At 28.7% G+C, this 126,211-nt stretch overlaps 1 protein-coding gene across 10 annotated transcripts; it reads left to right on the plus strand.

Annotated features, from left to right (window-relative positions):
- Positions 1–16,369: 16,369 nt before the first annotated feature.
- On the plus strand, positions 16,370–117,414 carry LOC116767871 (small conductance calcium-activated potassium channel protein). Of its 10 annotated transcripts, XM_061523468.1 has the most exons (18): positions 16,370–16,947; positions 53,771–53,818; positions 55,553–56,303; positions 75,270–75,302; positions 102,803–103,005; positions 106,232–106,361; positions 106,475–106,570; positions 107,541–107,714; positions 107,842–107,865; positions 108,668–108,810; positions 109,025–109,129; positions 110,888–111,023; positions 112,438–112,548; positions 113,274–113,401; positions 113,524–113,593; positions 113,938–114,057; positions 114,266–114,408; positions 114,832–117,414. In XM_061523468.1, the coding sequence occupies exons 3-18, from the start codon at positions 55,566–55,568 to the stop codon at positions 114,977–114,979; spliced, it is 2,502 nt and encodes an 833-aa protein (XP_061379452.1). In that variant the 5' UTR covers positions 16,370–16,947; positions 53,771–53,818; positions 55,553–55,565; the 3' UTR covers positions 114,980–117,414. The 10 variants fall into 10 exon arrangements, with proteins under 10 accessions (XP_061379452.1, XP_061379453.1, XP_061379454.1 ...); XM_061523469.1 differs by lacking the exons at positions 53,771–53,818; positions 112,438–112,548 and adding an exon at positions 112,276–112,386; XM_061523470.1 differs by lacking the exons at positions 53,771–53,818; positions 112,438–112,548 and adding an exon at positions 112,276–112,386 and having other exon boundaries at positions 113,956–114,057.
- Positions 117,415–126,211: the final 8,797 nt, after the last annotated feature.

A 126,211-nucleotide genomic window follows, 5' to 3' on the forward strand; every position in this document is an offset into this window, starting at 1 on the left:
TATTAAGATCGCAAGTTGTTTAAAGTTTCAAAGCCCTCCTAGACGCGGATACAGCCTGGGTCAGAGTTTAACGAACTCTTGCGTGACAGGCTGGTATAATGAGGACTGCAGCACCTTGGATATGTAATGCAATTCAGCTTTTAACTCCAGCAGACGTATTTTACTATGGAAATAAATTTAAAGTTCGATAAGAAATAACAACTTTAATGATAACCATTAGTGTTCGTATAAAGGATGAAAAACGGATAAGACAAGAACATGGATATAATATACATTTTTCTTGTAATGTTCAATAGAAAATCGTTGTTTAAGGTTAAATCATTAATAATAATAAAAATTATGTTAGAGTAATATAATAATAACTAGTTAATATTAACGATTTTTGAAAAGAGTTTTCTAGTCAAATTCGAGTTACAAAGGTGTGCCATGTTAATGGCTTAATTGGCATTGTTAATTAAACTAGAATGAAATCGTTTGTAGGCATTTCATACATACAATGAATACCTTTAAACCTTCCGGATTGTTTACTACAATATGTATTGAAATACATTTTAATACTTTTAATGGCGTACATCTTTTACTTAATATACTACATAATATGTATAATAAAGATAACTATTACCTTTAATAATATTTTTAATTTAACATATGTACCTGTATTCGGAATTTAATAAATATAAAGCCAAGAAACTTTGTCGAAAGTATTGAAAATAATATTATAGATTTATTTTAAATCAAGGGTTTAGTTCCGGTAAAAAGTATTTAAAGAATATATTTTTCTTGACATTACGTTACTTTTAATGGTTGAAAATACCAACTGTACAGTTTTATGGTTAGCTCTTTACAGAAAAAATAGAAAATAAGGATTGTTAATTTTAACGTGGCAGTATTGAAAATGAACAGATAATTACATTTCATGATGCCAATAATGCAGTACTGAGTGTTCATTGTTGGATGCCAATTTAATTACCGTGAAATTGACGTCATTCAAGTTTATTACAATGTAAAAAAAATAAAGAGCAAAGAAGATAATCTGTACTCGTTAGTACCGCGTTGCATATGTATACATATTTATGAATTAACAAATGCTAAGTGGCGGGGATGAAACTTATTTATTTATTTACTTATTTGATGTCCCACATCTTGAAACTTGTTAAAAATGGCCATTAGATACACAATCGGGTATTGAAAAGGATAAATAGAATACAACCTTTTTTTTTTTAATGTTTCAACCTCATAATAATAACTCCGGACTAAAAAACAAAGATTAGGAGTTCAAAATCTGTGGCCTAATTTAGGCATCACAAAGATATAATTTGAATAAGGTTTTTTGAATACTCCATAAATTACTTGTCATATTTTAATGAAATTTAAATCATTAACTCTAAGTTTATTTTAAAATATTTACTCGTGTTACTAAATACTGGTATTAAGATTCGGGTAGTGACAAGGAGTTTCTTAAATAAGTCAAAGAATCATTTAACAGATTTGACGTCCGAATGTCAAGACAGAAATGAGATTTCAAACATCTATTATCTTAAAGTAATTATATCCTGTGGAAATAGTTTAAATTTTCTGAATGAACATTATAAGTCTTGTACAGTTTATAAGAAAAGAAAAATAAAAATGACAGCAAATTGTGATGGTGAATTTAAAAACTGTCATATCGCCCTAGGCGTCACTTCGTTTTTTTTTCATGTTGTTTAATTTTAATAAGTTATTTAAATTAATGTTAATATAAAAATATTAGGCTATGTATTTTTCCAAATAACGTGATAAAAACTTAAATTCATTTCCAAGGTTAACTATAACATCTTTCAAATGAATTTTTATTCAAAACTTTCATATAGAAAAGCCTATTTGAAATAAAAATGACCCGCTAATAAAATAAATCATCATATATTTCCTAATTTTTATTTTATGGTTTTCGACTTTATTCTAACGTCTTTATAACGTCACTTGAGTGCGTGTCATAAAATATTTTTAGTTCTTATTTTTTTATGAACCTTGTAAATATGTAATAGTAATATTGTGTTTTTTAATCTGGGTAACACTGAAGGTCATTTCGAGACTTGCTAGAAGACGGAAGGACAGTTACTGCAGACTGGTATGTCAATCGCTCTTTGTCTCTTGTCTTGAAAAAAATTCGACAGCAGCGCCCTCGAAACAGGATCCTCCTTTAAAACGAAAATTTTTCAGTGCACTCCGCAAAACGGTCTGTTGAATATTTGACTATGGCAGGTGCCGAGAGACATAATGAGTCATCCGCTATGCAATCCTGACCTGGCACCATGCGATTTTTAATTATTCCCAAGAACTTAAGATAAAATCAAGGTATTTGCTTTACTAGCTGAAGATGCGGTGAAAGCGCAGAAAAATTCTGTAGAAGAGACCCGTAAGGAAAAATGGGCCCACTGCTTTCCTCAGTGGTTCCATCGAATGCTACGATGAGTAGAGAGGAACGGAGATTACTTCGAAAAACAATAAAAGTATTGGCAACTTTCTTTCTACATTAGGACATTTGTCGTTTTCTAAACATTTATAGGGTTACCTAGGTACATATATAAATAAACACAATAGTGTCGATTTGGTTAAAGACATCAAAAGATATATCAATCTGTTTATGACACTATTCTGTACTTAGTTCAATTAAAAATATTTGCAATAGTATATGTCTAACATTGATATGTTTGACATTTATGCGACATAAATTCAGTAATCCAGTTTTAAAGAGGTGAATGGTGAATTTTTTGGAGGAATCTATTGTGTTCCTTGTTTAGATTTTTGTCATATTTTTTTCTTATCCAGTCTGGTTGTTGCATAAGTTTACTTTATTTGTATTAATTGATACATATATTGTCAATTTGTAAATTAATCAGGAACGTTGTGAGAAAATACTTTTCTAGACCTTATCAAGGTAAATTCTTACATCAAGGGAATGTAGAAACAAATTTTATTTTCTTATATAGTAGAAGGTAAGTTTATTTTATGTAAATATTGAGACACTGTACGGCAGGAAGTCCCAAAGAGACGACGCTAGCATCAGATTGTTAAAACTTTATAAATTTGATTTTATTTCAATAAACAGAAAAATAGTACCGTATTAAACACCCTACATATTAAAAGACAGCAATTAAAGCATTGATTCAGATATTAAAAATTAATCATTACACTTAATAAAATTTCAATAGGACCATATCGTTTGGACAAAAACTTAACGTTTTTAAAAACAAAAACCTATCAGGGAAATTTCAAAACAGAGAGTTATTTCCAAAGTATAAATCAAACTTATTAATTTGAAATGATCTCTATCGTTTCATCTATGACATTTTAGCTACATATAATATATAAATTTACATTACACAATTCTCTATTGTAAGTTCATTTAATATTTTTAATAACATATTACTTTTTTAAATAATGTTAAATATTCATAACGCGCAACCAAATGACAATTTAATAAGTTTGAATTTTAATAGAAGCAACCAATATATTTTCATTAATACCATTTCTAAAACGGTTATAAAAAATATTCATTATCAAATTTTTTAAGATAATTTGTGGTGAGGTTTTAAAATTATGACAGGTAGATGAATTCCTTACTTTAAAAAGAAATTCTAGCCAGTAATTTAACTGCTATATTATTTTGATATATCTCAAGCAACATGTTCACTATAAGGGCTAAGTTATAAATCTTTAAAAAATCATAACGTTAAAAGCTCACGTGACACTTTTTATCGCAGCAAAATTTAAAAATGGGCTCATAAACATACATATAAAGTAATGTACTCATACAATTCTAAAACTATCCTCAATATTTATTCGCCTATATTTTATAAGCGAACTCGTTACTATTTCTCTGAAATATATTTTCTCAGAAAGTTTTAAATTCAATTTTTGTATTTCGTATCGATTTTTGAAAGTTCTTGTTGAAATTGTTCATTCCCCCAGTTAAGCCCAGTAGCAAAAGTTTTAGTTATCATTACATATAAATTTACACAATTATACAGAAATAAAACAAAGTTAACTTGATACTTCAACTCAAATAAAGTCACTGCTTTAAAAAGTCAAAAGGAGCTTATAATCTATTCCACACAAACTTAAAATAATAGCTTGACAGGACTATGATATAACATAATCCAGCTAAAGTTCCTTAACCCCTGACCCGAGCTGGTTCAGTAACAATGCGCCTCCGAATCTACAGCTTACACGCAATACCGACGAGGGTAGTAAGGCTTTATAGTATTGCTTCAATATTTCATCATCTATTTGTTTTGTATATTGTTCTAAATTATCTATTGTTCTAACATTTTTCTTTGTCTTTAATGATGTTGATGTAACAAATTCATTGGTTTGGACATTGAATAAATACGTGTAACTTCAGGGTTGTGTTTTTTACCTTCAAATTTGGTTTATCTAGTATTTCTGTACAAGAAAAAATGTTGTTAATAAAATGTTTAATAAAGGAGTACTACTAGCATGTTGTTATATATTTTATTCTTGATGGCAGCTGGCCGGAAAATTCATTCAGCACCATAACAATGGGTGAATAGAAGCACCTCTTTCCGATCATTTCAATGGAATGAAAGTACAGTAAAAGAAAACATAGAAAATTTGCGTCTTTGAAAAACACCACCTTAACAAGAGAATGGATATACTAATAATATGGGACCTACTTGTAGGGAAAAATATTTGAGTCAATTTGACTCATTGAATATTTTTCAATGTATGTTTATATATGTACATCCTTTTGTATGAGCTTTAAATGTCTAAATACAATGCATTGGTATGACCAATGGTGTATGTATAAGACTGATGAGTAATATGGTACTTGCTTTTTTCTTATATAACTCCACAAATTACTATTAATTGGGTCTTGAAAATCAAAATAAGCGAACGTAGCAAATAATATACAAATTGCAAGTGTTACTTTTAACCAGTTAATTGGGTATCTATAATTATTTTGAATTGTATTCTACATTCTTGACGAGCAATTCTTGATCCTAGAAATAAAAAACTTTACAAATAGCACAAGATGAAATATAATAGCATGAAGAGTTAAGAGAACATATTTAAATTAAAATTGCCAATTAGATAAATTTACTAACCGAAAAAACCTTCTAGAACATTATTTTCACATTTAACTAATAATGGAAAATCACTAAAAAGTCAAAATTGTATAAAAATGTTGACTTATCCAATTAAAACTCCTGTAATAATAAAACTAGCGAAATGATAAAAAAATAGTTCTAATAAAATATTGACAAAAAAATATCTTTATACCTCTCGTTAAAATATTGATAAGCAAACAGATAAATAAAGTAAAAAATCGTATCACATGATATGGAACTCTAAAATAGCTATGAGACGGCGAGAACAGATTCCAATTTCCTATAATCGATCTAAATGCGTAACTGACGAGATCTGAAATAGAGGAAATCCTAACAATTAAAAATTTGTCAGTCTTAACGTGACGTCCAAAGGAAGCCCGCAAAAGCAATGTCTTCTCTCATCGTGTTATGATGTAATCTTGATGTTTGAGAAGTTTAATAGTGTTTAAATTAGAGTAAACAAATTTTATACAGCTTTGATACCAGTAATTTAACTCTGTTAAATGTTTCAGTTTAAAAACTGTTCCAGAAGTATATGTAAAACATAAATAGTGATTGTTATTTTAATTACTAGATACTACAAAATAACTTTGTCTTGAGGGGAAATAACATAAACGAATATGTAATGATTTGGAAAATAAATTCTCCTTAGGTCTAAATTATGTGTAAACTTTACCGACACTTGGTGTAAGTCTCATAAATTCTATGCAAAATTTAAGGAATGTTCGTCTATAAATATATATATTTACAATATGAATTTTTTTACTTCACAAATTTATTTAGACAATTTTTATAAACAGACACACGAATATAATTTTCAAATCCAGATAACACTTAGAAATTGAAACTCAGAAATGGACTAAAAGTACAAAATTTAAACATTAAATGTATCGTTTTGAAAGTGGAATGTCCTTTAAATATTATATGATAAGGCTTGAATGGACCATGGAGAACAACACACAGATATTTTTTTTTTAGTTTCTATTGTACTACAACTTTCTAGAAAGTCTTTGCATAAAAAAACAATTGTAAGTATAAAAAGTTAAAAAACCTTTAGATATTTTGATGAAAAAAAAAGAACGATATAGCGTCCTTAAGCTCTATTAATGCAACATTAAATTAAAAATTTTCGGTGCGTTTCAGTCGCTTTTGACATTTTAGCAATGTGACTGTTTAAGTAATCCCAACATAGGAATAAAGTAGCATGGAAACCCGTAGAATTCTTAGTATCATTTTTAGTTATCTCTTACACTGTAAATCATTACTGAGTTTGCTGGATTAGGATTGTTATACCGTTCCATAGTTCTTGGAATAATGCGTAAAAACTATACATGTTCTTGTATTGATCATAGGTGATGGTAACCATTATTGAAAATCTAATCCATTCATATATTTGACAATCTAACACAAATTAAAAACAAAATATATACAAAACAAAAACAAGGTTCACTCTAAATTCTTAATTTAAATGTTACCGCCAGAACTAAGGTAACAATTGCAATATTATAACGACTTTATAGACACAGAACAAACTTTTTATACCAAAAATTTACTGACAGCAAGGATTATTTTCCTAGACACTAATAAAATGAAGGTAAAATTATGACATTATAAATTCTGTTCCTTGGACAACTTTGTTACATTTATTATAATAACGTGAGTTTAATTATAATAAATGTTTCAAATAAATTAAGCGCTCAAGAAAAGTTTTTACTATGACTTAGGATACATACATTTAAAGTAACATAATAATATATTTTAATTTATGCTTATATTTAATACAACGCAATAAGATGTGATGTAATGTCTAGTTGGAAACACAAAATTATTTACATATAAATTTTTGAAAGCTATGCACTTTTTTATGGTTAAATAGACTATAAAAATACAAAAAGTTGATATAAATAGTCTTCTATCGCTATAATTTGATGAATATTAGTATAAAACAGATTATTTTTTATATACAATAATTAACAGTGAAACATTTCAAGCTATACAACTACATGCATAATATTGAATGAAAAGGTAGATCCATCAGACACCCTTTATAATTTAAATAACTCCTTAAGATAAGAAGGGATTTTGCAATAAAATATTCACAACATACGCAACAGCATATAGGAAAGACCGATCGATCGATTTTTTACTTACGTTTATATAGTAGAATAGAGATTTATTTAAAATTTAAGATCTGAATAGTTAAGTTAATAGAATAGTCAGGTTCTGAATAGTTTACTTCTGTTAACATAAAATATTACTTCCCTTACAAATGTCTTGAAACTTGTGATAGGAAGCCAAATCGTAATTTTTAATGTCAAAGCTCTATAAAACTTGTTTTTTTTACGCCAGGAAGTTGTAATGTGAAATAATAACGTTATATGAGCGTGCCAGCAAACAAAATGATTAATAAAAAAAATAACGTTGAAATTAACAAGATTACGATTATGTAGTTCTACTTTTTTATTACCTGCCAAAAATATCTCAATTCATATAAAGCGACTATCCATATCGAGATTATTTGAGACGTTCTTAGATTCTTTTTTTTTTTTTAGAATAATTATTTTTATATATGGTACTTTGCCAGAAATCTTAGATTTGTGTCTACACACTAAAGCACATATACTAACACAGTCGTGTTAATATAATATAATGAAGGTAATTTGGATAAGACGATAATTAGCAGGTTCCTATAATTTGTTCCTTGACATTAAATTTGAATTTATATTATCATTAAAAATGCAAATTCCACGGACAAATATATAGAATGCTGATTTTACTGACTTGGAAAAGACCACGACAAACTAACTTCGAAACCTATTCATGCCAGTGAATTTTTGATTATATATTTACTAATTCAAATTAAAATATGAGATAATTAGCAGAGTCTACATGACTTGACACATCAGGATCGCTTTAGCGGGCCCTATGGCTTAGTAGACACCCGTGGAGTTTTAGTAGGTAGTGCGTCCTAATTAAAACGGGACAGACCGGAGGGATGCATAAAGCATTTCAAGTTCTTTCTCTTATACCAAGAGTTTTGTAGAAATGCTAGACTTCACTTAATCAGTAGATAGAACTGCCGCCCTTACCTTGGTAAGGGTCTTACAATTATTATTTAAAAATGAATCCAACTTGTATTTCAGAATTCCTCACGTCTTTGCTCTAACTCTTCGCGTCCCAACGTCTCTTTGACCGTTCTTGGCTTGTCGTTATGGCAGTTCAGCGTAAGCAATAGGATGTTTGCATTTCTGCTATTGCAACTATTATCCAAATGGTCAATGTTTTTGAAACATATGTGACATTTAATGAGGCATCTGAAGTAACGAAGGTTTATAATGAGACCTAAGACTTTCGCTAGTTTTATTCATTTAAAAGAAACGAATATTTTTCGGATATATTACGCATGCTTTAGTTTTTATTAAAAATACATACGCCCGATGTTTCGGTTACTTTTCAGCAACCGTGATCACGGACAGACGAGATGTGATTGTGAAAAAAAAAATAAAAATAAATAAAGTACGCGTAGTATATCCGAAAAATATTAGTTTCATTTAAACGAAGGTTTATCTCAAGGTACGCCGTTTGTGTAACAGAATCCGAGTTTCCATTGAAAAAACCTAGTAAGGCTCATCAGCTTCTAAGTGATGGTGAAATGGCAAGATATAACAGGGCAAACTTTGGATGTTAGTGCAGTTTTAAGAACAAGAAGTGGAACATTTGTCTATACCTACTTTTGTAATTATAACTCAAAAACTTAGTTAAATTTGCTATGCCAGTTGGGCTTTGTGACTGCGGGGAGCTCCGAAACGCCCCTGTCCCTCTCTCCCAGTTATATCACCATCTGGTCGATGGCTAGAAGGATGAATCACCCTTTTATTCCCAAGGATTATACATTGGTGGCGGGGCAGCCTTCCACTCATCACAAATCAACCGTTACGACCCAAAACCCATATTTCATCAGACAGAATAGCGAAACCCACGAGTTCGTTGGCAGCATGACCTCTATGATGGATGTTAACTGTGCCTGCGACGGATATTTTGCCCTTCTACCTTTGAATATAATATACTTATAATTTATAAAAACTCTTGCCATTCTAACATATACAATTTTTAGTATACAAATTTAGATTTTTTCTTATTTGCACGAAACTTATTAGTGGTATCTTAACTTATAAGCGATTCTTTAGATAAAATAACGTTTGGTTTATCCTTAAATCGATGTCAATACAATTAACAAATTCATAATTTTAATGTTAAAATAGTTTAAGAACAGATAACAGTATAAAATAACGATTTTGTTGTCGTATCGTTAATGTTATAAAACATTTCCATATGTTTGGTAAATAAAACTGGATTAAAAAATCGCATTGAGATGAAACTTTATTTAAAAAACTCGTCAAGGGTTTTGACTCCGCTCTCATGGAAATATGAATGTACCGTAACATTTTGTTTTAAGTAGGTATATATTTAACATACTTAAACCATTTTTAAATATATTATAAACCTAACAATTTCGCTTAAATTATATAAAAATATTAAGTAGCTAGTTTCTGACAACCGCTCTTTTTGGACATGGCCCATGCTATTAATTTGTTGTTTACTAAAGAATAAAGTTATTGGTTTTCCAAGGTTTCACAGTCTAATGTAAGTAAAAAAATAGTGGAAATCGGTCATTTTTTTAAAATTTAAATAACAAATCCCATTATTATTTTGAGTAAAAAGACTTTTACCGAAGGTTCTCATTAGAGTTTCTCATAAGCAACGAGACAATCCTTGAATACTTCTGTGTTTACTTCGTTACTACTTTGGTAAAACTTCTTCATTCTTTGTGAGCAATATGGGTTTATTAAGTGAAACATATAAATAGAAAAGACGTTCAATTTAGTACCTCGAGATTAAACGAGTATCACTATATTTTTGTAGTTTATATGACAGCTAGAATCCTTGCAATAACTTTAAATCATGTTGTAATATGTTGTATAAAAATAAATAGAGTTAATACTGAAATTTTTTGTTATATTTTGTGTTTTAATGTTAATTTTTAGAGCATTCCTGGTCTATCTTTTTTTGTACACAACAATTTATTATCACTTCAAGAGTAATCTTTATTCTCAGTTCAACTTTTATATGTTTAAAATAACATAACTATTGCTGAGCTTATAAGTTTCAAGTTATATATTTACAATTAATAATTCAGATGTCGGTCAATTTGAAAGCTAGATAAGTTGTATTGTGAACAAATAAATAAACCGCTTGATGTTTAAAAATATCCTCTAGTGTGACACAAAACTTGATATACATTTAAATGAAAGGGTTTAGAAGTCTAACCATCTGCCTTTTAATCACTAGAAGCTTCTATAAACATACTTATAAAATAATGTATCACTTGATTTCTGTGAAATTTATTAATAATATAATTTATGAAAATCTTAAAGCCAAAGTTTTCTTTATGACTACAAGTGGTTATTACGTAGTAAGTGACGTTGGTGCTTCAATCGTTTACTAATATACAACCACATCTAATATAAAGCCACTTACGTTTTAGCAATTAGCTACGGTTGGCCGAACGTCAATTACGTGTGATTGAGCGATATTAAATCTATCGATATCAATGACCTATTTGAGAGATTAATAATAAAATTATTTCAATTGACATTTTTTTAAATATATATAAAAAAAAATGCCATACATATATATTAACTATACATATATTTACTAAAATTACTTTTTGGTTTTACTTACCAGTCTAAATATTACTGAATTTCATACTTTTTTTTCACATCCCTAAATCAGTCCTTCATACAAAGAGAAACAAATTCAGTTTTGTGTTAAAAGATTTCAAGTGATAAATCTAGAAGTCAGTCTTAATGAAGATTCAGATGCATTAAACATTTTCTGTCTGGAATAACGCGTTGTATGCTGATGTTTTTAAGGGAAAAATATTTTTTAAAATTTTGAATCAAGTATTACTAATACATATTTTTAGCTAGCGATTATTTCAACTTAAATAAGGGCTTATCCAATAAATGCTGTGGATCTTAAAGATTCCTTTTATAGTCTCCAGTACACAATATTTTTTTTTGGTGATGTATGTAATTTAAACAATCTTAAAAGACCGTAAATAAAATCGTAAACCCTCGATTCAGTTTATACAATGTATGAAACGATCACTTTAGTTTATAGTATGAATCTAAACTATATTGTAGCAAAGTACACAAATAGTAAAAATTTTGCATCTGCCCCAACCGTATTCTATATTTTATTACTCTTATGTTACGGAAATGACTTTTATACATATGTAGGGTTGCACAAATGCTACGGTGTGAATTTAGAAGTATATTTTTATTTTATATTATTGGATTTATGTCCCATGTAGGAATGTTAGTGAGTAGAGATAAACAGATGTACCAATGTACGGTGTAGGGTATATGGATGAAGGGATATGCGAGTATCCGATGAACCGATAAGCTATATAAACATAATTTCTTGTTGGTAAGTGCTAACGCAAAGAGTGTTGATTTTCTCCAAGAGAGTCTGATAATAGCGATATATAGTTAAATAACTTTTTATAAAATGTCCTTATCGTTAAAATATAATAAATGTATAAGAAAAGTCTACTTTATGAAGTTTGTTAAAATTAACCACAAATCTAAGGCTGCGATCTTTTTAGAGACATAGCTGCCTAGAAGACATAGTGCATATGTTCTAATATTATTTACAGGGTTCCATAATATGGTCCTCTATTTATATTCGAAAGGGACTAACCAGAAATTTTTGTACAGAATATGAAAGCCTTTAATATTAGAAAGTATAAAAAGTATAGCACTTGCGAGTCTTACGGGTATTTATTTTAATTTTTATTGTACTTATTGAATTGATATAAACACTCGTAATCTTCATAAAAACTGAACCTTAAATAGTCGGTGATTGTTTTATTCACCAATTTGCCCTTGTCCTGTAGATAGAAAATCGCTATTTGTTTTTTTCTAAGGAAGAAACTGTCTAATAATCAGATAATTATATTCATACTATTTATAAAAAATGCTTAAAAAAACTATAAATTGTGATAACGGTGGCTGCAAAGTAACCGAAACGTCGGGAGTATGTAGTTTTTTAAAATAATAAAGTAACGTTCAGTAATCCGAAAATATTAGTGTTATTTAAATGAATACTCGCGAAATTCTTAGATCTCATTTTGTAAAAAGCTTCTTAAGTCATAACATTAGTACTCTATAATTTACAGTCATTATACGTTTGAAAATTAAAGAATACTTTGATAAATTTGTCATAGACACTTTTCAATTAGTTATAAAATTATAAGTCTAAAAGATTTCTTAAATATTTCAAAACTCTTTTTATGTACACGTTGCAAACACTTTCAAGTTATTTTACATAATCTTAAGTGGAACGAATATGTGTAGGAAGATACCGTCATATTGTAAAGTTGAAGTTTCCGTTATTCTTAGAAATATACAAAATACAACATAAGCTTCAGACAGCCTGCTTGTCTGTGAATAGATACGTTTTTCAAAAAAGGCTTTTTGCTACTAGGAGCCAAATACAAGTTGTTCTATTAAATGCACTTTGATATTAAAACCGGTCATAAAAATTTTGTCCAATCAAATAAATATAAAGCATTTGAATTTATTTATTGATTTACATATTTAAATTAAATTAAATTAAAATATCGTTTAAGGGTGGTATTAAATTCTTGGAAATTCCTACTATGATGGTTTTAAGTCAGATTAATACATATATGTATGTATGTCGAAAGTTACGATGTGTTTTAAATCTCAACTATAAGGTTATATGAAAAAGATTTTGATGAAGACGTCTGTTCAATATTGTTGTTATTATTACTAAGTTTAGTTTTCTAGTTAGTTAAGGTTTACTATGTAGGTATTATTAAAATGAAGAACTTGTTAATTCGGAAAATATTATGTACAGGGGCTTGCATATTTTGATAACAAATAAAATATTTTTATCGAATACAACAAATAGAATTACGATCCATCCATTCAATCCTACCAATGTTTTTAAAAGCAATTTTCACTCATAGCTCTGATTGAAAATTTAATTTAACCACCATCACTTAGAATAAATTGAAATGAATAAAGAATTTAATAAATAAAGCCTTGTTGCTTCAACAACTTGAATAAATACTACAATATTTTAAACTTTTATATATTTAGATAAATAAATTGTTATAGAAATATTATCAAAACCCTTATATTACTATGTAATACACAAAGAAGTACATATTTTTTTGTTTCTAGGTCTCTTAAAAAATAAAATAAAAATGTTTAAACATTATAACGTATTTATAAACAATAAGATATAGTTGGTAGTACAGATAAAAAAAAAATCAAGATCTATTATAGTATTTCAGTTCTTAAAAATTGCTTAATACATTACTAAATATTTTTTTTTAAAGTAATTAAAACATTGAACCTGGGAATCTTAACTTAAAAGGTTAACAATATGTCAATATAGAAGATAATCCTACAGCAAGATACGGTAAAAATATTTTCACACAGCTGATATATAAAACATATTAACAATTATTATGATGAAATCGAATTTGGTAGTAACTTTATTTAATCCAAAAAAATACTAGCAATAACGTCATTGCCTATGAAATAAGATAGTAACATTCATAAAATATGACGAGTTTGAAATCCAGATATTTTATTTTATTTGATCTTACAAAACAGTGAAATAACAACATCAAAAAATTCACAGTAAAATAAATTGACCATTGTAAAATATTACTTACGTTACTTTATTTTAAAACCAAAACTGTATACGAGTTTTTTTAATGCTATAAAGCAGCTAATTAAGTATCTCTTACCAAACCAGCAAATTTATGAATCCACGGTATTTCAGTTGATTTTCAGACTGTATTTCACAGTATCCAGGGATTACGTTTAATTAAAATTTTCATTAAAACTACCATTGATAAATATGGACATTAATTTGGTTCCAGTCTAATTAAAATTTATGATTTTTAGTTTTGTTTGTTCAGCATGATTAGACAAACATGCTCGTTTAATATTTATCTGATTATATATTTCCATTTTGATTAAAAATTTAAATTGTTTTGTTGTATATAGTTAACGTGTTATCCATTTTTTTAAAAGCATTTTTAGCTACACATTTCAATACGTATCTGTTTTATAAATTGCTTATTTCGACTTTAATAAAGTCAATGACTCCCTTGGAAATGAAGAAAAGGTTAAATAACATGTGTAAAATAAAAAAATATATATCAAACTATCTTACTATACCTTTAATATTTCAATTTAGAAGTGAATATTTCATAAAATCTTAGCAGAGTTTCCACTTTATCACGTCCATCTTCGCTCTTGCTGGGACCTATTTCAACAAAGTTACGTTCGACCGTCAGAAAATACAATACAAATTTTAATAATTGAAGGACTCTTTTGTTATAATTATAATGAAAATGATTTGGTCCTTATAACCAAGTGAAAGACAATGTAGGTTTTAGATGCGCGTTCCCTTTCATCTTATTATTTTATAACCTGTTTCCAAAAAATATTAATTATTTTTTGCGATGTGAATAAAATTAAAAAACACCGTAAACATTTTCAACGGATTCATTGATCTTATTATGGTTATACATCTGTTATTTGTTTTTTTTTCTTACCGGTATAACACACGTTTTAGTAAACCAATTCTTCTTATACTAAAAATTTCACAGATTTGTAACTACTATTAATTTCATCCAAAACCAAAAATATCTTACGTTATGAAAAACCTCCATGGCGTCGGTTAGTTGTAAAACACTGCCGCGTTTATTTTTTGCTGGCTATGCTGTGTACCGAACTTTCAAAATATGAAATTTTCAGATAGTTTATTTGTATATGTCATAAACACAAAACGAACGAATGAACACGTTTTATAAGCAGTAATCCGCATGATTTTTTTTTACTTAGCTTCTACGCTTTGTCTTATAATATTATTTTGAAGAGTTAACAGTTTTAATAACCTGAATATAGGAAATATTATTTAATCAAATACAAGTTTCACATAAGGCTTAAATATTTCAACATTAAATCTCATTGTTGTTTAACAAAGATTGACTACTAAAATGTCATTAGATTAACAATAAATGTTACTCAATAAATTAGGGATGCTGGAATCCAGATGTAAATTGAATTATATTAACTTCATACAAGTAAAATTTTGTAGTCTGCGGTGAAGGTTAGCATTGTTTTATATCTGTAAAAATAAAACAATAAATACAGACGATACAAAAGTTTAATCTATGTAATATTTAATTTCGGTCATGTGTTTTTACACTATATTATATAATATTTTATATTAAATTTAAAAAGTTTTCAATGCCATATTTACAAAAGGTTCCACAATACCTGATAATTTCACGAGTTGCAGGTTGCTTTTCTGGTTATTTTGTTTGAAATGTTTACTACAACTGCAACTTTTCCATGTTTAGGGAGTTTACTTTACTTACATGAAACTGAATTTCTATTATTAATTACAGTAGATATGCATCAAAATAAAGTATATACATATATATTTTCCAGTTATTCCACTTTTAAATATTATATTGATATAACTGTATAAAGGTATTTCATATGTAAAGTATAATACGTAACTGTGTTTTGGTTTTATATTGTTTTCAACTACAACAACGCTAATTTTAAAATGTATATTTTAATCTTTTGACCTATTAAATATTTTATTCATATATAGGAAGTGAATAAAATTATCTTTCTAGATATAATAATTACTATGCTAATGTAGAGATTAAATATAAATATTAAACGAATGTAAAATTTTAATAGTTATAACTCGGTTCACATTATTTCATAAAGTAAAACAGCATGGGCGAAGTGGTTGTGATTGCATTAGGCAGATTAAGTTAAACGATGCTTTGATCGTTATTTCTGCAAATGTAATCTTTATTACTACAAATATTCATATGATATTTTTTTGCAACTTCACTCAGAAATTGTGTTTAAAATGATTCAAACGAACTTTCAGTTGACAATTGCATGTGCATTTACAAAAACCGACTGACTGTATGTTTATTTTGATAACACATCACCTATTCTTTGGATTTTCACAAGCGAAGTGTTCGTTAGGAGACGTAGTTTAAAAATAAAGCCATCCCTTTCACTCTCACGCATAAATCAACTAATAGAGAAGTCAGCTTTTTCACACAAGAAGCGACAATTTCAGATGTGCATGAAAGCTTTCAGTCCGCGCTCGTGCGGCAAGGCGAACGGATGTGCGTTTATCGAACAAATCGATTAATCGCGAAATGTTTTAAGCATCGCAATTACAATAAAAAAAATCGGACGCCTCTGTCACGAGCTTTGTTCAGCTAAAACAACCGGACAAAATTCAACTAGATATTTCCACCTTAATCAGATTTAAATAGCACTGACGCCGGGTCGTAAGTGGACGTGTATGTGATGTTTTCGATGTACTTATAAAGTTTATATTTACTTTATATAAAAAAATCTTTTTTTTTTCAAAGTATTTTGAACATTATTTGTTTTTATTTTGACGTACAAACTGAATGGTCCAATTTAGTATCATATTTTGAAAATTATTTCCAAGCTGAATATCAAAATCACACTTCATATCAATTTTTCTAATTCTTATAAAATGTTTGTTCTGAAAATTTTTACGGTATGAGGACCAAGTTTTGATTATTTAGGAAATCGTTCAAAGTGTATATAGAACCAATAACTAAAGTGAACTGTGTGAATATATAATAGACATATCGTTTCCCGAGGTTTATAGCAAGAACAACGAAAATTATTAAAGTAATTTAAACTATCAGGTAAGATAAAATCTGAGGTTTCATTACATTTAATTAATTTTAATATGTTACAGGTAAATGAAATTGTTAGTTAGAAATTAAGGGAGTTCGTGGAAGTCATTTTGAAACGTGTTCAAAATATATATAATCATTTATTCTGTACGGGTGCAAATAGCAAAATTATTTCATCTAATTTGTTATTTATTATTTTATTATTTATTATAAAAACATCATTATTATTAGAAAAAAGGAATTATATTAGATTTCAACAGATATTTACTCAACAAACTTTAAATCTTAAAAAAGCACTTGTAATTACGTAAAATCTACGATTTCATTCTTTTATAAACTAGAAACGGATTATTAAAAAAATATAAATATATAAATAGAAACGGATTATTAAAAAAATAAAAAAAAAATATTTAACTTAAAATATTTAACGTGTTATTTGCACAAGCCTATAGAATTATTGTTTAATGACAAACATTTATGATTATTGGTGGATTTACTTGAAGTTGCAAATAATTGATTAAATTATTAAACACAATCTATTATCTAGAAGATAACTGGCAGGACCCTTTTTAATTGGAGATTGAAACGTCGCAACGAGGAGTTAGATTGATTTAACAATCGAGCAAAATCACTTAAAAACTTAGCAAGAAATCAATCAGCGAGTAAAAACCCCTGATTTTAGGATTTTTATTAAGTCTCCAGAAGTTTCGCAATTATTATAACAGCGAGATTTAGTTTGTTTATTTATTAATAGCTCTCTTTTATTTAAGCAAAGATATTCTTCCCTATTAATAAAAATATTTTTTATAGCTTACAAATAATTAAATTCATTATTGTAACAAAAAATAAAATTCCTCCTGTAACATAACTAGTGTTATGTATTGTACTAAAACGATATATGTCTTGGAAAAAAGGTTCTGGAATTCATTAAATCTCATTAATATCGTGGTAAGCTTTTGAATGAAATTGTAAGAAAGATTTGAAAATTAACTCTGATATAAATACCTAAGTTTCAGTAATTTCCTTTAATAATTATCTTTATAATTATTGATAGTATTTAAACTTATCCTTAAAAAAAGCATATGAAATGTTGGAGACAAATTTACGATATCTTAATATTGTTAGATAATTTATTGTGAGGGAAGATTATTTTTAAGAAGATTCAAATTAGTTTCGACGATCTTTCAAAGTGGCAATGAAAGAAGTTTAAGCTGGGATTTATACAAAAAGTTTTCTATTGAATTGTTTAATAATAGAAATAGGTACTCTTATTCAAAGGAAACAAAGAGTTATTAAAAATTATATCTATACTACTATAATTAAATGTATATATATTTATATATGTGTGTGTATATATAATGTTGGATGTTATTTCACTGACTGTATATTTATATTTTCAGCCATTATTTAAAAAAAAAAACAAATTATTTAAAATAAATAAAAAACTTTTAGAAAATCTAATAATATTTTCATATAGCTTGTTTTTATATATTTCCATAACATGAAATGACTACGGAACCTTTCATAATACGCGTTAGATGCACTTGACCGATTCACGATACACGGCATAAGCGATGCGATAGAAAAAAATAATGAGTTGAAAGGTATTTTCGTGGTTTTTACTTCGATAGAATAACTCAAGTGATATAATGCTATATGAAATATCAGAATCTTGGACGGGTTAACAACTATTGTACTTAGCTCGTTTCTTATAAATTTATTGTAAATTTTCAAGATTGAATAATTAATACTGTACATTTAATTAAGCTCCGGTGACTTGAAATTTTTATGATAAATGTGGGCTGATGTTGTGATTTAATTTTAGGAAATTTGCTGTAAATGAGCGGAATTTTGAAATACGTCACGGATAACAAGTACGTTATAATTTTCTATGTGGATTCTGTTTTATTACATTATCTATATTTTTTTTAAAGTATGAAATACATTCTTGGTCTCGGGACTATATGATTTTGTGTATTCATGAAATTATGGAAACGCATTCCAAAGTTCAATACGGCGGTTTTGATTTTACGCTGTGATTGATAATTTGTTCTTAGAAAGCCATTTCAATTTATTGGAAAAAAATTCGAGAATATAAAATATATATTTGAAATTATTTTAGTTTCCGAAATAATTTCAGTAATTGTAAATAATCACATATAAATATAGTTTTCTTCCATGAATTCAGGTAAAAATCTGTCTACGTTACGTAAATTAAACTTTTGTTTATTTATGTTACAAAATTTATATTTTTCATACATTGCTGACAAAGCCTCGTGTTATAATTTTATATGAATGGAAAAAAAGTAATTTTATATGTGAGCCTTATTAACTTTTTCAACCTTGACATTTTGATACAAATATAACGCGATAAGGTAAAATATCTTACGAACATGTTTTTATTAAATATCTGTTTGTGTTAAAGCGCATTTATTAGGCATTATAAATAACCAAGTGCCTAGACAAGGCATGGGTGACTGTTTCATAATTCTTAACTCCGAGATGGTGCTGTGATTAAAGACTGAAATTTATAAAGATATTTGTTATGAAATTATATTCGTTATAACACGATTAATTACAAAACCTTACGTGGAAAGTAAAAGTTAAACATTTTACACAAGTTTTAGATTCTACTTTTATGAATAATAACTTTCCATTTAGAGGATATAAAAATCGGAGGTTACGCTTTAATTTATATCTATATATGAGAATATGAATGTCTATGGGTTTCAATATTCAATTGTAACTGGAAATAGTTTTAATTGATATTATCATTTTTTAATAATTAGAGTTTCGGTGGATTTACTGTTTGCTATATAAAAATCAAAATGCTGGATTTTGTTTATTAATTTCCTATATTATATATATATATGTGTATATATATTCTACGCTCCATTTATGTTGAATGGCTGTAAAAGGAAAAACAGCAAATTTTATTCAATGATTTTTCAAACGTTTTAGTTCATTAATTACGCATGCCGTTTTATAACTTTTGAATTATTTATGTTTGTACTAAACTTTCTCATTCAACTTTAGATTTCGTGTTTTCAATACGAAAGGAAACAAAATTATAAAAAATCTAAGGACTATCAGGGCCATGTAACTTGGAAATAATTGAAAAGGATAATAAAAATGATCACCTTTGTACTTTTCTAAGCTATTTAACATATTAGTTTTTTTTTATTATTATTAAATAAACAGGTAATTTTTCAATAAAATTGTTTCGTATTCGTTAACGATTCTGCTATCTTTCAGTTCTGAATACTATTTAATAAAGGTATCTAATACTTGTTCATAATATACAGGTTTGAGTCATAGATATGTACTTTCCAGTAGTTATTTCCGCCATGACTTTTAGAATAGCTATTTCCGAGCTACAGCATTAGCGGAAAATATAGTGCTAGTCAAGTTTTTATTTAGATGCAATATTCCCGACGTTTTACGTAACCGCTATGTTAGTCTATTTCCGCCTTAATCCATCACATGCACATTCAATGTGCTCGATTTCTATTATGTATTGTGTGATCGCAAATATTACAAGGTAAACGATTTCAATTTCAAATGAAATCTTTTTTTACTTTTTATAGACGGTTCAACACAATTCTTCACGTTTTTGATTTACTGCGCATAAATTTAAGTTTCTCGATGGTATGTTTCGAGAGTACTTACCATATTAAGATGTTTCAGTAGTACTAATGATATTTTGTATGAATGGAGATCCGTATACTTATTTCGTGCATTTTCGTATATTTTACCAACAGCTGAAGTGCTGTTTACCTTGTTTGCGCTAGAGATTTTCCAACTTTTAATTTAGTGCCTAATTAAAAACTAGCTACTTTCTTTATATATTTTAAAGTTTCGTGAGATGTATAATTACAAAAAATATATATGTTTATAAATTATTCTGTTATTACTATAAATCAAGACTATTTTAAATAGAATATCCTATGATTGAATAATATGAAAAATAAAAATGCACAATTCTTTTTGAATATAATAACTAACGTATCGATTTAGTTTTTCTTAAAACATAGATATTAGCAAAGAACTCGATATTTTTAAGCACTATATCTTAACAATGAAAAAAAAAACGAAAGAGAGAAAAAAAAAGGAAAATGAATTCTTAACCTAAAACTAGAATTTATCAAAACTGCGTTTAAATAGTTAATACGCCACTAATTAGTGAAGGTAAGTACAAATTGTTTAAATGTTAAAATTAATATTATAGTATAATTAAGTATCAAGGATGTAATTTATATGGAGTAAGTTTTTAAATTATGATGTACCTTTAAAAATTAGGTAATGACATAAAGAAGAAATAAAATAATTACCGTTTTTGTACCCATGAGACCGATTTGCATAACACGCCCAGTAATCTCATTTACAATGATGAAGACAAATTGAGCGTGAAATAGCGGAACCATAAATGTTGTGGTAACCCTCAGAGTCGTAGACGAGTAATTGTTTCTTAAGGCGTTCTTAAGAGTTGGAAGTAAGATTTCAGAAACTCCTTAAATTCGAAGTTGAAAATTAAAGTTTATATGTAAAAAAATATGATTCCACCAACTGCTTATTTCTTGTTTGTTTGGCCTTTAAATTTCAACGAAATACTTGGTTGTTGTTTTTCTAGTATTAGAATAATTTTGTTTAAAAAAAAACATTTTTTTTTTTATAAGATCCAAGTTAATTCTTGTTTTTTTTTTTGGAAGCTTATAAGTTAATGAGATGACATCTTCATTAATCCAATGTTTATATTGACCAAGGTATCTCTATGTAAATATCAAGAATATACCAGCTCTCACTACAGCCATCCATATTGTAGGAAAGGTGAGATCCAAATATACTGTGCCACACCCAAGAGACAGCCTACAGGAGAGCATGTTCACTCTAACTTATTTGCAAATCTAAAAGGAGTGAATTAGCAAAACGTGCAACTGGAAAGGTTTAGCAATTAAATCTGTTATTTCAATTGCGCCTCTTAATGTTCCTGTATAAAATAAATTATTTAGTGTAAGAGAATTCAGTAAATTATGAAAATACTATGGTAAAAGACTTAAAATTCTGATTTTTAGAAGGGCTTTGAACATCGGATACAAACTCGTACGTGGGACTTTATTAATTAGAATGTTAATTTTTTACATAATGTAACCACTGTCAATGAGATGATAATTGACTCTTTTTGCGATAAAAGTTATACTTCCATTAATAATTTAAAATACTCGTTAGTCATCATCACTTATTTCTGTTTTTTTTTTTAATATATTTTGTGAAATATTAGTTAAAATCGTATTTATTAGTTGTGTTACTTATAACCGTTAAATTTGTCATATACCCACTAACCGCAACTATGTGAAAAAGAAATTACAAGCAAATTGTTTCAATACCGCTTAAGTAATTACTTATTTTATAAATTGTTGTACATCCTTGGTAGACAATGACTAAATAATGTAATAAATAACTGGAGCTAGCCCACAAGCATTAGGCTAATGCTCAATTAGCAAAAATTGGATACGAAAAACATACGTTATATTCTTCTACCCATGTTATTAACTGTTCTCCATTCCTGGTAAATTCATTGAAAATAAAAAAGGAATTTCAATTTAATAGCCCAGCAGCCTACGGCGTCACACGTGATGAATTGTACAATTTATATATAATATTGGAATATAAAGAAATTGCTTCTTTACGTATTGACAAACATATTTATTTCTTTCTATTAACATTTAAAAAATGTAATGAAAAATTTATTTGAACTGAAGCTGTCACAATTGGTAGGAATTTTGTTCTTTTTATCTCCTTTAGGATATCAAAGCTTTAACATCGTTTAAATAACTGCGTAAACTACTAAATCTATTTTTATTAAATTACCTCCTCTTAGTTTCTGTTTGTTTTGTGACAATCTTAAAATGTGGGTATTTTATATGTGTATATATAGAATTTTATTACAAGATCTTCTAGCGTAATCAGTACAAAAAGTATGACACTGTTTATGTTAATAACTGCACTATATCGTAAAAGTAGACCGCTGGAATCTTACCGTTATTAGCACCATCATAGAAGTTCCTTTACTTTTTACTTTCTTATAAACAAGGTGACAAAAACGTGAGAGTTACGCTATCTGTATATATTTCCTAGTCCAATAAGTATAATTTAAATGGTCTACACGTTTGATAAATCAGTATTTTTCCCTATGTACTGGACCATATTAACATCGGGAGTAGCAAAACTTTGTGTCTTATACTTATTGTCAACTATGACCACTTACTATGAGATGGACCTCCCGCTTGTTTTCTCTCTATAGCACTTAAAGGCGTAAAAGAAATTTAATTAAGGAACAAGATAAATATAATTCTTTTTTGATGAATGAAAATATTTATTTCGATACAAAAAATACGTAAAAGCAAAATGGGTGAGTGTAATTGTATTATTTCGATAAAAGACTCCATTAAAATTGTTAGGCTTCTTTTAATACTGTTATTTTTCTAGTAGATTAGCTTTGTCTGATTGGATCTAATTTTCACTCATAAATTCACAATCCTAAGTTATAAAACAACTTAGTGTAAATTAAGTAGGTTTAGCACCAACTATAGTGAATCTATAAACTTAATCGTCCAAAAAGCCAGAAACATATTCAATGTCATTAAACTACGGCTTCTTTTATGATACGAAAAATATTTTGCTCTATCATACTTTTTTTTGTAAAAGAGTCCTAGTGAGAAGTACAAAAATCAGAAACTTATAAAAATACTTATTGTAAAAAAAATATTATATTTAAGTAATATATTGCCACACATTATTATAAATTTAAGATTATGGTAAAGGTTAACATAATATAAAATACTTTTATATCATGCGAACCTTTTTTTCTTTGATAATTAAATGTTTCTTTGTAAGTCTTTTGTTTCCTGTTTGCTTTGCTAATGAAATTAAATCTTTCATCAAAAATTAAGGAGCTTATTAAAAAATATATGTTTAAATCCTTTAATTTTATATACCAAAGAAGTAATATAAATACGTAAATATAAAATAAGACTTAAAAAATTAAGAGAAATACAACTCCAATGGTGAAGTGATAAGCAAACTTACATGTGTGATACATAAAATTGTTTAATCTAAGCCGTGGGCAGTTTATTTAGGCAATATGGTGGATTTCTCAAACGTAGCAAGATAAATCTAAGTCCATCGTCGAGTTTACAGATAAATGTCTTAGTTTTATAGTTGAAATGTTATTGAACAAGATTTGTGTTTGTTTTAGTTTATTTACCGCCTCTTTACATTGAGTTTGAACGCAAATGTGTCCATATAATAAATTATGGCCTTTAATTTTATTATAACACAAATAGTTTAAAATGTAACACAACTCAAAATTAATTGTTGCCCAAGCAAAATTTTGTTACTCTGTATTAGTTTATTGGAAAGCAATAACATTGCAAATGAATCAAAATATTAATGAAGGAAGCACAAATTGTATTTCTTTATGAGTTATTAAAAACATTATTTACTGAAAGACATTGTTTATTAAGAACATAATATCTTTTAAATAAAGCGACTAGTGAGTTGCTAGATGGCTCTTTCAGTACATTTTATCATAATTACATACAAGTACAAATAGTCATAATTTCTCCATATATTTTAAACCTTTGTTACAGCTCAAGTTATTAAAAATTACCTAGTTTTTATCGCTCTCTTAGATTAACAGTAATAAAAAAGCAAACAGATTAAAATAGAGATTTCTATAGATGGAACGGAAAATTCCATTAAGAGCTTTTCAGTTTATTTAATTAGAGAATGCTTCTTTTATTTCAAAATTAAGAATTTAAAAATGTAAAGATTTGAAACGACTGCCATAATTAAAGGAAAAATATTTTAATAGGTCTGTTATACGATTTTCATATGTATGTGTCATTATGGAATAAAATAAAAGAATATTTGAATACTAACGTTTGAAAAAGTTTAGGGTCTCAATGATCGTTATGTTTGTCTAGACAGAAGACACGGAATATCTTATAAGATACAAAAAGAAGTGGTTCCAGTAAAATGAATTTTAGTTTACAGTCTCATTTTATTTCAGACGATATACAATAAACAAAAACATTACTTTGGATATATAACATTATTTGTTTTTATTTCTTTTGACTATTTTCTTTTAAAAGTATCTTAAATTTAAACGATTTAAAAGAAAAACATGTCTCGTATTACTTAACTTATAAGAAAATAAAAGCTTTTATTTGTAAGGAGTCAATTGACCTCCCAAATATAATTAGTTCAAATAGAAACTGACATTAAAAATAATTATTTCTTGTTTTCTTAAATTATTTTTAACAACGACCCAATTAGTTAACTTTCTCGGTTTTCGGGTAATTTATTTAAATGGAACAGATATCAGCAAGGACTATCAGGGTTATTAAAAACCCTGTAAAACGTCCTTGAAGGCTAAAAAAAGAAAACCCATTTTGTTAGTGTGCAGCCTTGTAACAGGCACTCCGCCAGTATAAAGTGATTTATTTAAACTTTCAGAGTTTTATTACTAAAATTCTACTATACTAACGTAGTTCTTTCAAACAATATTATCTCATGAAAATTACATGAAATTCGTATAAGAAATACAGAGAGTTCTATAGGTGGTAGCATTATTTTTACAATCCAAATAGTATATCGTGTGCGCCGTAAGTTTTTCTTAAACATATTTAATAGCTTAACATCTCGAAACTTATATACTATTTATGATATAAATCTAAAATAAATTTATACAATTTGACAATAAATTTAGTCATATTTATATTTATATGAGTGCATTTTTTATAAACCTACTTACGTAACAAAAGAATTTCCACACCATAGAAAAGGATAAGGTGGCGAACAATATAATGTTATTTTTATATACCATTTTCAAAATGTCTCACGTTAAAAATTTATAAATGAAAGCTAGTACTTAAAACTATAAGAATTAACAGAATTATCTGTAAATGGTTGGCGAGTAACGGTTAGGTTTACTTACCCTTAGTAAATACTTAAGCCTAGTACAGTATCACTCTATATCGTACCAGAAATATTTCTTTTAAATAAGTAGTTCTAGATATATAATATTAAGGGCAATTTAACTTAACTTTAAAAGTGTTGTCGTTGCACTTTATACTGACCGCAAATGTCTCCTTATAATTACTTGAGACATCTTAAACTTTGCTCTTTAAAAATATGAAACTTGAGTACAAAATTTGCAAGCTATGCACTTTAAGCGAACTATAAAATATGACAGCTCTTTTTTTATGTAACCCTTACATGTCATTCATTTCTTTTTTTATTAGACATTAATATTCATAAAAGATGAATTTATTGGAGAAAGTTAAATTGTAAGAAATACTTCTTAAAACTTCGATGCAATGGATGATTGTGAACTTTATCATAAGCAGCGTGGTAATTTATTTTAAAAAAAGTAAATTTATTTTTTAAAATAAAATGAGAGATAATAATTATCTCTCAGTATTTTAAATATTGGTACAAGAGTTAAAGTACATATCTCAAACATAAAAAAATAGACGCACATCGAAGTGTGTGAACACACAATGGATAAACCAGGCCACTATGTTCGGTTTCACAAACCCCATATCCTCACTCGTGCAGACAGGTACATACCGAGACTAATCCGCGAGGCTATTATAATTTAAAAAAAAATACCAATTTCAATAGAGAAGATGGCTGGAATTTATCTTATACTTCGGACTACCTCATAAAAAATAATATCCCATGTCCGTGACCACACCGCAAAACCTCAACACGGTGGGAGCAGTCTACAGGTATCCAGAGCGGAACACTGCGAAATTAATAAATCGTTGGCGGTAGATGACAAGTAACAAGACCAACTGATAGATTTTAGAATATTTGCAGCATAGGGTAGTATATCCGAAAATCTTGGTTTTGTTTAAACGAATACTCGCGAAAATCTCAAATATCATTATCTCATACGTTAGTTCGAGTTCATTATTAAAAAAAATACACAAAAGTCGTTATGAGATATGGAAGATTTAAAGTTGAACAAGCGAAATTGGAAGGGAAATCATAAATATTGGACTTATAAAAAATATTCTAACCTTTAGTTTCAATAACAAAATTTTTTGCTGGACAAAGCTTCGCGGAAATCAATCTGCATTATGTTCATTGTTTATTTGGTATAATGGCAAGATTGCTATAAGTGAGCCCAAGAATGGAAATGTAGTTATTATGTACCGGATAGCCCATATGAAGCTCAGACAATCAAGTCAAAATCATAAATATATATATATTACATTTTTATAATTTAATGTGATATTACTCAAAACTTTGCTTGTCTTTTGACTTATTTACTATTAGAGAGAAACTTCATATGTTATTATTCGTAGATGATACAATCGAAATAAAAATAAATTTTCAAAAAAAAATAAGAAATTCATATTTTTTTCTCAAATAATTAGTTTGCAATTAGTTTTATTTTAACCAAATCAATAAGTATTTTGTTCTAGTGAAATAGTAAATTAATGCTGTAAATTTGTACTTTTATTACAATATCGTGATTGATATATAAAAGTGTTTGATATGATTGTGTTTTTCATGTCAAATCTATTAAAACTATTAAAGTTTGAAGACGTTTATACGTTTAAATAAAAGAAACAAATAACAATCCAAGAAAGTCCTTGGTTAGAACTTCCTTTTTTCGTTTATAATTCATGACACCAATTTAGAGCGCGAGTAGAAAATATTTTTACGTCTTAGATTTTCAACAAGAGACAGTTGACCTCGTTTTGTTGGTAGTAAGATGCACCGTTACTTGGAATAATAGAAGAAGCACTTAGAAAAAAATGGTATTAGATAACACTTTACTTACGAAGAGTTTTATTTCATAACTTAAATTTCAAATCGAATTGGAATATTTTGTTTTATATAAAGTATGTAGGTGTTTGTACAAAAAATAAATTATTAAAATATTTAATATATATTTTTTAAAAGAAATAAAGGGCAGTTTTGTACTGTTATAGCAATAAGTAGGGATTTCCAACATAATTAATTGGTGTAACTTTAAAAGTAGTGTTATTATACTTTTTTTCGTATATTTCTTAGTACCGCAAATCCGAATTTTTCAGTGTTTTTGCTCCTACCTAATACATTCCACTTAGTTTCCCTACGGGATCGTTTTTTCTATGTGAAATATATCCTATGTTTTTCTAGCTACCCTTTATATACAATTTCAGCACCAGCTGCGTGAATAAAAAGTCAAGGAAAATAGCCAACCAAACACTTTTTCGTACAATGTTGATCTTCTCATTGTACTGTTTTTTATAAAGTAATATATATTTATAAAATATTAAATAACTGTAAGGTGGATCAATGAGAAAAAGGTAATGAAATTGGTAGACAGAAAAAAAATATAACATTCTCCTTTATTTTCATGTGTAAAAATAAACTTAGCAGCCTAATACTTCACAGATGGGGAAAAAAACGAAATAAATACTAAGACAGACACTCAAAAAGTCATTGAAGCAGTCACTAAAATGAACCTACGAGGAATCACAATGATCAAACAGTCTTCACAGTCGTTTTTATTACGTATGAGGGTCCTCGTATAATCATGATAGGAAATATCCAATAACTAGTTTCATCAGAATAACATTTTGTAGAATAGAGCTTTTACAATGCTCAAGGGCATTCTTAAATAATATACGAATAGAGGTATACTTAATATTGGGCGAAGAAGAGTTTTTCAAATAACATTAGACCCTTTTTTATTATTATTTTTCCAATAATTATCAAGATATATTATTCATACAAACAAATTTTATTAAATTATGCCTAACAATGCACTCTCAAGGGAATATGTCAAGACGTGTTTTATTGGAAACAGCCATTCATTTGTTTTTTTTTATCTCATACGCCAAGTTGAAATCAATAAATTATATGTCCGACTAATGACTCGCTGATTGGCTGACTGGCCTGTTAACCGACTGATTGTTAGCTATATAAAACAAATCGATCTATCCATATATAGGATGTAAATCTTCTCATACATTTAATTTTTCATGCATAGTATTTACATGGGAGATATGTGTGAGAATAACTTTTTTTATTATTTTTGTATGTTAAAATATCGTAATAAAATGGTTTTATTAATTTTGAACTTTTTGATATATCTACTATAGTTAGTATCTACTGTAGTCTGTGCAGGAATTAAAATTTATGAAAATCAAATTAACCTTTTTCGACGAGTTGCAAAGTAGGTATATGATTTTTCTCGAGGTGTGTCTATCTTAAGATTCGAATTATCCCATAAACAAGTATTTTACTTATACCGTTCATAAATTGTTCTTTGTAATCGCTAGATTTGCCTTTTCCGTCTAAATAAACAACCCGATAGCTTTGTGTTCATCCGGGTCATGACCTCCGTGTCACGTTTCAGCGTCAATGACACAAGTTATTAATCCAGATTGTAACATTAGTCACTAATTAACTCAATAAGTATACGAAGACACTATTTTTAATACTTTTTATACTATTAAGATCTTATCTTACCCTGCAAAGGTCGTGGATACGTTGAAATGTACGTTTCGGTTCCCAAGGGAGTTTGTGTGTGCAAGGTTATAACATAAAAGGTAACGTTTTATGAGACCTTTATGTCCTGCCATTAGTAATGTGTACGGTCACCTAATGTAATTGAACTTAACAAGCACGTTAGGTGGCTACACCGTTCGATGGTATGTCCGATCAATACAATAATCACGTGCTAGCAGCAATTAGTAAACACTTTAGTGCTTAGACATTGTATGGAGTGATAACAGTGGAAATAGACACTTAAATGTAATTAATTTATAATTATATGCATTCATTCCATGTGTTTTTTTTTTGTATTAATTTTTAAATTGTTGCAAAATCAATTTTATAACAGTAGGATATCTAAGTATATTCCATAGGAAAATGAAATATCCTGTTCTAAAACTCTCGACTAATGGGTTGTCGCTGTCGGGGGTTGAAATTCATTGCCCTGAAATGAAATACTCGTTATAGTTTTACAACCTTTAAGAGTTGTAACTTTAATTGAATTCGTTATACAAAAGGAAAAAGAAATAAAAAGTTAAAATTTTTAACCTCCTGCAATAATTTTAAAGTGAATTACAATCACAAGAATCTACATATTTTTCAATAGATCAATATGTCGAGAATCATTACCAGTCCAAACATAATCAGATAAAAAAAAAACGATTCAGAATTAACGAATCTATCTTTCAGATAAATTTGACATCCACATGGATGCTAAAGTAAGCAAACCCTTATATTATTACCTTTTATAAATCGTCGGTCATTGAAATTATTAATAGTATTAAAATAATTTAAAACATAATTATTTTAAGACAAAAGTATTAATGTAATTCCAATTGCTATCAGTCCATGCATTAAAATCGAAATCTACAATTATTATAATTTCTACAAAAACAATTACTTGCAATATGTTAAGAGAATTTGTGTTAAAAATATATCGATTTTCAATTATATCCAAATAATTTAAACTGATTTGTGATGAATGTATATTTAAATTACTCATTTCACATTAATAATTTTACAAACTTTTGAGCATACGTGTATAATAGTGTAATTTATTAGAATAACTCATATGATTAATATGCAAGTCTGTGAAGGTTAATCGACTAGTTGTTTAATCAATATGCGTGTCACCTTTTTGGTTCTGTTAGGAAACCTTATGACATCGCGTAGGCGTCTCCTATTTTATACGAAATGTACACAGTTTGCTTTCCATGGTTAAATGATTAGATAGGAAAATTGTTAGGCGGAGAAAATAATTTTGTTTTATTGTAACAAATGGTTCGTGCATAATTCTTATTTTTGTTTTGCAATTAATAACTATTAATATTTTCTTTTTGTTTCATTGTAAGTTAGCCCTGAGGTCAATAAATATATTTTAAGGTACAAATTAGATCCTGTTAAATAAGTGGAAGGATGGATATATTTTTTATTTTATCCGCATATTCGAATAAATGACAGCGTTGCAAGTTCAGTTAATGTAGTCACAGGATGTAACTATTTTATACTGTTATATTTTATAAACCTTCACAAAATTAATTAATACAATGTTATAAAACTTATTTTTAATACATTACTACATAAATTTAAAACACTTCATAATGAATGTCACTATTTTTTAGTAAGCCCGAGATCTAGTTTCAATTGTTTCACAGCTAGTTTTCGTTTTAAAGTTTTTAAATGTTGAATTGACATACTACCTCCCACAAGAATGTCGAATTTTTCTAATTTAAAATAATCACATGAGTAAAGGTTTCTAATCGATGAAAAATGACAAAGTCAAGTAATCAAAGTAAAGCATCTGTTAACGCTTCAAGTTATACAAATAATATAAATAATTTAGATTATGTTATTTTGTTTTCTTTCTAATTTGTTTTTTCTTATTTTCGCTTGTTCATATGTATGCACGTTTAAAATTTCAAAAATTTACAGGTGCTTTCAATGTTTGCTATAGAATAGTAAATTGCGTTGACAGCATTCATGTGTGAGCTGGAGTCATCATTAAGCTTAACTCGCGGTCTATTCAATAGTAAATGTACATACATGAAATAAGGTTAGGTACACACATATGTAAATATGTGTTTTAGATACTATAGCATCTATTTCTAAATATTCATGTTATACAATTATTATATTAAATAAAACATATGAAATCATCACGCCGCTACATATCACATGTTCGGCAACTAAATATAGAGATAGCCGGTACCCATTTAGACTCGGCCTATAAAAACTATTTATAATGTACACTGGTATTTAATAGGACTATAAATAAACTGACGCAAGTCTAAATTATGTTAATATTTAAAAGAAAAAAAAATTTATTGGTCCGAGTCTTGTCCGTATTATAAAGAGAATAGAGAGAAAGAATTTAGGTTAAATGTAATATATATTTATTATATACCTATATATATATAAAATTGTAATAATAACTATTATTTCGAACTTTTTATATATACGAAAATAAAATAGTGGCCACTACAACAAAATCATAGTTTTCTTTGAAGTATGTACATATTTATACAGAAACAACTTTCACAGAGAAATAAAGACGTAATGATATTATAAACACATATAAAAATTTATTTTTTGAAAATAAATTGAAAAAGAACTTATGTTTCTGTTGTTATTGTAATTGATGTTTGGTTATTTTATAATATGATACGATAAATAAAATATTCGTATAAAGATGCAAATAAAAAAACACAAAATCTACTTTATACGTAAGTAATGTTTTTTTTAATCAGGAAAAAGACCTTTCATGTCCTATATCGCATTAGCAAGGCTGGCACCAAAAAAGCAATACTCCTTTGTTGCAGATATATATAGCGAACGATAGCCATTTACTGTCAAACAGTAAATCATTGCTCGTTTGACATATTTTTGTTATTAACAAGTAATACATGTACAAAACAAAGCAGTATAGATTAAAATGCTAATATTTCACAACCGATGTATAGGCAACCACTTGACTATTCGACTTGATATAATTTTAGGGCACGGTCAAATTTACATGATCTAAATATGAACAAGATTTGGTAGTTTTGAAATCTCGTAACCTTAGGGGGATTTCAGTTATATATCAATAACAAAGGCTGAAAGGAGATCAGAATATGTTAATTATTCCAATATTACGCAACTAAAAAAAAATGGTTGGTTACAAAAGCATAGTGTAATAGAAGTTAATTTAATATGCATTTGGAAATAGACTTATTTAGATAAATATCTTACCGTTCGTAAGACTCCAAAAATAAGAGTTTATAATTTATGAAGATCCGCTGTAAGTCGATACAAATACTTCGTTTTGAGCTTGGGATCAAATTGTTGTTGATGTCACCTATTTTAAAATTAGAACATTGAGAAACAAGATGCTGTAAATTTAAATATCACGTGAAAGTGTGGAACGAAGGGAAAAAAGATATGATAGCTTATCGATGTACATACATATATAAAGATAGATGGTTTTTGTCTTTTGTCTTTTTTCTTTATTAGGGCTTTACTATTTCCATTATTTTTATTTAAACATGGTCATAACACAGTCCATCATACACGCAATAATAATTATTACTTCGCACTAAGATATGACTTTTACAAACATGATAAATTTCTATCCATTTCAAGTTATAAAAAAGTCAAGTTATAAAAAGGAGTGGTACATTATAATTCCAATTGAGCTAAGTACACTTTACGTATTCATATTGTATGTGTTCTTGTAATATTTTCTTTTCTTGAAGGTTCATTTAAAATCTATATATAATATAGCATGGAGAAAATAAAAACGGATTTGAAGATAAATTAGGTTCATAACTTCAAAATTATCTTTTTACTGAAGCGTATACCCGTAAAGATAGTAAGATAAGATACAATGAGAGGACGGCGAAGATACATTTTAATTTCACCGTAGAAATATTATAAATGTGCAAAAAAAAAAAACAATGCAATGGTCAACCTAAATTGTTATACATATTTATAAATAATATTATTAAATTCCTTTTAAATCTATAATTCCTGGGATAAAAATATTTTGTCATTTTAAAACTGTTCTTTATTCGTTCGTATCTTTTCTACGAAAAAATAATATATGAACTTAAATAAACATTATGAATAGCATACTATTACTTGTTTGTAGTTGATGCCTGGTGTTGGAAATATTTCGACCCTCTATTTACTCATGATTTTCTTCTGACAACACAAAATTAACTCTTTGAAGACAGAATCTTTGAGAACATCCTGTTGTTATATCAAGTGGTAGTATTCCCATAAGGATGTATAAAGATGAATTAGGTTGTTCAGCTGCCCAATAATTAGCTTTGTAGGTTGATGAGGGCAGACTATTTCAAACTGGTTTACTGTTGCTCACTGTGTTAGTTCAACTACCTTCACGAACTCCTTGGACTTTTGTAAATTTAGCTTCAAATGTAGAAAAATGATGTTTTCGTAATATAATAACAAACTGGAAATAACTTGATTCAGCCTTCTAGCAACCCAGTAGTCCTGATTACAAGTTCATAAATAAGTTCATATATAGTTGAAAATTGTATCGGTAGAAGTAAGATTTGGGCTACTGAGTGACAGTTGCCATGAAAAGCTTTAATATTTATGTTTTCAGCTTCTCTATCTCAGTAAGTACAAACAATGGAAGGTGTGATTGCTGACATAATTGAAATAGAGAAGACACATTCATATACTTCATAAAATCAGTTTTAATCTATATATAAAAAAAATCTTGGACTCAATTATAACATATAAAATAATAAATAGTTTTGAGGGTAAGAATTCATATGCACATATATAATATTACGATATCATAGATTCGTTCAAATTATACCAAACAAATAAAACTTCTAACTACTCAGAATGTTCAGTTATTTTAAGCTGTTGGTTTTTGTTTCAAATATATTAGGAATAAGTGATTGTGGCAGGGTGATGTACGATTTTAGACAATCAAAATGTTACTGAATTATTCTGGAGCGTTCGTTGTTTTAATTGACAAAAGAGGAGTCATGGAAATACCTTCCTTAAATCGTAGATAACTGTGGCTCAATCAGAAAACAAGAAAATGTAATTCTTCCTGTTTATTGTTATCATATATTTCAACAACTGTTAAAAATTATTTCTAAAGTAAAAAATTCATATATCCTCATATGTATTCATCATGGCTTACTTTCGCAATTGTGTTATTGTAGGATTGACGATGTCGTATATTTTCTCATTAAGTCAAATTTAAAAAGCTTGTTCTTTAATATTCCTTACAAACGTGATGGATGTGTCCATGCCATAATTACAGTTTCTAACACGTTAAAATGTGTTAGTAAGCTCCTAAAGCATTTTATGGTACCGTCGAATCAGTCAACATATTTTATTTATAACGAAATCAAAATAGTTTAATATTATATTCGAAATATTTTAGTGGGCGTACGACGTTGACAGTGGCAAGTTAAGAATATGTCGTCAGCTTGTTCCAAAATTTTAGGTTAACGATAATATTAGATGGAAATGTAGTTTCAAGCCACGTGAATAATATTAAAATATGTTAAACTTTTTTTTTTGAACATTAAATATGGCTTCAGAAGTCTTATGAAACCAAATAATAGTTTTGTATCAAAACATAACACAATAATAAATAGGTAATAGAAAATTATTACACTACAAATGATTACTGTAAATCTGCCCCATGAGGTTGTTATATTGAAACAAATCGTAATAAGTCTGGACATTTTAGGCTACCCGTTTATTGAATTTTATTACCGTGAAATATCATTTCAGTCGTTTTGAAAAGTATTAAACATCTCTTCTATCTATCTATCCCTCTGTCTATTCCATCAATCCACAAACTAATCCATCTCTTTGGGTATAATGTCTTTATTTAGATCTACGTATCAATATTGCGTAATGTGACGAAACTATTACACGAAACAGCTGTTAAATATGTTTATAATAACCGCTTCATTATAATAAATGTTTCTATTGAAACTCAAATGTATTCTAAAAATCTAAATATTTATATGGCGTGACGTTGATAAACGCAAGTAACCGTATGTCGGTTTTGCGTCTAGGATGTGGAGTGATTATTTTGGACTCCCAAAAAAATATATCGTACTAAATTTATTATAATATGTTATTCATGAAATGATCAATGTTAATATTGTGATGATATTATCATTTCAAAATATATATGATTTGTAAATTTATAGAAATGGCTTATAATGTTTTCTATAATGTAAATAATAGTAATATAAGAAGTGTTGAACTTTTGTTGCTTTATATTTTGAAAAAAAATCTATTTATTTTACTAGTAAATGTAAATTCTTCTATGAATCAGTACTCAGAACAACTGTTTGTATTCAGCTGTATTGGTAATAGAATAATAATTTAATTACAACATTAACACCCTTATAATTATACTAACAGACTTGAGACCTCTAAAATTCTTATTAAATATTAATATTAGGAATATCAATAAACGTTTCTATATTAACAGTCAGGTACTTTTGATCATTTTTTTAAAGTTGCTCTATTTGTTCCAAACATTTATTTGTTAAAGTCTAATCTCTAATATTCTCAAGGTATTCCGAAGGTCATAGAAAATATGTTCATATGACATATTTTTCTATGACTTTCAATACACTAAAGTAAGAAAAAAATCAAGCACAAAGATTATTGCAATGATTTTTCAATGCATGGCTTTTAAGTTGTATAAAGGCTTTAATGTTTATATGGAGCTTATTATAGTTATAATTTTTTAATACCGTATGCTGAGAAGCTAGCGCCATAACTATGTTCGGTTCGCCGTTAAACCTATTAGGCTTGTGGTGGAAAATAAGATTAATGGCGGCCTTAAACGAAACAAGATTGATTTCGTACGTTCATACATTACGCTTAAATGAAAGGCAGCTTTCAAGTTACTCCTGACTTAAAAAAATATTGGAAGAGTCTTTCTATTTCACGATTCATTCCTATGAATGTTCATGTATATTTTTCTTTAATCACGATACATACATACATACGTACCGTATGTTCAAAATATATAACATTGACAAGCTGTTTAAAGGTAAGAATTATAATTTTCATTATATAGTTTATATATTACATTGAATATATTAAAAATAAAAATATATACACAGGGAAGCCTCTTCGCTAAGAGCATTTGATTTAGTGAAGCCATATTAAAAGATCGGTTCCACGAGCTATTCTGTTCTAATTTATCGTTATAATATAAAATATGTCGATGTAACAAATATTTTTTACTGTTAAAATATAAAAAAATGAGTAATAAAATGGTTACGATACTCTTTACGCATTCGAAAATATTGTTTTACTCGATACCTACTGAATTCATATTATTCAAAAATTAAACAACACATTTATGTGTCTGTAATGCCTTCAAATAAATTTAGTTAATATATTAAAGAGCAAAATCAACAGCGCAATAATTTAATAGTTTTTAATAATTATTGACCAAAGATAATATGTATATTACAAATGATATCAACACAAATCTCATCAAATTAGGGAATGTCGGGAATCGTGTGATGTCACTCCTTAATAGTGTTTGGGAAAGTCTAATTTGACATTGGCCGAATTTGTCCAAGCGACCAATATTTGATTGTGTTTGGAATGATTGTTTTAGCATATAGCTAAAATTATGTTATTTTAGTGGGCAAATCAGAATATTATTTATCTTGATTGTACGTATATATGAATTTATGAACAGATTTCATTTTTGTAAAACCGGTTTATATTTGAGGGTCAGTAAAATATTATAAATGCAATATACATAGTAAAATTATATTGAAAACAGTCTTTAAAAGAAAAAATATATAAAGCGAAACAAGACGTTCTGGTTGTATGTGCAATCGCTTTAGTAAGTTGTTGGCTAGACGTACTTTATGAGACTCCAAGGGAAGCTTAAGTAACCGTTTTTATGTAGAAATTGAAGTGTACATAATAAATATTACCGTCAGACTTATGTTAAGGTAATAGTGAAATGTATTAGATGTATTGTATATTTTATAGCGTCTATACGTACTTGTACGGATGAGGGGAGTAATTTTACGTTTAAAAGTAAAAGTAGAATTTACGAAGCTCTATTAAACATAAGATTACAAATAATTTTCATAAAAGAAAATATAATAAGGATATATACAAGGAAGTTTACTAATTTTTTTTTATTAACTAATACACATACGGTTCTTAAACTTATGGTTTATAAAACACGTTTGACGTTGCAGGTTTCCTTCATAATATTTACGGTGTACGAAGATAATATTAATATATTCTATAAAATAAGAAAAGGTGAAAAAATCTTAAAGTTTACATATATAATAAACAATAATTTTCCAAAATTTCTAATTTTCAGTGATTCTTATAAGATATGATATGATTTCCTTAGAAAATATTTGCCATGTGTCAAGTTTTAGTTAAAGCTTTCACAAAAGATTTAATACGAAATTTCCTGTTTTTGACAGCAGGACAATGAAATGCATTTTGTAATAACTATGTCAAAGGTTATTTCATCGATATATATTTAATATTTTATGTTAATTAAAAATAATCATGAAAAGCTTGTGTCAAATAGTACACTAACAGTGGAAGCCTTGAACGATGTTATTTGGTTGACCTTTCACGCTTTATAAATTTAGTGGTAAGAATGAATGACCTTTACGGATTCCATTCATAAAAAATATATAAATCTGACTCAGGTGTCGTTACCAGATTAGGACTGTGTAAATAGTTGTAGATATTCTATTGTACAGTTTAATTTAAATTATTTTTTTTAATATCTCTGCTACTTATGCTATTGGCAATCCTTTTTAAAATTCTGACTACCGGAAAGAGGTGATTGGTAAACATTATGAATTTTACCAAAATACCAAATTTTATAGATCATTTTCATCCAATTAAAAGAAAGTTAGATTTCAATCATGTCTATGTATATCGTGCATCCGACGGCTCTTTGTGTATGTCATTCTATTAATGAAAATGTATTTGAGCAATATTTATTGATTTTAATTACTCTTATTTTACCAGTTTCACATATCATTTGACCTATGTGTATTGACATATTAATATTGTATGCTCCTTACATTTTTATGTAGTGACCGCTTTTTGTGTTAATTCCGTTATCGAAAATCGGATTAGAAACCTTATTATATATGAAAATATTTGTTTTACCCAATTTTCCAAGAGATTACACAAGAAATCCGAATAGTATTGTTTGTAGTTCCAAGCTAGGCCTAAATTAAGCAATTGTGTAAGCCTGACCTTAACGTGAATTGAACGTGAGCTTATTTAATAAACTCAAAGAATAATCTCAGATATTTGCTAACGTGTTCATTAAGAGTTTTCATAGTTAATTATTTCTGGATTGTTATTACGAACTTAACAAAATAGAAGATGATTTCATAAATTTTAAAAATTATGGTAATTAAATACAAAATTAAATGATTTGTAAAAAATAAAAATAGAGTTAATTGTACATACATATTTTATTTCATACACAATATTTAAATCAATAAGATTTAGAACCCCACGTATGATCCCGTTAACTCGAACAAGAAGCGTAATACTGTAATAAAAATAAGTTACCACTCATCCCAAATTTAAGACAACGTACACAATAAACAATCTTTAAAAAATTTAAAAGAAATTTGTATGTGAGAGGAAATCTTTTACCTTATTTGATAACTAAAAAGGATTTTATTAAAGACATTGTAAGAGTAACAAGAATTTAAAGCTTGTACGTGCAGTTGGATAATAAAATTTTACCGTCTAGTAAATAAACTTCATAAAAGCTTTTAATTACTAAGTTTCAAATACTCAAGCGTGTGGACATTTACTAAACTTGTTTGCTACTTTTATATTAATAGTCTTTCTAAAGTTAAATGCAAATATTTCTAACATAGATAAAAAATTCAAGTTTCAGCTTTGGACTTGTAGTTTTTAGATGACCTTTCACGCTATTAGGAATCTACTACAAAAGACCAGTGATAAAATTATGTGATGGTATCCTAGTTTTTGCTAATACTAAAGTATTTATATGAAATCGCAAAGTGGAATGAAGCACGTAGCAGTGATTTTCTTATATCTTAAAATGGCGATGAAACCATGAAACCAGCACAATTACAATGAATGGATGCTTTTCCGAGACCTGCTCGTGAAATTCAAAATCGTTTTTTAACATTTTCCATTTCATTTGATCGTTTTAACGATGTAATGAGACTAGGTACATGCATTCTTACTTAATTGTATTCCTAGAAAGGTTTTTAAGTTGTCCGTTAATAATGAAACAGGCATCTTTGGAATGTCTTTTTTTTTAATTCTTTATTAAAACTAACCAAACAACGATGTTGGATAATTTTTTGTATGTTTATTTGAGTCTCAATTAGATTAATTATCTCTCTCTTTGTATATGTTCATATACTTTCTATTGGATTTTATACAATTAATAGAAAAAAATATTATTTACTCTAACCATTTCTTTGTAGATTTATATTTGTCTTGATATAGTAATGTAAATCAATTTTCAATCCCTTGATACGGTTGTTATTGTTCCTTAATTACTTTTATTTCAAAAGTCATGTGAATTTAAGTTTTATACATAATTCTGTAAATTAAGTTCTTGATGATGAATTAGGTAATAATGGCCTTTGAAAACAATAAGATGGGGTCAAGTTCCAAAAGACTTTATTTTAACAATCTTTAAAATTTCTATATAAAAAAAATTCTGAAACTAAATATTTGTATAACATTAATATTATTTTTTTGAAATTTATATTATAACATCTTGATGTTATTTATATTCCCAGTTCAGAAACTTTGTACATATGTTAAGTTAGAATAATAAAATATTATGAATGTTATATATGTACAGTATGTAGAGTTCATTCATAAAGTACTTCTTTTGGCTAAAGAGTCTTTTATGTAGTTAAAATATTTTATTATTCTTTATTCAAAATTTCTAATATTGTGTATTTATCTTGCTTAAGCTTAACGTTTTATTGATTTTAATATAAAATTTTGTTAGAAAAGTTTTGTAGAAATTATTATGTAAAACCTTATTGTTTCGACGCCCAAAAGCAACTCAAGCGCAATTTAATAAATGTTATACAGAAACTTTTACTTATAAAAAAGCATTTTAACTCAATGAAAAATATGACATATTTGTAAAATAATTATAAATTAGTGGTTGAGAAACTTTTATCTTTCAGTTTATAGTTCCTTTGCTTAATTAAGAAAAAATATGTCATGTCAAAATTATTCACGGTACATAGAATAAAAAGCTTCTAAGGTCAGCGACCACATAAGCTGTTTTCATGAAGGATATTTCTGTCAGTGTCAATCATACTTTATTACTGTCAACAAAGTGCTGTTATCTGTCATTTCTTTAATCACCTGTATTGATTTACTAAATAAAATTACGTTACATTTCGTATATACATACCTACTTCATTCTTAAAGTTAATAACAACTAATAACATTCTTTAAAAAAACTAATATAAAGAATATGAAAATATTTAACTTTAAAATTAATGGCCATTATTCAGTCACTATCATTATTGTAATCAATTTACGGTTATTGAATACATTTTGTTAATCATAGATTTTGTGAATCCATTTATATTTTGGCATTGAGTTTGGTACATATTTCAAAAGCATTATTTCATTTCTAACATTTCACGTGAGCAATTAGGTAAAATTGTTTACGAGATCCTATTAATAGTTTATAGTCTCTAGTGGCTTTTACAAGCGAAGAAAAAAAAAATACTTTTACAAAATCTACATTTACTTTCCTTTGTTAACTTTATTGTAGTCATTTATAAACATTTGATGTTTGAAGCCGACATCATTGGGTTTATGGTTTAGTTGTAAAATTAAATTATTGGAAAGTCTTATTAGAAATATGAATAAAAGTGAAACCAAGGTTTTATACTGTACAATATTGTTCGTTCAATGTTGAAGTATAATTTTGCCATCTGATTTATTAATCTGTAATATATCTTATACATTTCACTGTCGACTTCCCGCTTTACTCTATGTAGCGATATTTAAAGCATCTCCTTTACTAGCAACTATGGTGTGTAGATATTTCAATAAATTTGAAAAATAGACTGATATGTTTTTGTTATTATTAGTGGTACTTATTTCAACGAAGTTCTGTTATAATAGTGTGAAGTGGCAGACATATTCACGTTACAAAAAGTATTAATCCTCATGTAAGTAGACATTTCCTTCCTCCTCTTCTTAGTGTTGATTCTAATTTATGATACTAAGTTTAAGTCTATTAGTGAGCCTTGAGATTTGATAGATTAGTTTGTATACGGTAGCCGGCAGACCCTTTACCCTATACGCAAATAGAAGTCATTTAAAATAATATTTATTTTTAACTTTTAGGTGGTACCTTTTTAATGACATTTTTGTAATAATGATTAAAAAACTTAAATTAAGAATTTCTGTTATAATGAAAAATATATAATATTAATATTGTATACATTTGAATAAAGCCGAAGGGCAATTTTTGTTTACTGTGTAGAAAATCAGTAATAAATTTTCAAAACAAGTCTTAAGCGTATGTCATAAGGGTGTAACGTCATAATCTATACTTATCGTCGGTTATTCATACAAGAAATATGTTTTACCCATAACGCATGCATCCAATTGTTTTTTTTTTTGCTTCTGTTATATTTTTATACAGTTTTATTTTTTCATACAGCTTGTAAACAACTAGATTTTTCATCCGTTGACAATTTGTAAGGGGTTTAGTTTAAATCCAATATTGATGCTTCCATTGAAATTGTTTGAAAGAACCAAAGAGCTCTTTGGTTCTATCGAACAGTTTCATGAAAACAATGGTGAAAATTATTCAAGTCCGAACTTCGAAACATAAAATACTTTAGTTGTTTGTTTTTTCATATAAAGATGAATACCATATAAAGTGATAATAATTAACAATTAAAATTCTCATCTAATAACTGCTATATGATGGGAATTACATTTATCAAGAATGATTGTATTAAAATAAAAATATATACGCGTATATATTTTTAAACATATTAATTTCTGAGATAGTCTTGATGGACCAAAAAAAAAATGGACATAAAATTGACTTTGAAACAAGGCTTCTGTTTTTTTTAATATAGTATATTGCAAGAAATCGATTTAAAAATAGTTGAATTATAAATGGGAATTCTAGGCCTTCAGTTATAGATATAATTAAACAATATAGCTTTAATTACTTAACTGTACGTCACCTCACCTTATTAACGTCATACTTGTAAACGTATGCACTCGACATGACTATATTTAAAGACCAGTATTTGTGGTAGGTAGTTTGAATTGTACGACCGCCATATTCCTTGAAAAATAAGAGCTTATATCTGGAAGTTACCCTGGGTAGTTTCCTTATTTATGCCTACATGTAGATGTAGTTTTAAAGAGGAGCCACCTACTTCTTAGATCGTATATGCCTCTTAATAAGTAAACCTTAGATGTTTCTTAAAAATAAGGTCACACTTTATAAGGCTCGCATACTTCCAGTATGAAAAACAATTCATTCTTGCATCTACTGGCCCACTCTTTATGGGGAACTTCAATTCTTTAGTAGAACTACGCAGTTCAGGACAATATTAGAGATTTTTCGAAACCGTGACAAGCCACTGATTACAAGATGTTGACAAAAAATACAGAAACATCCCCGGCACACATTATAATTAGATAGACTCACATCGCTTTCGCTAGGAGAAGGTTTCGCTTCACACAGGTTCTACTGACGGCGGTTGGAATATTTTCGCAACCCCAAGTGCGACCCTCATTTTTGAAACTTCTAGGTCCGGCCTCATGAATTCATCTCTGTGACGGTCGTAACCTCTTGAGCCCTTTAGGACGTAATTATAAGAATAGATATTTAAAGGAAGATCCACCTGTATCGATGAAGCTATCAAAGCCTGAAAGCCTGAACAGCTATTATTGCTATTATTAAATTGAGAAAAAAGGAAGTAGTATACCATAATTAGATTATTATGTTTTGAAAATTTTATTTAAATAATACTAAAATAACTTCTTTTTTTTAGATTCAAAGGATATGAGAAAAATTAAGTATTTTAATGTAAATCTTATAATCGTACCAGTAGTTCAAATTTATTTAAGAACATAAAATGATACAAAAGCTTAAATGTCACAAAAAATCTGCAAATAAATGTCGAAGAAATGAAAAGTTAAACAGCTGAACATAGTCTTTTCTTTTGATAGACTAGACGATCATGAATTATTTATAGTTTGCTGTGGTCGCGACTCGATCGATAATGGGTTCACAGGTGATTTTGGTCGAGTTACTATTGTTTTATCAGGGTGCCCTAGATTAATTCTTAATCGTTATAAAAATGTTGCCTTAGATTCATTGGTTATTTACTTTTTTACAATTAAACAATTTTTTACGATAATTTCTTTAGTTTGAAATAAAAAAAAAATCATTCTTAAAAATGTAAATTGCATTCACAATTGTTTATTAATTATTTTTTTTGTCAAATGTTGTATTATTAAGAACTAACTACTTAACAAAAGTTAAGGTTTTATTATTCAGTTTTCATGTTCAGGTAAAATTACTTTTATAAGGATGACTGTAATTATTGTTGTTAATAAAAAGTTAGACGGTTGTAGTATTCCTAAATAAAGCCTGATTATTTAAAAGACGATAATTTTTCTTTTAATATGTGTACAATAAAATTACCAACCAACGTCTTAATAATTAGGATTTCATCCAAAAAGTTGGAATAAATTAATGGAAACGATAAATACAACCAATTTGTTATAATGAAAGATAGTTGCCTAAATTTTTTTCCAAGTTAATTCAATTTCTATACGTAAGCATTTGTCACAATCAAGGATCTTAACTAGCGAATTAAAATCTTTAGCGCACAATGAAGCTTCGAAGTCTCGTATATATAAATATCTAACCAGGTTTGTTATAATTTATGACTGTAATTTTTTAATTTTTTTATTAATATAGCTAAAAGTCTGATTAAAATTTTAAAAGTTCTTTTTACTCGTAATTATTAGTCATTTTAATTGATAAAAATTTCAAATATATAAGCTATTTGTATATATATGCTATACGTTTTTAGTTTAAAGATAGTGATAGCAATTTTCAAAACCGAGAAACTATATTACTGCTGTCTTGGGAAATCCACTAAGGTTTTCTGTAAAAAAAGATATTGGCATAGCAAAACACATTTACTTTGATATTTTGTCCTTCCAGGATAATATCGAACACAAAAAAAAGATTTTTGTTTGCCGGTAACATTTTGTTCTTTTAGCCTAAAAGAATTTAAATAAAATTGTATTCTTTAAAATATCCAATTGCACGTGAAAATGAGAATAGTTCAATATGACGAGCGTGACAAAAACATTTAAGAATTAATAATACTTCTGATACATCATTAGACCCCATTGGAACGATATAAACTATAATGACTAGTAATAATTAATTGTGTATTAAGTTACGACTCAAGATAGTTTTATTGCAAATTTATTTAAGTATATGTGTACATAGATAAAATTTATTGTTATAGTTTTAGTAATGACTTAGTTTTTCTCTATTAACATATCATTAAATTAGTCAATAGATGTATAAAATTTAATAAACCGCTTTCTTTTGTTCGACACCTTTAACCTTACTATTACCTAAGTATACGTTTCATCATTTGTGTTGAATTTAAATTATTAAAATAAATTTATAATGTCGTATGTCGTATATCAAGAATACTATAGATAGAGGACAAAATATAGAATAAATACATTTTCCAACCTTTTGTTATCTACTGTTCCTTATGTCGACGCCATCGTTTTAACCTTTCCTTCCATTAGTACCTTTTTTCTTATAACCTTATTGCCCAATTTATTATCGGTCCTCTAAACCATTTTGTTTTACTAACTCGTATTCATCAAAGTAAATATATGTTAAAAATTTCAAGTAACTTCAATAACAAAAAGTACATAAATACATAACATTGTTTTTAACCCCCAACGCAAAAAGAGGGCTATCATAAGTTTGACATCGATATCTGTGTGTATGGATGTATCTGTCTGTGACATCATGGCTCTCAAACGGATTATCTAATTCCAATGCTGTTTTTTCATTCGCAAGTCAGTTTCTTTGTGGGGGTTCATAACTATGTTTAATTAATATCGGTCCAGCAGTGTAAGAATACCAGTTCTATTTCAAAATTTATGTAAATAGTTTTGGCATACGCTTCATGGGTTAAGTGCTTCAAGCTTGCCAGTAAAATCGTTAAATGACGCTTATGCGTATAGGATTTTTTAAAAATTGAACGAGTTAAAGTTATTATTAAGTTATACGTTTTCACTCCGCAAATTACTTATTATCATTCACAGCGTTAACTTTTCCTTTTAATGACGTATATGATATAAGATTTCGGCAGTCATTAATTAAATGCACTTCAAAATTAATATGACGGACGTGGTCTGCACAATTAGTCCTGAAATTTTTGTTATTGCAGATGTTTTAAAATATTTAAACTAGTACTCTTTAGATATTTCCATTAAAACTTCTGTTTTTTGCTTCCACGCAATACACAGTAAATAGTTCTAAATATATAATAACTTATTGCCATATCATCTCAAAAAATCCAAGGTAATCTTAATCATGGCTTCAGTAAATGCGAATATTCTCAAGTGTTATAACTTGGTTTCTTTAGGTATTATTAAAATACAACAAGAATTAAAATCTGGGACTTGTAAAAGCCTTTTAAGAAACTGCTATATTTGAATCTCATAGTCAATTTCAAAAAATATTTTATCAGTCTTTCTCTTTGTCTTTAAATACTCTTTGCTCATTATTAACTTAACTATTAACAGAACGAATACAAGATCAAAAGTCCACCTGCTTAGCTCCTTCTTCTTTATATAAATTTATAATTATTTCTATACTTTCAAAATTCAAAATGATTCAGGTCAAAGCAATAACGACGATTTATTTATTTATTACATTTTACTCGAAATAAATTAGTAAATATTTATAATATACCTTGTTGCTTAGAAATATTATTTCTATACTTTTGAAATTTGTATCAAGTTCGTAAAACAATTTTATAAAATAAAACCTTTTTACTGAAAAAGAGTAATAGGTAGAGGTTTTGATTTTTATATTTATCATTCTTCCACTTCATTTTAATCATTTGTATGCGTTTAAAACTAAGGCGTAAAAGTAAATTTTAAAGCGAGTGACATCCTGATAAAATACTTATAATGGTACAAAAGAGAATCATATTTTTGAGATAGAAAAATGCTTTCAATTAAGTTTTAAATAATTCATTACTTTTTTTGCTCTAAACGTGTATTTCAATAAGTAGTATTAGTTAATTTTCCATATCGTTTGTTAGAATTATTAATTAGAAATGATTATCAAAAAGCCACAGTGAAAGCAAATATCAAAATTATAAACAAATATACGTAACATTATATAATAACAACAATCTTTTTGTCTTCCAGTCAGGTCACACGTAAAAAGTCGTATCTGAAAAGTTGATTCATTCACATTTACAGCAGAGTTTAATATTCTGTCATAAAATAAGGGATTTGATACAGAGCTAGTCAGTGAAAATGAGCATCGGAATACTAGCAGTTTAATACAGCGGCATTGTTGATATTAGCTTCTGCAAAGACTACAAATCTCTTTCAATTTCCTGCATATTAAACAGTATTGTATTTTTATTTCAATGCTTTTATAGAAAATTTTAAAATTAATTAAATGCAATTTGAAAGATATCCGAACGATCATTATTATTATAAAACTATTTTTTTTGTTATTGCGGCTCAAAGAGTAAGAATTGTTTTTTGTACGAAGTCACGTGAACAGACAATAGATAGTGCTGCCTTTAACTTAAAATCTTTTATTGAATACACACTAATAACTTTTCCCTGTCTTTTAAGAAACTTATCATACTTACCGAATGATTTTGAGAATTTATCAAAAGGATACAATATTGTTTCTCTTGCTAGTCGCAAAAAGGACTCCTTCAAAGATCAGTGTTTCCCAAACAGAACAGTATCGAACAACCAAGTTCAGATCAGCTAGTTGTATTAAGAATTTGGTTATTATTTTATAACTCCATGACTGAATTTAGTTTTCATAAAATTTAAGGATAATTTTTAAATAATAAAATCCGCGTAGTAAATCCGAAAAATACTAGTTTCATTTAAATGAATACTCGCGAAAATCTTAGATCTCATTAAATTTAAGGATTTCTCAAATAAATTTTAGACATTGTTTGTTTTGCATCTTGAACTTGCGTCTCTTGCCTTCAATTTCCACGTCTCGGCCCCATATAAAAAAAAAAAGTTATAATCAGCGTATTGAGTAGAACCACTTTTCTTTTGCTAGTATTTCCCCCATTCTTCAATATCCCATAAGGTAATCACATTGCAGAATTGATTCAATTTTAATCCTCACCTTCATTGTTAGATTAAAAGTTTTTATTCAAAAAACTTACAATATTTTAACAGGTTCAAATAAACGGAAACCTTTAACATAACTGGATATATAGTTCACCATCTAGACATACTGTTTTAAACATTTGTTTGATTATTACAAAGGAAATATAGTATTTGACACGGTGCAGATCTGACATCATAGGAAATCAAATCAAAGAGTCAGTATCCACACTTCTTGCTCTTTATTCTACTTACTCACTGATATAGCAACAATGTTATAGCAACAAGTTTTAATAAACTAAATAAATTGTGGTGCTACGTACACTAAGGAGTAATATGTCTCCATATTTTTGGGAAATGACCTCGTAAATGTAATATATCGGTTAATTTAAAGGAAATGTTTTTTTTCAAGAGAGAAAAAAATATATATATTTCATTCAAAGCAACTGTTACGTGCACCTATATATTTCCGTGTATGTGCATTAAACCACATAGATATAAACATATGTAGGAATCTAGTTCTTTAAAACTATATGCTAAAGAGAGTTGTTTAAAACTTTATGGTCATAACTACAATGATTATAAAATCAAGCCAAAATATTTTAATCTAAAAATGATTTTTTTTTCATGCTGCTAGTTTATAGAAACATTTTCCTTTATCAATTAATGAAAAGCTCTGTTTATCTGTTTTATTACTTTGTCGGCAAATGGGCTTCGCTTTTGTGACACTGTTGGAAGCTGTTTAATTATGATGAACACGGAGACGAGTTTATGTCGACGTTCTGGAATACGCTTCATACTAATACACAAACGTGTTTTGTTATGAAAGTTTAATGTGCCTCTGATATTCGTTCATCAAATCGTGTACATTTTAGCTATTACTATAACATTTCTACTAGAATTAAATTTCTATATCATTATAAGATGTTGGAAATATCCTTGACATTATTAAGTACGTATATAATATGTACAGAAACATTAATTACAGTAATAATACATCTAATATTTAATACTAGATATGATAATATTATAGAATGTCAGATTTAGAGCGTTGTTTTTTATTGTTGATTTTAAAAATTCATACATCTCTCGCTGAGCTGATTATTTGAGTTTATTTTAGACATGATATTAATACCCCAGTAAGTATACTGGTATTTTAAATTTAGACTCTTCCGCAATGCTGGCTTTCATGTATTTTTACCAGCATGACTCAATCCTTTCTGGCTTTTCACGAAGTGCATCGCACTTGCATTCAAAATAGACCGCGATTCGTGTATAAGGTGTCACTGAAAATACACTCGACAGAAAAAAGAATCTTTAACATCATTTCATAACACTCAATTTATTAGTATTTCTGAGTTTATTTGTTAGTATAACAATAATTTTGTTTTTTTACTTTAGTTGTTTTATCTTTATTTTCACTATCTAAAGTAAAGTATTTGGGGAGCTAATTTAACAAACTGAATCTCTTTGCTCATCTTAAGAAATGAAGAATCAGTCATGTATTTATTAACCAATAATGTTTGATGATAACAATATTAAATAAATTGCAATAAATTCTTTGTTATTTTAGTAAAAGCGTCCACATCAACTTTATAAACTTATTGAATTGTTCATTATGCTTAAGATAATTGTTTAGTAGGTAATAAATAAATATATATATATACCTATATACACATATATATGTATATATATATATATATAGGATTTAAAAATAATAGAGGAGTAATGTATTTAATAATTAATTGTATTTTTATATAAAACTTTAGGTAACCTTTTCGTAAACGGTGAATTGAAGTTTTATTTAACGTATAAAAATAGTTCGTAGTTATATCTAAGACTTTCGAGAGTATTCATTTAAATTGATCCTTTTACACTAACTACTATATAAGATTTGTTTAACTTACATATTTTGTGCACGGTAAGCCTTATATCCATCTTTATGTTTAATACTCCTATAATAATAATTTTATTAAACGTTAAATGAAATAGGTTGTAAGATTAAAGATAAAACATTATTACAGCTATCTAAAAATTGTTATGTGCACAGTAACAAACCCTTCTTATTCAGAATAGAATTAGAAAATTGGTAGTTAAAATAATCTAAATTTAAATAAAAAAACTGTTCATATTTTATTTTTGAAACGAAAATTAATTTTAATTTATTTGCATTTTAAAATAACATTTGTTTGAACCTTCTGAATAACTGGTTTTCTGAACTGCAGATTCGTATTTCAAATGAAAGCAAAAACGTATTTTAACGAGGGAATATAAACTAAAAAACAGTGGTTCAAAAGCATATGCACGGTAAAAAGACATATGTATGTTCGATCGTATAATAATTTGTTTTTCAGTAATGAGCGAACGAGAATTATTTTATAAGAAAACATTAAAAATATTTTTTAATTTATTTTAATTTCAATAATAATTTTAATTCAGAGACGTAGATTAATGAATTTGAAAATGTAAATGCGAACTTACATATAACATTCGTATGTATGGAGTTCAATTCAAATAACATATTACTTACAAATTCAGAAACGAGGATTGAGTAATATTTAACACGGAGGTATAAGCTTCGGAGTGCTGTCTGGTGATTTCATAAATATGAAATTTATTACCGTTGTTCCGTATCTCAACTACATCTATAAACCAGCTTTCACTCGAGTTATTACTTTCATATATAAATGAAATTTAGTATGAGGAATAATTGTTAAATATTGTAGGATTCTTATATAATTCAATTGTAATGAGATGTATGTATGTATTCAAATACAAGTAATCTGTGATTTTTTAATGTATTACTCGTCTGATGGTTAGAGATCCTATTATCGCTAAAAGTGAAAAAACATTGATCATAGAAAGACAATGTTATTTTAGTACTACGAATTAAGTCAGCAAAGTCATAAGTAATTAAAATATTAAATATCCGAGTTGCTTATTTAAAATAAATGTAGAAGAATATTTTTCTTAACTATTCATAAAACGAGTGCATTTTATGAGTATACACTTAAATTTATGCTTCCACGTAACGCTCATGTTGTTATTACGATAAAATATATATTCATCGACCATCTGGCAATGGACCCGGACTCGTGTAATTTACTTATTCAAGTGTTATATTTCCAGTTCATATTTAAATAGCCTTTGACATTCAAATACAACGAATGTTACATAAATAATCATCAATGAGTCTAAGATTCTAACTTTTGACTATTTATTATTTTGTCAATGAGATAAAGTATGTTCTTATCATCTCATTACATTTGTTATAACGGTGATAATAATGAGTAAATATTTATTGTTTTTTATTTAATGTGATGATATACGAATTATAATTTTTAATATTATGAAAAATAAATTTTATAAGTTTAGGTTAGCTTCTGGAATTGTATAAATTGTAAATATGCTTTTATTTTAATAGTCATATCGCGTGGTCGACCTCGACACAGTTTCGATCAAGCATTTTTGATGATACAATAAGCGTTATATTGATTTTGTGCCTTATGACAGTCCTGAAGGACTCACACATTATAGCAATACGTGAAGATAGTTTTAATAATAAATTAATTAATTTATATTTCATGACTTGATTCTCTTGCTCCAGTAGAAAATTAATGTTATACTTTCCCTCTATAGTTGCGTTTGGATTTGAAGTCTTAAACTTAAACGGAAATAAGATACTCACGAATACCCATACAAAAAATTCTATTGTGTATCTGAAAAAAAAACCGTAGCATTAACATTTTTGTGAGTACATAAAACACGTCTCTTAGACAATTTGTTTTTTGTTTGATAAAAAACATAGTTTAATTTGATCAAGAGAATTCAATGATAAACATTTGAGAGATAAAACTTTTACTTCGAAGTTTATGAAGAAAATTTGTTACTTGACTTCTATTTGTTACCTTAAGAAATGGCAAGCAGTAATATAGGTTAAACTTTTTACCATTTGAATATTTACAAGCATACTGTAAGTATTTAATGTCTGCAATGATAAAATATAGTATAATATATAACACATGATACTAATTTCAAAATATTTTATACCACAATGTATGTATGTAATAGAACATAGTTACGATATTTATTAAAACCTTAATATGATTATGACAGTCGATAAATGACTATGGTTTCAGAATAATTTATAAAATTTCAATTTAAACATTTTTTTCTTATATATGTATATATATATATAAGAGTGTTTGAGATTTAAAAACATTTTAGGTTTTAATAGCATGTTTTTTCCGTTCGAATTGTATGTGTCTTTTGTATATATATTTGCATTTGTTAAACCATAATGCAAAACCAAATTGAATCGGTTGTTTCAAATGTTATTAGAATAAAGGAGTTCTAAAACAATATTTACGCACGCGAGTGAATCCACGATTACAATAAGATATTTGTGTGACATTGAATTCACATAAGTCCCTCGTTACAACTTTTAACACTGAGAGATATAAAGAAATATATGTAGGAATTAATAAAATTTGCCAGATAAAATGTACATACTAAGTAGTTATATATGATATATATTTATAAAAATTCAAGAATTTCTTTGTCTTATTTTTTTTTTAATTATTGACGGACTGCAGTCCAATACCTCTGAGGCTTACCGGATAAGCTTACAAATTATAATGAAACTAATGCTATTCACATTTAAAGTCATACATGAGTCACTTTTAATTTTAATTAATTGTTCCTTCGTATTGTATAAAACTAATCAAACTTATTAAAGCTATTTTAAAGTACAATAATTATCTTTTATCACCATTTAATTAATCTTGCTTGGAAAAGAAAATTATTCTTCTCTTATATTTTGTCAATCCCAATCCACTAGGTGTAAATAGTTAATATTACAGTAGTTTGCATTTCTAGTAGTAGTATATTGCAAACTGTAAGTTCTCTTACGCCCTTGGTAACGGCAAATTGAAAGTATTTTTATTAATTATGTACGTCATAATTTCATAAAGAATCTGATTTTAGTAATAATAGCGATCAAAATATTTTATTCTATACTATTATTAATTTGAAGAAAAAAATTGTTTTTAAAGACATTAAGCTGCTGAAAACTGTTTTTTTACTTGTTGATGAGTTGTTAATATTAATGTTTTAAGTTTCCGCAGCTAAACAGAGTCGTCACGAAAAATTGCCATTTGGCGTGTCTACTCCCAGCAAATAGATGTAACAATTAACTTTATTAATGTTTCTATAATTACATATTGAATTATATTTTAATTCAAAACTGTATTTTCCTACCATATTTATTGACTCGTTAACGTTTGTTGTATGTTCATTTTAGACAACTGGGAATTATAACAAACATTTTAGTATTATTCATATGTTATAGGAAGAAAAAATTTCAGAATAAAATCAATGAAATATGTAATTGCATACTCATTTGACACAAATAGTATTTTCGAAGCAATATCTACGTAGCTTAAAAGTGAATTGTATAATTGTATAATTCTCGTTAAGAGTACCAGATACGGCAACATGTAGATACAAAGATAGCATAAACTGATGAAAGGGATATCCTTAATCTCAACAGCCAACAGATAAGCTGCCTTCAGATTTGCGTTTACGTAATTTAACAGATAAATTTAGTTTTCAAGAAAAGCGAGGAGTTATCATTATATTAATTTGCATAATTCTCTATTGAACTAATAACAAATACGAATAAACGGATTTTTAATACTATATGCATTGAAAAGATAAAAGGTTTAAAATTACAAGAAGATAAATAATTATTAAGACACAGCAGAACCCTTTGTATTACAACTTCACATTATAACGTATAATCAAAATGTTTTTCTTTTCTCAGATGGCGTTTTTGGGCAATTTCACCAAACCCGTCATGAGGCAGTCCGAGGTTAATGTATTGATATATCAATCGAATTGCAATCTTCTCTATGCCATTAACAATACAACGTAACTTTCAATATTTTCTGCATCGCTTTTTGCACTATGGCAATCATTGGAGCGTTTACATTTGTGAATTTTTCTATTCAAAACATAATTTCCTCTTTCTTTGCTTCTCTTAATATTAATAACGTATTGAACTGTTAAAGCCATACGTACTATCACAGTCTTAAAAGATTTTTCGGATTGCAAGACGCGAAATCATAAGGACTAGTCTATACTAAAGCTATAAACCTATGCCAAGTTTGTGCAAAACTTTAACTTAAACGTATTATGAGTTTTAAGTTCTTCATTAAGTATAAACTGTACGTTAGAAATTAAATATAATTTCCAATGACCAGCCGTGTCACGTTACGTGATGAGGCCAAATATACTTGGTTAAGACAGTTTGTTTAGGTAACTTTGTAAACACTACTGTCCTACGGCTTAATTTTGAGTAAGCCTGAATGTTTTGAAGTTTGACTTTGTTTTTACAAAATTTGGGTCGCCCTTCAAAGTAAACCTACAGTTAATTGTATTTAAAGAGCAACTTAAGGTTGTTACTTTATTGGAAACAAGTCTATATATATTAAGTGCGTACATTAATTATTATTGTATCTGATAAAGTAATAAATCAATTTAGTCTGTTAGTTTTTAGTTCTTAGATCGTACAATCGTAATGATTTTTACAAATGAAATAATGATCTTAAATACGCGATTCATTTTTGTTTAAGCTTTGTGTGAAGTGGAATATTATATTCCTTTAATTTTACTTCTATTGTTTGTTCCTGATCAATCAATTCCTTATTATAATAGGGCAAAATACGATTATACTAAGTGTTTGTGTTCCTGTAATATCGGATTTTGAAATGACAAAAATTTTAACGGTAAGAATCAATTTTGTTATAACTTGTGTTATAATGTAATATAAATATGACCAAGTTGTCAATAAACATAAAGACACAGAGAAAGAAATTTTACTTTTCATCAACACAATTGGTATGCACATATTAATGAGATCTAAGACTTTCATTGAAATAAAATTTTCAATTCGTCTGCTCGTGAACACTGTTGCTGAAAAGTAATCGAAACGTCGGGAGTATGTAGTTAAAATAATTAAAATCGCTTCGTAAATACGAAAATATTAGTTTCATTCAATGCACACATTACTTAATAATTTTTATTCATTAATGAAATAAAATTAAGCTAAAGAAAATTACGTAATTTAAAAAAAAATACTGAAACGGGAACAACGGAAGAGATCAAAGTGTATAAGGATAGATGTGCAGAACAGTGCATTACGTGTGTTTCTACGATACAGCAGTTTTATTATTATGAGCGGAAAACGTATCACAAGTGCTTTTAAATTTATGTCTTGTCAAATAAACTTCCTTTTATGTCGTTAAAGGTATTGCTGTTACAAGCAAACTTCAAATGAATTTATTTTTCTATATTGGTTAATAATGTTAAATAATATTAATAGGTATTTACACCCTATAAGGTGAATATCTACTCGCTTTGCTCGAGATGTTACATTTTGTTTAATTTTATCCAGATCTTTTTCTATACCTTTTTATGCTCTTTTCTATGTATTTAATGAACGACTTGTTTAAAAAAAAAAAGATTTTACTGCTTTCCTTAACAAATATCATATAAAACAAATATTAATAAAAATAATAATTATATTTCATTCTATTTGTTTCAGATCCTAAAACAAAATGTCCGTGCCAACAACTGATAGTACTGAAGCTATAACTAATTCCGGTTATGGTAGTAGTGATGAAACAGCGAGCCTTTTAGTTTCTGGACCATCAGTAACAGTAATAGTTCCCACAGAAAATAGAACAGTTAAACCAGTTTTACAAAGACAAGATTGTACTACTCATTTAAGACCGCAATTATCGGGTGGTCCGGGGAGTGAAGAAAGTGCTGCTTCAATAAGAATTGAAGAAGGAACAACTAGAAGTGTACCCGACATAGAACTACAATGCCGTGAGCCTCCCGACCGACCGCAGACACTTGTGTCACCTTTCACAACTTGCTCACATAGAGGATCAGTGCCCGCATGTCAATTAGTTCCACATTCGTATAGTAGATGTCGTATTTGTGAAAGAAGACAGTCAACGGCCCCAATGTCCGCCTTACAACTAGCGCGATCTGTGTCAAGGGAGAGTGTGCGTTCGGCGGTTCACTACCCGTGCGGATGTAGTTCGCTCCACGCTGTAAGCACATGTCCTGTCATTCAACCACCAGCCTTATTGTTACCAGCCACAAGTACAAGAATTATTCGACAGAGTTCGCAACCTGAGTCTAGCGCATGCGCGACGCACTGTGTTCATCATTCACACCAACACCCTAGCGCCTCACTGCGACAGTTGAGGGAACCTGGTGATGGAATCGCAGGAATAGCGGCGGATTCGTTACGAATCAACGGTGGAATGCGACCCTTCAAGCAGGTGAGCGAATGTACCAACAGATGGCGCAAACGACCACAATTTATATATAAAGTGTACCGAAATTCCTTAAAACTTTAAGGGAGACGGTGAATATTTTAGGTATAGATTAAAAGGATCAACTCAAACATAACGATTCTTGTACAAATATAATTTAATTATTAAGATATATTTTAAAATATTGACTGAAATAGATTATAGTTTTTTATATAAATAAATGTGCCTAAAACATAATGCTCAAGTAAAGGATAAAAATGCTTTGTAATTAAAGAATTGAGATAAGTAATTATAATATAGTTAATAATTCTGTTGTTCTAAAAATGCTTTGTAATGAAACGTTATCGGTGAACACGCAAATCAGCACACTGCTAAAGCTATTTAATTAGATCACTAAGTGAATTGCCAGAAGAAGGCAGCTGTATAATTGCTTAAGCGTCTTTATATAACTAAATTCGACTTGAATATTAGTCCGATGTCGCTCAAAAGGATTTTTTGTTTAAAAGAGAAAAACTTCTTCGATTTTGTCGCACAGAGAAGAGATTGTCTACTTATTAAGAAATAAAATCTCGAATGCCTAAAAACCCTAAAAAACAATTTATATCGAGTCGATATTATTGGGACTGATTAATATTTATCATTCAACAAAATTATTATTGACATAAAATTTTTATGATTGCGAATGAAAGCTAATTTATTCCCGGGTTCTCTCTAGAGCGACATATAGATTTTCTTAAAAGGAATATAATTTTAAATAACGTTTAAAACTTTAAATTAGAGCAAACAAATGAATAAAATAAATTTAATTTACAGATTTTAAAAGTCCGGATGTAAATGCTGTGTAAGGGTGTTGAGAGGTTCCGTTAAAATCAAATCAAATTTTTAGTGTTTGATTTGATTTCTGTTCTAACCTGCAGGGTCTACTCCTCTGCCCACAAACCCTGTCGCAGACCCGCCGGGCTCGACTAAGACGCGCTTTCACTGAAGCCACAGGAGACACGGTCAACTACGTTAGAACGGTGGGCTTCCGATAACATTACGCACCACCATGGGCATTCGACTGTACAATCTCTCATCCCTGAATTCATAGAAAAATATGTATCTGTTTTAAATCTTTCATTGCTATTATTTAAAATTATTATATGTTTATTACATATCTCGTCACATATAACAAAATATACAAATCTCTTCATCCGTATCCCACATAACCTTTCACTTCAAAATACTATAAAAAACACATAAAACCCCAAATTCTTTACAAAATGTCAGGTTGTACAGTCGACAGTTAGCCTGTTCTGTGGTTTATTCACAAAATTGATTTGTTAGTTGGCGAATGTGACGTCCCTGTAGCCTCGTTAAACACCACGTCCCTTACATAAACTAGCACCCTTACAAGCTTTTCACAACACATTTATTTTAATGTATAATAAAAAAAAGTTCTTAATTTTGTTTTAGATAATTTAGACGAATTAATTTCATGCAGCGTGCTTTTTAATTAGGTGTTTCTGGATGTTATACCATGATAGTTGTTTTACTTGCGTTATGGGAAGGCTTACACCTAAATAAAGGTTCATCATGCTTTGGGAACGCATCAACTAAGGCATACACAGCACATACACAATCATTTAGTTTCACGATGGTTATAGAGCCATTAAATGCACATTAGATCAATGGATAGATTGCACAGTTTAATCGCTTAGAAAATATTATGTTTGAAAATACTTCAAAGTTTTAAAAAACAAATTGAAAAAATTAAAAGTTTAAACTTATGACTGAAAATGAATATTTAAATGAATGTGTCCGGTAATATATACAGGAAAATCTGTGGTTTTACCGAGAAATTCCTAAAAACGGATATAACAAAAGGGATTATAAAAGGCAAACTCTAATTTATTTAAACCGTTGGTTTTATAATATACAGGTACTTGATTGTTAGTCTGTTATGATATAAAAAATATACAAGACATTAGACGATTTTGCTACAAATTCTTAAAATGTTGATTTAATACACTGTTATGAATTTAATGCAATCTTATTGGAATTACAAAAGGATACAAAGATGTCTTTTGTAGGATTTAAATTGGGATGATGGGCTTGATAGCGAAGTAAGTGACCGTGATATTGGAAATTATTCTGCCCTGGAGCGTACGATAGTTTATCATCTCTAACATCAAAGTTTGTTTAACTTGAAAATTCCAATTCTTGGTGAGAATTTCACATTTTCAGAGCACTTTATCCATGAGAAACAATATACTTATAATTAAAAGTATTTATTTTAATATTTCGTATGAAATATGGAAGAGATTTTATTTATATCGAGATCATTACACATTCACACTTTTTATATACATGTATACGTATGTATTTGTATATCACAAAATACCTAAGATAGTGGTGATCGTAAATTTTCCATTAATTACCAGTTTGCGTGAATTACCTTCAGTCACTAAACCTATTCAAAGGAATTCAGGGTAATTCTTATTGTTTTTAATGACAAAAAAAGGACTGGGATGATAAGCCGCTGCTAAAATGCAAATTTTAGTTCATCAAATGTAAAACTGCAAATATTTGACCTAAAATCTGTAAGCAAGGTTCCTGGCACTTTTCCAAGACCTGGATGATGGACAATAAAAACAATCTCGGATTAAAAATTCTTTTGCTTTAGGTGACAAAAAACAGATTTATTGCAATAGAAAACTCAGTACGTAATCAAAATTAGAGGTTTAATGAAAAAGTAATTCAATTTATTCTCAATATTACTTTTTTCTCTAAACATATAGCCTTCCTATAGAATTAGGATTTTTCCGAGTCTCAGATGGACTCGCAATATTTGTTTATTTAAAATAAGACATACACAATTTTAATTGTGTTGAGTTGATTTGCATTTTCGAGGGAGTAATTTTTTCTTCAGTATGTAAAAAAAATTCACGATAAGCTGAGGTCATAATTTTGAATTATACACATTTTCGTCAGTTTTTTTTTTATTGAAAAATACATTTACAAATGACCTGATTTAGCTTTTCCTAGTAGTATAACATTCGAAACACACTAAAAAGCGGTAAATCTTAGTATTTAAGATAAAACCTTTATTAACAAGTGCTTGAATTTTAAAATATGGTTACTGTCCGTTATAAAAATTTCTGTGTATACTTTTTAAGAGTTTAAGTTTGCGGTTGAGTTAGAATTTTATAAACTTCTCATATTTGTTATGAAACTACTTGCAATTTTTTTCTATAGATTACAGTACTAGTTATTTATAAATATATTACAAATTTATCTAACATGAGAGTTAAAAATTCATCTCTTTGAAAGCTTTAAATGATACCAAAAGAAATAATTAACTTTATCCGATTTAAAAGAGAAAGAGCCGCTTATTATTGTACATGAACATCATATAAAGTATTTTCAGCTAGACCGAGTAATGAATTGGTCTGGGGCGTGAGATAATTTCATGCAGTACCTTATTCTAAAAGTTATTTACGAAACGGGGTACATTACGTGTAACGAAGTTTTCCAGATTCGTAATATTCAGAATAAATATACTTAACATAAAATGAGGCCTTGGATCTTTGCCCACATTCCAAGATATGGCAATATTGGCGTATCTTACGTAAATATCCGGAAAAAAATGTATCCCGATCAAAACAATATTTCTGTTATACTTTAAAAAATTGAAACTTCCTTATAAATACGGATGTATACAAATTTAGGATATTTGAAAACTTTGAAAAATTTTTATAGATCTTTTTTAAAAAATGAAACAACAATGTTCTTTATAAAAGAAAGTTGGGTTAGTTACCCTATTTATAACTTAAGAACGGCTGTACGGGTTTGTCTAAAATTTGGTGGAGAGATAGCTTAGAACCAGGAAAAGGACATAGTATAATTTTCATGAACAAGCAAAAAATAAGTTGATAAAATCCAAAATGTTCTTATTTAATGCCTTAAAGGGGAACAGAATTCGCCCGGTCAGATATACATTTATAATTTTGAAAGTCGCTGACGAAATTAGGGGCAAACACTTGTATTAGATAAATTTATCCTTCTGTAGCTTAAAAACAGCTGAACATATTTTAAAAATTAAATAACTTGAATATTAATGAAAATGTAATACAAGTATATATGAGGGCAATATGTTTTCTCATTAATTTTGTTTGGAAAGTTAAGATAACATTTATTCATTCTTCGTCTGTACAGACTCACAGTAGATAAGAAAAAAATTCAAGTTATGTTTGAAGGTTTGTTTAAAAAGTAGTTTATTCGATTTTTTTCTAACATTTTTGTCACGAGTTTTATTTCTCAATCTTATTTAGTATGTTAAATGCAAGATAAATAATACTTACTAATTTCAAAACAAATTTTAGCTTACTATTTTGATGTTAAGTCTAATAAGTGCTTAATACCACAGCATGTAAGTTTAATCTATTCAAAAATCCCTTTAAATCTATATGGATTTTAAAGTGCTGTAATAATGTGAAAAATATACGCAACCGCATGCATTACTGTGCAAAATTAATATAAAGCTTCCGTTAACCACATAACTTTTAATCGAATAGTATCGTTGAAGTATCAATAAATATTTTAATGTTGAATTTATAAACGGTTATGTTATATCCTTATATTTTTTATTATAAAATGTAAGGGGAAACTAAGGATCTACAAAAAATATTTGATAAAAATATAAACCTTTATCCCATCTGCTTAATGTAATTGGCTTGAAAAGAAAAAAAAAGAGGCCGTGATGGTGTCTTCACAATGTTGTTTCATTTTACAGGTCTTAAGTTAAAGTTATATTTTAATAAAAAAAGTAATTTGAAAGCAATATTCATAAATTTCCTGGTTCCAATCTGTGTAAAATCACGTATTCTTTATTTTTACGTTTATTTCCTTGTATGCATTTTTTAATGTTTTTATCTTATAGGTCTTCTTTACGTTTAGTAGAACGTATTAGTATTTTGAAAATGGAAGATGTGGCTTACAAATTTATCTATTTGGTTTGGCCACAAGAAACTAATTAGGTTCTCATTAAAAACTTATATGAAGATATGAAAAAGCTAACTTAAAAGTTATTAACAAGGTTTATTAGTATGGGGTTTTCCAATAGGGACGCTTGAACTTTGACAGCTGATTGCGGCCATGTTGTTTGAGTGACAGCTGTCAAATACAGTGTGTTATATTCATTCCGTCCTCCCAAACCACCATGGCAGGTTACAATGTCGAGCAGCACGTGCAAATCATAAAATTGTTTTATGAAAATGGGTCTTCAGTTCGAGCAACGTTCCGCGCACTTCGCCCGTTTTACGGTCGCGATGATCGTCCTGCCGAGTCGACTATCCGTCGATTGGTGGACAAATTCGAGTCAACCGGGTCAGTTAACAATCAGCCGGTTCCCGTGCGTCAACGTAACTCGAGATCTGCCGAGAATATCGCCGCTGTGCGCGACAGTGTCCTCGAAAACCCGCGGCAGTCAATTCCGCGTCGCGCACAGGAACTCGGCCTTTCGCAGACGACAACTTGGCGAATTTTGCGTTGTGACTTGAGCCTGCACCCGTACAAGATCCAGCTGACCCAAGAGCTCAAGGTTAATGACCATAGACAGCGCCGTGTGTTCGCTGACTGGGCATTAAAGCAGTTGGAAGTTGACGCCGATTTTGGCAAAAAAATCATCTTCAGCGACGAGGCGCATTTTTGGATGAATGGCTATGTCAACAAGCAAAATTGCCGTATTTGGGACGAGACCAATCCACACGAGGTTCACCAAGTGGCAATGCACCCGCAGAAAGTGACTGTTTAGTGCGGATTTTGGGCCGGAGGCGTGATTGGTCCGTATTTTTTCGAAAACGATAATGGTGTGGCCGTCACCGTCAATGGTGAGCGATACTGGTCGATGATAACCAACTTCTTTTGGCCTGAAATCGAGAATATGGATCTGGACAACATGTGGTTTCAACAGGACGGCGCTACGTGCCACACAGCACACGCTACGATGGAAGTTCTGCACGAGCAATTTCTGGACATGGTCATCTCGCGCGGAGGCGACGTGAACTGGCCACCGAGATCGTGCGATTTGACCCCGCTGGACTTTTTCTTGTGGGGTTTTCTTAAGTCGCAGGTCTATGCCAACAAGCCGCAAACCACCGATGCCCTCAAAGTCAACATACGCCACGCCATCGATCAAATACAGCCCGATTTGTGCGCCAGAGTCATCGAAAATTGGACCTTTCGTGTGCGCGCCACCAACCGAAGCCGTGGCGGTCATTTGAATGATGTCATATTCCATACATAATGGGGTCGATAGACCTTCCAAATAAAAAAAAAATTTCGCAAATATCTTTCCTACATGTATTTTTTTTGCATTTCAAAGATCAAGCGCCCTTAATGGAAAACCCTATAATATTCGTAGGAAGGATAATGTTAATTTCAGGAAAAATAAAATATCTTAATAAAATAAGATTTTTGTAGAGCGAAAAATGTGATTGTGGATATTATACTTAGAGTAACTTTACTTGTGTTAAATAAAGAAATAAATCATTTTGGTTCTATGTAGTTAAATCAGTTCCATGTAAAATTCAAAAAAATTACGTCCATATATCCTATACAAAGGGCTGAGGAAATATAGAGGGTACTTAAATTTTAAAAACTTATTATAGAAAAATAAAATTTAACGCCTTTTGAATAATACTATCCTGCAAAAGTAATAATAATAAAAGCACTAATAATATTAAAATTATCGAAAAAAGCAAATCTAAACACATTTCCATTCATACCATAAAAACGGCCATAAACTTTATAGAGGCTCTGATGAAAATCTCAATATGAGATGCAATTCTGCGTTATAACGGAAAAAGTGTTTTGTTGCCTTTCATCGATAGTGCCAATTGAGAGTGTTATTGAGGTTTAAACGAATTGATTATCAATCATTATATACACCGCCTATTAATTTTCTAATCTAGTTATGTAAATCAATTTGCTTTTACATACCGATCATTTATGTAATAAGAGATTTGATGTGATTAAATGTTATTTAATAACAAATAAACATAATGAAAGGGTTGAGTTTACGGTATTAATATATTTACATAGGAATACAAACTATTTTTGTTTATTATTAAACTTGTAAAATAATATCGCCATTAAAATTTATTCTTAAATGAATATCTTCCACGACTTTAATAACTAAAATTTAGACTGTTAAAGACTCTTATTTGAAAGAATGTATATTTTCCTACTTGTACTAGTTATCTTACTTTTGTTAATCAGTTATAATTTTATAAATAAAAGTTAAAATTCTTAATTGTGATAAAACTGGGTAGATCTGAACGTTGCGTTTAAATTGATATAAATGTAAAATATCAAACCATTATTATATTAAACTTTCTATATATTGTAAAGACAAGTTAGGAATTATAATGATTTGTGGATATAATGAGATCTAAGATTTTCGCGAGTTTTATTCATTTAAATGAAACTAACATTTTTCGGATATACTACGCGGATTTTATATCCGAAAAATGTTAGTTTCATTTAAATGATTTGTGGATATTTTTATGATAGTTATACCAGGCAATTTAATTTTATAATTAAATTATCCTTATGGGTATGATGTTTTTTTTTTTCTTTTATATTTTATATCATGGAATAAAAAGCGATATAATCAAAATTATTTCATAATGTAATTTAAGCTTTAAGAGTATAACCATTTTGGTTCTATAAAATGTGTCACACAAATCTAACTAGGCTTTAGACAGTTATGGCTAACATCCAGTTGGCTAAAGGCTAGACCAGCCTTGTCGAATAAATTACGTATTGAATGCAACCACAAAACGCTTTATACTGATGCAGTGATATACGAGAACTTTATAGGGATCGCTAATTTATATTTGCTTATATTATTTAAAAATTATCAATAATATATCTGAAGTAGTTCATGAGGGAGCTGTTTCTTACCTGGTTACAACATGTGAATATAACATATAGTGACGTCATCATAACTCATTATTTTGATAAAATTTGGTATATGAAATAAAATATCTGAATTATATAAAGTAACTTTTCCAATAACTGAACTTTGGAAATAACATGAAAGCATACTTTCAAAGTTTTGCTTTGAATTCTAATTTTAAATTTCGGAAACTGTTTTATGACAAGAGAACATCAACATCTTACAAGAGCACTTTCTTTTTAACTATATAAATATTACAACGAAATTAAGAACGAAGCTTTTTACTTCTCTCTTTGTTACCACAGAAATAGACGGATGACTATACAATAAAAATAACAATAAGGTTTAAATTAAACACATACAATTTAGGAAAACTATTGCAGTAAGCCTTCTGTTTGAGTAAACTTTGAAATAATTACATATGAAATAAATTTTTTTAAATCTACATATTAATTAAAATAAATATTCTGTAAAATATTTCTTAAATTTATTTTATTACATAGTTCCTCACTATTCAGTAGATTTCAAAAAGAGAGACAAACCCTCTCAGCATTCCATGGATTCACCATGCGGGTGCAAGGTCGATCGCGTTGCAGGGAGAGGAGCTTCAACAGTGCCTGGGACTTGGGACCCAGGTGTATGTTTAAGGAGCCCTTATCTAACGCGCGTTAAACGCTCACCTCTACTTTCCAAGCTCCTCTCCTCCTCCTCCGCTCCTCTCCTCTCTCTACCTAACCAAATTCGAAATTAAACTACTAAGGCTGCCTTTGATACACGTTCCAAGAATGAACTGATCTTAGTTCTTGGCAGACTCAAGTCTTTTAGCAGGTTGTAGAAAGATTTGGCTGTTATACCTCTCGCTCCTACTTCTACCGCGTACAAATTTACAACGAACATTTTTTTAGTGAGTTCATTAACGAGCTCGTAATACTTGTTGACCTTGATGGCATGGTCTTTGGGGATGTTGGTTTCCCAAGGAACCGTGAGCTCTATTATCACAACGTACTTTAAAATTCGCGAATATAAAAATAGGTCTGGTCCAGACGTTGACGCGCAAATATCCTCTGGGATTTTGTATTTTTTCTCATACATATCCATCATTATAGTTCAATCCAAAGCCGCTTTAAAGAAATAGTAAAGCCTGACGTTTGATTTCATAGCCCTACTGCCTTTTCTCAAAAAATCTATGGATCGCTGATTTGTGGTTATTTCTTTTTGCACTCTGGCTACCGAAAGACTAACCGCTTCACGTAGGATTTCTAAAACCCTATCGTGATGACGCGACTCGTGAAGGTTTATTTTTGACAAAGAAATGATTATAAAAAAGATCGATTATTTAAACTCACCAGTTTGTATGTAAGCTCTATATATATATTAAAAAAAAGCCAATTGGAAGGAGGGAAAATTATAAACATAGAAATGTAACACTATCTTGTAAAGCATTCCAGAAACTACATTCTCAAAGTTGTATCCAATATATTGGGATGTGTATTTACTCTGACAATAGTGTTCCTATTGCCCATTAACAATACCACAGATGAATGTCGGTGAGAATACAAGAGAGAAATTCTATTGAGCATATTGTTACACAATGTGTGATATGAAATAGTTTTAGTTTAATATTTTATTAATTTATAATAGAACAAGCCAATAAAGAAAAAAAAAGTATAACATTATTAATTTCAGGATTTTTAATAAATTGCTGTATTGATTGTATAATCAATCTGTGTCCTCATAGTGAAAGTACATGCATGTTAGGTAAATTATTAATTAGTAGGTACACATATGTATACATTCTATATCAACCCTTATCCCATTGATCCCTTATCGTAAAAGTATGTCAAGGCCGCAATAAAATAAACTCTATTTTATGTGTAATAATAAAAGAAAATTATTTTCTTTCATATATACTTCTTACTTAGTGTATTATCCGGGATTATAATGGTTTTTTGACATGATATATTTTATATAAATCATAAAATTAAGATTTAAATGTAAAAACAAATATTAATTCTTTCATGTTTTTAAATATTTCTTAATATAGGCACTACAATAAAACTTTAAAAAATAATTAACTGTTTTCTTTTAAGAATGAAAAGTATAATATGTCAGGGTTTTTTTGGTACCCTTCACAGTGGCTGTATATATTATTTGTGTACGTTTGCCCAGTTAAAGTGCAACGGTACAAGATTTTATTTTCTTTCATTATTTAAAAACAAAGCCGGTTCCGAGTTATAATGTGACTATAGGTAGGATTTTTTTCGGAGGGTGGTAAAATGTGAAAATATATCCGTAAGAAAAAAACTTTTAAACTTGAACCACGAAACGATCAAAGGTGTTTAAGGACCTCAGAAACATTATTTTCTATTTTTTGATATAATCAAAAATTCGACAGTTAAATTTCTGTCATCGAATAAATACGCAGACTGTTAACTTATCCATTGTGGACTGTGTGCTCCAAACAAATATTAAAAAGCGTTGAAAACTCATGGGTTTTATTTGTGTTGCCGCTATTAACTTTGATGACTATGGCCCATTATTGCTAACTTTTTTTGCACTTTTATAAAAGAAATGGGGCGATAAAGTCTGTCATATTACATATCATATTTATCTCATTAAATAATTTTTAATTGAAAAAAACAGATAATTTTGTAATAATAAATGTATTGCAATAATGGAACACAAACATAAAGACTTTTTACTAACTATAATTAAAAACTTTCTCCGAAAGCCCGTAAATTACCTGAAAGTCTTATTTAATGAAATGTATATTATAGTGAAAGACTGTTATAGTTGTACGGCTTAAAACCTTGGAGGCAACATATTTTAATAAGAAAAGCAATCATCCATGGGGGTGAAATAAGTGATTGAAAAATGGCCCGAAAAACAACCAAGTTTAACACTTAAAATTGCTGTTTACAACTATTAATCAAGATCGAGTTCCGAATGACTTATGACGAATTGTTGAACAACGAACGTAAATATAAAATTTCCTTATAAAGTAAATTAAATTTCTTTATTGGTCAATGCCATTTCTGTTATTCTATGCTATATTTGATATTGTTGTATCAACGTATTATTGACTACTGTGACATTTTGAACTTCATTGATATTTTTCCTAAATTTTATTATTTAATTGTTAAACTGACAAGTTGATAGACTGTATATATAAGCTGACAGATAAATAAAGGTTATGACAGTAAGTCATTAATAATAAATAATAAAATGATTGGAAACACAGTGCCTATTATGAAATAAGAATATTAATGTTTATAAGCCATTATAACAATTAGTTATATTTTCTATTTTACAAAGTTTTTTTTATGTGAATACTCTATTTTCTATTTTTTATTTAATAACACTAAAGGTCGCTGTGTTTAAAGATTTTAATTAGTTTCAGTGTATCAGCGTGATACGAGTTTCTCGATTAACAATTTCGTCTAAACAATTTTTTTTAAATATTACCTTTAAATATCACAAAATATTTTATTGCCTACAGATTAAATAAATTTTGCCATTCTTTTGGCTTCGCCTATTTATTAGAGGCTTATTCTTTAATCTGGATCAAGAAATGTGATACTAATTTTCGTTAGAAAATATTATGCTAATAATTTTAAAAGCAAAATACATATATGCATATAAAAAAAACATAATGAGTTCCGTACGTCACAGACGCTAAGAATAAATATTTATTACATTTGAATTCCGCATATGTTTTGCGAATGCATAAATTGTCGATCTCTTCAACTGTTAACGACATGAAAGTAACGACGCGGAGGTTGTTCACAAGAACATCTTTGAGTGTTATAAAATTTTATTCTGTTTCATATTTTATTAATGGATCAAATGTGTTATATAATAATATTAAGGTCTCTTTGATGTTATGAAAGCATTTAAATTAATAGCTAAATTATAACAGTTGCTTTCAGGTTTTTCCCCATATGTTCTACATTTATTTATGAATAATATATATAATTATGAGATCAAATTACATTAAAGTATTTTATCTGTATCATATTCTTTAGAACTTTATACATGATTCTTTTTAATGATATATTACATTTTATCATTCCAAAACAGATAAATTTATCTCCTCCTCATCACTAACTTCTAGCATAAAATGCAGTCCATTTTTATTTCAAATATAAAATACTTTAACAGTTTAATATTGATATTAGACAAAGACCGAACAGAACTTTTGGCAGCCCTCGTATGAGATCAATATCTTCTTCTGCAGTGGTATTTTCAGTGAAATTTCAATTTTTTCTTTCCAATTTGATAAATCTCTAGTTATACATCGTAGAAATAATCTTGTTTGAAAGGTTACTGTTGGTATTGCATTATTTAGATTGGAGTAGTAGACTAGGTATTTATCATCCCGTTTCCTGATGCATTTGAATTTGATTTTACTTTCCATGTCTTATGTATCGTAAAATAAAAATATTTTTGCCAAGAGATTTAAGTATAAAAATCATCCATAATATAATATTTTTATTTAAATTTAAATTGTGTCTGTCACACATATATATGTATTAAAACAACTTCATTATTTAAACCACAATAACCTTATTGGTACTAGAAGGTAAAAAATAAATAAGAAATTGTCCATTGCCAGTAATACAAATATAACTTTAATAAGAAGATGCTTCTCTAAATAACATTTTAAAATGGTTAATTACTAATAAAGAAAAAGTTGTGAAACCGTCGAGAAGGTGAGTGATGCCATTTCCATTACCAACTCATTTCAGACTTATTTAGCTTAAGGAAGACAAATTTTCTTACTTTTTACCTATAAAGTCGAAGCAGAATATTTTCTCTCCTAAGCCGTAATTGCAATGAAATGTTCTCCGCTGCTGATTTCAGAAAAAACTAATGAGTTTGTTCGTTTTAGGATATTGTTTCTCTGTAAAACATCTATAAAAACTAAATAAGATATAATTTTATAATAAATAAATAATTTTTAAATTATAAAAGGATAAAAACCGATATGACGTCACGTATCTCTCGAACTGTCTGGTTTGTATTCACCTCGCGTATATTACACAAGGAGCACCTGCCGCCCACTCCTCTCTCAGCCCTTTTGATGGCCCGATCTTCGTGCCACTGTACCCCGCGAATGAAGACTCAATTTCGCGGTTTGTCTATAATATAAATTGCATTTTGAAAGTATGCCGTTATGATTATTTTTTAATCATTGTAGCGACAGAAATAAATGACTTCGTTCTTTCTACAAGACTAACTTAAAAAAATTAATATTTTGAAGGTTCTGAGGAAGCAATTTTTTTATAAAACCACTGTATAGAGAATTAGAAGTACGCATTTGAAAATATTTTATAATTAAATAAGTCAATACAGATTAAAAGTTACTAAGTTTTAAAGTAACTAAAATCTATACATATGTAATATCGGGAACGTAGTAGTATGCATTGGTACACGTGTTTTCTTTTTTCCTGTCTTTTATTTTTAGTTAAAGTATTTTATTATATTGTAAACCTAGAGTTTTTATGACCCTGCGATATAACTCTATTATTATTACTCTAGAGAAACAAAACCCCGGTCATGTTTGTGACACTTAAGATTTTTGTAAATTGTCTAATTCTTCACCATCTGTTATATTATTACTCTTGCAATTAGTGTGTTAGTTATATAAGGATTGAGGATGGTCCCAGAAGGGGCAAGTTTGGGTCTGACCCTTTGAAAAAAGCCGAAATAAGTTAGTTCCTACGTCTTCATTGAAGCAGATTGTTGTGTGAAGAAGACCACCTCTGGTACCAAACATATTTAAAAAAAAAATAATACAACCGAATTACCATTAACCTTACTATATATACCCGGTGTCACACATATCATAAAACTGTAAAGACAAATTACAAAATATTCTACGAAAAAACAGAGGTTATTGTTATAAACGCCTACTATAACCAATTAAATATGTATGTTTTATTGTCTTTATTTGCGAATGTTTTATTTTACTGTAGTTTAAGTGAAACACTGTACAATTTTCTTAAAACAACATATTTATGCTAAATGAGAATGTTATACAAATTGACTCATAACTTTTCAAAAAATAAGAATTTTCAAATACCCTGCAACATAAAGAAAATTTTACCGAAACTATTCGTGATAAAACATTCTTATATTTTACAATATATTATTAAAAGTATTTGAATTTTATAATAATAATTGAAATAAATATAAAAATGTAATCTACACTTAAAGTCTATTTTATACTTCACTTCCTTAAATTACTATCTATTTAAAAAGCAAATTTTAAAGAATTCTTTAATAGAAAAGTGTTTCTTTTTTCTTGTTAGAATTCAGACAGACTGACATGTAGCTACAACTGAAATCGTATATTGGATAACAAATCGATACTTAGGGAGATATGTAAATATGAACAAAGTTAGGGGTAATAACTAACTTTTATATAATCCAAGGAGAAAACTTTAATCAGGACTTTCATATTGCACTTGAACTTCAAACTTTTCCAATACAAGAAATTTGTTTATCTAGAATTCATATTTATTCCACTTCTCTTTAACGTACAACATTTTTTCTTCTTCCTGAAAGCTGAAGTAGTTAGGTAAGAGAATAAATTGATTATACATTGTTCGATATTGAAATTGTCTTTTTATCATATTATATTTCGTATAACATAATAAAATAGCTCAAAATATTATAACAAGTATTAAACACAGCTACTATTTGATATCGGTTAAATTATGTCTACGGTGGCAAATATTAACTGGCAGATATGTTTTTTACTAAAATCTAATTGAAGCGGTAAAAATACTTAAGTAATATTTATATTAAGATGTTGTTTATTTGCTTCATGAACATGTGCATACTATAACATGACATTCGATAGATTAAAATGGATTGTTTATTTCGATAAAAGGTTTTCTTTTAAAGGAATAAAGCTTGCTGCTAACGTAAAAACCGCAGGTTAAGATGAATAAAGAGTTAGATATGTATGTGTACATAACAACATTGCCAAATTTTTATTTACGACGTCACTCTAAACTGACACTATACAAACATCAGTTGAAAACAGGCCAAAATAAATATTTGGCATTATGTAATGCAAGCTAGATTTGACAAAGAGAACTAGTTTGTAGTTACAAAGCAAAGAAATTTTTTTATGTACTTCAATTTACTTGATTTTAAGGAAACACGAAGAAACATATCACATTTTTTTTCATGTTTCCTGTTTTTGCCCTGTTCAATAATTATGTAATAAGTATTATCAAAAATAATTCTTTACGCTCTCCTTTGTTTTTTAAATCTTTTAAATTTAAAAAAATATTTTTATTATTTCTGATTTGTTTTTCTTATTTGAGCTATCCAAAAGTAACGTAACGTACCGTTATAAAGTAAGTAACTCTGGGGCAATTTCAATCATCTTAATACCACGAAATAATTAATTTAAACTGAGTGCTCAAAACTTATGACTAGTTTTTAAAAACGGATTATTTTATCTTCTTTTTATGCATCAAATTTCTCGTAATGTAATACAAAATAAATATACAATATAATAGAAACATAGTATTTAAATGTTGTAAATAAACATATTTGTCTTATAATTGTCGTAATAAATTTTGTTAAAGTTTTTTTTAAATAAAAGAATATCTACATATAAAATGTGATAATGTAATAAAATATTGTTACATATTGATCAAATCCAACTTTTTTTTTTAATTATCAAATGCCATAAATTGAATTAATAATCTTATAATTTAACTTTATTTCCTTCTCCTTATTTTTTTTAATTGGGGTAGCAAAAAAAATTATTTAAGAAAATCTAAGTTTGAAATTACATGGTTTAAAATTTTTTGTGATTGTTCAAGAAAAAAATCCATTGCCTAAACGTGAGGAGAACAATGTTTGTGAAACACGTACGATTAGAAACAAATATCCTTTCACTTCTTGAAGCTAATTCTATTTTGTTATCCCATTGATCCCATAACTGGATCACGTTCAATATTTAGTCTTTAGGTACGTAAAGGAAATATCTCCATTTGTGTTTTTCCTTTTATTTTTTAATTACTTTTATTTAAAGGGATTAATTTTTGAGCAATAATTATAAGTTTAAATTGCATTGCACTTCGATTTCTATATTATTCTAATATAAGTAATAAAACTAAATTGACTTATCAAGAGCATTATTTCAGTATATTAAATTTAATGTCTGTGTTGTTAATTTATAAAATTTATTGTTATGAGTGAAGTGAAATTATGAAGAGTTAGCGGTCTTTGACGACCATTCAACCGCTACAAAAAATGTATGTAATGTATGTATTAGTCGAATAGTCCACAGGTTATAGAAAACTTAAAACTTTTATAGAAAACGTATTTCATATTTTATTCAATTTATTATGTAGATATGCATAACAACTAAGTTCAGTTTTAGGTTTTATCCCCTGATAAGACCTAATAAATTTGCAGGACTTCTTCCGAGCAAAAACTTGTAGATTATAAAAGAAAATGGGTAGTGAATAAGTAAACTCTCCATGCAGGACTAGTCTGACCCATCCAAATTCTAAAATATAGAAAATGTTGTCATAAATGAAATTTATGACTTACACGAGAAGATTACAAATAAAATCTGAATTGGTCAGAAAATGAATGTTATAAGTAATTTTCAAGAATTTATATTTATCTACAATAAAACTTTAACCTATACTCAAAAGCAATGTTTTTGCAATCTTATTTCTACTATTATATTCGGAACATATGATATTTGGATCAGAGTTATGGTTATAATTTTTTTACATTAACAACAATCTAAGAATTCGCGTGTAAATGTTTAGATGAGCTAAATGAAAAATAAAGTTTTCGGATACTTCTACGCTTTTTTATTATTTTATGACTACATATTCCCGACGTTTCAGTTCAGACACTTCCATCTCGTCTACTCGTGATCATAGTTGCTGCAAAGGAACGGAAATATCGGGAATGTGTACTCATAAAATAATAAAAAACACATTGTATTATCTGAAAACCTTACGTTCATCTAAATTAACCAATTGTTATTTTCTTCTCCATAAAGGTACTAAATTTTAAAATTATGAATTAATTTACTTTCGTGCAGATACATGTAATTTGTCAGTACTAAATTCAAAAAGTTATTCTGCCGCTCCATGGTCTATCTAATATAATTGTTTTCAAATAATGAGTCGGTATAAAAACTGTTGGCTTACGTACGTTGATCTCATGATGTAATAAAACTAGGAAATTTAAACTAACAACTTTAACTTGCAAATGGTTTTTTAACATCTTGCATTAGCTTGTAACAAATTTTAAATAAAATTGGCATCGAAACGTAAGATACAAGTTCAAAACTCGTTGAAGTATGCATATTGCTCAAATACGATAAAAGTCTGCGTGTATTGTCACTTCTTGGCTGAATTCCAGTATAGAAGCACATCGTATTTAAATAAATTGTAGCTCAAATAATTTTGTTTAATATAATTAAATATTTTGTGTTAATAAATCAGAAATTTCATAAAAATTTTCAATATTGTTTACATTCCATATTCATTTTCCAAAAAAAAGTATATTTTTAATTATTACTACTACTTTCTGATTTAATCATACTGAACACAAAATATGTTTTTTTATATCTATATTTGGGTTGAAAATGAATGCAATTTTGATCTTTGAAACTGAGCTGGACGATTGAAATAACATTTATCAAAATCCTTTAGCCTTCGTAATAAAATCAAAAACGAAAGTCGCCAACAGTCGCCATTTAGTCTATTGTCAATAGCGGCATTGAGTTGGAAACACTGCTAAAAGGTGTTACTTTGTATGTCGCTTTAAAAGCTTTATATTAAATTCTCTCAAATAGTTCAAATATATGTTGGACCTACTTGTGCATGGAACTTATATAAAATTTTTGTAAAAAACTATTGGGTTTGGATATAAATCTGTTGTTGTTTTTTTATAAAGTGAAATAATTATGTATTGGTATACATATGTATATATTTATATATATAACCGTACACTACATTTTTTGTTGATAAAAACGGCAATAAATGAAATTAATGTAACGAAATTCATTAATTTAAATTCAAATTAAAATACGAACCTTAAATGATTCATAATTATTTATGAAATATTTTATTGACACCGAAGCTGCATTATGAACTTGGAAGTTTTTGTAAGAGCCCATAAAAGTTTATGGCGCTCACATTCTCTTACCTGTAAAAGCGTTCGTTTATACAACTCCTTCCGTAGAAGTGTAATAAATTTGATATACCCAATATTATTAATAATGTTAATAGCCCATTATCCAATATATTTACTTGTGGATGTGATCATTAAAAGTATCGTTTTAGAGGTTGTGCTAACATAAACAAAAACTTATAGTATCCTACACAAGCCGTCGTTATAAAGTTAGATGATACTTGAAAAATTTTATCTATTATAGATGAAGTTAATTTCGTATGTTAGAAAACCAACTCCATATTTCGTTTTCACTGTTTACTAAGACATAGTTATGGTCTTTCCAGTCACTACTAAAAGATAAAATTTGAGACAAATGTCATGATTGCATTCGTATGTTAATTTTATTTAAGCTGATTAAGCGTCAGCGTGTATGCATGAATATCCTTAAAATCTAACAAGTTTATCAAAAGCAATTTAAATTTCGGCTATTTAGTAAAAAAGTGGTACATATAATAAACATCTATTTGTATTTATAAAACTAATATGCTCAAAAATAAAAATATATTGCATCAGAAAATACTGCATAAATTGTAATTACTTTTGGCTTACTAAACTTGTCAATCAACTAAAGCCCAGTGTGGTTTTAGTAGCACTAGGCTGTTTGATATACATAAATGGGTCATTCTAAATTGAGTTTGGCCTATTATATTCCTGTGCTTTTTATAAAATGAATACTGTGTCACTTTTAGCGTTCGTGAAACTTTGTCGCTTAACTTATTCTAATATTCCGGCGCAAGTTGGAAGCAAAATTAAAAATCGATCGGTATTATTTATAAAAGATTGTTTCAAATTTGTTTTAGGCCTGCACGGGAGCTCGGAACCACGTGCCACAGGTAATTTAGATCATGTTATTAAGTAAAGTTTATTAGGTTTTAATTATAATCAAAGAACCTTTATTTTGTGTCATTCCACTATACTTATGATTAATTTTCATTTTTTTAACAATATTTTTTGTAAATTTATATCGTAAATTATAAAAGGTATCGGATTGTATTGAATTAAAATAATATAGAAATATTTTGATTAGAACTCATTGTTAGTTATTATATATTTTTTTTAAGTTATCTCTTTTATCTTTAAGCTTTCTGGCTGACAAGTAGATTTTAGCTTGCAAATTAGCTTAACAGAAAACTTTCAGCCGCTTTTATTATCGAATGTTGAATTTTAAGAATAGATAAGTAATAGGTTTATTTACAAATGACCTTTCGTATACATATTTATTGATCTGACCATATGTATAATATGTAAATCTTAGAAACTCATGCTTTAATAGTATTCTTAACTTTGTTTGGCTTCAAATCGCAGGTGATACCCTGTTCCTAATAAAGAAAACTGGATTATAAGAGATTCTATTTACAAATGTAATATTTCCATATGTTATTGTACATAACACAGTAACATGGTTTGCAGGCAAATTTTAACATTCATCATCTGTCATATGCCTACAGATGCTCCCCGGAATTAAATTAAACCTTTATCAATCATAATAGTTTTACCTTTATTCGTCTTAAATGTAGGTATATGACTTGTTCCATAAAGCCAATTTTGACATTTTTCCTGACATGGGTAATTTTATTTGCTAATACGAAAATAATGTGGAGTGTTTCAAACTGTGGTCTGAAAGTTTTCTTCTTTTATCCAAACTAATTGTTTTAATATTAAAACACTTCTAATTTTACAGAAAAATTTGGAAAAGCATTCTGTGCATTGCAAATCAGTTTTAGGTTTAGTTAGTTTTTCTCATCAGGATGACACTGTCCTCACTTTTTTTTCACTAGAAAAACTTTAATTTAAATCTTTAAAGAAATTTGGTATGGTGTTCAGACTACCAGCAAAAACTAATTATAAATAGGTGATTGTCTACAAAGAACTAAAGCTTTGAATTCAGCAGTGATGAAAGCCGCCAATAGGTTTACTTGTTACTTTTCTCGCAGTAAGGTTTTAACAATGAATAATAGATAAAAATATTTATAATAAAGAAGTAGATATTTGAAGGAAGTAACATCTCCACTATTCTTTTCAGTGGATAAAATTTTAACCCATAACTTTTTTTGAAATTACGTACTGCTTAAACGAATAAAAAATTACCCCAATTTTCTAGAAAGTGGGACGTTGTCGGTTGACCGATTAATTATTCGTTTGCGCTTGTGAAGCCACCACTGTCGAGACGGCATGCCAACAAAATCGATCCTTAATATGTTATGTTATACTTAGAGATCCACTTTTGTGGAGGATTTTGCCAAAAATATTTTTCTTGAATAACAAAATTTATGTTAATCGTATCATACTTAGCTTTCAGTCCACAAAACTCAAAATTCTAAAATAATAGAATTGTCACTAAAAAAATATGATTCATATAACTTCACGCCTATTTAATGAACAGCTTTAATACGTTAAAATTAACTTATCAAATGTTATATTTCTTTAAAATTAAGTGTGAAAAGTCAACATAAAACAACAATTACACATATTTAACTGTAAAATGTTTTCGTGAGCGTGTAGTTTGTTTATAATAATTTCCATGTATTTCTTTTAATTTATTATTCTTATTCTTTGTAACCATGCTGCTTTACCACGCAACACGATATCACACAATGTACAATTAAAAAAATATACATATAATAGGTAACATTAGCATTAATCTTTATAACTATAATTCACAACTGACTATTGTGATTTTTGTACATGGAAATATTTATGAATTTTACAAAAAAATTATGCAATGAAATTGCTTAAATCTCATCTTTAATTTATTACTTGAAGCGACTTGTTAGTAAATTCCAAAGGTCCTATGGCCGGTAACGTTCAAAAATACCTTTTTTATTTGTTTTCCGCTCTGGATAAACTGCGATAAAAGGGAGATTAACCGTTGGTAAAAATAAGATGTTAAAATTCACCATAAATTACATGGGTTATTTTAATTTCGTAAAATATCTACAAATATGTCATAATTATTAATGTGAAGTGTAAAAACCTTGAACTTTTGAAAACAATCTCTGAAATATTATTGTGATTAAGCTTCACGTCAGTCAGCAACAAAAGCAAATGGCAAGAAAATTGCATTTGGTGAAATTGATGACGAGTCAGCCACGGAAAAGACATTTGCATAGCATGATTAAGGCTGAAAATTTTCATTGTACGTTTTAAGTTTTTTAAAATGTTAATTTTTCAAAATGTAATCTTCGAGTGTTAACATTTAACAATGAAATGTTTACAGTAGTATGTGGTACAGTATTATGCATCAATTTTTTATGATAAATATGTTTTAATACATTTCTTAAATAATTCCTTATTGAAGATATATAACATCGACGTTTCATGTTTAATATTTATATTTATTAATCTAATTACTAAAATGCAATTGCGCATTTATGTATCCACACCTGTATGTAAATTTAAAAAAAGTGACACAGATATGACCACTTATTTCAAAAACTCATTATATAAATGATTCAATTTATGGAATGACTGAAGCCTTACCTGAAGTGTGTTCGCATGTGTTTTTCTTTTTATTATATCGCGGATAAATATTCATACTTGGATATGTTTTTTTATTTTAATGAAACGAACACTTCCCAATTCGATATCGACAACTCTATTAAAATATTCTTTACAATGAAAATGATGCATTTTCAACGACTTGACAATTTTATTTTTCCAAGCTTTTGCATATTCGTCGAAGTTGTTAATTTTTTTTAATGGATTGAATAATTTACTTAACTTAATTCATGGTATTAACCTGTCAATGTACTTTTATAATATTCAAAAAAAATATTATTTTAAATTATGGCAATTAGCGTAGCACGAGTCATAATTAGGGGAATCATCTTATTAAGCACGTTATATCTACTTTAAGTTTACTCAATATTGTATAAGTTCGTCTATGCTTTACTTTATTTTGATATATTTTTTCATTTACCATGAATAAATACTTTTTTCGTTTTCGTCTATACGCTGTTTAAATAATTTTCAGTTATTTTCTATTCCAATAGCTTAAAACTTTTTATAAAGAATACGACATTCAATGTAAAAATTCAACAACTTTATAGGATCTTGTATACCACTAAATAAAATTTGGTTCTATGAAAGGATTTTTCTAGTTTCAAAACTGATTATAATATTAATGACAAATTCCTTTTGAAGTATAGTTTAATAACAAAGTTTGACTCCATAACATAAAATACTCGTATCACCTCTGAAATTTACATTAACAAAATACAGATTGTCGCAATTTGATAACAGGCTTCTGAGGTACACCAGATGTATTGCGGGTTGGTAGGATTATCAATTTACGGAATAATTATCATAATAAAATTCACTTTCACATTTCGTGTAAAGTCGTCTCTTTAAGAGAGATGTTATGTATTATAAAATTTATATTAAGTCCCGAAAAATATAAAATTTTACATTCTCATGTTTGTATATCAATAAAAGATCTGTTTGTATAAAAATATTATGAAAAAGTTATAGGATGTCACCCTAATCCCATTTTTCCTTTAAAGTTTTTAAAGCTGAATACATGCAATTGCCAGATTTCGAGACGAAATTCGGTTCAGTGGTTTACATTGACCTCTGGCGGAATTAACTGTGGAAATGAGGAAGTCGACTTTCCTTTTTTTGACGCAAACTGAGTTGGTAGACCACAATGGTTCCTGTCAACAATCCTTTTTATTTAATATAAAACAGACGTCCCAAATGACATTGAAAAGGAGTCGTTTTCTTTTGTCCAAAGACTATTGATGATTTCTCTCGAACCTGTCTATTTTATTACTATAAATGCATTTGTCGCTTCTTTCATAAAAAAAACAATAATTAAATGTACTTTATACTTTAATTTTAGTATTATCTTATAATTTTTAGTTTTTAGCTTGAAGTATTGAGTTAATTATTTATTTTAAGCAAAATAACTTCGTCTTTTCTGCAATCAATTTGTGTGAGACAAAATTTAATATAATCAAATATTTTTTAGTAGAATTAAGAAATATCAAAATATGTAAAATTTTCTGTTGGATTATTTTTTACATGTTTTTTTGCTCCAATTCAGCGAAGTCAAAATTGACATTCTGATTCAGATTACGCATGGGACTTGTAATATGTAGAATTTAAGCCTCCGTCTACTTTTTCTATGTTATCTTATTTCTATTTTTTATAACTGATGACAAAGTCAGATTTCAGTTTTTGAGATTCAATATTTCAAATTTATATCTAAATATGTGGTGTTTTTTTTTAAATTTATGTTGTCATATAATTTTTTTATAGAATTATTGAGGTAAATACACAGATAGATTGTTGTTTAGCACATATATATATTTGAATATAGATTATGAAAACATTAAAACAAGCTTCCATTATTTCTGTATCAAAAACATTTGCTAACGACCCATTGAGGTTAAACTATCAGTACTCCATTCAATAAAATTCAAAGTATAGTATGGTTTAATTAGATTGTTTAGAAAATGCTACTTATTAAATGAATAAGAAGTAACTTATTTTGTTTTCGTTTGTGTAAGATAGAATTTGAACAAAGACTTAATAATTCCTATATGGCATGAAATGGAGTAGTAACAAAGGAAAGCTATACAATGCGTGCTCTATCGTACAATCAAGCCTTGAGTAATGAGACAACTCTGATACGCCCTGTTAAAAATACACTGAGTTCTACTAGACAACTTTTACTAAAACATTTAGAGAAAAGAGAATTGTAAAGATTGCAAAGAAAAAGCTTTAATGAACGTAAGAAAATCCGACGAAAAAGAAACATAAGTGAATCAAAATTGCTTCTATTTGTTTGAGTACAAGAAATAATAGTTTATTTTTAAACAATAATTAACAGTTATTATGGTCTCATTTATATTTTTACTGCAAATGTAGGAAATTAAAACTATAATTGTTTAGAATAAGTATTTCCTTACACCTAAGGTATTATACAAAAAAATGAAAAGACCAACAGCAATAAAAAAGGAAAAGTTTGGAAAAACTTATAAAAATATAAGAAAGCGATATAACGTAAACTTATAACAATATGTTGATTGTATGTTTTATCATTGTAATGGCTTTTCATAATTACGTATAAAAACTTCTAAATACCGCTAGGAAAAAATTACTCCATAGTGAAATGAAAAATATGCTAGCCTGCTTATCTAGCGCCTCCGACTGCTAGTTGTATTTTTTTTATATTGGTTTAGATGAAATTATTTTTTTTTATATGACAATTAAGCATGTTATCATTTATTATGTGAACACAATAGTGTGAGCTTACATACGTACGGACATAAATTTAACTTAAAACTTTATATTTTACAATATTTGATTGATTTTTTTTTAATCCATGAATTTTTAACTTAAAACAAACCAACAAGTTCTTCAAAAGCTTGGTCTACAAAGCAATGTATGACGTCATTCATAGTAACAACCCATGCGTGTTACAAAAGTCAATTTGTCACTTGGATATGGAACACGCACATTGAGTGTTATATTATGAGAAATAACCAAATATTATAACGTAAGGTGAGGCCTTTAACAAAATATACTTCATGTAAAAGATTTCAATAACGACAGTGAATATTAAAACAGTTGATGTAATGGATATACTTACATTATATATTATTGGGATTTTATATAAATAAGGTTCAGTTACAAAATATTTAAAAAAAGTATTGCTTATATAAAAAAACTAATATGGTAATTGGTCTTTATCGACTAAGTCCATATGCAAATAGGAATGTTAGAAATTTTTTGAAAATTATCCGTGCATTCCATTACTGTAGATATTTCGATATCGACGTAAGTATTTAGAATATTTATTGTTCATTTTATTAGACACATTCCAAAAAAATTTTCCACAAATTGGGTCAGTAGCATATATTTTTTTTTTTAAATAAAACACCGCCATGAGACAAAAGACTTTGTTGATATGTCCATATCGGAAAGGTGATATTACAATATAAATATATATAACAAAAAAATATGTATAGTTATATAAATCACTTGTCGTTTGACTATAAACGTCATATTAAGAACGGTTTGTAATACAACATACATACAAACTAACGCAAAAGAGCTAATTAAACCTAAAAAAGGCATGTCCTTATTACCTTCAATGTGTATTGATATAATAAAAATGTTAATGATAAAATATTAAATGTATGTCAATATCAATAATACAAAAGATTTTATGTTGTTTTGTCGAAATACGAAACTAAAAATAAAAATACAGAATCTTATTTCGATACAGACGCAAAAATATACGTTAAGCCCTAAAAAGTTATATATTTCATAAAGTTGTGAAAAAGGAAAGTAAAAGAATTAAATTTGTGTAAGTATAATACAATTACCTGCTATTTTGTGAAGAAATTCAAAAGTAATCCACAAACGGAAAAGATACCTTTTCCATTGTAGTCATGAAGATTGTATGCAGATACACGAAAATTGCATTAAATTTAAATAAGCTTCTTCAGAGCAGGAGATATCGCAATCACAAGATTAACTTATCGTAATATCTTGAATTCTTTTATTATATAGAAGAAATATAAATTTTTGATATTATCTATATATTTTAATTTTTTATTCTTAAATATTATTTAACTGATTTAAATGAGACTTTTACTAATCAGTCTACATAAAGAGTTTTATAACCTAATTAATATATCAGTTGAACTGTGAAAGTTCATTGGCACAAAATGAGTTCGTCAATAAGAAAACTAACATCTGAATAAGCAGTTCAGTCAAACTTCGATCCAAATTTATTTATATTCATCTAAAAATACGGTAAAAAAAATATTATGAAATCATTTTAGCTTGTATACGTTTAAGTAAATATAAGTTTGTTGTCAAAAAAAAAGTATTAAAATAAAAAGTTCAGGCAATTAATTCATTTAACTGTGGATATAAAGTATTGTATCGAAACTTTAACAGATACAATCGAGTCCTTGAACTCCGTGAAATCTAAATGTACAAGGAAACTATGCTGACTATATAATGTTATATATATTATACAATGTCGTGGACATGCGTATTGGCCGCTTATAGACACCGAAGTACGAATCTTCAACTAAATCGGAAGAATGATCGAAACAGGACTCTAAAGTGAGACGGATAAGTCTCAATGTAAATTTGGCGGGCAGTCGAGCAAGCGCTCTATGTTGGGCGGAGGCATCGAATTAAGGGTGATTCAGTTGAAACCTCACCGCGCAAGGGGGTAGTGTTGCGCTTAGAACCCCGCTTTGTACTCAGAATCTGAGTAAAATCATTCGAAATGTCATTCTGTTGTACATCATAACGTTGTTCCACACATCGTAATACAAACTGTAAAAAATTAAAAATATGGACCATCGCAGAAGAAATGTTTTATGATCTCTGGGCTCAATATAAATAGTAACGTGTCGTGTAAATTTACGAATAGTATAATATAAATATGATCCTCACTCAACGTGACTCAATTACTAGTCCTCATTGCAACCTTTGAAAAAGTGTAGTATTGTGTTTTTTAATATTTTCGTTAGCATTAATCTTATGTCATAGTGAATTTCTAACTGCTGTGATATAAACCATTGTTGCTGGATGAAAAACGTATTTGTATCGTTTACAAAATCGGGTATAATGATTATATTTACTTAATTTGTTCCTTATCGTTTAAAAAGTATAATTTCAGGGATGATGCAATTTTACGTAATATACAGTTTTGGGAATGAAGAAAAAATATTAAAGCTCATTTTATATTAGTATAAAATAAAATTAAAATCATATCAACAGAACAGGATAGTTAAAAATGAAATATGATTGCCTTTTAGTTAATTTATATAAACACCACGTACCTAACAATTAATATAGTTTCTACAGTAAAATGTTTCCAGCCAGTGGTTGTTTTAGTCATTTCGTATCTATGGTCTGCAAGAGAAAGAAATAAGTACAGAATGTAATTTATGAATGAGGACATAAATAAAAAATGGTTACAGATATAATTGACTGGTTATATAAGATCAAAATAATAACATTCTTATCATTATTTAATCCTGTATTTTTCTCATTATAGTATGTTTAAATGTTGTTTTTAAAATCATGTCTAGAGAATGGCTATAGACTGCTATACTCATCTAATATCAAGACGAAAATTTGTTTAAAATGTTCCACAAAGACAATACTGCAATGTGTATTTAATTGCTCCATCGCGTTCGCTATTTACTCGTAAAAATTAATACTGCTTTGTAAGAAAAATATAAATTTATGCTTTAATAAAAATTCTTCTAAGATAATATAATTTTTTGTATGAGCTCAAGTGTATGTAAATATGTATTGTATAAATTTTGCAATATTACCCTTTTCTCAATTTAATTGAAAATACTACGGGAGCCTCGAAATGACAGTTTTCAATTCAATGACAATTCAATATCACTCGGAGACTGTATTCTAAAATGTGTCGGAAATTGAATAATCGCCAAAAGAAATCGTTTTCTATTTTCGTGAATAGAACTTTATAATTGTCAAAAAAAATTAGTATTTTTTTCAGTAAGTATTTACTGATAAAAAATGTAAAAAAATAAAAATATGTTACTCGCACAATCGTTGCTCTGGTCAGTAATATAACAGTGGCCAAATACCTACTTAAATATTGTTAATTAACTTGGGAAAGCAAGCAATTTCTGAAGCTTTTACTTTACGTAACCATTAAAGTATTTACCGTTGACCTATACTCGGCTATTTTTGTGATTCGAATGTTAGGTATCTTAATTTGTCGAACAGTCACACCACTAATTATACTGGTGTAATGTCACATCTCTAATAACACGCAATAATAAAATAAATAATATTGATATTTATTCCGATCCCAAAATTGAAATACTACTTACATTTATTGAATTAACTTAAAAAGTGTTCAGGTGGCTTCTCCACAAACAAGATCGGGTACGCATCTGCAACACCTCTTATGTTTCAGATGCCCATGGGTGACGGTAACCACTTACCATCAGGTAGACCGTCTGTCGTTTGCTCTTTGGGACATAAAAGAGAACTTAAAAAAATCTGTTATTATAAAAGAATAAAAAAGTGGTGTGAGAGTGGTGAAATCTATACTAATTACTACATAACTATAATATTATACATTGTGCAAATTTGCCGGATCAAAAAGAATAAAATGTAATTGAAGGACTTATTTAATTAGTATATTAGAAGAATTTTAGCAATATATTATAGAATTTCTTTTAAATAACTATATTTTAAATAAGACAATTGTAAATTGATATATTTTTTTATGACGTACATATATTATAATATATATAGTGATATAAACTATTTAAAGTGTTAAAAACTATGTATATGTACCACGAAATAGAATCTAAATTACCTTGGTATTCTTTGCTTTAAATCTAAAGGAAGAAGATTGTTCTCAAAATTTATATTCGTACATCGACCGGGACCGACGCCGGCTAGTCTGCTTGCTTTCAATAGCTTCAATAAACCATCGCGATTATATTTAGGTGTGAGAAAAACCTATTGTGCGAAAATGCACAAGTTAACATTAAATTCCAACGTTTATTCGGTTTGCTTGGTTTTTCATTAGGAAAAGGTTAAGTAGCTCATAATTTACAATAATACTCTCATGTCATAATATTAGTATTATTGTATGATACCTAAACATCTTATTATCCCTATCAACCCGTAGGTCAATTCAAGGATATGTTATAAAAATCACAAAACATCTTTAACACCTTTGCTCTAATAATATAGAACCGTATCTTTATATTAAAAATGTCAATAAATATATATGTAGAATTGTTCATGTTTATGTGTCAAAACTCGTTAAAAGATGGTGCTCAATTCATTTTCTAATTCAGTTCAATTTTTAGTAAAAACATTAACAAATAAGGAGTCGGAACTGGTAAAATGGTTATAAAAGATATCACGTTCTTGTAAAATAATGCAAAGTTATTGCTTGAGATTAGTACCATCTTGGATATGTCAATTTAATTAGCTCAAGCTTGGTTGCTATTCGGTTGACCGCAGATGCTATGGATAGCCGCAGTATCGTGAGGCTCTAGTAAATTGCTTTCCATATAACGGATATTGCATTCTACTTGGAAAGGAAATAAAATCAATAAGTTTCTGTACTTATGAAACAAAGCTGGATAAAATTCGTCCTCGATTTCTCAAGTGGGTGGGGAGAAGGCTTTCTTCTAAGGTTTCTTAAATATACAATGTTCAATTTCGTTTAACGCTCCATTTAATTACAAATATGGTGCTATATTAAACTTAAGTTTGAAGTTCTAAAACTTGAAGCTAATCTGAGTGAACTCTGTGCTTTCGTTTATGAGTGGCTTTGATCTTTAAATAACACGTTAATTTATTCAAGACCTTGTTAAACTTTGAAGTCGATTTAATCTAAAAATACAACAAGTTTTCTGTCTATTAATTTGAAATCTTATAAAAATGTTAAAACTAAACTGAAAATTTGCATTCATTAGACAATGTGATTTTATCAGCCAAGAAATAATACTACGTATTTAAAAAATCTAGATAAGTAATAACTACAATCACTCATAAATCTAGAATTATTTACTTTTGCAGTTAATAAATAATAATAAAAAAAAATAGGTGAGAAATTTTCACATCTTCATTTTGTCATGACATAATAAATAAACAATTACATAAATTATACTTTAAGATTCAAACTATTTAAAATACAGATATAGAAGTAACAAAACAGTAAAGAAACAATTTGCTGAAATATGAAACTATGTATCCACAAATATCACACAGTGTTCTAGTGAAGTGACAAAGATATTTTATGTAGCTGATTAATCATGAAGTCGTGAATGGACTTAGGATTCATGCACTATCTGACTCAACGTCTTCAACAGACTATGCTCTGTCGACGGTATCGCCGACTGATTTACACGACCAGCTGATGTAGTGAAACAACACTGTCGATGATAGTCTGTTTTGTTGCTGAACTCTCGTCGTTTCAGGTATGTCTTAAATCTTGCAATTTTTTTTTATATAACGGTCAATATGTAAAAATATAAAATATGTAAAAGATTTAAACTGAAATGGAAACACGCGCATCTAAGTTGAAAAATTGTTGAAGGTTTTTGGGTGATTTAAGTAATAGGTAAGTCGTTCCACCTTTTGTTAAAAGAGATAAGATAGTCCCTTTTTAGCGTTTTTACAGACATCATAAAAACCTTGAGTCAGCTCCAGCATTTCCTTATGAAAAATTGCCATTGCTTCTTAGGAGGTTATCAGAATCAAAATAAATCAGATAATCCTAACCAAAAGTCTTTTTCCCTATCTTTTTATAATATTTGATAATATTTATAAAAAATACCATTAATTACAAGACATTTTTCAAACCCTTCTTTGTCCATAAATTTATTTAAATATAAAACAATACTATACAATTGTGTGACATATAAATATTGCGTAAGAAATTATAAACGAACATTAGGTATTAACTATTTATAATAGTAAAATTATTGTTTGTCATTTTAAACCAATTATCACACAAACTGAAGTTAGACTGAATTATTTAAATATAAAATGAAAATGTACAGTTTTTTTAGATTAAAACATTATAATTAATTCATTTTGTGTATTCTTGAATGTTGTCTTTCACGCGATGGTCCCGTAGTCATTAGTTTTACGCTGGAGAATCCCGAGAGATTTCATCATAAACTGTGGGGCAGGCGTTCCTCTTTAATTAAATAAATATTTGTTTGGACCAGTGTTCTTAATCCGACTTATATTTATTACACATTAAAATACCCTACATTAGACAAATCACTTATAATTAACGTATGAAATAAATCAGGATAGACGTTCATATAAGGAGTTGTGATTATGTTATATGACAATTCTGTTATATCTGTTTATAATAATGTATTTTTGAAAAAGTGTTTTTAATGAGAAGTTGTTCTAACGCTTTTGCAAATAGTATACCTCTTTTTAAAAACTTTACTATCTTAAAATTCATTCTTGGAATCCTTACTCTCTAAATCCAATGACGCTTAAAATCTCCCGGGACAAGAGAATACGCAGAAACCAAGGACAAAGGAAACAACAAAAGAAATTGAGACGTTTCATACTGTAACTAAGTAAATTTTTTTAGTAAGGTTACCAAAATTTAGGAAAATTTTGCCGCATAAAAGGTTGTTATTAATATTTATAATAACGACACTGTATGACGGACGACTTAAATATCTCCATAATTAAACACATATATACATATAATATTTCATTATTAATGGAATGCCACTCTATGTACATTTTTAACGTTTCAACATTTTTTGAGTTTTCATTTAAAATACTATTGAGGTTAATTGCGGTTATTTAGTATTTAGTACAATGAATGTATTATTATGGCTTTTAACCTAACTTTGGGACTTGTAGGAATTGTAATCGTTATATTTTAAAGTTTTTCAATAAACTGATACTCAGATACTTTTATATTTACTAGTATATATATGAAGATAACAAAATTATATTCATCAATTCTGAAACAAATAGTCATACCCTTATATTCTTATAATAATAAAAATCTCGATATGATAGCTATATATTTATAAAGAGACGATATTGATCTTTTTGGGTCTTTAACATTTAAAATTAAAAAGTTAACATTGAAAAGTTTTATTCTTGTGATTGATTGTTTTGCAAAGGAATAAGTTAATCAGTGTCAAATTCCGTTTGTACCTAATAATTATCTCTGTACAAAATAAATGAAACTTCTATTATAAATGTTATTAAAATATGCAGATCCAAGATCTGCGAATCTATTTAAGTAATTTGTCTTCCATTAAAATATTCGCACGGCAAGAATCATGCCTTGGTATCATTTATATAAATTACTCAGAAAAAAAAATTGATAACTTGCAAAATACAAAATTAATGTTCTTGAAGGTTTTTTTATAAAATTAGAAATTTCGAGATAAATGTTTTATTGGGAGGTTTTAACCCAACCACTGACTAAGACAAGGGATTAAGAGGATCAATCAACAGACTTTAATGGATACCCGATTACGTAATACAATTTCACAATACAAATCTATTACAAGAAACATACGAGTATACAAAATAAAAAAGAATTTTTACTAAGAGTATGTTCTTTAATGTCATATTATCAATCCATGTGATAAAATTGTCAAACTGTCAGTACTGCACATGGCATACCTATTCGGTAAAATATTATTAGTAGTTAATAATAGAGCTCAAAACAGTAATGTTTGTTTTTTCTGTTTGTTGGTCTTTGTCTTTGAACTTCTGTCTATTGTTATTAAAAAACCCTTTTGTACATAAATATTAATGATCGTTTTACAGTATCTATAACATACGATGTTCAGCGAAAAAAAATGTTACATGTTATATTATGTTATGTAATAAGATTATTTTAGGTGAAAATGAAACAAATGTGGCTAATCATTATTAGGCTTAGATGAGGCCTTAACCTTATATGAACGTTTAAATATGTTCCTTAAAAAAACGTTTTAATTTTTAGTAACAAGTAGTCAAAGAGCGCTCATTAACTTTGTAGTGGGAAGTCGTTACTTCCTTCGTTGAAACAAGTACTTTCGTCAACTGAGTTTAATAGATGCTCACAAAATATGTTAACGTTTAGAAAATATTACAATTTTTAGTTTAAAGTTCATTAAATATATATTGTAAATTTGGTGCTTGGATGTTTGTTTATATATGTAGAAGTTTTAAATATTATAATTTTATAATTAAGATCTTTTAAATTTCCCAGTAAAACAAAAAATTTTGTTTACAAATTCATAGGTATACGATGTACACACAACTATTGCCTTGGACTTACTTTGTAGATCGCACAGTTTTACTCGTCAACTATCTTTTATCTTATCCTACCTAGTTATTATAATACTGTGACTTCCATTTTCTATATTAACACTAGGTCCAATAACCCTTAATATCATTTTATTTTACCATAATCATATGCTGTTCAATTTAGAATTCAAAACATTTTTTTTAAATTAAGCAATATAACTTAGTCCCCATAATAATCAACAGACCTGGCCTCATGTATTTCAGACTGTCATTTGCAAAAACCATTACCATGTTTCGTATTTGATGGCTCTCGTTAAGGTTGCAATATTTTATAAGTCATAATGTACAAATACATTGACACTTTACTCATTATTAAACTAAGGGTCCAGTTGTATCGGAATGTTTACAAATATAAAACTAAATTTTGCTGTTCAAATATTTAATTTGTATATCATATGCCAAGTGTGGCATATCTTCTGAATAAGATTTTCTTAATCAAATTAATAAATTTTAAATGTTTATTCTAATTATATTATTTAAGTCTCGTTAAATAATTAGAATTTAATAACAGGCAGATACAAAACTCTCTGAATTTGTAATTTAAAAACATATACTGAAAAATCGTATAAAATGTAATGTCCAGTAAAAAGTAAGGGCTTCTCTAAATGAGTTTTTAACGTTTATAGGCTTTATTGCAGAACGTTTGGTTTGAAGTTACGACTATAAACAGCTGTGTACTATGTGTTTACTATGGATTTGTTTCGTTCACCTTAACAAAGAACGTTTTAATGATGTTCATTATTAAACAATGCTATACGGATTACTCATATGTAGAGATTTGAAACAGGGACATCAGAAAAAACAAAAATTTTGACTAAGGAAACTATGATAATATGCGTCCATAACTAGTATCGAATTAAGAACAATAATAATGGTCATGTTGAAATAATTTTTGTATACAATTTAACAAAAAAGCTAGTCTTTAGTTTTATTATAAAAAATAAAAGAGAACCTATATAGATCGATTTTTTTTTTATTAGAACACACTTGTCAAACTCGTGGATCGAGGGTTCCGTATATAGCATTGATCTATTGACACATGACGTTATCTATTTTATTGTTTATGAACTTCGGGTTATCACTTAGTTAAACATTTTCATATGCTATTTGTTAAAATAAAAAAAAAAACTAATAAAAAATATAAAAGGATAAAGGGATTTAAAGAAAAAGAATTAAATTTACATAGTGTATCATTTGCTAGTTTTACATTTTCTAGGAAAATTTTATTTGAATGTGTTTAAACTTTTATTTCAAGCTTCATGCATTTAGTTATGAACTTAGCAAAATTTTGAAACTAAAGTCCAATCACTGATTTAAAAACATAGTTTTATTTAACGGTACTAACAATATTTTGAAACTATTCCCAGTATTCATAGACAGTAAAAAATCTGTGAGAAATCCTAAAAAACCTGATCGCTTAAAATACGAGCATATAAGGAAACAAAGTCGCAGGCGAAGACTGGTGCTTGATGGCTTAAAGCATCACATTTGTTTCTGTATTAAAAACCATAACTCCATTGTAGATGCCTAAAAATTATAAAATACTGAAGTAAGTTTTGTTTTTTTCGTTTTTTTACTTTTTAATTGTTTTATATTGTTAACATAAGAAACTTATAACTCGTTAACCGGAAAGCAATTAGTATTTATTTCAACAATAACATAAAATAATTAATTGATTTTGTAGAAAAACGATAAATGATGTACATAATTTTATGAAATATATGTGATAATGTATACTTTAAAATAAAGAAATAACCTAGAAATAAAGCCCCAAAAAATGAATATATATGATCAAAGACTGGGTGACTTGATATGTTTGGAACAATTTCAGATTTCAACTGTCATTAGAAAAACATATAACGTTATCGCCAGAAAATACATTCCATGGCACTAAAATAATATGCCCCGTTATGCCAAATAAAATAGGATTATACTGTTTGCTTTGTTATTTAATAAACTTTATTTTATATTCTGAAAGTAGTGAGAAAGAGTGTATTAATTATATCATTTATAAGATCATGAAATCGTACAATATTAGTCGCTTTGCTGAACATACTTCGAAATTTTGACTTTTCGCATCAATGCTATTTTTGCCAAAGATTGTTTTTGTTGTCTCACTTTGTGTAATAGAAGGAAAAAGCAACCAATATGGTTCGTCTTTGAAATTACGGCTTTGTTTTTGTTATCTTGACATTGGTGTTTTTCACTACGTGGTTTAACGATGGAAGTTTTGTAATTTATTAGTACATGTTAAACGACTATGTGTTAAACATTATTACTAGATATTGTAGCAAATTAATGCATTTGTTTTGCTAAACATTCACGATTCTTACGATCACGTTATTCTTGGAATTGTGTTTAAGTTAAGGACAAGTCTTTCAGATTCCAACTTTTACAGATTATTTTATTATAATCCCATTCACAAAACATAATCTATCTTTTGCAAAGATATAGTGTAATAATTGTTTTCTATAAAAATTCTAAATACTGCTTTATAATTAATATTCGCTATTTTTAATGGTAAATAATAAAAATATTTATACAGTTATTTATTACTCTTATAATACTGAAATAATTATAACAAAGGGAATCTTACTTTGTATACCAAAGCACTGTTGGTGTTGAAAAGTCTTCACATTATTTATTAATGAAATCTAGCTCAACTGATACAGAAATAAAAAATCAATAGTTGACCATTATTATAAGTGCATACATTATTTTTTCAGTCATGCGTATTAAAAAAGTACAAAACATTTTATGTACATATTTTCAAGTACAAAATTAAGAAAAACCTGAATGCTTTATTTGTTGACGGTAAAACTTTCCTTTAAAGAAGCAAATTAAACATGTTAACAAAGTGGTACTTATTTCGTCCTTAAGATAAAAATGTTAAATATTTTAACAAACTTTCGTACGAAACACAAAATGGTCAGTTATGAAATTTTCTCGAGTAAAGAATTTATTGAGAAGGATCGATTTTTGTACATGACACGGGCTCTTGAGGCTCTAAACGAAGCGATGTTGTTTTAGTACAATATTTATGTGTTGCCGCAAATTTTTGTATTTCTAATGTTATCTACAATTTAATTTAATGTATTAATTTAATTTTTAAATTATTGCTACAGTTACTTTGAACATTACCTTAGTATAGCTAAGAAAATTTGTTTTTAAATGATCTTGAAGATACTGTTATTATTGAGTTACAAATATAGGAAAAATCTTAAAGCAAACAAACAGAGGCAAAGTGATTTTCAAACTTTACACTAGTCTTAGGAAAGACAATCTGCGTTTATAATTAAACAATAAAACGACATTTAATATTAAAGTAGGCTTCTGAAAGTAGGAGAATTATGCAGACAAAAAGTTGTTGAAGCAGAAGGAAATCAGATTGTATACATTAAAATAGGTAATTCCAGTATTAAAATGAAAAGTTTTTGTACGATTATAAAAAATTTTAAGAATATTGTGAAGATGGCTAGTTAAAACTTTATCTCGTACGTAACATACGTTTTTTAATACTATTCGTTAACTTTAGCTCTACTTCATCTTTCCATCACAAAAATCTTAATGGAGATACGATCCCGCAGCATTTCCTTATTCATAATAGGAAAATTAATAGAAAAATAACTGTTGAAGTTTTAAGATAAGTAATTTGTAAGTTAAACTGGAATTTAATATAAACAAAACAATTTACGATTACTTCCAAGAACTTAATATTTGAATATATCATTGTAAGAAATATGTGATGGTATTTTTAGAGTAAAGATAATTTGACTCTAAAGTTTCGTTCAAACTGTTTCGCTTGATTATGCGTGACTGTGTTTATAACAGCACACAACAAACTTCTACATTTCTAATATTAGTCATGCACTAGTTCAAAGGATGTCAAAATATGATTCTTTATTGTTATAAATCCCCTAATTTTTATTAATTATTCTTTTGTGACATAAACGGATAAAAATGAATAACAAATTTCCTTTCCATCTAGTTTATATAGAAAATTTAATGCATTGATTAATATGCTGTATGTTTCCAAATGATTTATACCAAGTGTTCTTAAATTTAGTAAATTTTCTAACCGATCGTATCCTGAGGTCTAACGATTTCTCTCCGGGGAACCCAAAACGTCCGAGATACTTTATGACCCAGTTGAATTATAAATACCCTTAGTTTTGTGTATCATCCGCAATATTAATTACCTTACTTTAGAATTCATAATGCCTTTAAATTATTTTACTGTTATGTTACACCAGAATTGAAATACGTTCATAAAAATGTTATAATCGTTAAAAGAAACTGAATACAGCGGATTGCATATAATAAATTTAATTTAAGAATTGATACTACCCTCATAATCGCTTGATTGCTTATTGATGACGATATAAAAATTATATCTTTGGTTTCAGACATTATCATTGTTATTAAAATAAATTGAAAGGATAGGAGAAGATGCTAAAATGTTTGAAGCTGAAATTGAGATTATCATAAAATTAGCCTCAATAATTAGTAGCTACATAGAAAATATATTTGGAGTGAATACAATTTACAACTCTGTTCTATTTATTTGTTACGTTTAGAGTTAGGTAGGCATATGTTGTTGTTAATTAACAGAATATAACATGGTTTGTTTTCCTAAGCCCTATTTTTTGTGATAGAAAATGACCTTAGTTTCTGATTTAGTATTTTCTTTCTCTGTCACTTTTCGTACAATAATAAGGAAAACTATTAGAGTTAATATATTGATTACTATCGCTGAGTGTATGAACAGCCTGCTCAGTACTGACCTCAATACGTGCTTCACGTTTGAAATGTTCTGAAACTACGGTTAAGGTCAACCAAGAAACGTTTATGTTGGGGCAGTAAAGAATATTACTACGAAACTTGATATTTAATCCAATAAGTCTATGATAACTCATATAAGCATTCAAGTAATAATTACCTTAAAGAGGAAATAAACAACGAATCGTCGTGGTTATATGTAATAGATAGCACATTATTTCCTAGTATGTGTAGTGATTTTAATTCTATCCCCTTTCACTATAAGGAACACCAAAATTGATATGTCAGTCAAAACATATTATTAATTGACTAAATTTTTTTTTTTTTAATTATATGATTTTTAATATATTCTAACTGGGTATTATAAATAATAGGGTATTATAAATAGTAACTTCTAAGTTTACGTTAGCTGTCCAGAAATAAAACTTTATTTTACGGATGTGACTTCTTATTTAAAGAAAAAATACCATATGTTTTGGCACTGTTCGTCTTCTACTAAAAATATATTTTAGTTTAAATGATATACCACCCTTATTATGGACAATTGAACAAACTCAATAAAAAGTAATTTATTAAATTACAATTACGAAATAAATAATTAAAACGGTTAGTATAACTTAACGTTCTCTTAAGGATGTCATTTTGTGAAAAAGAAATAATGCTTTCATGTACATATGTTTCTTTTGTTTTTCAAGTAATCAATAACAGCGGCGGAAGTACAAAAAAGTGGTCGTATGTTTGAGAAGCATAAAATATACTTTTATCCTTCAGAGATTTTAAAAACAAGATTTTTAACATGGATAAAGATCTTTTATATTTAAAAGCCCGTGATTGTCTGATTCCTGTTTTTATAAAATAAGAATGTTTCTTTTTTATATTATTGCAAAGTTCTTAATAATGTTATATAACGATCATAAGTAACGATACTACTGTGAAGAATAAGGCAATTAATTCAAGTGAGGTCGTTATAAAGAAGGGCAATATTTTTTTTCATTTTCTTTAATGAGTAAATAATAAAAATAAAATAACAATATCAAACTATTGCTTAAACATACATATGTTCACATACTACAATATTTATTCGTTCTTTTAGTTTAAATGTTTCAGAGAATTTCTTGAAAACATGTATAAATTTTTTATTAATAACAAGGTCGATTTGGCCAACTTATTTTTGAGAACAGTCTCAAATCCTTCGTAAATAAAGGGTTTTTTTACAAAAACTAATCTGAAAACCTTTCAGAAGAGAACAGTGTTCAAAAAGGAGGACAAATGGGCCTATATACATCGTGACTACCTTGATAAAATGTTTTGTTTCAGAAATTTGGGTAGCTCTTGTTCCTTGCAAAATATTTTTATAGCACTATTTTGTGAAAATACATACTGAATTACATGTAAACTAAATAATAGAATAAAGTTTTTTTACACGTTATTTAATGTCTTATTACAATAAACACAACTATGTACACTTTTGTCAAATATCATTACTAAATAGTTAACTAATCTTGATTGTAAAATTTTAATTGTCTATTATTGGTAATCAAATATATTTCAATCGTAAACTTTTCCGGGCCAATAGATTTTGCCCAGTGAATTATACAATTCATACATGGGCAGATACTAATTCAGGTGTCCACTTTCCGTTAATAGAACGAACGAAACATGTCTCTGGTTTTATTTATATTTTGAAATATTCGTACAATGGTGAAAATTTAAAAACACAATATTTTTTCTATCAATAATAACATTTGTGCAAGATTAAAAAGCGTTTGACAAGATTAACCTGTGCAAATATCAATTCTGGTTCAATAATATCTGCAATAGTAGAAAATCATAAACCACGTGCACTCTTTTGTATCCCGGGGCTCGTTTGAGATGAAAGCACCTTTCTACGCTATTTGCTGTCTGAAGATAAACGAGAGAGATAAACACAATTTTTACTGCGATTCATTGTTAGGTGAACCAGAATTTGATACCTTTTTGTGCTATTTCATTTAATGTGAAACATTTGTTTAGCTTACCCTTTTACTAACTTAGTTGAAAATCAAAGTCCTGTACATTTAATTATTAATGTTATACATATAATGGAGTTTATTGATTTATGGATTATTAATGAATTTGTAACACATCATTTAGTTATTGTAAGCTGTATGAGTGAAATAAATATCCCGGTAAATTTAATCTTATTGTTGAAATAAATACAAAAATATCGAATACTCCCCAAAAACTGAAGTCTCAATGTGATTATTACAAAGACTAAAACTTAGTAACCGTTGACTTGGATCATGCTGAACCGTCACTTAACGCTCCCAAAGACTTCTTAGAAGAATTATTAATAATCTTTTATTTGACCCAATGATACTGATCTTATATTTTGTAAATGTACCTTACGTTAATTGTAAAAATTATAATGAAAATTTTATTTAAACCCTACAAAGAGATTATGTACAGTACCTATATATGTTCCACTTGAGCACTCTGAACCTTTTTTTAAAACTGAACTAAATATAATATTAAGGGAAATTTATAGTGGCTATAATGTATTACAAAAAATAATTATTAAGGGATCTAAGTATACGGTATCATTTGAACACAAAATAAGTAAAAGTCAGCCTAAGAAAAATTTGCTGAATTTTAAGAGTCACGGAAATAAAATTTGTTGTAAGAACTTCAGAAGCTGGAAATATATTATCATAATATACAATCAAATATTTAAAAAATAAAACTTTTTTATTTGTCGTGAAAATTGAATTCTTTAATTATTTGTGATTCTTTACTTAACGATTATGAAAAACCTTTTGTATTTTAATTATTTATCCTACTACAAATTTTAAATGAGGATCAAATTTACTTTCTATTTTTCTACAGCTGTCACTTAACAAAAATGGTAGTTTAAAACGTATGTAAAATCGGCGTGTTAAGCAATTAAAATAATAAAAATATTCGCAACAGAAACATTTTGCACTAATATCCCTGTAAAGCGACACCTTTTTGTTTAGATATGCCTCTTTTGTACCAGAGCTTAATATGAAAGAAAATAATGTAATTTATGTTTAAGAAGCGTAGTGTTTTTTTTTTTTTGAAATATAAATAAATATTACTTATTATATTTTATATATATAGTAAATAAGTATTTTTATGTGTGCTTTCTACAGTGCAGACATAATTGATTTTAATTTTCTTTGTCACTTTAGATTCGGACTCAAAAGGAAGGGTAGGGAAATGATTCTCTTGAACCCATTCCCACCTTCCGCTCCTCTAAATAGTTTGCCAATAACGTTACAATGATAATAAAAATAATTATTACTCGATACGGAAGAAAAGTTAATTTAATATTATCCGTAACAAATAAATTTATAAAAAAAAAATTCAACATATTCGTATTTTTTGAAACCACGAAATACGAACATATAATATTTTTATTATTAATTAAAGAATTACTACTGATTGGATTCTAGGAGATATATGCCTCTTTATATTAAATCTTACTGAACAGATCTGTAAAAACAATGTATCAAGAGAACAAATTAGAATCATTGTGGGAATACTTAATATTCCGCTAGCATTACTCCTGCAACCTACTTTGTCTTGAAACTTTTCTGTATGGATGCCAGGCTTTATTAACTCTGTTGTTATCTACTGCATCTTAAGTGAAAACTCAAAGGACAGCATTTAATAATAACTTCATAAAGCGTTTCTTTTATTATTTTAGCTTTCAAATAATTATTATATTTTCTTTGTAATTATGTTTTTCTTGTTTGTTTGATATGGCCAGTGTGTAGTCTATCAAATATAATAAGCTTATTTTTATTACTTATTTATTTTATTAAACATTTCAGTAACTTATTTTTTTTAAGTAACCATTTTAAAGTATAAGTTGTTTGTGCCTTGTTAAGATGATTTAGAGAAATTTGAAAACCTAAATAACTTTTGAATATCCCTTTTAAAGAAAAGAAGTTCTAATCTTAAACCACAATACTAATAAAGTGGCATTTCATAAGTTAGTTATCATAAATGATACTTCAATTTGAAAATTGGTAAAATTGTACTTGTTAGGAAGAAACTATTACAATATATAAAACATTACAAATATCGCTCTAAAGGTAACCAGTCTACTAAAACTTTAATGGATTGATTACATTTCGTTTTATTTGTTTCCGTTATTATTACATAAAATAATAATTTATCAAAGAAATATTAACATATTTTACATCAGTCTTTCACATTTTACAATACTCTTTAAACATCTTGTCACGTGCTAACGTCTCTAAAGTAAAACAAAGTAATATTAAGGAAGGAAATTCAGTTTAATATTTGAATTATAACGGGCGTGTGGCTTAAGCTGTCATTTACACGACATCCAATAAATAAGGTACAACAAAATTCGGCTTGGTTCGCGAATTGGTTCAGTCATCTAAAAGGACCGTTATGTGATGACATTAGCCGGTTCCAAGCATCGTTTATTTAGTTCACGGGTGATTAAGAAAACAACGTCTAGGTTATTCTGTGCATTACTAACAAATTTTATATTATCCGTTAAACAATATTATATTTTATCTTCTTATTAAATTTATATTTTCATGAAAAGAATATAGGGTCTCGAGTTTTTTGCTGAAAACGAAGTTATTGAACTATTTTCATGTTATGTTTTAAATGTGAACCTTTTGAAGTAAATTTTAATGATGCTTTAATATTTTTCATATGAGCAGTTTTATGATAAATTAAATCAAAAAGAATAACAAAGCAAATTCCTCACCCTAAAATCACATGGGTGTCTACGGGGTCACGCATGTTTTTGCATATTTGATCGCATTCCACCGTATTTTTTATTATGTCGGGTCTATTTTGAAATTTATATCTTTTTTTGGACCCTCATCAAAAATATGTTTTATATAAAAATATAAAATATATACAATATGTTCCACACCAAACAACCAAACAACCATAGTGTTCAAACCCGGTCTGTGACGAAAAGTGACTACAAGTAAATATACAAGTATAAAGTTTAAAATAAATGTATATATATAACTTGCACATTGGAGGAAGGTGGTAGAATAAATTTTGAAACCTTTTCCATAGTTTCAATAGAAGCCTAAGTCTCTAAGCAAGTAAGTTTCATTTATTTATTTTTTGTAATATTTTGCTAGACAGCGGTGGTTATAATAGTGTGTAGTAATAAATAATACTGCGTAGGTCTATTTAATATTTTCAAGTGCCCTATGTTAACATTAAGAATCATACACCTGGAAATAACCAATTTAATCTGAGCTCTTAATTCCAAGGTTTTTAAATAAGCTGAAGTTTTGAGACATTAATCAAAATTTCCGGTAGCTCATTGCTCGGTTCAGCTAACCGACAAGCATTTTTCAAACCATTGCTTTTTATGAACCATTTGATTTTTTTTGATGAATGTATTGTGAAATTAGCTAAACATGATGAGACTTTTAACTCGATTTGATATAATTAATAAAAATCTTGTCGATTTTAAAGTTACATTTGATTTATTATGTATGTGAACGTATATTTTTTTTTATTGTCGCCATAACCATTTGTAACTTTTCTTATTAAGTGCATAGAGAACGTTAACATATTCATTTTTAAATATTAAATAACTGCTTACACCTCTAACTAGCGTGAAAGTAAATTTGTTCACAAGTGCTCGTTTTATCCCTAAAATATTAAAAACATGACACTACCGTATTTAGGTTATGCTCACTTGTCACGACATGGACGCTTCTTTGTCAAGGTTAGCTTTGTTTCTGTATTTCATTTCTATGATAATGAATGTCGTTAAGGAAAACCAATATCTATTTCAACATATATCATTTGTTTTGAAACATATATATATATATATTTAAGTAATAAGATCTCACTTTTATATAAAGAACGAAATTGCTGACGTTTTTGACAAGTTTACATTCCTTTGAATATTTTTTAAATAAAGTAATCTTTATTCAAAAAATATTACAATAGACCGAAGAACAAAACAACAATATATGCCTATTAAGAATATTTGAAATCTTGAAATATTAAAGACAGATATTGTTTTTACATTATGAAGTTGTATAAAGAAAACTGTAATCCATCATCTGGCACGCTTCGTATTTTGATCAATGTTACTTCACATCGGACGGGGATCGATGGTTATTCTATTAATAAGCTTACCAAGCACTTTAACGTAACTCTTCTGCTTACACAACCAACTTACTTATTTGTAACTATAGAAACACTCGATAGGTCATTAGCTAAACCAATATATCAAGAACCATAAAATATGTATCATAAGTATATGGTATAGGTTTTAACAAATTTAGGTATATAAATATTTAAAAAGATTTTTTTTTAATATAATAATAGTGATGACAGTAAAGCTGTCATTTAGACTTTAGAGAACATTGGGTCCATTATATAAGTTGCTTTAAATACCTCTTACAAAATAAGTGTACTGTAAGTATACATAAAAATAAGGAGAAACCCTTAATTTATTCTTCGATCATAATTTATATTTGTATATCTGGTAGCCTAACGAGATACATAGGTTATATGTACATCATTCATAATATGTGTTTTTTTTTACTTGGCATTAAATAAATTGAAATAAAAGTAAAGTTACGGTGTAGATTTTTATTTTAGTAACTAAAAATCAATTAAGATGTCATACGGAATAGTAATCAAATATTTCTTGTGACATTTATAATTATTCTGTTACACTGTAATGGTAGCGCGCTTGCTGGTCTTATAAAATATTAATATAATAGTCACTTACGTGTCCTGACATTTAGTACAAAATCCGTAAATTATAGATTTTGAAACTTATATAAATACAATAGGGTACAAATTTGATTATATTTTTAAGGCATTTATGGCTATAAAATTTGCATTTGCAGCTCGTTTCACTGTATCATCATAATGTAAATATTATTATGGTGAAATAAATCATCTATTCATACTTTTTTATTATTTTATTTCTCGGTGAGAGTCCTGCGGTATAGTAACCATAAATCAGACAAAGGCGTGGTTTCAGATCCGTCGGGTTCCATTATGATAGCTGATAAAGCTGTACGTAGAATAGGTCTGAACAGTTGCTTTGAAATTTTATTACGATATGCCTAGTATTGTTGGATCAAAAGACGGTTACTCCGTTCACTTCCCGCGGACGGTAGGGTTTCAATTAGTGGACTAGCCACTCGATGTAAGTTGCGCCATCAGCCTTGTATCGTTTCAAGTTAGCTTTATCGTGTCCATTGGCAACAGGATAAGAAGACCCGATGGCAATTTAGGGTACCAAGTAGTTTTGAGTTTAAGCCTTCAGTAGCACGTAGTTTATATTATCTTATTGGACTACAATTAACAGAGTATACTTTGGAGAGTGTACGCGTCAAATGATTCCTCCATACCATTTTTATCTGTTACAAATCAGACGTACGGCGAGTCTATAAGTTTTGGTTGTAGAACTTTTTCGTATACGGATAAAGTGTTACAGTTTGTCCATTTTGATGAACATAGCAAATGATCGAAACAATTTTTCAGCGTTTGTATTTCGTCATACCAACAATTTTGACGTCTCCAAGGACTGAGATAAGTCTGTCACTATCTAAGGTAATGAATGTTTCTACTCTCTGGTCTAACTAAAAATAAATTTTAGCAGTATATTTAAATTTAGTATTAATTATTCCTAATGAGAATTTCCGCAGAAAGAAAAATCTGTTTATATAGACAGAAAATAAATTATAACCTGACATTTTAGAAAAAATGTTCTTTCTCTAATACACCTATATGTTTTTCAAGTAAATATAGCATACAAGTAAAGTCAACTCTAAAGTACAAATTAAAAATATAGAAAGCTAAATGTAAATTAAAATTGAATATTAATTGTTATTTCTATATTAGTCTACTTTGGAATAATTGAATTTGTAGTTTTTTATTTTGTCTACTACCATTGACTTATAATTCAGAGAATTTTAAATAAAAATGAGTTTTGATTTAATGCCGATATTTTTATGCTATGCTATGCTATTCTTATGCCGATATCATGTATCTAAATCAATAAATTAACGTCTGAAAAAAAAATGGTTTTAATAATATAGGAGATAAAATGTTACAAAATATGTGTTTTTTTTTTAAATAAAGACCGTATTTTAAAGTTAACAATAAAATTCTAATCTGATACTTTGAATGAATGAGACTATTACAGTGGGAAACACCCAACTTTGGCTAAATTGCCGACGTGATGTAACAATTCCATTCTATATTACGTTACAATTCAAGATTTGGCTCTAAGAAGCTCTTGATAAAATATATTGTATAAGGCCTCACCAGCGGCTTCATAAATAAATATATTTATGTATATAAAAATATTTAAAATATAATTGACAGCTCAAACGCTTACTATTATAAAATAAATGGCATATTATTATTTTTATTTTTTACTAATACATAATTGTATTTTTTATTGTGAGCTAAGAAATTAATCATATTGTACATGAAATAGGTTTAACGTATTAACGATTAAACAAGTATTTTATGTCATGAGAAACAAAAACCAGTAATATAATATTTGTAACTAAAATATGTGTGTTATTATTATTATTGTTATTAAAATATTAAGAACTGCAGAATACAATTTTGTATTCACCGTACAAATTTTCAGCAATTCCAGATAAATGATTGGAACGTTTAGTTACTATTATTACCAGCAAACCTGTAAATTACTTTATTATTTCAGCTGCGGAAGCCAGTGTCGACGCTTTCGATCCCCGGCGCTATGAAGGCGTACTCCAGTGGGAGAGACGCGGCCGCCGAGGAAGCGGGCGTTGCGTTAGTTGGCGTACACAGCGAATACCCGCGTTACGGCGAAGAGAGGGCTCTAGGCGGTGGGACCTACAAGGGCGGGGGGGCCGCTAAACACAAGCCTAATATAGGATATAGGTAAATTTACTTTATTCAAATATTATAAGAAGTCAAAAACATCAGAAAAAGATTAAAAGACATTTTTAAGTAAATATCATCTCTAAATACTACGTGACCTGAAATTATGGCCATGAGGTACTGAAAAAATTCGCAAAATTATGGAGTGATTGCAAAAGTGAATGAGAGAAAAGGAAGTGAAAGGAACTATATCGATTAATGTGAAAGAATGAAAGAAGACAATTAGAGACATTTCTTATGTATACCGCCTTAACAATTGGTGGATAGTCTAAATATATACCTTTTCTTTTTTTGCTAATCAAAAATACAATAAAACAGGATATTTGAAACTAAGTTGCGATTCAAGTTCCCACTCCTACATATTTGTATTTCTAATGTAGTTTCTGGGTAAGGTGGTGTAGGTTAAGGTGATGAGGGTGATGGCGTAGGTTTGGTGTAGGTAAGGATATAAGATGTTGTTTATATCTTTATTGAAAGAATCACAGATCGAAGAATAACAATTTATTTTATTCTCCGTCTCGACACAGAGCCTTCTTACATCAATGCTATTCTTATTCTGTCTCTATCAATAGTTACTCCTAAGTATATTTATTTCTACCTTTGGCTCACACCCCTTCATCACACTAACACTTATTCTTTACCCAAATACTGGAATCATAATTCCAAAATAATAGCACACAACCATCTTACAATGTTCTATTCTTAAAATTACTTTTACAGCTAACTGCCAACTTCACTGCTAACATATAGCGACTATATGCCAAACGCATTACCAATTCTTATCCTTAAAGTTATAAGATCCAATCCTGTCGTCAAAATACATAAATAATAAAAATGATTCTACAACTATATTTCTAAAACCCTCTAAAAATTAATATATATTACATTTCTAAGTTTACATTATTGAAAAGAACAGTAAATTTATATTTTGTTTTTAGTACATACCGATTCAAGATATATAATAAATTGACATGTGTTAAAAATTACCAGTAAATACCAGTACCTGTAAAAAAGCTGACCACTTTGGGATAACATTGCTATAATAAATGTATATATGAGTATGTATATGGATGGTTAAAGTTAAAAAAAAAATCAATTAAATTTACTTTATAAAATAAAGTGCTAAAAATCTGGTATTACAATAATTTTAAGTGATTTTCTATGTAAATACAAAATGGAAGTCTGGAGATATCCTGAAAGTAAATGAGATAAGGTGGATTAAATTGCTAGTATGGGTTTGAATACGTTATTAAAGTGTTTGAATAATTAATTTCTCTCTACACCTTTATATTGCGAACGATAGAACATATAGTAAACCTACATACCGTTTTGCATTCTTTACAAAATAGAAAACAATAGCTTTCATAATAGGGCAACTTCCGGACCTAACATAATGCATTGTGCAAAGGTTTCAGATTGCTTATCACACTAATTAGAATCTAATAGCTTGAACAGGGTCAAGATTGTTTATCTACGAAAGTAATTAACCTAGTATACATAAAAAATACTGTGTATAATTTACATTATGTATACATATACATATGTTTTTATATAGTAAGTTTTTATCAAGAAAAGCATGAGAAAATTATATACATGAAAAATACATTTAATAATCCCGAAGGGTCAGTTATCACACCTATAAAAACTCAATAAAAATCATTCTGTTGGCCTTGGAAAACGGAAATAGCTTGCATCGAGTCTGAATCGATTTTGTTTGTCTTCAGAATTTATGAACGTAGGATTTTTAATTATTTACTTTGTTTCAAGTGATTTCTTTTAGTTATTAAAATTCTATTATTTTTTTCGCTTTTATGTTAAAACCAATGGCTAAGCGATTTAAAAGAGTCTAGGAATAGAAAGAAAAATATTGGATTGTCACTGGTTTCTTGAAAAGTCGAGACTTTCTTATGGGATTTTTGGAATCAACATGGATTAAATGAAACGTAAATCTGTAACTTATGTAGTGAATGAGAAATTAGATTTTGAAATGACATTATACGAGTAAACTCATTGTAATTATTTATGAAAAGCTTCCTTTCATTCAGTTTGAATGTGTCTAGTTTTTATAATTTATTTATTGTAAAAATACAATATAAGTAAAACTTATCTGTAAAATGTTAGTTACTCTTATGAGAAGGTAAAATTTATTTCAAAGAGGACACGTAGTTTTCTTACTATTATCCCAGTCGGCAATTACTTCTTCAATCTGTTTATCTAAGCATAAAAACTTTTGAAACAAGTTACGTGTTTCTAAATAAATAAAGGATACAATGCGACAAATAATTGCAAAAATACTTGATCGCTCTCACTTTCTCGAGATCTCTTGACGTCTTTATACCTGCAATTCATATAAACTTCAAATAAATTCTCTGTATATTTTTATTTTTCTAGACTTTATTTAATATATGACGCCTTCTTACTTTATAAACCTAAAGAACCTTAAGGAAAATTTATACAGAAAACTCGTTTCAAATTATACGAAAACTTACTAGGTACTTCCAAAGTTATAAATCGAAGGGACAGCTCGTTTATGGAAATCTTGGTTCTTTTTAATGTAAGTGCCGTGCCCTCATAAAATACGGACAGTTAATCACGAATTACGTCCCTAGACATTAATTACTCTGTTGCAAAGTTTGGTAATCTGAATCCAAAAATATTAATTAAATGGGCAGCGATTAACGCTTACAGCATACTATCAATATGACTATTCCAGTGACAATAGCTCCTCGTTGAAAGTCTTATAGAGTTGATTGAGCCAGAAAATTTATGAGGCTAAATTGCTTCGATTAAAATGAAACTACTGTTGGAATATACCACGCAATTTATTGTTTTACATTTTATCTGAGGTTTTAATTACTTTACTGCAACCATGATCACGACATCATATGACAAAAACAAGAGACTAACTGATAGACATTTTCATTCCGTATGTTCGTGGTCACGAATGCTGTAAAGCAAGCGAAACGTTTGGTTAAATTTAATATAATAATTTGCATAATATATATGAAAACCACTTTTTTACTAACCAGTGTAACTTTATATATCATTATGGGTAGATATAAGTATTTCATTAAATTTGAAAATTCAATTTTCTCCAAAGCTCCGGTGTCCAAAAAGGCTTATTTCGTTGAAATATTCAAAGACGTTTTAAACGCAGCGCAAATTTAAATTTGTTTTAGTTTTATATTGTTTAAAAGTATTTATTTTGTTGTTCCTCATATTACAGATTAGGTAGAAGAAAGGCTTTATTTGAAAAAAGAAAAAGGATAAGCGATTACGCATTAGTAATGGGAATGTTTGGTATTATAATAATGGTTATAGAAAACGAACTTTCTAGTGCTGGGGTCTACACAAAGGTACGGTTAATTGTTTATTCTTAAAATTGTTTATTCTTAACAAAACATTGAATAAATTTTGCATCAACATTTTTAGAAAATTATTTTTGGTTTTATTCTATGTATTTTTTCAGGCATCAATATATTCGCAAGCGTTAAAGACGCTGATATCAATGTCGACTGTGATCTTACTCGGCCTAATCGTGGCTTATCACGCTTTAGAAGTACAGGTACGTTTTTTACAATAGGTTTTTTTTTTGCATTTACAATGTAAATATTTAGTGTATAAAGCAATATTATGATAAAAGCTATTTAAGTAATATTGTAAGAAATGCAATATTTAATCAGCGAAGATCAGTTTTATGTTACCTGTGCAGAACCATTTTTCTTATTGTGAGCACAAGTCGTCCATATTGTTGTACAATATGTTAACTCAGTTATGTTTATCAAAGCGGATTTAAAAGCTACCGTTCTAAATACCAGTATGTGTTTACTAGTCGTTCTGTTCTTGGCTTGTGACTTTGTCTGCTTGGACTTCAGCAGTAAGCTTAAACAGAAATGTATAAAAATTATTAAGGCTATATATATTTTAACCAACCAGCATCAACATGTATGGCTTTAATGAAGTGAATTCATACAGAGCACAACTATTTTGCTTTGATCCTGCCGTAACTAAACTGAATTCTAGCATATAGCATATATCTTATTATAGCAACTAAACTACATAACTTGTAAAGATTTAATAAAATCCCCGTAGTAGTTTTTAGTGAAAGAGTAACAAACATTCCTATGTGCTCGTGTATGTTCGATATTAGTACGATAAAATATTATTCTTTGATTTTTTTTATAAAATAAACGTGTTAAAAATAATATAATGCAATAATTATTTTTACTTCGAATTTATTCTATGCAAAGCAAGAAAATTTGACGAAACGAAACTGTATACAGCCTGATGGGCCTTACGGTTTTAGTTACAATAAATATTAAGTAGATACTATATTTCTCTTTCTTTTGATAAAATAACCAAAGACTCTCAATTTATATTAGGCAAACTAATTCCTGATTTTCTTAATTTGTTCTGTACCTTTTTAACAAAGGTACATGTGATGATTTCTTTATGAAACTAAATCTTATTACAATACAAGAGATCGGTTCTCATTAAGTTAATATAGTGATTAAAAAAAATATTATGAATTCCAGTTATTTATGATAGACAACTGCGCTGATGACTGGCGTATTGCGATGACGTGGCAGCGGATAGCCCAGATAGCTCTTGAGCTGGCCATATGCGCCGTCCACCCAATTCCGGGGCAATATACGTTCACTTGGACAACTAAATTAGCGAACAAGGGCGGTGTTATAGGTGTTGAAGTTGTAAGTCCTTATAGAAGTATAATCATAGACATATGTTAATAATATACATTTACCCAATAATAAAAATATACTGCAATATAAAGTATTTATGTTTAAAAGCATATTTATCTCAAAATTTGTTCCATAGGAAACAATATATAAACAAATTCAGGTCTGTATAAATGAACGGTTTCTATTTTAATAGCATGTATGATTATTGTATTGTGATTTGACTTACCATTATTAATTTAGAATATTAGTGGATTAAGGGCATAATAATATTGACCTAAGTAAAAATAAATAAATAAGCAAAGGTGTGTTTAGAATAAATAGTAGATTTTGCTTAACTAAGTTTTTGTGTCTTTATATTCAAAGTATAGTTTACAATTGTTAGTTCAATAAACAATTTACACTAATTTTCTTATGATAAGAAGGAAGTATACTATTAAAATTTATTTTTAAATCTATGGAAGTAAGCCTAAAACGGATACTCAAACGAAAAAAAGGACAAATTCAGTATTTCGATTTTTCCTTGTTGTTAAATTACAGTAAAGCTATATCTTAGCTAATTTTAGTCTTTTCATTCAAGTTGCTTTTAAATAGAAAGATTTGTGAAAAATTATATGATAAAAGTGAATTAATAATTTTCATTGGAGTTTCTACAAAAGCGTTAGTTTATTAAGTTGCTAAAATACAGTATGTACCCGACTTAGGCTCTCCATACGGATGGTACATTATGTATATATATATAGTGCGTTGTGCTTTATGATAATGTACATATATATATATTATTTTCATGCAATATCAACCTAATACTTGCTTGTGAACAAAAGGTGTGCGGTGGATTTTGGATGTTGAGATTCTAAACTAATAACCATTTTACAATTCTGAACTAACCTCCCTTAATTGAAAATGTTAAAACCAATTTATAACAAAAATATTGTTTTCATAATAAATTACAAATCTAATTACAGGTTCCATATGATGTAACGCTGTCTCTACCGATGTTCTTTCGCCTGTATTTGATATGTAGAGTCATGCTTCTTCACAGTAAATTATTCACTGATGCCTCTTCCAGAAGCATAGGGGCTTTGAATAGAATAAATTTTAATACCAGGCAAGTAAAACCTTGAATTCTTCTGGATAAACTGGTTTTTATATATTAATAAATAATTTAAAACAATCAAAGGCCCTTAAAATGATGGATATATAATATTTAATAATAAATTTAATTAAAAATAAATATGTCTGTCTATCTTAGCCTTCAATTGTATGTAACAATTTCTGATTAAAAAATTAAAAATTCAATATAAATTCACTTTATTTTGCAGATTTGTATTAAAAACACTTATGACTATATGTCCTGGGACTGTTTTACTTGTGTTTATGGTCTCACTTTGGATAATTGCTAGCTGGACTTTAAGGCAGTGCGAAAGGTCAGTATTTAGATAGACATTGTCAAAACGCTAAATTGAAGAAGAAACTATACAAGTGTGTTTTAGTTATTGAAAAATAGTAAATATTGTCTTTAATTTAGGAGATTTATATTAACGAGCAAATCATGTCAGTATTGAGTCATCCGTATTGCTTAATTTTTTATTTATAACACTGTGTTTTTTTTTTACACAATATTATTATAAATATCGATGTACTGCCTATTTGGGCATGCTAAAGCTTATGTACTGTGGCGTTGTTAAAGTATTTGTTCCGCTTTTTATCCTCTGTGTTTTATGTTAAAGGATTTAATTTAAACTTTTAAAATATATGGTAGTGGATTCGTTATTATCACAATGATATAAGAGTTTGACTTTGAATTTTTTCGCTAATGTAGCAATCAGAAAAGTATCGATACACGACTGCTGTACTTAACAATAATCAAGTTTTTAGACTATGTGTTAGATTTAGAAATATGTTGTTAACAATAATGCTTGATGTGCTGTAAATGTTAGAACTTCTAAGACTGATATAAAATGTGTACTCAAAGTTCTTAAAAATGTTGGGAGAAAAGTGCCGTGACCAAAAAAATATTGACAGTAAAGTGATTTGCACTAAAGTTTTTTTACACAAACTTTGGCACGAAATAAAACATCGCTGACTTAATTTCATTAAGGCAGAAGATGGCTCACGCACAAAATGGCTCTAGGTAATATACACGTATATCAGCTTACAACTATTGCTAAAACTGAATCCACACTAAAACCACTGCACTTTTGTCACTCTCATTCATCAAAGTACTTCTTATAAACAGAAGCCTTCTAAGTCTCTGTCTTCTCTATGTTCCTCTTCTATTATCTTATTGCCTTGTCTCAATGTTCATTACAATATGTGTGTTCATATTAAGTAAAATGAGTAAGTAAATAAAATTCACAGCATGGCTATAAGTGCATTATATTTGGTATTGACCCCAAATAAATGTTTAGTCTGCACGTTATTTCGTGATGGTGTCTGATCTGTTTAGTTCTAAGGTTTATTTGTATCTTTCAAAAGGCATGAAAAATTATTTTTTAAGATAAATATATATTTGGGCTAAAGTATTCGAGATTAAAAATATCGTAATCGTGTTTCAAAAAAATGGCTTCGGCTTTTAAAATGCAAAATCATGTTGTATAATACAATCGGTTATCTTGTGGTTCTTGTTGGGCATTTTGGCTCTCAGGTTCCACGATGAAGACCATGCCAATTTGCTAAACTCAATGTGGCTGACAGCTATAACCTTCCTCTGTGTTGGCTACGGCGATATTGTTCCCAACACTTACTGCGGCCGAGGCATTACTCTTACCTGCGGTATGGTGGTATGTATGATAACCGGTAGGATATTTGGGTACAATAAAGCAACTTCTACACTTATTCAGTCGTTTCATCTAGACATAACAAGAAACCAAATGGAAATGTAATAACTTGTTCTGCCTAGGTTTATTGTAATAGGTTGGTAAAGGTGAGCCATTTTATGTGTTATGACAACTTCAAAGTTGACTGAAGCAATTTCAATTTCACAATCAAAGTCAAACTCTTCAAAGACGTTCGATCTTTCTATTCTTCTTTCTTTTAAAAAAAATCCTTTCACTTTTGCAATGGGATATGCTTACGCGCAGTACTGGTAGGTAGGTGATACACGTTACTTCAAATAAACTTCCAGTGTCTTAACACTAACAGTTAGATCTACTCAGTTAAGCGATGACATTTATTTTCAAAAGGTTTCACGATGAAGAACATGCTAACCTACTCAATGCGATGTGGCTTATTGCCATTACATTTCTCTCCGTCGGTTTTGGTGACATTGTGCCGAACACATATTGTGGCAGAGGTATCGCCGTTAGCACCGGCATTATGGTAAGTTCTTTGCAATGATTTATGTTTGTGTTGACTGACAACTTAAAATTTTATAATGGCAAAATATTTTTTATTCTATCACTGCTTACTTGAGTAAATTCTTACTAAGTGTCAACAATTTTCTTTTTGATTATAGTCAATATTTTATTTTCCTATTTTATTTTATCCTATGGTCAGTCAACACTAACATTGTGTTGTTTTAATACAGGTGACACTACACACGAATTTTTTACACAATCTGAATATACATGTATGGAGTAAAACACCATTTAATTGTATTTATTTTTGTGATTGATGTTTATGTTCACAGAATGTTAATCAGAAATGTATACTGTAGATTGGTGGTATTGGTGCTGTTTTTGTAATAAGATGATTACTACAACCGCTTAGTGTGATTCACATTGGTTATATTATTATTATCGAAAGCCACTAGATTTTGAACGTTAACATGATCAAATAAAAGATATCGCATAATGTTATTTTTATTGTAATATAATACATAACAAACGTCCATTTCCCTGTTAAAACCAGCTATTAGACATATTTAGTAGAATGGAATGCTTCATTACTATCTCTAGTTCTATTCTTCACTTAACTATTTCACTGAATTGCACAATACGTTTGTTTTTAAAATGGCTCACTTTTCCTAAAATTGTTTTATATGATACATAAAATAAGCAATACGTTTTTGCACCTTTGTTATTGTTTGTGTATAATGATTAATAAAAAGTATATAGATAACTAATAAAATAGTAATTAAAATGTGATACCTTGCACTAAATGTATTTAATCCTTGCTAAAAAAGTTTTTATTTGAAGTGTGTTCCGTAACATATTAGATAGTTATTAACATTTGAATTGAATATAATATTATTTATAAGTTTGGCTTACTATTAGATTTTAATGATAAAATAGAAAAATTAAAATGTGTGTTAAACTAATTATAATTCAGATGTTTGCGATAAAATAATTAACAAACTACTAATAACGAGGGTGATCGACATTGCTTGAGTTTATTTTTTCTTCTTACTTTTTCATAAAACTTTCGACGCAGCTTTGAAAGATTTTATTTATGTCTATTGTCCTCGCCTATTTGTTGATAGAATCTATGACTGAAAAATATATTTCACATAGCTGAAAAATATAGATTACATTTCATTTCTAGCCTGAAAGTGCATTTTTATTTAAGGAATGAAAATTTTAAATGCTTCTACACGTTCGCTTGCATTTTACATAAGGTATTCACTTAACAGGGAGCTGGATGCACTGCGTTATTAGTCGCGGTTGTTTCAAGAAAATTAGAATTAACTAGAGCTGAGAAGCACGTTCATAACTTCATGATGGACACACAACTTACTAAAAGAGTAAGTATTATATTGACATCAGTTCACCACAATTATTGATCTAATTAACAGGGGGCGGGATGTACAGCATTATTAGTGACAGTTGCGTCGAGAAAGTTAGAATTAACTAGAGCGGAGAAGCATGTACATAACTTCATGATGGAGACCCAGCTCACTAAAAAGGTAAGGTGACTGTTACATGTGTGACAGCAGGACGAGCGAGGTAAGAAAATATTGTATTAGTAATAAGTGATGTAGAAGTTTATTTAGTGCTGGGTTTTAATAGCGTCATTCTAAGAAATTATTCTTGACTAGGAAATTATGAAAAAAGTATCTTAGTTTAGTATTGCTTACTTTAAATAGTGACAGTTATCACTTCTGATTACTATATTCACGAGTTATCTTCTATTTTATTACATTTTAAAACTCTCATTTGATATATAATAGCCAGTGTTACTTTAATCTTCTAGTTATTGTTACATAATCCTTTCTATTTCTTTCCCTCTCACTTGATAGATATAAGGTAGATAGTGTATCCAGCAAGTAACATTACGTTAGTTTAAGTTTTATAAATGTTACAAAAATATAATAAATGTGTTTGCGTTATCTATATACATCAACAATATATGTTTTCATCTAGATACCGCAAATTTATCTTAAAACTATTAAATCCTCAACAATTGGCCCCATTGATATTATCAAATTGATTTGGAACCTTAGACTAAATGTTTGTTTCTTTTTATTATAAAATATCGTCAATTCTTAATTTTACTTTGTTAAGTCAGAAACTTAAGTTTAACAACTGTAATGCTATCACAGTCCTCGCTTTTTTGCGGCTCGCAAATAATATTACGTAATTGTAAAGTGCTTTGAGAAATTGATCAAACTTGTTATATATGATATTTCAGCTGAAAAATGCCGCAGCTAATGTATTAAGAGAAACATGGTTAATATACAAACATACACGTCTCGTCAAGAGGGTTCATCCTGGGCGCGTGAGAACCCACCAAAGAAAGTTTTTACTAGCTATTTATGCGTGAGTATATATTTTGATGAATCGAATATATTATTCGCACTTTAGTTAAAGTTTTGTATATTTACTTAAAAAATGGCAACTATGTATATTGCTTTAAAAATATTTTTTTAAAATTGTTACAGATTACGGAAAGTTAAGATGGATCAAAGAAAGCTAATGGACAATGCCAACACTATAACAGACATGGCAAAGGTAAATTTATTTTACAATTCAAATTATAAGCCATAGCTCTTTTCATACACATATCCATTTGATCATTATAATTTCGAAAATTTACCTATGGCATTAGTGGCTTCAGTAGCATGAGTTTTTAAATCCATGTGCATATGCCCATCGCTTATATATAGTTGTAATAAAAATCTTTAGCAGTAGATTTTAGTTGGAATATATTAGACATTGAAGTTACATACATTACACAGACACGAATTATACAGACAAGATTGATAAACAATTATAAGGAAAACTATACAGATAACACACCAATTTGATGTATAAATTCGGCAGTGCCCATTGAGCTGCAATTCGATTGATAGTAGGACCCCTTTCTTTTACAGACACAGAACATGGTTCATGAGATAGTGTCAGATATGAGTACAAGGCAGGACACGATTGAAGAAAGACTTACTAGTTTAGAAGAGAAACTAACTACTTTACAGGTACATTTCAATCAACATATTTAATAATATTTCATGAATACGTTTTAAAATATTCATGCTAGGCAGTAATAAAAATTTATATACATAAAATTTTGGCTTAGACATATTTATCTATACAGGTAAATATGTTGATTTCACATCGGCATTGGGTGATACTATTCATTTATTTTATATGAGTTGCATATATATTTTTATCTTACATTTTCAGGAGCAAGTCAATAATTTGCCAGATGTCATGGCTAGGTGCTTACAACAATGTTGGGAGCGAGCAGAACAAAGAAGGAACTTTCTGCATCCTGACACAGCAGCTGCGCCTACTCCACCCGCATCGTCTATTTCTCCATATTCTAGGTAAAAATTTGTTTTATACTATCTGTATAATAAATAATACAATAAGAAAAAAAATTAAGATATACACTTATTAGTAATTGGTACTGTTCCTTACAATTTTATACGTTATGACGTCATAAGATTTTATATTATTTTTCACTGTCATTGATAGTCTTGTAAAAGATAAAATATTTCTCATTCAAAAATCGAACTTACAAAGTTATTAACCAAAAAGTAAAATATATATAAAATTTTAGGAACACTATATACTGATAGATGAATGAATCCAAATAAAATAACAGCATAAGTTACAAAACTGTGATAATTTTTTTGGTATGGTAATATATCAAGACCTGCATCTTAATTTATACTGAGCTCAAGTTAATGTGGCCTCGTTTATGATTTTAAAAACCATACCAAAATAAATTATTAAATTATTTTCAGGACTTTAGCAACATCAACCCATCCTTGGCCGCCTAGTCCAGTACTGCCAAACGCCAGAACGCATTTACCTTCTGAAGGCGGGTCCATTTCAGCTGCACCTCAGACCTCGAGCCCCGCGCCTCACTCGCGGCCTCCGCTACCCAGCTGAGTACCGCCCTCCAACTCCGAACTACTATGCTGAACTAGACGAAACTCGGCGCCCGTCCTCTGACCCCCAACAGCCCCTATGAGGCCATCGGGGTAATTGTTTCACGATTTTAATTACACAATCTTGTTGCACAGTTTATTAAAGTTTATATTCTTTTAAGAACTATAATTTTATACTTTTTTGTGACTGATGGTGTTAAAGTAGTGTGACAGAGGAATGAAGTGTTTGTGAAATAATTAACCCGGTTCGCCGACGGACCACACCGCGGAGCGAGACAAGGTCAGCCGTAGTTTTCTTCGCTGTTCCCTAAAGTTTCGGAAGTGTCAGACTGTTTTTAGTGATATCGTTAAGGTAGTGAATAACGGGAAAGGACATGCTGTTGTTTCTGATTATACAATGCTTTATTGATAGACGCTTTAGCCAATACGTTATCTGAATTTGTACTGTTATTAATCAAACAACAATATAAACCTGGTTTAAAATTTTGTCAACAGTTTATTTATTATATATAAATGCAGATTTTTTATCTATAACACACTATTATTAAACATATGATGTAAATATGACAGATTCAAAACTCATGCAACAAGGAACATATTAAATGGTTTATAAATTTGATATATTCATTGTTGTTGTGAAATAAGTAATAAAGTGAAATATATAAAAATAATTATAATTTGAACGAACACTAGATTTCTTGATGTTATTATAGTTAGCAGACAATATTATGTAAAACCCTAAAATATATACATATAATAATTAAAAAATCGCATTATTACGAATATATCCCCATTTTTACTCTTAATAATTAATTAAAGATAAGGTAAATTAAGTTTATCACAAGTTCTATGCTGTATACACACTTTTTTAGGTTAGAGATTAACTTAATTGTTACTACCTGCCTATTGACATGTAGATTGTAAAAGTTTTTATAGTGTAGAATAAGTAAAGCTTTGTAATAAGAAATTAAGATTGATGGCTGTCTAAATAGTGCCTAAAACACTACGAAAATTTCGATTATTCAGTTTATTATCCTAATAAATATTAAACATGTAAATAGGAAAATTAAGATTTGATAGAGTACTTTTAAAATGTAATGAATGATTTTCTAGCTTGTATGCGTTTGAGTCATGGGATCAATTTCCTTGTAAAGCTCTGTTCTATAATGAATGCTCTCCTTACAAAACTATCTTTTACAACAAATTTATCAAGGATGTACCTTCTACTCTTATATTATATCGTCAGCGTATTGATCTGTAAACATATTTCCAATGAAAAATAATCATATTATAATAATAACAAACTCATATGTTTATAATACAAAAAAGAACAATAAAAAATTTAAAAACAGAAAAATTTGTTGTACAAACAGATATTCAGGAGCCCTTATTTTAGATAAATAATCAACATACAAAACTTTGTATTCTGGTTAATTTTCTTAACTGTGACCCTGTTTCAAAACAATATGTCCTTTTATCCATTTCTAGTGTTTATTTTAGTAATCGTGATTTGTTAGTTACGTTAAGCTTCACATTAACTAATTTTATTTTAAAATAATCTTGTTATTTAATTGCTCTCAATATTAATAGTTTTAACTCACAACACGACTTTCCGCAATATAAAAATAATTTAATACAAAAATGCAAACAGAAATAGTTTCAAACAGAAAACACACAAGGAACTAAACACAGTTCAAACATATGTTCTCAAATTGTATATTTATAGAACTTTAACACGGCACACTCTACTCTCACTCTTTTTCTTCTTAATTGCTAATAAAAATATGAATTCAATAAATAAGTTATTTGAAATAAAACACCAATTAGATCATTAGGGCTGCTAATTAGTGTTATTTTAAAAATGTTTTTAAATATCTTGCATTGCTTTTTTTCCTTTCCATAGTAATACTTAGTGATTACTTTATTGTTATTTTCTTAATATTTTTACTTAATAAGTTTTAAGAGTTTTAAATTAATTTTCTTGCTAGTCATTGATTTGTAAATGTAGTTTAGTAATATTAAAATCTCATTCGTTTGTCATTGTCATCTCAATGTAACAATCTTTATGTATTATTTAACTCAATAAATTTCTAGCCACCTTTAATATAGACATTTATTTGTAAGAAGAATTGACCAAAATTGTTTAAGATTGATTAAAGTAAAAATGTAAATACTAAGTGAAAGTAATTAAGAAAGACATGTGTAAAAAAAATATGTAAAAAGTTGTATTTGCAAATTTTAATGTAAATAAACACACAATTGTTTCCAGTAATTTATTTTTAAATAACTAGGTTCAAAAATTAATTGGAATTTTAAATTGTATGCAATTAGTACGTTCTATGCGGTGCGAAAATTGATGAAAATTAAATTTTTGTGATCATTTTTAATGAAAAGAAAGTGTAACTTCGATTATATGAGCTGTAGTATTTTTTAAAATGAGTTTCATTTATATTTATTATTTTCATATACCCTCCAGTGTTAAGCCGATATTTTTTATACCGTTGTTATTTAAAGACGATGACGAAATTATTCATTGTTGAAATACATAAACCTGGGTTGCTAAAGAGATCATTTTTTTTTATCGTAATGGTTATACCCGTCTAATGTTTTCTTGTTTATTTAAATGAAACTAATATATTTCAGATATACTACTTTTCAGCAACCGTGATCACGGTTGCTGAAAAGTAACGGAAACGTCGGTGTTATGTAGTTTTAAAATAATAAAATCCGCGTATATATCCGAAATATAATAGTTTTATTTAAATGAATAAAAACCGCGAAAGTCTTAGATCTCATTATGTTTTCTTGTTTAGATAATTACTCAAACTATTAAACTCAATTGCGCTCTGATACTAATTACGACCATTTGAAATATATCAAGAAGTGAGTGGGTTTGACTATGTTAGTGAGTAAGAGAAGTAATCTTTCACCAATTTTCAATATTGCTTAAAAAACTGGCCCTACACATTATATATAGTGCATATAGTACACCCTTTTTTATTTTTTTGATGACGCAGGGAAACTCTTTTTGCGAGCTGTCTAACCGGCCTTGGTGGGGCCGGAAGGGATGTGTGAGACTCGGCCTGGTCAGGCCTCTATACACTAAAGCCACTGCGAAAGCCATCAGCCGCTATGTCGGTGTAACCCGGATCTGTCAGCAACAGGGCACACCAGCGACTGGTCGGTCCTGGCAGAGACCGCCGCCACAAGCCGCCACAAGGTCTTGGCACTGCACAGTCCATCTCGGGCACAACTCAAGGGTGTGCTGGGCCGAGTCCACCGCAGCGCCGCACTCATGGCAGCCTTCTCCCGGCTCTCTCCCGGCCGTCCGACAAAAGTAATTACCGAAGTACCCGTGCCCGGTGAAGTCTTGCGTCAGACGGCAAGTGAGGGGTTTGCGTTTCCGCCTAATCCAACGCTCTAGGACCGGACGGAGCGCTGTCGTTGTACGTTTACTGTACGGCTGCTCCGCCAGATTTTCCCCCACTACCGCATAAGGCGCGACTCTCCCTGCCGGCCTACCGCCCGGATCTTCTCCGACGAAGGATTCTCGCCGAGTGCCCTCCTACCCGAGACGTAGGCGAACACCTCGGCAAGAACTGACGCCACAAGATCCCAAGACGGGTCGCCGGCAAGGGCTGTCGCTGCGGCCCAGGAGACCGTACGGTACTCCCTAATCACCCTCACCGCAGAAGCCCTTTGCGCAGAGCGCAGTAGGGCTTTGGTACCGCGGCTCATCGGGCGATCAGCCTAAATGGGAGCACCGTACGTGGCTATACTCCGACAGACCCCAGAGTATAGCCGCCTGCAAGCTGCGCTGGGTCCTCCGAGGTTCGGGAGGAATTTCCCCAGCGCACCTGCCGTCCTTATGAGCTTCGAACCCAACTCCCTGAAATAGGGCACGAATCTGCATATAGTACGCCCTAGGCCTACCAAAGACTATTAATTATACCTAAAGCGAGTATTTGGACCTGTATACAAAAATGATGATATTCCTTAATAAGTTTCCTCATTTTAAGAAAACGTTTAACTCATTAGGACCAAAACACCGTTGATTCAGTGTCTGATGCCTTAGTCTCTTGATTATACTGATGTATGACATTGTTATCAATTATAAGCTACGAGTACATAAATTAGACATTTTGGATAATGTTACACTCATATATTTGATTCTTGAAAACGCTACATATTTCCGGTTCTGTCTAACGGGTTCTCTATCTGGAAAGACGATATTCCAAAAAACTTTGTCAGTTATTAAACCCTTATCGATCTAATGGTCTCAGTTATAACATTCTAAAATTCCATTACTTGGGAAAGCACATGGTATGTTCTTTCGTTTACCGTCTAACCTTGGTAAATTGAAGACTTTCCCCCTTAAAAGTATTTATATGAAATTTAAAAACAACTAACGTTTAACAAAGTATTGAATTAAATTAAGTCGGGATTAAAATTGATGTGAAAAATTAATGCTATATTATCCACGTTCATTATTATTATTTTAACCCTCTAACATCATTTTCTAATATAGATTTTTTTGTGGTTTCAAAATAATTTATACAAATAATCTAAAATATTAACAAAGCCTAATTTTTTACATGTACAAGACACCTTTATATCATTTACTCCTTTTTTTTATTATTTTTCTTCTCGGTGTCTAGATTCCCAAGCTATCGTATTTTATAATTTATGACTTTTGGGTACTGTTACGTGGGTTAAATGATTTTTTAAAAGTACATAATTTGTTATCATTCCAGATCGATTTACTAGTTATTCCTATGTTACTGATACACATATTTCTTGGTAGTATTATATTTCATGTGTTTGGTTTTCTAAAACCGAGTCGGAATCGTATTGAAATGTGATATGAGATTGTGTTGAAAGCTCATTGTTGATTGTTACCAACTTAGTTATAATGAGTTTGTGGATGTACATGATTGCGCAAATTGTGTCGGTGTAATTTGTTTGTGGAATCTGTGCATGTATTCCAGATTACTTGGATTGTTTCCTTCACTTTATCTGGTAGGTTTTCTTCAGAAATGGTATTTTGAGGGTAGGATTAATAAAATATCTGTATAATTTTTGCGATATTCAGTGAGAGCTGTATTCCGATGAGATTTTAGCCTCTCGTAAAAAACTTTTCACGTGGCCACCCCCTATATTTGACTTGGATGGATAATTATAACAGAGGTAGAGATGAGTAGGTAGGTAGGTAGGGTTAATACATGTTATAAACCTTTTTTTATAAAAATAGATTGCAAATAAAACGTTTTCTAAGAAAAGATGAAAGTATTGGAACATTTTATAGAAATAAACTTCCACATAGCCGAGGACATTCAACATAGATATGTTCACTTCACTACACCTGTGTTGTGTATACGGTCTCTGACGTGTGGTATTAGATATATTTTGAACGAACGTAATTCTTTGAAATTTAAAGAGTATTCTGGGCATTCAAAAGTAATAATCGTTCATATGTATTTTACCATGCTTTAAAAAATTCTCTTTAAATATAATTTAGTTTAATAATGGTATCCTCATATCTCTTATATTTTATTGAGTAAAAATATAAAAAAATGAGAAATTTGGCGAGAATGCCACTAATAATAGCAGAGGGCTTAAGACAATTTTTGACTATAGAAATAAAAACATTCTTAAAATGGATATAGTATTGTTTCAAAAAAGTATTATTGAATAAAAAACTAGGAATATTTAAAATTGCTTATTGTACCTTCGATTTAGAAATAAAAGTTATTTCAAGTTGTAAAATGTTTCATTTAAATTTTGATTGGGATTGCACAACGAATACAAAATAAAAGACAGTAGCATTGAAGCGTATCATATTTTAATCGTTCAGGATAAAAAAGAAACCGATGAATAATATGTCTTTTAAATCTACAGTGTTATTAAGTACTGGATTCAAAGCTAAGAATTCAAATTTAATTATTTTGGTCTAATTTAACTGTATCTAAAAGGACAGCAAAATTACGCTAGAGCTACATACGGAAGAGGTACTTAAACACCATATCTCGTATCTTTTTATGTTCAGTTAATTCTCTTAATTTCCCAGAATAATATCATGTGAGATACATATGTTTTACACTATAGAGTTTTAATCAGCAAGTTTAAATTGTATTTTTAAATCTTTAATTTTACTGTGACATTAATTTATAAATATGAAATTACCACAAATTTTAATCAAACCAAGACAATATGTGCTTATAATATACAACTTATAAATTATAATGCTTTATTTGTCTCGGTGAACGAGAGCTTTTTTTAAATTAGGAGGTATGGAATATAACAATTATATATAAGTACATACAGTTTATATTTAGACACATATATACATTGAAATTAATGTGTTTTTTTAATAAACAACCTACTCAAAACCTAGAAAGCTCACCAAAGAAGTAAACGGTTAAATATATTTCTTGTATTTGCCCTTCCCTTCCTTCATTTATTGTTCTAAACAAAACGAAAAATCGAACCAATTCTTTATTTATAATTCATATTTTTTTTTTCATATAGCCACTCTTGGTCCACTGCTGGACATAGGCCTCTCCCAATTCGCGCCACAATACCCGGTCCTACGCCTTCCGTATCCAGTCCCCTCCAACGACCTTTTTCAGATCATCAGTCCACCAGGCAGGGGTGCGTCCTACCTTACGGTAGCCGAGTCGCGTTGTCCATTCTAGGACTCGTCTGCTCCATCGGCTATCGGTCCTTCGGCAGACATGACCAGCCCATTGCCACTTCAGCGAGCTAGTTCTGCGAGCTATGTCGGTTACCTTGGTTTTTTGTCGGATGACCTCATTGCGAACTTTATCCTTCAAAGAAACTCCGAGCATAGCCCGCTCCATAGCCCGCTGTGCGACTAATAAGTATAAGTCATAACTATAAGTCATAACAGGTAGGACACATTGGTTGTACACTTTTGTCTTCAGACATTGCGGTATAGGAAAAGAGAAAACTCGACGGAGTTTGCTAAATGCCACCCAACCCAACTGAACCCTGCCATCGTGAGGCTTCATTAAGGCTTTGCAGCATCCCGCTTAACTGTTCCAGCGACTCTGCTACTATAACGATGTCGTCGGCAAATCGAAGGTGCGAGATGTGCTCACCTTTCACCTTTATACCCCGTCCATACCCCTGTCTCACCCCCCGACGTAGCTCGATGGGATTGGTCTTATGGTCCTGCCGCTGGACGGTCATAGTGGTGGTGTCATATAGGCTTCTCAGCACCTCGATCTACCGCCAATCTATACCACATCGTTGCAGAGCGTCCGGAACCGCCCAATGTTCGATGGAGTCGAAGGCTTTCTCGTAGTCCACAAAAGCCAGACACAGCGGCTGATTGTACTCTTCGGTTTTTTGTACAATCTGCCGAACAGTATGGATGTGGTCTACGGTGATGAAGCCTTTTCGAAACCCGGCTTGTTCTGGTGGCCGGAACTCGTCGAGTTTTCTAGTGAGGTGGTTCGTGACTACTCTCGAGAACAGCTTATAAATGTGACTCAGGAGTGAGATCGGTCTGTAATTCTTCAGTAAGGTTTTGTCGCCTTTCTTGAAGAACAGAAACACCGCACCCCGGCTCCACGCTTGTGGCGTCAAGCCTTGGTGGATGATGGAATTAAAGAGACTCGCCAGCTTTTTCAGGACTGGAGTCCCACCGGCTTTAAGGAGCTTGATTGTAATTCCGTCATCACCTGGCGCCTTGTTGTTCTTAAGCTGCCTGAGAGCTACCTCAACCTCGCCCGGGTCCACATCCGGGATGTCCTCGGTGTAGTGGCGTGTGAGTGGGGCTGTGTGGTCATCGTCGCTAGGTCTCAATGGTTTAGTCATCCGTGATGCGTAGAGGTGTCTATAAAAGCTCTCGTTTTCCTCAATAATCTCGAACTTGGAGGTGACGGTCCCGCCATCCCCTGTCTTCAGTTTTGCCAGATGGGGTCTACCTAATTGTCTTCACTAGCGAGGATTTGTGATCTATCAAACCGAATGTAGTAGCTTGGTTTGGCCATTGTCTTCTTACTACCATTAAAGAGTATTTTAAACTTTCAAAAAAAAGGTGATATAGAAGTATAAATGTGGGATTGGAGATACCTCTAAAATCCACAACACCTACATAAAATTTTGATGTAAATTATTTTAAAGCTTACCGTCCCCAATCTCTCCATTCATTTCTCAAGTCTATTCTCAAAGTTATATGCTGCAATAAGAACCGTGTCAAAACATGCCGCCGGATGCCTCTTCCTGAATACCCGTCATCAGTGCATCTACTATAAGGAGGAAGAGAAAAGGGATTAAAGACTACTTTTGGTACAAGCAAACCGTCGCGTTGAAATGAAACTAGCTGTAATATCAGCAACGGCCCTTTTTTAGGTAATGCTTTTAAAATCCATAGCTTTAGCCTAGTGAAGGTCTTCTCTGGCCAGCCAATAAGTATTACAATGCAGAAGGCCACAGCCCACCTCAAGACGTCTATATACCTTTTCTAGACCAATGAGTACCGTGTTCAAGTTTTTAGGTGCCCTTTTTTATTTTAGTACTCTTACTAAACCATACCCTACTCTCTACATAAAACATACATTTTCCCCTAAGCTCTCATCTCGGCTCATATTCCTCATTTATTAACCTGTGAAAACACTTTTTCCATTTTTATTTTATATTATCATCTCTCAAATGAATCACTTCTCACTGGTCTTACATCCACTTTTTTTCATAATTTTTTTCTGGATTTAAATAGGCGAAACATTTTAGTAATTTTTTAATGTAATTCTTGCATTCTGTTTTTTTATTCATATTCATACTGTAAGCACTCATTACTTATATAATAATTTTCCTACATTTATATAACACTGTATACCGTGTAGTATAGTATAATTATTGTGTATAATACTTTACATAATAGTTTGTTGAGTAAAACCAAAGCCTATGAATTTTATATATGATAGGTACATTAAATTTTACTATATATTTATAACATATTCTTTTCACAAATTATTAATATGAAGTAATTTAAGAGATATAGTTTTAATACATATTTTAAAATGATTTTATTTCTGTTGAAAGTTTCAGAAACAGTAAGTCCTTTGCAATATACTTTTGTCAATAATTGTAACAAAATATATAGAAAAGAAAGAAGTTGAACTGATAATTATCCAATATTTTATTTCTTTGTAGGTACAAAATAGTTATGAATTATATCGTCTATAATAAATAAATGAAGGATGACATTTCAATTTTATAATCAATAAGATTTGACAGTTGACTCTTTTGGTTCTCACGGCTAAGATAAATCTGTTAAGTAGCATCTAAAACTAAGTAAATTTTTCCATACAAGTGAAAAAAAAATATTATAATTTTAATAAACCTATTATTTTTCGAATTTACTACACGTAATTTATTATTTTAAAAAACTACATACTCCCGACGTTTCGGTAAATTTTCAGCAACCGTGATCACGGGCAGACGAGATGTGAAGTTGTTATGAAATTTTTGTGTCGTTTATTCTCTTCTTTTTCTGTTCGTGTATAAAATATTTTCTGTATTATCCTTATATGTAATTCATAATGTCACAATGCTTTGTAGAGCAATGTGAAATGAAGAAACGGCGTGTTGTTTTCCTCAATAATTAGATACAGATTTATTATGTTCTCTGCGAACAAGAATATAAAAAAGTCTCTTATAAATATATCACAATAGAAATAGTTAATTATTTATAAAGTTTGGATATTATACCCCTACATATACCTATATAATTTTGTTAAAAACGACATATTTAGTATGTTTCTGCATTCCATCTCTTTAGAAAAGTTTTTCTTTTAAGAACATTTAACCAGAAAAATAAATGTTAATTTCAGAATTGTTATTAAAAACAAAAAATATTGCATAAATAGTTTTGTTAATAACCTTAATACGATACGTTGAAGTTAAGTTAAATATTTATGCGGGCTTTCATAATGGAGACCTTATAATGAATATTTAGTAACAAGGTTTTGGACATTATCACAATTTGAAATGTAAACTAGGGAATGGTAAAACTTAAAACATTTTTATATATTTACATTTAAGCTGAAACTGAATTATTAAGTAATATATAAAGGTAAAAAAAAGCCAAAAATGCAAAAAAGCTATCTAATAATAAATTATATCAGAGATTATAAACCATGGTGATATATTGAAATCTGATAAATAAAATAATATACTGATTACATTAGCACTTGTAACACAATATAATCTAGTAGAAATTCAAAACTTTTTTCGGTTTGGCGTCAGGGAAGCCTTTTGCGTATACCATTCTCCTAGTTGACTATCGGAAGTTCTGTAATTTAATAAAATAATAAAGTTATTCCCTAAAATATTAGTCAGAGTAAATTATCTTTTATAAAAATATAAACATTTAAAATCTATTTAATAAAAGAAGTTATAAAAAGCCGTGGAAAAAAGGTTGTTTGAAAATCCTCCTTTTCTTACAAATATTCTGAACCATGTAAACACAAGGGTCAGGATAGGGTCAGGATATATTTGATTTGTCAAAAAAATCTACATCCTTAAATGAGCTTCCTTCTTTATAAATTGCACTTCCTTGAATAAAAGGTAAAGTTTTAACCATTCAGTAACTATAGGATTGACAGTAGGTACTTTAGAATAGTAGTTAGTAAGCTTTGTAATTTAAAAGTTGTATTATATTGGTCACAATTTTGCAATCTGACTTCAACGTAAAATTATTTAAAATAAAATAAATTAATATTTACATATTTTAAACTTGTATTGATAAATGTTTTTTTTAAACACCTATACATATATAAAAATAACATTATGAACTAATAAAATTAATGTAATGTCATAAATTATAATTCAATATAAGACAATTTGTAATGAAAAATTCATCTACAGGAACAGTAATCGGAGGTTAAAGGTTCGAATCCGCTTGTGAAGCTTGATTTTTCATTTTATATTTTCATATTTAAAATTATATTTTATATATCAGTTTAAAACTGCTTCAATGGGGAAAAAATAACGGCAAGAATTTACACTATGTTCTTATGTTACTCAAAAATGTATTTGTTCCTAATTTAAATTAACAATTTAACATTGAAATTTATTTTCAATTTAAAAGTAAACGTTAGCTACGGAATGTTTTATTTTGAAAATATTCTAAATTTATTTAGATTATCTAAGAACAAAGAACAGAAATTTGAAGTTGTAGGCTTTATTTTAATTTATTTAAAAT

This window comes from Danaus plexippus, chromosome 19, assembly GCF_018135715.1.
Source record: "Danaus plexippus chromosome 19, MEX_DaPlex, whole genome shotgun sequence".
Lineage (NCBI taxonomy): Eukaryota > Metazoa > Arthropoda > Insecta > Lepidoptera > Nymphalidae > Danaus > Danaus plexippus.

Excerpts from the sequence above, each read along its gene's own strand:
- LOC116767871 (XM_061523468.1), top strand. The coding sequence starts at position 55,566 with ATGTCCGTGCCAACAACTGATAGTACTGAAGCTATAACTAATTCCGGT. Across the intron at positions 107,866-108,667 it reads CAATATATAAACAAATTCAG|GTTCCATATGATGTAACGCT; the intron begins GTCTGTATAAAT and ends ATCTAATTACAG. Across the intron at positions 108,811-109,024 it reads AGAATAAATTTTAATACCAG|ATTTGTATTAAAAACACTTA; the intron begins GCAAGTAAAACC and ends TTTATTTTGCAG.